We start from the raw sequence: 144,179 nt of genomic DNA, 5'->3' as shown, positions 1-144,179 counted from the left end.
ACTAATGCACAATCTACTAAGTGTGGCATAACTGAATAACACTGGATTCAAGGTAGAATTTATGAATGGGAAGGTCAAACTGTTGTATTGAAAAGGAAATCTAGTTAGATCTGGCAAACAAACAAAAGATAATTTATTCTATCTAGATCTCAATAAAAATTCATGTTTTATTGCTCAAGTAGAAGAATCTTGATTATGGCACAAAAGATTACATCATGTGAACTTTGATAACATGGCTAAAATAAGCAAAAAGGGAAGAGTAAGATTTATTCCTAGCTTGAGGAAACCTAATATGAGTCTATGTAAAAATTATCAAATTGGTAAGATGGGAAAGACTAGTTTCACAAGAAAGAACTATCATTCTGAAGAAGTCTTAGAGCTTATGCATATAGACTTATGTGGACCTATTAGAATTGAGAGATATAATGGAGATACATTTTTCATTCTTTTTGTTGATAACTATTCTAGAATGATGACTGTAATGTATCTACAAGAAAAATTTGAAGCTTTTCAAAAATTCAAGCGGTATCTGGCAAGAGTAGAAAAGGAAACTATAAAGAAGTTCGAATGTTTAAAATTAGACAAAGGTGGTGATTTCATTTCCAATTAATTTTGCATTGAAAAAGGAATTAAGAGACAAGTATCAACCCCTAGTACTCCTTAATAGAATGGTATAGCTGAGAGAAAGAATAGATCCATCATGAATTGTGCAAGAACATTGATGATAGAAAAGAATGTTGCAATCAAATACTGGAGGGAAACAATTAGTATTATAGTGCATACCTTAAAAAGAGTATAGTTGAAGAAAGAATCAAATCAAACTCCTTATGAACTATGGTATGGAAAAAAACCTAATGTAAGTTACTTGAAAGTATTTGGTAGCAAATGTTATATCTTGAAAGAATATAGGAAAGATAAATTTGATATCAAAGGTGATGAAGACATACAAATGTTTAAATTTATCTATTCATTAAATCATAGTAAGTGCACATGTGAGAATTGGTGAGTTTGTAGAAAAGAGTGGAGAAGAAAGCATCAAAGAGCTTGAGGATTATAGAAAATTTGTTTACTATGAACCTAATACTCTACTAAATCTATCTAGAAGAAGGGAGGTCTCACCTGCCAAGTCCCCAAAATCTCCAATAGTTATCGAGTTACAAACAATGCAACCCAAGTCACAATATGAAGGGCCTAAGTCAGAGTTAGAAGCTATTGAGCTACTACAAGAGTGAATCAATTTTGATGGACTCAAGTAACAAATAGTGGGACCTCAGCTTAATATTGAAGCTCATGATAAAATCAGTGAAACTAACTCCAAATTCAAAGTACTTATGCTAGTAAGATATGTCAGAAGGCATCATGAACCTAACCAAATCATTGGAGACAAATTAGATGGAACAATAACAAGAAACAAATTGAAAGGTACATGTTTACTTGCTGAATTTGAACCTAGAAATGTCAAAGATGCTTTGGATAATGAAAGTTGGATTGAAGAAATGAATGAATAAATAGAATAGATAGAGAAGAACAAAACTTGGACTCTTGTTCCTAGATCCAAGGATAAAAATTTAATTGGCACAAAATTGGTATTCAAAAATAAGCTAAATGAAGATGGAAAAGTTTTCAGAAACAAAGCAAAGCTAGTATGTAAAGGTTATTCTCAAGAAGAAGGTATTGATTATGGTGAAACTTTTTCTCCTGTTGCAAGATTAGAAGGTGTTAGAACTTTCCTAGCATATGAAACACACAGAGGATTTAAAGTTTATTAAATGGATGTAAAATCTACATTCTTGAATGGAATTCTTGATGAGGAAGTCTACATAGAACAAACTAAAGGTTTTGTAGATCCTAGCAAAAGAGATATGGTCTAGAAATTAGACAAAGCATTATATGGTCTCAAGCAAGCTACCATAGCTTGGTATGGAAGACTTCATAACTACTTGGTACATATTGGTTTTCAAAGAAAAATGATAATAGTAGTTTGCATATGAAAGAAGGACAAGACAAGAAGATTGTATTGGCAGAAATATTCTTTGATGATACTTTATTCATAGGAAATGATAACTTATGCAAGGCATTTTCAAATGAAATGAGTAAAGAATTTGAGATGTCTATGTTTGGAGAGATTAAATTATTTGTTAGATTATATATCTAGTAGAAGAAAGATGGTATCTACATTACTCAATGTAAATATATCAAGGAGCTACTAAAGAAATTTGGAATGGAAGACTCGAGACTAGTTGGAACCCCTATGTCTATTGGACATAATATTTTATAAAATGATGATTCCAAAGGGGGACATAAGACCACATTTAGATCAATGCTTGGAAAATTGCAATATATAGTGCATATAAAGCCTGATATTGCATTATCACTCGGTATGGTGGCAAGAGTATCAACAAATCCAAAAGAAAATTACATGATGGAAATCAAAAAAATCATGAGATATCTAAAATGTACTAAACAATATGGTTTATGGTACAAAATAGAAGGTAATTTGGATTTAAAAGTATTCACAGATGTTGATTAGGCAGGAAGCATTGATAATAGAAAGAGCACTAGTGTTGGAGCATTCATTCTTGATAAAAGACTAGTATCTTGGACAAGTAAGAAATGAAATTGTATTTCTCAGTCCACAACAGAGGTAGAATATGTGGTAGAAATAGTTAATTGTTCTAATGTTGTTTGGTTCAAACAATTATCAACAACTATGAAGATAGAGATAAAAGATCCAATAGTTATATACTGTAATAACACTAGTGCAATTAATATATCAAAGAATCCAATGATGCATACCAAAACAAAACACATTGTTATAAAATATCATTTTTTGAGAGGATTGGTACAAGATAAAGAAGTCATATTAGAATATGTAAATGCTAAAGAACAAATTACAAACATATTCACCAAGCCATTACCTAAGGATGTATTTTTGTATCAAAGAGGTAAGCCAAGGGTCATTCCCCTATCTGAAGCTCACTAAATGAAGTTTAGTGATGCATCAACTAGAACATGTTAAAGATCAATTAGTTGGTGTAGTATTGATAAGGTCATATTGTAAATGAATTAGTACTTAAGGTACATTAATACTCATTGAATATTGTCTTTGGTATGAGATGTCAAAGAGGGAGAATTTTGCTATCATAGCTCATAATTTTTTTATAAAGCTAAAGAGTAAAAGATGTCAAAAAGGGAGAATGAACTTGGTATGATATCAAAGATAGATTTTTTTATCAGAAGAAATTGTTTCAAATAGATGTTTTTTGACAAAGGGAAAAACTAAAGGTAGAAGGATTTCACACTAATAGAGGGAGTTCTCATGGATGAGAATTATAATGAAACTAAGGATATGTTCCTTACTATCTAAAATTTCATTGCATTATGACATATTGTGTTTCCATCAATGCCAAAGAGGGAGATTATTGAATACAATGGATTAATTATGTATTGTCTTTGATGTTACACAAAATGTCATATCATCACTAGTCAATGTATACCAAGCTCACTCGGGCATTGAAGATAGTTTACTATGTCTGTCGAGCATTCTAGAGTTTGCCTAGTTTAGAAGATAGTATCTATTGAGTTCACTTAGGAATCAAAAGAAACTTTGTGAAAATTGATTATTAACTATGCTCACTTAGTTAATGAAGGAAATGTTGGATGGAACCAGTGTTAAGCAAGCTCACTCTATTACCAAAGGAACTTTTTGAATATGTAGTGTTGACCAAGTTCACTTGGTTAACATAGGAAAATAATTTTTGAGCTAGTGTCTATTGAGCAAGGTTAGTTAACAAAGGATTTTTTTTTTTTGGCATATTTAGTTCAATTGATTTATCTATTAGTTCTACCCGACTGAGAAGATGAATATTAATTATTCTAAGTTATATTCAAGCCAACTTGATAATATGAAAGATATAAATATAAGTTCAAGTTGAGGATTAGAAAGTTGAAGATATAATATAAAAGATATAAATATAAGTTCAAGTTGAAGATATAGACTATGAGGAGACATTTGCACCTATTGTGAGAATTGAAGTAGTAAGAATGTTCTTGGTTTATACAGCTAACAAGAAGTTCAATGTGTATCAGATGGATGTGAAGTCAACATTTATGAATGGATAACTTGAAGAAGAATTCAATATTAAGAAACTTGAAGGATTTCCTTTGATAGAAGAAAGAGACATGGTATGTAAGTTGAAGAAAATATTGTAAAAATTAAAGAAAGCACGTAGAACCTAGTATGAGGTTGGATAAGTATTTGGCAAAGGTGGGATTTCTAAAGGTGCTATAGATAATAATTTGTATTTGAAAGAAATCAAGAATGGTCTATTAATTATTGTGATATTTTTGAATGATATAATCTTTGGAGGAAATGATGAAGCAAGCAAAAAATTTGCTAATGAAATGAAGAATAAATTTTAGATGAACATGGTTGGTGAGATGAAGTACTTTTTGGGTTTGCAAATTACGTAGAATAATGAATTGGGCATTTTCATTTATTAGACCAAGTATTTGAAAGAAATACTGAAATGGTTTGGATTAGAGATTTTTAAGCTGATGCAGGAGCATCCAGTGGTGTAAGGGAAATCTTGTATCACCCAAAAATATGCTTAGAGATAGTTTTTGTTTAATGTGTTTTCAGTTCTAGATATCCATTTGGGTCAGATAAAGGTTCCAACTGTCATAGTTCCACTATTAATTTTTTGAGTTAGAGTTTATTAGTTTTTAAGCACCTTGGGATACATGTAAATGGAGAAAATGAGTTATTTTGTAATTGAGCCAAAATTTTGATGAGTTAGAGGGTGTAAGTTGGAGGGATGATTATATTTTTAATTTAAATCACTCTAGAAAAAGAATTAGGTCAAAAAGCTTTATGGTTAGAAAGTTATTGAAGTTTTAATTTTCTTGGAGAATTCTTAAGACTACTTGAAAGTCATATTTGGGGCACTAAACAGCCTTGTATAGGGCCAAAAAATTGGGGATGAGCAAATCTGGTCCAAAGGGCTGTAGAGCACTTTGAGAGCTTTATGGAAATATAAACAATTTGTCAATCAGAGTTAGAGTTCAAAAGTTATACCTCTCGAAAGTTGAACTACCTTTTTGGATTCTTCTAATTTTACACCAACTTCTAATGCAACTTCTAGAACCTCCTATTTTGGTGGTGGATGCCAACTAGCATATTTTAGAATTTATTCCTAACCATAAACCATTTGGGGCTTATTTAAGAACATTTCTGGCATTGTAAAGGCAATTGTCAAGGGAGTTAGAGAGAAGGTACTGTGTGTAGGATTTCTTTCTCTAGAATCATACTATTGTAAGCCCATAGGGCATTTTCCTTGATAATAAGATTTCCCTTTCCTTGTGTGTTCATTTTGGTCTTTGTTTGTGTCTCCATCAAGTGGTATCAGAGCAAGTTTTCCTGAGTGTGTAGACAAAGTGCTGACTATGAGGTAGTTTGTACCTGGATTGTAAGGTTATGGGTTTGAGACATGAAGATGCATCCATGAAGGGAACATGGTGAAAGGGCTAGAGTTGTTACTCCTGAGGTTAGAGCCCTCCAAAGACAAGTTCAAGCATTGCAGGAGGAGATCTGTAGAGGACTAAATATTGTCTTAGGTAACAAAAGTGATGAAGAAAATGAAGAAAAAAATATTGGATAGGAAGCGGAAGATTAAGGGGAAGTTCTAAATATGGTAGAGGAGAGGCTTTTTAGGGCCATTTCTAAGCTTGTAAAAAGACCTAAAATTGATGCGGATATGTTTTTAGGAAATTTAAACCTAGATGAGTTGATTGACTAGATCAATGAACTAGAGGAGTGTTTTGAGTATGAGGATATTAGGGATCCAGATAGGGTTAAGTCTATGAAGGCCAAAATGAAAGGCCATGCCAAAATTTGGTGGCAAGAGATTCAGCTAGAAAGGAATAGAAGAGGAAAGGAGAAAATCACAAGGTGGGATCGCATGGTGGACAAACTAAAGAAGAAATTCATTCCTGTTGATTACAAGCTTGATTTGTTCAAGAAAATGCAAGGACTAAAGCAAGTAGGAAAATCTATCCAAGAATATATGGAATAATTTTATCAAACTTCTTATTAGGGTAGGGCATGTAGAATAAAATAAGGAGAAGGTTACCTGTTACCTCAGTAGGTTACGACCTAGCATTCAGGAGGAGTTAAGTCTAGTTAGAGTGACTAGCATTGAAGAGGCATACCAATTTTCCCTAAGAGTCAAAGAGAAGCTAAATAAAAGTTTTGAGCAAAGGAAAAGAGGGCATAGTCAAGGAGGAAGGGGCATCAATAGTTCATCTAGAGGCCAAAATGAGACCCAAAAGAAAAATAAAGATGTGGGTACTAGCAGGAACTAGAGGAATGAGGGTTTCAATTGCTCTCGTGATCAAAACTTTGGAGATCAGAGAGGAAGAGGTAGAGGAAATGGACAAGGTCTAGGAAGAGGAGGCTTTCATGGTACCTATTTTCATTGCAATGAAGAAAGTCATCGTGCATTTGAATGCCCTCAACAACAAGGAAGGATAGATAGGAGAGCCGATGGTCAAGCCATGGTTGCTCATATGGATGAGGATGCACAATCATCACTTTTTGAGGATGCAGAAAGAGGAGAGGTTCTCATAAATGAAAAGGTCTTACTAAGTAGTGAGATTGAACCTGGACAAAGGAGGAGTTTGTTTTGTCCCAAGTGCAAGTGTGAGGATAAGTTTTGTGATGTGATTGTTGATGGTGGCAACATTGACAACTTGGTGTCTGAGGAGATGGTCTCTAAGCTAAAGCTCAAGAGAGAGAAATACCCCCAACCCTATTAGATTTATTGGGTAAAGGATGATCATAAGGTCTTGGTTAGTGAACAATGTTTGGTGAAGTTCAAGATTGGGAGTCACCATGATGAAGTTCTCTATAACATTATTCCAATGGATGTCTGCCATTTATTGTTGGGAAGACTATGGCAATTTGATAGACATGCTATTATTCCACCTAAAGTTTTAGGCCTATTGAGTATGGAGATGTCATCTCTGATAATTTTCTAGAGGGTTGTCACCAGTCAGACAAATCAACCATTAGATAGATTTAATCCCTAGAGCTAGTTTTCCTAAAAAGGCTGCTCATAGGATGACTCCTACTGAAGCTAAGGAGCTAAATAGACATGTTCCAAAGCTATTAAGGAAGGCGTTGATTTGAGAGAGCCTGAGTTCATGTGTAGTACCTTTAGTACTAGCACCAAAGAAGGATGGAGAGTGGAGAATGTACACAGACTTTTGAGCTATAAATAAAATATCCATCAAGTATCAATTTCCTTTGCCAAGAATGGATAATCTTATGGACTACTTGAGTGGGGCTCAGTACTTCACAAAGATAGATCTCAAGAGTGGCTATCACCAGTTCTAGATATGAGAGGGAGATGAGTGCAAGACTCCATTCAAGACCAAGGAGGGTCTATATGAGTTGTTAGTCATGCCCTTTGGATTGACCAACGTGCCAAGAACCTTCATGCAGCTTATGAATGAGGTTCTAAAGAAATTCTTGGGAAAATTTGTTATTGTCTATTTGGATAAAATTTTAATTTTTAGCAAGACTTTGGATGAACATTTATTACACATTCATAGAGTCCTTGAAATTTTGAGGGAAAAGAAAATGTTGATTAATTTCAAGAAGTGTAGCTTTGTAAAAAAGGATTTAGTCTACTTGGGGTTTGTTGTATCATTTGAGGGTCTCAAAATGGATCCAAAGAAGGTAAAAGCCATCTTGGAATGGCCTACTCCAAGGTCTACTATTGAGGTGAGATCATTTCGTGGTTTGGTTAGTTTTTACATAAAGTTCATTAAGAATTTTAGTGACATATGTGCACCCCTGAGTGAAACAATAAGGGAGATAGGAAAGAGTTCAAGTGGACTACAAAAGCTACAAGGAGTTTTGAAATTTTTAAGAAGAAGGTGATAGAAAAAATAGTGTTGGCACTTCCTGATTTAAGTAAAGTGTTCCAAGTAGATTGTGATGCTAGTGGCAATGTTATTGAGGCCATATTAGCCAAGAAGGTAAGCCTATTGCATATTTTAGTGAAAAATTGAATGATGCAAAGAAGAAGTATCTGTTTATGATTAGGAGTTCTATGAAATCATTCAGGCCTTAAAGAAACAGAGGCATTATTTATTGCCAAAAGAATTTGTCTTGTATATTGATCACTAAGCATTGCATTACCTAGATAGCCAAGGTAAATTGAACCAGAAACATATGAAGTGGGTAGAGTTCATGCAGAGCTATACATTTTTGTTGAAACATAGAAGTGGAAGGTCTAATAGGGTTGCAGATGCATTGAGTAGAAGACAATTGTTGCTTAAAGTAATGCACATTGAAGTGGTTGGGTTTGATGAACTCAAGAATCTATACTTGGAGGATCTTAATTTTTTTGAAATATGGAAGGCTTGTAAAGAACCTATTACTATAAACAAAACTAGGTGGCTAGATTATTTGATATAGGATATTATGTTGTTCAAGGGCAGTCAATTATGCATTCCAAGGAGTTCCATGAGGGAAAATTTGATCAAGGAGAAGCACAGTGGGGGGATTGCTAGACATTTTGGTATAGATAAGACCATTTCCATTCTTAGAGAACATTATTTTTGGCCTCAAATGTCACAAGATGCGAAGAAGTTTGTATAGAGTTGTCAAGTATGTCAAGCAACCAAAGGATTTAGTCATAATATGGGACTCTATCAACCATTGCCTATTCCATTGAAGCCATGGGAAGACATAAGTATGGATTTTGTTCTTGGATTGGCAAGGACACAAAGCGGTAATGACTTAGTATTTGTGATGGTTGATAGGTTCTCCAATATGGCACATTTCATTCCATGCCACAAGACACATGATGCTATACATATTGCAGATTTGTTTTTCAAGGAGGTGGTGAGACTACACGATCTCCCAAAGAGTATTGTTTTCGATAGAGATACTAAATTTGTGGGGTATTTCTAGAGGACATTATGGAAGAAGTTGAGGATGGAATTGAAGTTCAGTTCTACACACCATCCATAGACTAATGGCCAGACAAAAGTAGTAAATAGAAGTTTTGATAATTTGCTGAGGTGTTTAGTAAGAGATAAGCCCAAGAGATGGGATTTGATTCTACCACAAGCGGAACTTGCTTACAATAATTCTGTAAATAGAAGTATTGGTAGATCACCATTCCAAATTGTGTATGGAAGTAGCCCAAACACTACACCAAAATTAAGGAAGATGGAGCAAGGGGAGAGGACAAGTGTCAAGGTAAAAGAATTTGTTGAACATGTCAAGAGTCTACATGAGGAGGTCCATGCACACATTAACAAGATGAATCAATAATATAAAGCTAGGGAAAATCAAAGGAGCACACATAAGGAATTCTAAGTAGGGGATCTGGTTATGGTTCACTTACGAAAGGAATGGTTTTTAGTGGGTACTATAATGAAACTTGGCAATAAAGAATATAACTGTTTCCACATAACCCATAATAGATCTGAAATAAACACGAAATTAAAATCCACATGCAAGAGAATAGACAACATACCCACAAAATTGTGACACAAGATATACCCTGGGAAACCCTCATTGAGGGAAAAACCCAGCCTCCAAAAGCATCCATCACCATGTATTATTCAGCAAAAAATACCATTGCCATACAACCATGGAAGCCTTCATGGCCATAGCCACAACTGAGCAAACTATGTGAACAAGCATGAATCCACACATCCCATGCCATGCTTTCAACCTTCACAAATGCTCCCTTGGCTAACCTGTCAAGCCTTGTCCCACTTAACTCTCTCCTTTTGTCTTTTCCTTGTCACTCTATCTCATCTACAACAACTACCCTTGTGGCTACTTATATAGTAGCAAGTCCCAGAAAACCACCAAGTGGTATTACATAGACCATGTGCTAAAAACCATGTGCTACCTAACCCACTGACCCCACATTTAATATTGGGCATTTAATTCTTTTCCCCCAATATTAAATAATTACATGAAATATTATCATAATGTTACAATACAACTCATCAAGAATATTTCATGGGAATCTTTACATGTTGCACGTCCATCTAGGCACAACATTACATAGTAAAATAACAATATTATGCAATGTGTACAACACCCATTATCTCAACAATCTTCCACTTGTTGTATACATTGCATAGGATCAATCCGTAGCCACATAAATGAACAAGGGAACAATCCCTCCTAGCACATCCACCATCATGGATCAAATGACACCAAGTACTCCATCCTGGTACCTGCAACAAAATCAAAGTATCCAGCATCTTTAACATGAATGATCTCACCTCCTATTATGCCACTGCCACTGGACATACATAGAAGCCATCCAAAGAGAAAACCACCCAACCTATCACATTAGAAGATCATAAAATCCTATACCAACTAAAATTCCAAGCACAAAAAACCTGATCCAAAGGTAATCACATGTATCCGTAGTTGTCAAAATATCCATAGCTGAAATAGCACCAACAACAAGTGTCAAACCCATCCAACTATCCATACCTCAAAGGTATAAAAAGTGAATCTCATATGACCAACATATCCAATCTATAACCTGCAATCACAAGCCTGAAGAGCAATACCTACCACATATATACCAAGAAGCTCCCACTGCAAAAGATAATGTCGAATCTATAACCAATCCACTCACAACATCTCAAAGAAGTGAATCCATGTAGCATCAAGGACATCCACAATACATAAATTGATATCCTACAAGAACAACTCTCATAACAAGTCTCCAATAGTCTCCCAAATTCTACACAACCAACAGAGGAAAAGAGATAAATGAATAACCATGTCATTTCTCACATGACATACATGAGCACAAACTAGTGATCACAATCTCTAACCAATCTCAAATCCAATGTAGGAAAAACTAAACATCCAAGAAGATAACCAAGACCAGAGAAACCATGCAAATCATAACCTGTATCATGTCCTTCTACACACACCTCTAGATCTAAACTCTGCAAGTATGATCTCCTCCATAAAACCCCAACACGAAGCCTCAACAACACCCAAACCATACCATATAACTAATCATGGATGTAAGCCTCTCACAAGAAGATCAAACTCAATAAACCATTCCTAATCCAAGGAAAATTCCCAATATAAAACCATCTCCCAAACTCAACCAACATAACAACATATGCACATGGAGATGACCAATGCTAAACCATCTCTCAAATGAACCCTCCAGAACTGACTCATGTACCATAGCTCAAGATCCACATCCATGAAAGATAAGCATAAATATAATGCAACTGAGAGAAAAAAACAATGGGCTATACCTCTCAAGTAGCAAACCGCCGAGTAGACCAAGAGTGGGGAATGAGAATGCTCATCAAGATACCCAAGTCTTCAACCAAGACTCATCTAAGAACAATCTCCTCTCAAGTCCATATCAGGTGACTGCCCCTCAGACTTCTTGCTGAAACCATCAACCGTCCTAACAAATACTTCTCTAATCCAAGAGAAATCAGCGTCACCACCATCTCTAAGTATCCATGAGCACCTGTAACCAATCAATCCATGCCAACTCCAAATTCAACATAGCAATATCATGAAGTATCCAGCTTATGATCAATGTACTCAATACCAAGAAACTAAACCAAGATCAATGTCCAAGTTCCAACCATGGCCTCAGGAACATAAACATGACAACATGATCTTACCATCTCAACTAAAGAGATAACATGCTCCATATGAACACGCCATAACTTGTCACAACTCTAAAAGCGTATCAAGAGTATACCATGACATAATAATGAAACCATCCTCACACCAATGATAACATGCCAAATAAAAGCATAAACCACACCTTTACCAAGAACCCTGTGAGTCCTCAAGATGCAACCATCTCTACACACCATGAAGAAAACCATCTCCACATAGCAGGAAGATAACCAAGAACTCCATGAGTCCTAAAGATCTAACCATCTTTACACACCATGAACATAACAAGTGCACCATGCAAATGTCAAAGATGCTTCTACAGCAACAGGATCTAAGACAAACCTCCAACATCTACAAACACTCAATAAATATATCAATGCCAACAACTCCCACTCAACTGTGGTACCAAGTCACCTATGGCATCATAAAATCCATCTCCTATATGAAGATCCAAACTAAACTAGGAACTAATCCTGCACTGCCACCCCATCACTGTCACAAGCTCCCATTAAACCATGTATCCAAGCTATCCATGACATCATGATGAAAAATCGATCCTCTAACCATGAGAATCAACCAAAGCATCAAACTATCAAAGAACTCAAAGTGTACATCATGAGCTCCTCAAAAGAAACCAAATAACCATGATCCTCAAACCAAGAAGATATACCACCGTAACTGAATCAAAAAATCCAAGCTAATGAACATCAAAGATGTACTTGTATATCCAATCATGTCATGCCAAAATCCATGACACCATGATCACATCCATGAACCGAGCATCTATCTCTCAAAGTGTCCAACCTGTCAGCATAGTCAACCACAATCCTCCACCATGACTATACCTAGTAACAACATCTCATCCCTTCAACATGAAGAAAATAGTAAATCATGTGACTTAGGGCATAGACAACCAAAACCCAAGCCATCAATTTGAATATGCATCAATAATGAAAGATCAATGGGCAAAGACAACCCATAACCAAGCCATAAATGCAACCTATAAGTATAGACTGCTTACAAGACTACACAACTTGCAGACCCAACAAGTCATCATGCATATCCAAATCCAAACACTGATAACCATATTATCATGAGACCAATCTAAAATATGAACTGAGTATACAATGACATCAAATCTTAAATCTCCAATGCCATAAACTCACAATGTTACCATAGTCAAAATATATCAATAAACTATTTAGATCAATATATCACCAAATAAATCATGCCAAACTTACACCAAATCTGAACCAATCTGTAGAGCTCTCCAAGAGCTTTCCGTTGACTACTCGAAGTCCAAAATCTAACTCTGTATGCCCAAGTTAAGCCCTAATCCGTGCTCAAAATAAATAACATCTAACTTTAAGGCTTTTAAAATTAGAAAAAGGTTTAAAATCATAGAACCAAACCTACACCATCTTGTAGTGCTCTGAATTAGCTTTCCAACGCCTATAAGAACTCTAAAATTTGATATTCTGAGAGAAAGTTATGGCCATTTTACTAAGACAGTCCTTTTACCATTTTCAGTACGATTTTTCATTTTTAATTTTTTTTTAGTGACAAAAATTCCGACAGGATTAAATTTGACGACCATCATGGGCTGAAACTAAAAAACTCTTTCATTTCCTCTTAACATGGCCAAACTAGGGCATATTATATATCAAAATTTATAGAAATGTCAACCCGAATCCAATGGTGAGGTTTGTTTTTACCCAAGAGGTCATTTCTGCATGCTACCCCCCAAAACCCTCATTTAAATGAAACATCCAAAAAATCTTTTTGTCCAAAAAATTTCACATGCCCAAATATTTTAATATCCCATCATAACAGATAACCCAAAACCCTTAGATCTGCAATAAATCATTCATATATCTTGCCCTTTTTTTTAATCCTCTCATGCATTCCCATGGATTCAATCTAGGGTTACAATAATAAAACCATAGCTCTGATACCACTTGTAATGAAACTTGGCAATACAGAATATAACTGTTTCCACAGAACCCATAATAGATTTGAAATAAACACGAAATTAAAATCTACATGCAAGAGAATAGACAACATACCCACAAAATTGTGACACAAGATATATCCTGGGAAACCCTCATTGAGGGAAAAATCTAGCCTCCAAAAGCATCCATCACTATGTATTATTCAACAAAAAATACCATTGTCATACAACCATGGAAGCCTTCATGGCCATAGCCAAAACTGAGCAAACTATGTGAACAAGAATGAATCCACACATCCCATGCCATGCTTTCAACCTTCACAAATGCTCCCTTGGCTAACCTGTCAAGCCTTGTCCCACTCGACTCTTGCCTTTTATCTTTTCCTTGTCACTCTATCTCGTCTACAACAACTACCCTTATGGCTGCTTATATAGTAGCAAGTTCCACAAAACCACTAAGTGGTATTACATAAACCATGTGCTACCTAACCCACTAACCCCACATTTAATATTGGGCATTTAATTCTTTTCTCCCAATATTAAATAATTACATGAAATATTATCACAATGTTACAATCCAACTCATCAAGAATATTCCATGCGAATCTTTACATGTTGCACGTCCATCTAGGCACAACATTACATAATAAAATAAAATAATAAAATAATAATATTATGCAATGTGTGCAACACCCATTATCTCAACAGCTACTTACAATAAGCCTAAGATGAATAAATTTGGCCCCTACAAAATTTTGAAGAAACACAATTCAAGAAATGCATATGAGGTGGAGTTGCCAAATAGAATTCACATTTTTCCTATCTTCAACATTGTAGGCTTAACATAATATCATGATGATGGTGTAGATGCTAGAGCCATGTCCAATTCCTACTTCTAAGAAAGAGGAGATAGAAGAGATTCTAGATAATTGTGTGGGTAGTAGTACTAGAAATAGGCAGTATGAAGAGTACATGGTGAAGTGGAAAGGATGACCAATAGAGGAATCAACTTGGATATCAGCAATGGAGGTTACCCATTTAGGTTTTCCTATACTGTAAAGTGATAGGGTCACTTTTCAATCTACCCTAGGTGTCTGATGTAACAACATCTAGTGGTGTAAGGGAAATCTTGTATCACCCAAAAATATTCTTAGATATAGTTTTTGTTTAATGTGTTTTCATTTCTAGATACCCATTTGGATCAAATAAAGGTTTCAACTCTCACAGTTCCACTATTAGTTCTCTGGGTTAGAGTTGTATTAGTTTTTAAGCACCTTGGGATACATGTAAATACAAAAAATGAGTTATTTTTTAATTGAGCCAAAATTATGATGAGTTAGAGGGTGTAAGTTGGAGGAATGATTATATTTGTAATTTAAAGTGCTCCAAAAAAAGAATTAGGTCAACAGGTTTTACGGATAGAAAGTTATTGCAGTTTTAATTTTCTTGGAGACCTCCTAAGAGTGCTTGAAAGTCAGATTTTGGGCACTAAATGGCTTTGTACAGGGCCAAAAAATGGGGGACAAGCAAAGCTGGTCCATATGGTTGTAGAGCACTTTGAGCACTTTCTATAAATGTAAACGATTTGTCAATCGAAGATATAGTTCAAAAGTTATGCCTCCCAGAAGTTGAACTACCATTTTTGGATTCTTCTAATTTTACACAAACTTCTAACATAGCTTTTGGAACCTTCTATTTTGGTGGTGGATGCCAACTAGCATATTCTAGAATGTATTCCTAACCCTAAACCATTTGGGGCTTATTTAAGAACATTTCTAGCATTGTAAAGGTAGTTCTCAGTGGAGTTAGAGAGAAAGTACTGTGTGGAGGATTTCTTTCTCTAGAATCATACTATTGTAAGCCCATAGGGAATTTTCATTGATAATAAGATTTCCCTTTTCTCATATGTTCATTCTGGTCTTTGGTTGTGTCTCCATCATAAGCTTATTGGTACACCTATGATAATTGGTCACAAGTTATCTAGCAAAGATAAGACACCTACTGTTGAGCAGAAGAATTATAGATTCATGATTGGAGGTTTGCAATATTTGACTCACACAAGGAAAAACATAGATAATGCAATTGGCATTGTTGTGAGATTTAAAGATGATTCTAAGGAGACACATTATGCAACAACAAAGATGACTTTTAGATAGTTGAAGGGTAGACCTAATTTTGGGTTGTGGTATGACAAATAAAATTACTTTACTCCATTTTCATATACTAATGTCTATCAAGCATGCATTATGGATGATAGAAAGATTACAAGTGGTGGAGCATCTTTCCTTGGAGGAAGATTGGTTTCTTTGCTAAGTTAGAAATAAGATTGTATTTCATATAGCACAACTGAAGTAGAGTATGTAGAAACAAAAAACAATGGAAATTAGATCATGTGGATGAAACAAATGTTGAAGGATATTGGGATAGAGTTTTTAGAACCTATTATCATACATTGTGATAACCCAAGTCTAGTGATTATGTCTAAGAATCTTGTGTTACATTCTAAGAAGAAGCACATATCTATTAAGTATCATGTTTTGAGAGAGAAAATTTCAAAGAAAGAGATCATATTGAAATATGTTAATACAAAGGAGAAGATTATAGATATATTTACAAAGCCTTTACCCAAAGATTGTAAGGAAACTAGAAACAAAAAATCTAACCATTTCCACATAACCCATAATAGATATGAAATAAATATGCAATTAAAATTTCACATGCAAGAGAATATACAATATACCCATAAAAATTGTGACACAACATACACCCTGGAAAACCCTCATTGAGGGAAAAACCTAGCCTCAAAAAGCATCCATCACCATGTATTATTTATCATAAACACCATTGTAATACAACCATGGATGCATTCAAAGCCACAATCACAACCAAGAAATCCATGTGAACAAGCATGAATCCACACATCTCATACCATGCTTCTAACCTTCACAAATGTTCACTTGGCTAACCTATAAGGCCTTGTCCTACTTGACTCTTTTCCATTTTTCTTTTCTCTTCTCACATGCCTCTACAACTACCCTTGTGGCTACTTATATAATATCAAATCCCACAAAACCACAAAGTAGTATTACCTAAACCATGCACTACCTAACCCATTGACCCTACAATTAATATGGGAAATTTCAATTCTTTTTCCCAATATTGAAAATTACATGAAATATTATCACAATGTTAAAATACAACTCATCAAGTATACCCCATGAGAATATCTACATGTTGTATGTCTATCTAGGTGCAACATTACATAATAAAATAAAATAATAAAATATAACAATATTATGCAATGTGTGCAACACCCACAATCTCAACAATCTCCCACTTGTTGTATACATTGCATAGGGTCAATTTGTAGACATGTAAATGAACAAGGGAATAATCCCTCACAACAAATCAACCATCATGGACCAAAGTAAATGAAGTACTCCATCCTCATACCTACAAAAAATAAAAGTATACATTATCTTAAACATGAATAAAGCCACCTTCTATTATACAACTACCATCAAACATACATAGAAGCCATCCAAAGAGAAAGCCACACAACCTATAGCATTAGAAGATCATTAAATACTATACCAACAAAAATTCCAAGCACAAAAAACCTTATCCAAATGTAATCACATGTATCCGTAGTTGTCAAAATATCCATAGCTGAAATAACACCCATAGAAAGTGTCAACCTATCCAACTATTCATACCTCCAAAGGTATACCAAGTGAACCTCACATCATCAACATATCCAATCTGTAACTTGCAATCCAAAGCCTCAAGAGCAATACCTACCACATATATACTAAGAAGCTCCCACTGCAAAAGATAATGTCAAATCTATAACCAATTCACTCACAACATCCAAATGAAGTGAATCTATATAGTATCAAGGATATACACAATACATAAACCAATAGCCTAAAGAACAACTCTCATAAAAATCCTCCAATAGTCTCCCAAGCTCTCCACAACCAACAAAAGAAAGAGATAAAGGAATAACCATATCATCTCTCACATGACATACATGAGCACAAAATAGTGATCACAATCTCTAACCAATCTCAAATCCAATGTAAATGAAAAATTGAACATTCAGGAAGATAGCCAAGACCAAAGAGAAACAATACAAATCATAACATGTATTATGTCCTTCTACACACACCTCTAGATGTAAACTGTGCAAGTGTGATCTCCTCCATAAAACCCCAAAAAGAAGCCACAACAACACCCAAACCATACCATATAACTAATCATAGATGTAAGCCTCTCACAAGAAGATCAAACTCATAAACCACTCCTAATCCAAGGAATATGACCAATATAAAACCATCTCAGAAACTCAACTAGCATAACAACATCTACAAATGGAGATAACTAATGCTAAACCATCTCTCAAATGATCCCTCCAAAACTAGCTCATGTACCATAGCTCAAGGTCCATATCCATGAAAGACAAGCATAGAGATAATGCATTTGAGAGAAACAATGGGCTATACCTCTCAGGTAGCAAACCACCAAGTAGACCAAGAGTGGGGGAATGAGAATACTCATCAAGATATCTAAGTCTCTTACAAAGACTCATCTAAGAACAATCTCCTCTCAAGTCCATATCAAGTGAACGTCCCTTGGACTTCCTACTAAAATCAAATAATTATCCCAACAAAGAATTCTCTAATCCAAGACAAATCAGCATCACCACCATCTCTAAGTATCCATGAGTGCCTATAGCCAATCAATCCATGCCAACTCAAAATGCAACCTAGTAATATCATGAAGTATCTAGCATATGATCAATGTAATCAATGGAAAGAAACTAAACCATGATCAATGTCAAAGTTCTAACCATGAACTTAGAAACATAAACATGAAAACATAATCTAACCATCTTAATATCAATCGTATACCATGACATAAAAATGAAACCATCCTAGCACCGAGGATAACATGTCAAATAAAAGCACAAACCACACCTTTACTAAGAACTATGTGAGTCCTCAAGATGTAACCATCTCCACACACTATGAAGATAACCAAGAATCTCATGATTCCTCAAGATCTAACCATATTCACACACCATGAAGATAACAAGTGCACCATGCAAATATCAAAGATGCTTTGCAGCAATAGAATCAAAGAAAAACCTCCAACATTTGTAAATACTCAATAAATCTATCAATGCAAAAAAATTCCACTCAACCATGGTACCAAGTCACCTATGGCATCATAACATCCATCTCCTACATGAAGATCCTCTAGGTCTACACTCACACAACCAAAGTGTTAGTACCAAGTGAAACCAAGATCTCCAAACCAAGAAGATACAAACCAAACCAAGAACTAATCTTGCACTATCACAAGCTCCAACTAAACCATGTATCCAAGCTATCCATGAAAAAATGGTGAAAAAATCCATCCTCCAACCATGAGAATCAACCAAGACATTAAACCATCAAAGAACTCAAAGTGCACATCATGAGCTCCTGAAAAGAAACCAAATAACCATGATCCTCAACCAAGAAGATATACCACCATAACTAATTTAGGACTCCAAACCAATGAATATCAAGGATTTCCTCGTATATCCAATCATGTCATGCCAAAATCTATGGCATCATGATCACATCCATGAAATAAGCATCTAACTCTCAATATGTCCAACCTATTAGCATAAAATAGTCAATCACAATCCTCTACCATGACTATACTTAGTAACAACATCTCATCCCTTCTACTTGAAAAAAACTCAGAAAATCATGTGACTTAGGAAATAGAAAACCCAAATCCAAGCCACCAATCTAAATATGCATCAATAATGAAAGATTAATGGGCAAAGACAACCCATATCCAAGCTATAAATGCATTATGTAAGTATAGACCACTTACAACCCTACATAACTTATAGACCCAACAAGTCATCATACATATCCAAACCAAACATTGATAACCATATCACCATGAGACCAATCTAAAATATGAACTTAGTATACAATGACACAAATCCAAATCTCCAAACATACAATTTCATAAACTCACAATGTTACCACAATCAATATATATCATAAATTGTTCAAATCAATATATTACCAAATAAACCATGCGAAACCTACACCAAATCTAAACCAATGTGTAGAGCTCTCGAAGAGTTTTTTATTGACTACTCAAAGTCTAAAATCTGACTTTGTATGCCCAAGTTATGCCCTAATTTGTGCTCAAAATAAATAACATCAAAATTTAGGGCTCCTAAAACCTAAAAAAGGTCACAATCATAGAACCAAACCTACACCAAGTTGTAGTGCTTTGAATTATCTTTCCAATGCCTATAAGAAGTCTAAAATTTGATATCCTAAGAGAAAGTTATGGTCATTTTACTAAGACAGTCTTTTTACCATTTTCACTACGATTTTTTTTTTTTTTTGTGATGAAAATTTTGACAAAATTAAATTTGACAGCCATTGTGGGATAAACTAAAACATACTATCATTTTCTCTAAACATGGCCAAACTAGGGCATATTATATATGAAAATTTATGGAAACATTGACCCAGATCCAATAGTGAGGTTTTTTTTTTTGCCTAGGAGGTAATTTCTACAAGCTCCCCCTAAAACTCTCATTTAAATGAAACGTCCAAAAAATCTATTTGTGCAACAATTTAACATGCTCAAAATCTACTAGTATCGCATCATAAGAACAAACCAAAAAACCCTTAGATCTATAATAAACACTCATATATCTTTCCTTTTCTTTTATCCTCTCATGCATTCCCATGGATTCAATCTAAGGTAACAATAATAAAACTACAGCTTTGATACTACTTATAAGGAAACTTGCAACGAAGAATATAAATGTTACCATATAACCCATAATAGATTTGAAATAAATATGAAATTAAAATTCCACATGCAAGAGAATAGGCAATATACCCACAAAAATTGTAACACAAGATATACCATGGGAAGCCCTCATTAAGGGAGAAATCCAGCTTCCAAAAGCATCTATCACCATGTATTATTTAGAAAAAACACCATTGTAATACAACCATGGAAGCACTCAAAGCCATAGCCACAACCACGCAATTCATGTGAACAAACATGAATCCATACATCCCATGCCATGCTTCTAACCTTCACAAATGCTCCCTTGGCTAACTTGTCAAGCTTTCTCCCACTCAACTCTTTCCCTTGTTGCCTTTATCTTCTCACATGTCTCTACAACTACCCTTGTGGCTGCTATATAGTAACAAGTCCCACAAAACCACCAAGTAGTATTATATAAACCATGTGATACCTAACTCATTAACCCTACATTTAATATTGGAAATTTTAATTCTTTTTTCCAATATTGAATAATTACATGAAATATTATCACAATGTTACAATACAACTCATCAAGTACATCCCATGGAATCTTTACATATTACATGTCCATCTAGGTGCAACATTACATAATAAAATAATATAACAATATTATTGAATGTGTGCAACACCCATTATCTCAACAAGGATACATTTGAGCATTTGCAAGGTATGCTTGGGGTTATGCCCATTGCTAATTTAGAGTAGATGATGAAGAGATTGCATCAGTCTAGTGGTACAAAGAACTCTTGTTTATTTGGATTGAATGTTGGTGCTTCCTTTATGAGGGTTTATAAGTGTTTGAGGAGAGTTATAAAGGACTATTGGTAGTTTGCATTTCAATAGTGTCTTTGAAAATTTAAGCTAGTTGAATATATTGAATAGAAAATTGACATAATGATGCCTTTGTCATTGATGTCAATAGGGGAGAAAGAATGTATGAAAGATTATCCTAAGAATGAGGGAGAGTTATGAAGAAAATATTGATGTCAATGGGAGGAGAATTCATGGAAAGATAAGAACATAGAATGGGGGAGAGTATGGACTCCTTATGGGAGAGAGAAGTATATATGGAGGAGAATCAATTGATGAAGAGTTGTTCCTGAGAGATTCAAAATTGATTGATGAAGAGAATTCAAAAAAAATAGATCAGCAACAACAACAAAGAAATACATTTTGTATTGTTGGAACTTAGATGTTTTTCATCTATACTACCATTAATGATAAAGAGGGAGATTATTAGCATGAACGGTGATGGTAATATTATGGGGGAGTATCCTAGCATTGTTAGAGCATTGGAGAGATTGATAGAATGACTATGTGTTGAATTTATAACTATATTTTTAATTAATGTCAACATACTATGAAGATTGGTAGATTGGTAGATAGGGACTAAGATCATATAGATCAAGGATTAAAGATGAAATCAAGCACAATTGGGAAAATACTCTATAGAGTCTTTGGACTGAGTGGTTAAGTGCACATGCCAAAAGTATCCATAGTTGTCAAAATATCCATAACTGAAATAGGACCCATAGAAAGTGCCAACCCATCCAACTATCCATACCTTCAAAGGTATACCAAGTGAATCTGACATCATCAACATATCCAATCTGTAACCTACAATCAAAAGCCTCAAAAGCAATACCTACCACATATATACCAAGAATCCCCCACTACAAAAGATAATGTCAAGTCTATAAAAATCCACTTACAACATCTAAACAAAGTGAATCCATGTAGTATCAAGGACATAGAAAATACATAAACCAATAACATATAGGAACAACTCTCATTAAAAATCTCCAACAGTCTCCCAAGCTCTCCACAACCAACAGAGGAAAGAGATAAAGGAATAACCATGTCATCTCTCAGATGACATACATGATCACAAACTAGTGATCACAATCTCTAACCAATCTCAAATCCAATGTAAGTGAAAAATTGAACATTCAAGAAGATAACCAAGACCAAAGAGAAACAATAAAAATCATAACATGTATCATGTCCTTCTAGACACACCTCTAGATGTAAATTGTGCAAGTATTATCTCCTCCATAAAACCTCAAAAAGAAGCCACAACAACACCCAAACCATACCATATAACTAATCATGGATGTAAGCCTCTCACAAGAAGATCAAACTCATAAACCTATCCTAATGCAAGGAATATGGCCAATATAAAACCATCTCCCAAACTCAACTAGCATAACAACATTTTCAAATGGAGATAACCAATGCTAAACCATCTCTCAAATGATCCCTCCAAAACTAGCTCATGTACCATAGCTCAAGGTCCATATCCATGAAAGACAAATATAAACATAATGCACGTGAGAGAAACAATGAGCTATACATCTCACGTAGCAAACTACTGAGTAGACCAAGAGTAGGAAATGAGAATGCTCATCAAGATATCCAAGTCTCCAACCAAGACTCATATAAGAACAATCTCCTCTCAAGTCCATATTGGGTGAATTCCCCTTGGACTTCCTGCTGAAACCAAATAATTATCCCAAAAAAGAATTCTCTAATCCAAGAGAAATCAGCATCACCACCATCTCTAAGTATCCATGAGCACCTCTAGTCAATCAATCCATTCCAACTCCAAATGCAACATAGCAATATCATGAAGTGTCTAGCTTATGATCAATTTTCTCAATGCAAGGAAACTAAACCATGATCAATGTCAAAGTTATAATCATGAACTCAGGAACATAAACATGACAACATGATCTAACCATCTTAACTAAATAGATAATATGCTCCATATGAACATACTATAACATTTCAAAACATAAAATGTGTATCAAGTGTATACAATGACATAAAAATGAAACCATCCTTACACCAAGGATAACATATCAAATGAAAGCACAAACCACACCTTTACTAAGAACTATGTGAGTCCTCAAGGTGTAGCCATCTTCATAGACCATGAAGATAACCAATAACCTCATGAGTCCTCAAGATCTAACCATCTTCACACACCATGAAGATAAAAGTGCACCATGCAAATGTCAAAGATGTTTCTATAGAAATAGGATCTAAGAAAAGCCTCCAGCATTTGAAAACACTCAATAAATGTATCAATGCCAAGAAATTTCACTCAACCATGGTACCAAGTCACCTATGGCATCATAAAATCCATCTCCTACATGAAGATCCTCCAAGTCTACACTCACACAACCAAAGTGTTAGTACCAAGTGAAACCAAGATCTCCAAACCAAGAAGATACGAACCAAACCAAGAAATAATTTTACACTATCACAAGCTCCCACTAAACCATGTATTCAAGCTATGCATGAAAAAATGGTGAAAAAAGACATCCTTTAACAATGAGAATCAACCAAGACATCAAACCATCAAAGAACTCAAAGGCTCCTTAAAAGAAACCAAATAACCATGATCCTCAACCAAGAAGATATACCACCATAAACAATTCAGGACTCCAAACCAATGAATATCAAGGATGTAGTTGTATATCCAATTATTTCATGCAAAAATCTATGGCGCTATGATCAAATCCATAAACCAAGCATCTGACTCTCAATATGTCCAACCTATTTGCATAAAATAGTCAATCATAATGCTCTACCATGACTATACTTGGTAACAACATCTCATCCCTTCTACATGAAGAAAACTTAGCAAATCATGTGAATTAGGGCATAGAAAACCCAAATCCAAGCCACCAATCTAAATATTCATCAATAATGAAAGATCAATGTCCAAAGACAACCCATATCCAAGTTATAAATGAAACATGTAAGTATAAACTGCTTACAACACTGCATAACTTGTAGACCCAACAAGTCATCATACATATCAGAACCAAACATTGATAACAATATCACCATGAGACCAATCTAAAATATGAACTGAGTATACAGTGACACAAATCCAAATCTCCAAACATACAATTTCATAAGTTCACAATGTTACCACAATCAATATATATCATAAACTATTTAGATCAATATATTACCAAATAAACCATGCCAAACCTGCACCAAATCTAAACCAATGTGTAGAGCTCTCCAAGAGCTTTTTTTTTTACTACTCGAATTCCAAAATCTGACTTTGTATGCCCAATTTATGCCCTAACTTGTACTCAAAATAAATAACATCTAAATTTAAGGCTCTTAAAACCTAAAAAATTATCACAATCATAGAACCAAAGATACACCAAGCTGTAGTGCTCTTAATTACCTTTCCATTACCTATAAGAAGTCTAAAATTTGATATCTTGAAAGAAAGTTATGGTCAATTTACTAAGATGTTATTTTTACCATTTTCAATACGATTTTTATTTTGTGACGAAAATTTTTACTGAATTAAATTTGACAGCCATCACGGGATGAAACTTCAAAAAAAAATTATTTCCTCTAAACATGGCCAGACTAGGGCATATTATATATAAACGTCGACCTAGATCCAATAGTGAGGTTTGTTTTTGCCTAGGAGGTTATTTCTACAAGCTCCCCCTAAAACCCTCATTTAAATGAAACATCCAAAAATCCATTTGTGCAACAATTTCACATGCCCAAAATCTACTAGAATCCCATCATAACAACAAACCAAAAGACCCTCAGATCTGTAATAAAAACTCATATATCTTGCCCTTTATTTTATCCTCTCATGCATTCCCATGGATTTGACCTAAGGTAAAAATAATAAAACCATAACACTGATACCACTTATAAGAAAACTTACAATGAAGAATATAAGATAATCCATAATAGATTTGAAATAAATATTCTATTTAAATTCCACATGCAAGAGAATAGACAATATACCCACAAAAATTGTAACACAAGATATACCCTTGGAAACCCTCATTAAGGGAGAAACCCAGCCTCCAAAAGCGTCCATCACCATGTATTATTCAGCAAAAATGTCATTGCAATACAACCATGGAAGTCTTCAAAGCCATAGCCACAACCAAGCAATCCATGTGAACAAGCATGAATCCACACATCCCATGCCATGCTTCTAACCTTCACAAATGCTCCCTTGGCTAACTTGGCAAGCCTTGTCCCACTTGACTCTTTCCCTTTTTTCCTTTCTCTTCTCACATGTCTCTACAACTACCCTTGTGGCTGCTATATAGTAGCAAGCCCCACAAAACCACTAAACGGTATTACATAAACCATGTGCTACCTAACCCATTAAGCATACATTTAATATTGAAAAATTTAATTCTTTTCCCCAATATTAAATAATTACATGAAATATTATCACAATGTTATAATACAACTCATCAAGTATATCCCATGGAAGTTTTAAATGTTGCACATCAATCTAGGTGCAACATTACATAATAAAATAAAATAATATAATATAACAATATTATTGAATGTGTGCAACTCCCATTATCTCAACAAGGATATATTTGAATATTTACAAGGTATGCTTGGGTTTATGCCAATTCCTACTTCAGAGTAGATGATTAAGAGATTGCATTAGTCTAGTGGTATAGAGAACTATTGTTTATTTGCATTGAATGTTGGTGGTTCCTTTATGGGGGATTATGAGTATTTGAGGAGAGTCGTAAAGGATTCTTGGTAGTTTGTATTTCAATAGTGTCTTTGGAAACTTGACTTGGTTGAATATATTGAATAGAAAATTGACATAATGATGCCTTTTTCATTGATGTCAATGGGGGAGAGAGAATGTATGAAAAATTATCCTAAGAATCAGGGAGGGTTATGAAGAAAAGATTGATGTCAATGGGGGGAGAATGCATGGAAAGATAAGAACATTGAATGGGGGATAGAATGGACTCCTTCTTATGGGGGAGAGAATTTTATATGGAGGAGAATAAATTGATGAAGAGTTGTTCTTGAGAGATTCAGAATTGATTGATGAAGAGAATTCAAAAAAACCATATTAGCAATAGCAACAAAGTAGTACATTTTGTATTGTTGGAACTCAAATGTTTTTCATCTTTACTACCATTAATGCTAAAGGGGGATATTTTTAGCATGAATGGTGATGATAATCCTATGGGGGAGTATCCTAGCATTGTTGGAGCATTGAAGAGATTGATAGAATGACTATGTGTTGCACTTATAACTATATTTGTCATTAATGTCAACATACTATGAAGATTGGTAGATTAGCAGACAAAGACTAATATCATATAGATCAAGGATTAAAGATGAAATCAAGCATAGTTAGGAAAATACTCTAAAAATTCTTTAGACTGAGTGGTTAAGTGCACATACAAAAGTCAAAGGCTAGTAGTTGTTAATCAAGATTTATAAAAAGACTATTTACATATAGAGTTACTGAGAAGTAGTTTATGTTGTTTGTATTATATCTCCTAATAGGGATAGAATTGAGAGGAAAGAAGTTAGACAGAGATAGAAGACATCCTAATGATGATGTTAGTAAGTGCCCAAATTTTAATTTCATACATGTGAGAAGTTGTAAGTGTTGTAAGCTGACAATATCATGTAATTATGAAAAATGTAATGTAGCATGTTATCTTAATGATGTCCTAATTGGGAAAGCCTCAAGGCCAACTCAATGAACTATTTTCAAGACTTGGTATAAATGAAAGTTATTTTTCTTGTGATGAAGGACGTGGAGTGTAAGTACAAGTTGGTCAAGTGTTTTTTGGATGTGAAGTATAATGCAAGTAAGTGATCAAAGGGTTTATTGTGATGCAAGTTTGTAGATTTGGTAATGAGATCTAGGAAGTGTTCAGTGTCGAAGAGGCATGGTAAGAGCACATAGAAATATTTTGAGTTGCTAAAATTAGTTGTGTTTCTATTATTTTGAAATGAATAATATAGAGGCTAGTTGCATAGTGATTTCAGTGGTCTTACTCTTGAAGATATTTGGATAGTGGGTCCTTCTTCCTTCTACAATTCCTAATAGGGTTGCCACAACTCCTAATATGGTTGTCACAACTCCTAATAGTGTTAGAATTTCCTCATAGGCATTAAAAGTCACCTAATAGGGACTAATATGTACTGAATGTATTTTATTGGCTCCTAACAGAGTCCAACCTCTTATAAGGAACTTATATTAGTACATCATTTTGTGTGTACCATCCCCACCATGGTTTTACCTTTGATCAAGGGTTTCCCTAGTTAGCATATCTCCTGTTATTGTGCATGTTTATCTTCTTATGGTTGTTGTTTATATTGATCACATGTTTGAATTTTAATAAGGTTGATAAAAGTAATATTGATCTAGTAATTGATTCACCCCACCCCCTCTCAATTATCTTGGTGGGCTTTACTTTCTAGCAATAACCACACAAAATAATGCAAAATATGATAGAAAAACCAAATCTTTATTCATAAACAAGTAATTATATGCATTGCGCTAGGTTCTAAGGCCTTCCTAGTTATGACCAAATTCATAAGAAATTATAGTATAAGTTCTACAAGATCTCATTAGATCCAAATAAACTCTAGTTATCCTAGATCTATAAAAACACGACAATATGGTAGAAAAAACAAGTAAGATCTAAACTCATGTTAGTGAGACACCAAGAAATCTTCTTATTTCCTAGGTGAACCATACTTAGCTACTAGCTCTACTAAAATTTTATCATCTCATCTACTCCACTTGAGCTGACTATAAACTCCTTCATTAACTCTATTGCCTAAAATTCTACCCAAACCCCTCTTTTATACTTGCATGACCACAAGTCAACTTGTTACAAATAAAATCATCTAGAACCCAAATAAACATAATATACCTTAGTCATCCTACACTAATCATTAAATGGACATAGGAGAAATAACTAAGACCCTAAATAGGTCCACTCATATCCCATGATCAATTCATGTCATGATCACATGCAACACACATTAAATGCATAGGTCAAGCAATCAAACATCACAAGATTGTACTACTTGGTGAACAAAACTACTGAGCAAAAAAAATAAAAATCAATCATCTCCAACAGTCATTGAGCCACTTGGTGAAAGAACACTAGACCACCCACCAAGCACAATGTCAACTAAGTTGATCATTCACTAATTTGCATAAAGTTCATCGAGTGCAACTTCCACCAAGCTAAACTCCATCTAAGAATCTTTGAGTTCCTTCAACCACCAAGTCTCTCAGGAAAAAGTAAAACCTAGAGCTACCCTAGTAGTGACCAAGAATCACCTCCTTTAAATCTTCTTCACCAAATTCAAGTTCAAAGCCACTCCAACATATAGGATTGCCAACTACCCAAGGATTCTCCCACATCATTTATGGTGGAAAACATTACATCAAGATAGAGAAGAATAAGGTGAAATGAGAACTACTAGATGGAGATTGATGGTGAAAAAATTGAAGGCTAAGTTTATTTATGTTGATTATGAACTTGAGTTGTTTAAGAGATTATAGAATCTAGAGAAAAATGATATGTCTATGAAGGATTATACCAAGGAGTTTTTCAATTTGACTATTCAGTCTGGACATAGAGAACTTTCTAAAAAAAAGTGGCTAGATATATTAATATCTTGAGATTTAATATTTAGGATGAAATGTTAATGATTCATTTGGTTGAGGATGCTTATCAGTATGCTCTGAAGGAAGAAGTTAAGTTGAAGATAAGATATCAAGGTAATTGATAAGGGAAGGAGAAGTAGGAAAACTTAGTGAAAGCTAAATTAATTTTTGAGGATGAATTGGAACCTTTTGAATAGAGGAGAAGAACATGTAGAGGTGTATTTAAAGGTACTTGCTATAGGTGTGGTGAAGAAGGAAATAGGTCATTTAAATGTCCCAATGTTGATAGGAAGGTGAGTGATAGAAAAGATACTTTGGTAAATGAGGGCTCAGTGAATGACCCTGAGGTTGAAGGTAACTTGTTGGCTTGACAAAAGATACTCGAACATTGTCTAAGAAGGAATTTATTCAAGACTCAATGTAATTCTAGAGGTAAATGCTAGAATGTAATTATGGATATTGTTAGTATTAATAACTTAGTTGCTGAGGAGATGGTTTGGAAATTTAGGTTGAAGAGAGTAAGACATCATTATCTTTATAGGATTAGTTGGTTTCAAGATGATCATGCTTTAGAGGTGAGGGAGAAATGTCTTGTTGATTTTTCAGATTGGATATCATGTGGATCAAGTGTTGTGTGATATTATGGACATGAGTTGTTATCATATATTACCTGGTAGAACTTGGTAGTATGATTGTAATGCTATGCATAATTGTGTCAACAATGTGTTTACTATTGAGAAGCATTGCAAGAAGTTTTCCCTAATTCCTTTATAGAATGTGAAACTCATTAGGAAGAACCTAAGTTTTGATAGGCCAATTGGGTTGAAGGATTCTCAAAGGATTAGAGATTGACATAAGAAATAGACCTATGGTGCACTAATGAAGGATTTGAAGAAGTAAAGTAAATAGTTGTTTGCTGTAGGATAGGATTTGTAGAAGTGGAACAAATGGAAGATTGTACAAGTTGATGAATTTAAGGACACGTATGTGAAGAACCAGTATGGGGTTTATGTGTTGATTCTTAGAATATGTTCTTTTGTATATTAAGAGAATCTTTTCACACCTAGAGTGTTTGATGTAGGAGCATCTAGAGGTAGTTGGAAATCTTGTATGTTGGAGTGGCTTTTGACCTTGGAGTTGGCAAGCACAATTGAAAGGAGGTGATTCTTGGTCATTATTGGGGTAGTTCTTGGTTTTAGTTTCACTTGAGGAACTTGGTGACTAAATGAACTCAATGATACTCCACTAGAATTATACTTGGTAGAACTCATGATCTATTAGGTTTAAAGAGATAGAAATAACAATTACATAAAAATATAACTAATACCAAAAAATAATAATGCACATAGAAGAGAACACAAGATTAAGATTTAATGTAGTTCACCCAATCCCTCACCTACATCCACCAAACGTTGAGTTCAATACTTTTATTATCTAGTAATTACAACCTTATTATCATCTATAATCCCTTACAACCCAGTACCACCACAATAATTTACTATTGCATCACACCTTATGAAAACCCCTAACCCTAAGACATTTTATACAAGTTATTTTTCCTCTTTTAGGTTTAAATTTAATTACATGTCAACCCAAATGATGTAGGAGCATCTTGGGTGTAAGAATAATCTTGCATCACCCAAAAATATTGCATTTCAATTATTTGAATAAGGGTTGTCTTTGTTAGAAATTTGTTCAGTGCTCCCGTCGAGATTCATGACAAGGGAATAACTACCTCTTGTATAAGTTGAGTGGTTGTATTGGGCATTAAAAGATCAATCCTTTGGTGCAATGAAAACCCCATTCTAACAAGTGCTATTAGTGCTTGGTCATAGGCTCAAATCCTTAGACCCTTGGGTAATGCTGAGGGGAGATTTTTAAAAAAAAATTTAGTGCTCCCCTTGGGATTTTTTATAAGGGTTTAACCACCTCCTATATGCTATAAGTTGAGTGGTTGTTTAGGCATTGACAAATTGTTCTTTTGGTGCAACAACAACCCCATTCTAATAGTCTTAATGTAGAGTTGTCATCTATGGAGGCGTGCTACTTATTAATTCAGTCATACAAGCTTAGAATCTCTTAATTTTAGAGGTGGATGTTCATATTGAATATATCTACTTTCTAGTTGAGGCTCAATGTCATATCATGAGTATTTAAGGATTTACTATGGATTTTGGGTGTGTAATTTTGGTATAAAAACTTCAGGCTCACCATTGAAGACCCAAATGTGCTTGGATGAGGCCTAAAAACTTGAAAAATGAGCACTTACATGAATCCAATCCTATAGATTAGAAGCTAAGGATTCCAAAAAGTGGTTATAATAGCCAATCAAAGCAATGGGTTGAGAGTTATGGCCTTCCAAAGTTAGGCCAACCAAAAATTCCAAAATAAATGTCAAAAATATATTTGGCCAATTGTATATGTATTGTTAGGGTCTGTCAGCTCTAGGTATTAAGTTTGAGTGTCCAGAACCTTCCTAGGAAGCATAAAATTGCCTATTTAAGAAATGCCTAAATATTGTCTAGGACAAATCTAGGTGATAGTTCATAGCTTTCTCTTGTAGATTACTATAATGAAGGCACCCATGTGAGTTAGAATATTCTAATCTTGAATTTTCTAATTTTGCATTTATGATGATAATAAGAAGCACACATTTTGTTCTCATAAATTGCTATTATTTCTTTGTTTCTATTATCTATTCATGGTATTAAAGAGAGAACCATTCATCAAATGGTATTAGAGTGGGAGTTCCTGAGTGTGTTGATAGATTGATGAATGTAAGGTAGTTCATACCAGGACCATGGTTTGGTCTAATTGTATAGATTGATTGTCAATTGTGAGGCAACTTGTACTACAATTTTATTGAAAGCACAAAAATGCCTCCATGAAGAGAGTGGTGGAAGAGTCATAGGTGTTACACCTAAAGGTTATAGAACCCTCTAGAGGAAATTTCAAGCATTGCAATATAAAATGCATAGAGGAATGAATCTTTCTATAGGAGATGATTGATGAAAGTGAGGATGAAATAGAAGAAGAAGGAAAATTTGATCAAGTAGTAGTAGAGGAAGTTTTTAAACCAGAGGAGGAAAATCTTCTTAAGGTCATTTCTAATATTGGGAAAAGACCTAAGTTTGATGTTCCCACATTTTTGGGAAATCTTAACCAGGAGTAATTGATCAATTGGATCAATGAATTGGAAGATTACTCTAAATATGAAGATATTGAAGATTCAGATAGGGTCAAGTTTGTGAAGGCCAAACTAAAGGATCACACAAAGATTTTGTGCCATGAGATCCAGTTGCAGCTAAATAGAAGAGGAAAGGACAAAATGACTCGATGGGATCAAATGATAGCTAAAATAAAGTGACAGTTCATTCCCATGGTTTATGAGCTTGATTTTTTGAAGAAGATGCAAGGGTTGAAGCATGTAAGAAGATTTTTTCAAGAGTATACCAAAGAGCTCTACCGAATTCTAATAAGAAATGACCATGTTGAAGTTAACAAGGAGAAAGTCACCCATTATCTTAATGGCTTAAGGCTAAGCATTCAGGATGAGCTTAGTCTAGTTCAAATAACTAGTATTGAGGAGGTGTACTAGTTTTCCCTAAAAATAGAGGATAAGTTGAGCAAAAACATTGATAACAAAAATAGTGGTAGAGGTCACAGTGGAATATTTAGTGGATGATCTTAAAAAGTTCAAAATGATGATTAGAAGAACAAGGATGATGCTGGAAGTAGTAGTTAGAAACAAAGGGAAAATAATTCCAATCATTTCCAAGATCATAACAATAAAAATTAGAGAGGAAGAGGAAAAGGGCAAGGATCTGGAAGAGAGGGTTTCTGTAGAAAATGTTTTCATTAGGAAGAAGAAGGGCATAGAGAATTTCAATGTTCTCAACACCAAAGAAAGGTAGATCAAAGAACAAAAGGCCAAGCTAGAGTTGTACATATTGACAAAGATGCCAAATCATCCCATTCTAAAGATGTTGAAAGAGGAGAAGTCCTAGTTAATTGAAGAGTCTTTCTTAGTGGTGAGAATGAACCTGATCAAAGAAGAATCTTGTTTGGCACAAGGTGAAAATATGAAGATAGGTATTATGATGTGATCATTGATGGTGGAAGTACTAAAAATATGGTGTCAGAAAAGATGGTCACAAAGCTAAATATCAAGAGGCAGAAACACCCATGTCCATGCCATATTACTTGGGTGCAAGATGACCATAGGGTCATGGTCAATGAGCGGTGCCTAGTGAACTTCAAGATTGGAAGCTACAAGGATGATTTGTTGTGTGATATCATACCTATGGATATATGTTATGTGTTTCTAGGTAGGTCATGGTAGTTTGAAATACATGTTGTACATGATGGGTGAGTAAATACCTACACTTTGACAAAGGATGGAGTGAAACGTAAGTTGAAACCATTGAAGGAGAAAGAAGAAAAGGTTTGCGGTTCTACTAAAATATTTTTTGTTGATGGAAAAGAGTTTCTCCAAGATATGAAGCATGGACATATGTGTTTATCTATAATCCCAAAAGATGGTAAAGAGGAAGTAGAGGAGGTACCTATAGAAGATGCAGATTTATTGGGAGAGTTTCTTGATATTGTGTCAGATAATGTACATAATAGATTACCCAAGTGAGGAAGATTAGTCACCAAATGGATTTGATTATAGGAGAAATTTTTTGAAACAAGGCATCACATGAAAGGACACCAGCAGAAAGTGAAGAGTTGAACATAAAAGTTCATGAGTTATTATAGAAGGGGTTCGAGAGAGTCTATGTCCATGTGTTTTACCAACAGTATTAGCACCAAAGAAGAATGAATAATGGAGGATATTTACAGATTCTTGAGCTATCAATAAGATAAAAATAAAGTATAGGTTTTCATTGTTGTAGATGGATGATATTGTGGAGTTCTTGAGTAGAGTTTTATATTTCACAATGATAGATCTAAAGAGTGGGTACCATTAGATTCATATTAGAGAAGATGAGTGGAAGAATGCCTTCAAGACAAGGGAAGGACTATACAAGTGGTTAGTCATGCCTTTTGGGATAACCAATGCATCAAGCATTTTCATGTGGCTCATGAATGAGGCACTGAAGGAGTTTCTAGATAATTTTGCCATTGTTTACCTAGATGATATTTTGATCTTTAGTAAGGTCTTGGAGTAGTATTTGATGCATATGCAAAAGGTGTTTGATAAATTGAGGGAAGAAAGGTTGTTTATAAACCTAAAGAAGTGTAATTTTTTGAAGGAGTTGGTGTACTTGGTAGTAGAAGGTCTAAAAATGTACTTGGAGAAAGTGAAGGATATCCTTTAATGACCTACTTGAAAGAGTGCCACAAAGGTAAGATCTTTTCATGGACTGGCTAGTTTTTATAGAAAGTTCATAAGAGGTTTTAGCAATATTTTTGGACCCTTGATTGAAACAATGAGAGGGGATAGGAAATAATTTAATTGGACTATAGGAGCATATAAGAGTTTTAATATGTTGAAACAAAAAGTTACAAAGTAGCCTATTTTAGCACTTCCATTTTTTAACAAGGTATTTCAAGTAGACTATGATGCTAGTGGTGTTGTAATAGGAGTTGTTTTGAGCCAATAAGGTAGACTTGTTGCTTACTTTAGTGAGAAATTGAATGATGCCAAAGGAAAATATTATGTTTATGATTAGGAGTTTTATTCTATAGTTTAGACATTGAAGAAGTGGAGACATTATCTTCTTCCTAAGGAGTTTTTTTAATATATTGATTATCAAGCTTTGCAATATTTGAATACTCAAGGTAAATTAAACTAAAGGCATTTGAACTGGGTTGAGTTTTTTTAGAGTTATAACATTTATTTTGAAACACAAGAGAGGGTTGTAGACACTCCTAAAGACAACTTTTGCTGACAGAGATGTAGATTGAGGTGGTCGGTTTCAAGGAACTCAAGAATTTATATCTAAAGGATCTTGATTTTGGTGAAGCTTGGAAGGTTTATAGAGAACCTGTTACACTTGACATGATGAAGTAGTTAGGATTTCATCGTCCAAGATGGTATATTGTTCAAAGGAATTTAGTTGTGCATTCCTAGAAGTTCTATGAAGGAGAATCTCATCAAGGAGAAGCATAGTGGAGGATTGGTTGAACACTTTGGTAGAGATAAAAGCATTACTTTTGTTATTGAGAACTATTATTGGACAGAGTTGTAGCAAGATATGAAGAAGTTCATATAGAGTTGTAGAGTATGTTATATGGGATAAGAGTGAAGTAGAATATAGCCCGTTATATCAACCATTACCTATACCAAATAAGTTGTGGGAGGATGTCATCATGGATTTCATTCTTGGATTACCTAGTACCTAGCAAGGGCATGATTCTATTTTTGTGGTGGTTGATAGGTTTTCAAAGATGGCACATTTCATTACTTGCAAGAAGAATAGTGATGTTGTTCATGTGGTAGAGTTGTTTTTTAGAGAAGTCGTGAGACTGCATGGTTTCCAAAGAGTATAGTTTCAAATTGGGATACCAAATTTGTTGGGAATTTTTGGCATACATTGTGGAAGAAATTGAAGACTAATTTCAAGTTTAGTTAATCACATCATTAACAGATTGAAGTATAGACAAAAGTTGTTAATCACAATTTGGGAAATTTGTTGAGATGTTTGGTTGGAGATAAACCAAAATGATGGGATCTAATTTTACCATTGGTAGAATTTGCATCTAATAATTCTGTCAAGATGAGTACTAGTGAATCACCATTCCAGATTATATATGGGACCAATCCCAAAAATGCTTCTAAATCGAGGCAATTAGATAAAGGAGAAATAAGTAGTGCTGAAGCAGAAGAATTTTCCGAATATTTGAAGAATATCCATGAGGAGGTAAGGAAGCACATTATTAACATGAATACACAGTATAAAGCTAACGCTGGTGTCAGAATGAGGTATAAGGAATTTCATATTGGAGATGAAGTCTTGGTTCATTTTAGAAAGGAGATTTTTCTAGTGGATATATATAATAAGTTGAAAATGAAGAAGTTTGGACCATGCGAGATAGTGAAAATACATGATTATGAAAATGCCTATAAAGTGGAGTCGCCTATTGAATTGAAAATTTCACTAGTATTTAACATTTCAGATCTGATAGAGTATTATGAAGGAGGTGATCAATATGAAGTTGTAGAAGTGTAGTGAAGTATTTCAATAGCTAGTTTGGCTACAAAGGAGATTGAGGAGCTACTAGATAGCTATGTTGGGAAAAGTACAAGGAACAAAACTTATGGAGAATACTTGGTCAAATGCAAAGGGAGGCTAGTAGAAGATTCATAATGGCTAGCAAGGGAGGAGGTTAACCTTCTTGGTTTTTTTTTGAATACTTGAGATGTGATGAGGTCACTTCTCGAATTACCCTGGGTTTCTAATGCATGAGCATCCTAGGTGTATGAGAAATCTTGCATCACCCAAAAATATTTCATTTTTAGTTGTTTGAATAAGAGTTGTCTTAATGCACTTTTTTTTTTGTGGGGCCTTGCTACTTAGTAATTTATTCATATGATCTCATAATGTGCTAATTTTAGAGGTGGATGCTCATCTTGGATATATCAGCTTGCTAGTTGAGGCTTAGTGCGATATCATGTGTAATCATGGATTTATTGCAGATTTTTAGTGTACAATTTTGGTATAAAAAATTTAGGCTCACTGTTGAAGGTCTAAATGTTCTCAGATGAGTTCAAAAAACTTGACAAATAAGTGCATGTGCAGATCCAAGCCCATAGTTCAAAAGCTAAGGATTCTGAAAAGTGGTTATAATAGCCAATTGAAGAAATGATTTGAGAGTTATGGCCTTCCAAAGTTGGGTTAACCAAAACTTCTAAAATTCATGTCAACAATATATTTTGTCAACTATATATGTATTGTTAGGGTCTATCGGCCCTAGGTATATAGTTTGAGTGTCTAGAACCTTCTTGGGTGGCATAAAATTGCCTATTTAAGAAATTCCCAAATATTGTCTAGGATAGCTCTGGGTGATAGTTTGAAGCTTTGTCTTGTAGATTACTATAATGAAGGCACCCATGTGAGTTAGTATCTTAAATTCTATAATTCCACATTTGTGACAATAATAAGAAGCCCATATTTTGTTCTCATAAATTATTGTTATTTTTTTGCTTTTGTTGTGTTTGTGGTACTAAGGGGAGCACCATTCATGACCAAAAATGTTGATAAACTAGCTCCCAAAAAATTTCTTAGGGGCCATGCCCCTAAACTACTATTTAGGTCCTGGTCCAACATTGAACCCTACTGAGGAATTATGGAGTATGTATAGTACTTCCCTGATCAGTCACCACAAACTAACACACTTGATGATCTTTGTGTAGCTTAGTTGATACTATGCTTAGTGGATGTTCATATGGCTTAGTGACTATTGGAGATGCTCCATTATTATTGTTGTCACTCAATGAAGTGCAATTTTTTTCTATTTGGCTAGCCAACCTATGCATTTAATGAGTGTTGCATGATGAGGATTGATCATGGCATTTGTGAGGACCTATTTAGGGTCTCGGTTCTTTCTCCTTTGTGCATTTAACAATTTTAATAATTTTACTTTAATCATATTTGGTTTATTTGGGTTCCAGATGACTTTATATGCAATGGGAAAACATGTGGAAATGAAAGTATAAAAGGAGGGGCTTGCATAGTGATGAAGGAAAATTTAAAAAAGGTGGTGTAGATTCAAGGAAGGAATATGGAGTTGTGAATTGAGAGCATAGCTAGTGGCTAAGTGTGAGCTTAGAAACAAGAAGGTTGCCTTGTGGCTTGTGAGAAGGAGTTTAGATCTTTCTTGAAGTTTCCATAGATTTGGGCTAGCTAGGAGTTATTTGGATCTTGTGAAATCTTTTGGAACTCTTACTATAATTGCTATATAATTGGCCATAATCAAGAAGGCCTTACAACCCGACACATTGCATGTAATCATCTATATGAGGAATAAAGAGTTGGTTTTCTATTAGATCATGTGTTATGTGTTGTATTTCTATTGTGTGGTTATTTTTTGGGAGCTTGGTCACCTCCATTGGGGGTTCACTTCGCCTTGCACCACATTAGAAGTGTTACTTTTAGATCATTTCACTTATTGATTCCTAATAGGGTTTGCAAGATAAATGGACTTAATTGGGCAACTCCTAACATGGTGAACATGATTCTAATAGGTCTCAAGTTATATCTCTTAACTAGGTGGCTCATTAAGTTGAGTTTGAAATCCTTTACCAAGGGTACTCCTAGCAAGGTAAAGCTCCTCATAGGGATATATACAAATCCCTTAATCAAGTGACTCATAACATGGTCTTCTCTTAATTGAGCATTATTTTAAGCTCCTAATAGGGTGATGCCTTCAACTATGCATACTTCAAAAGAGTGCAAATACTTATGGGTGCTAATTCTCACCATAGACTTTCCCTCCAACCAAGGGTTTCCAAGATATAAATCTTGGTGTTATAGTGTCACTTTTGTGGATGGTTTCATTTTTCTTATTATTGGTTGTAACATAAGTTACAAGTATATATTGGTTAATATCTTTCTTATGAACCATACATGTCAATATTACTTTCATTGTATACAAGTTATTTTATTTTTGCATGTTTTTAAGATGAATCCTAAAGAATTTTTAAATATGATGTCTCTCAATGTCTTCTACATAAATTTATTTATAAAATATAGATATACTAGTAATATGATTTTAATATATGAAAAATATTTATATAAATTTTACATCTCCCCAAAACCAAAGGATCATCTAATTTTCAAATGTGAGTTGAAATCACTTTATGCTTCATGAAGGAAAAAAATATCCATACATATATAATTTTGATTGATAATTTGAATGACCCTTGAGAATCCTAAAGGAGATAGAAATAATTTTATATTTGTACATTAGGCATAAGTACAAGGATCCAAGTCATGCCCACTATAGTCATCCATTCCCTAAGGCCCCGTTTGTTTGCTAGAATTAACCTAGAATAGAGAAACGGGAATAGGAAAATTGGAATAAATCTATTCCAATTTTGGCCCAAAATGAGAATAAATCAAATTCTAATTTTTTTTTGGAATTCGATTTATTCTCATTTTGGGCCAAAATTGGAATAGATTTATTCCAATTTTTCTATTCCCATTTCCCTATTCCACGTTAATTCCAACAAACAAACGGGGCCTAAGGGTTTGTTTGGCTGTGGAAATATACTTATTCTCAAATAGAAAATGGTGGTACATATTCTTATTCTTGTTTGGCTCAGCCATAATTTGATGGGGAATTCACAGACCCAAAAATTTATATTTTCTAAAATAAATAAAATTGGAATAGAAATATGTATTCATATTCCACCTATTTAGGTGGAATAGAAAATCCTTATTTTTGGGACAAAATTGGGATATGTTTTCCTATTTTATTCCTATTCTGATTTGGTGCATCGAAACAGAGAATCCAAAATTCTAAAAATTTACATATGCCTATTTCACTTGTATTCCCACTGCCAAACAAACCCTGATACACTTTTGTAAATCTAGTTGTAAATCTAGATTCAATACTATATATATGCCATTGTGCAATAATATTCTCAAACTCACAAAAATAATTATTTGTTCATAAATCTAAGGTACATTAGATCATAATCCTCTCACAATATATAAGACTTGTGTTAACAATCTAACATCATTTTCTTCCATTTAATATTTTTATAAAAAATTCACAATTTATTACAATCAGCCCTAACTTATCTTTCTCAACAAATTACTTATATCATTTAATTACTACACCTTTGTGACATGCACATTACCCCACCTTAAATCAACATCTGATTTTGTAAGTTTAGTTGCAAGGATTTTCTAATTGATAAAGAAAATATCATCACCCAACATTAAATCAACATCTGATTTTGTAAGTTTAGTTGGAATGATTTTCTAATTGATAAAGAAAATATCTCCATACACAAATAACCCTAAACCCTAATTGATAACGTGAGCCCTGAAAAGGATGGTTCCATCTGTTTTTCCAACAGATGACAGACAAGGAAAGTTTACCCACTACAAAGTGAGAAAACAAAAAAACACTTATTCTGACCTCCATTAACTCAACAATTGTGACCTTCCACCAGCACGCTCAAACTTTTCAACGGAGATTTTGGAGATGGATAATTGAAACCAGCGTGCCGTTCTGTCGTTTACCAGAAAAAAAGTGACGCAAAAGTATTGTGTGGGTATTGCTTATTATATTCCAGCTACCCACCACAGATGTGACAGAAAACACTGCAATTGATACCCTTCTTGTTAGATTATCATCATATACCTATAAACTGTTTATTGTATAATCAACCTGGTCGGTCGTAAGGCCAGCATTATTTGGAGTTCGTGATTATCATGTTTACTTATTATTATGGTCTTGGAAAGATATTTGTATTGATTGTCTGATGCAAATCAGGACTATTTCCTTTGTGGTGTGTGTGAAAAGTTTGGCATTTAATTATTATTGATTATTGATTATTGATAGGAGGTATCTTCTAAGTTGTAACAAGAGAGAAAACTCACAGAGTCAGCTCTAGGGTAGACGATCTAGTAGGTGCCCGCGTTCTAATGACCTTTATATCTACCGCTATAGATTCCCCTAATTACCACTTATAAAATGCTCTAAAAGTCACACATGTACTAATAGCTGATCATTTTTTCGCTTTCTTGGTTGCTGATTGGTCCATTTGTGCAAAAGGTACTATTTTTTGGTGAGCCGCTATTAGGGAGTGAACATAAGTGAATGTTTTAAAATGACACTTCTAATGACACGATCTATGAATTGAAAAGCCTAAAGATTAGCTTTAAGCTCTTAACTCAGCTATAAAAACTTGAAAATTTCGATTTTCATTTGAACCTGTATGATAGGTTTGTGTGAAAAATAGATTTAAAACCAAGAAAAACTAATTAATATGTTTCTTTTCCTTTAATATTTCTATAGTTCTAATAATGAATTTCATTAGGGATATAATATTTTAAAATTATAATAATGATTGATAGTGTTATTGAATGCATTTCTCTTTAATTAACCATAAATTTGAATAAGTTTCTAAAAGTTTCATAGCTTAAAGATTGGATATGCCACCTTTTAAAATTATGATAATGATCAAAAGTAATTGGATATATTCATGTTTAATGGCTGACGAGTTAGAATCATATTTTTAAATGGTTTATGGTTTGAAGATTATATGTTATTTTATGGAAGAAGATATGTAATTTTTATTATTATGAAAGATATTGAAAATCCATAGTCTATAATATTAGGGGAAACTTCGCACTTTAAAGTTAATCTTTTGGCTTTCCTGCAGAACTAGTAGAGTGCAAGGTGGTTAAAAGTGTCATTCTAAAATGTTGGTCCAATAACTGCCACTAAGACTCCCCAATAGTCGTTATAGTACTTTTTGCATAAATGGACCAATCAGTAACCAAGAAAACTAAAAAATATCAATGATCAGCTATTAGTACTTTTTTATAATAGTAATTGTGAGAAAGATAGTGATTTATTTTACTCTACTTATTCCTAATATTTGTTGTTAAAGAATGGTTAAGTCTTTGTTTCTAAGGTCATTATTTTTTGAATAACAAAACACTTATTGTTAGACATTAGTAGTTTCTACAAGAAGTGACTTTTGCCTTAGGCTTTTGGACCAAGATGTGATATAAATTTTCCAATTGAGTATAGAACCATAGATACATGAACAATAAAAGAAAAGATGTGTTTTATTTACTTAAGATGTAAGAATTTTTGTTTCCAAAGTAAATGGTTGTTTAGATTATGATGGGTAAGGCATGCGAATATTTTTATGTTATGTTGACTATGAGTTTATCAGGGAAGGGTAGTTCATGGGAAAGATTGTGTGATCTTTTGATTCTACATGTCAATTTCATATTTGTATTGACTAATTATCTGTGTTTGGCCAAGCTATTTGATATTTAATACACATGTTTGAAATGCATGATTAATATTCTTTTCTCTCTTCCACATCCATGTGTATGTTTTCTATTAGGCATATGTTACATATAGAATTAGGTACATGGTTGCATCAGATCTATCTGATCCAACCATCCCAAGTTGTTAGGCAAGGTTGGGGAGTTCTTCGTGTGAAGAACCCTGGGGGAGTTTACCACTCTATGGTTGGGTGGTAAAAGTGCCTAAGCCACACTCCCGTCTCATGATAGAGGATGGACTTTGATCTGAGGGCTTAGGAGATAGAGTTTTCATGTAGATGGACAAAGGTCTAATGACATGATCATTTTATGTACATAGATCATTATTCTATTATTATGTACCCATTCATGTTTCGATAGTTGATCGACACTTCATAAACTTATAAAGACATTATGTACATCTTTTATTTTCTAACTGATGGTCAATATGTATGCTCTTATTGCATCTAATTGTAAAATATTTTATTTTCAACATATGAAAAAATTGACTTGACTTTTTAGTTCAAACTATTCCACATTCTACCAAACTTTGCCTATGTGACATTGTATTAATAGATCTAGTCCTTCCTAAAAAAAAACTATTTTAACATGTCATACTTTTGATAATGGAACTAATATTAACTATCTCACAAAAGATTTTTTAATATTTTTTCTTAGTTTGAATTCTTTTTTCTAATGGTCCACTAGTGACATATGACATATGCCATGCCACAACAAGTTACCAAAAATTGAATATTTGCAGCTCAACTAATTCAGATACTCAATATATTTTATCACTTCATTGAAGAAACGTCCTTAGCATCATAGATATTCTACTTGCTTTGAGACCAATAAAGTTCTATATGATAACAGGAGATTCTAACATCCTACATGCACCCTGAATTATAAGTTAGACATTTCTAATGAAGGAGCCTTCATGGAATAATAAAAGTGAGAAAGTGTAGAAAAAACACATGACAGAATTGAGCTACTTGAGAAGAATACTATAATTTTTTTCTTTTCTATATTGTTTATGTGTGAGGAAGAGCAATCAGGACTTCAAAATGATCACATCTATTAGTCCTGCAACATCACTAAGAATTTTTTTTAATTGGATTAAGATAATGAAATTATTAAAGTACCAACAAAGTTCTTCTTGTTCAACACTTGAATATCTAATAATAATAAATTGTAATCATGTTATCAATTTAGTTTAGCTAATAGTTCCTTGCAAACTAGTAACTATTAAAACTTCAAAGCAACAAGATGTTGCATAATAGGGAAAAAAATGGTAGAAACAATAACCAAAAACAACAACATAGCCTTCTTTTACGTTAGAACAAGAACTTACATAGATCAAATCAACCTAAAAAATAACCTCCATAGATGGATCTAATATTTCTGTAGAATTTTTGTGCATTTCTTTTCTAGAGCTTCAAAATCAAGATTATAGGTTTATAACATTGAGAGATCAACATGACTTTGCAAAACAATAATAGAATTGGATTTAGATGTAATTTTATTTTTTTAATTTTTTTTCAATGGTGGGCACTGTTGGATTGATCACTAAGAGCCCCATGAAAGGGCAATATCACTACAAGGCAATTGTTTCTAAGGATTTGAGCCTTCAAAAAAAGGACATCGTGCATAAAAATGAATCAGATTAATATGTAGTTAGTGAGAGTGGTTTTGAAGACTCAAAAGGTAGTGTATACCACTTGTAAAGTAGCAATATAGGAAGATTGAGTTCATTCAAAAGAATATTTAGATGAAGAGAAGAGATTAGCTTGAATGAATTTGGAGATAAAAAGCTAGTGTGCCATTTGTGAAATAGTAGTATGACAAGATAAGAGTTTATTGAGAAGAAAATGAAGATAGAGAAATTTGTTTCAAGAAATTTGGAGATTCAAAAGGTAGTGTACTACTTGTAAAATCAAGAGAGATTAGATTGAATGGATTTAAGATTCAAAAGGTAGTGTACCACTTTCAAAGTAGTAATATTGGAATTGGAAGATGAGTTAAACTCTTCGTCTGCAATCTTGCCGCCCCTTTTACATATTGAATTTTGAATGATGGTGGACCCTAAGCCTCTGGATCCACCACCATGCTCAGATCTGCAACTCGTTCTTGTGGTGTGTAGAGACTTGGTCAATCCACTGAATGGTTGTGGGTCCATTGGTGTTGATGGGTTGTCTTGTGTTGACAATTCTACTTTGGAGGGTGGGCTATCATGTGATGACATTGCTACTTTGGGGGGTGGAATCTCTGCTTCCTATAAGCTGGGGGAAGCCCAAAAGTTGGATGTTGGTTCTTTGTTAGGGTGGAAGAGTGTGTTTGTGGGTACTCTGATGATCAGTGTCAATATAGAGAATCCCAAGATAACTTGTGGTCAAGATGGCCCTATAATAGCACTTCCTGATAGTATTATGGACAATGTGACTTCTGGCCTCAAACTTTGTGTTGTTGGTAGATTTGTTGCTTTCCATCCTACTATTGAAATGGTATGAAAATAGGTGGATCAGAAGTGGAAGGCCAAAGGTAGTGTAAGTATTTTTGCTATGCCTGGTGGACTATTCTATTTCAAATTTACCGTGGAAGAGGATTTCAATGTTGTTCTCTCTAGGACTTGGTATTTTAGGAAGTACTTTCTGGCTCTGACTAGATGGCATCCAAGCTTTGATGCTAGCTTCAAGCTAAACAAACTTGCCCCTATCTGGGTAAGATTACTGGGTCTCCCCCTAGAATTTTGGGATGAAAAGATATTAAGGTGGGTGGGGAATTCTTTTGGTCATTTTGTCATCGTTGATAAAGTGACAATGCAAAAATCGAGGCTGTTCTATGCTAGATTCTATGTGAATGTAGCACTGAATAGAACACTACCTACTGTTGTTATGTTGAAGACTAAATGGGATAAGAGAGTTCAACCCATAGAGTATGAGAATCCAGGTTTTTACTACCAAAGATGTGGGCAATTTGGCCACCTTATAGTGGATTACAAAGCTAAAATACGGAAAGATAAATAGAAGGAGGGCTCACCAGGGATTGTTATTGAAACCTTGGGGGAATCTTCTAAAGTGTCCTAGAAGGTAGTAAAGACACCCTCTAAGGCTTTCTCCACTATGCTCCCCACTTAGGGAAATTTTTTGATTCTTGGAGGGAGGGTTGCTATGGAGGATAAGAAGGACTCAGATGAATACCCTTTCAAAAGAGATCTGGAGGATCTTATGTGCTCACCTAAGGTGAGGTCTTCGAAGGAGGCATTATTGGAAGAAGGGGAAATTGAGCTATCCCACTCTCTCCCAGGTTCCTCAACAATTCAGAAAGGGGACGGCCAGTAGGACACTCCTTCCAAGAAAATGGGGGTATCCCACTTTCTCTTGGGCTCCTCAAAAACATAGACTGGGGATTGCTAGCTGATAATGCCTTCCAAGGGATGTGAAAATAGGGAGAGAGTTTGCACCCCTTTGAGGATGGTTAAAGCTTCTCAGGCTGAGATAGCTATGAATGTTCTAGCATGTATTGATAAGATGGATAAGGAGATGAGCCCTTCTTCACCTCAGGATGAGGATAATGGAGAATGGGAAGTGTAGAAGACAAAGAGGAGGGGGGGGGGAGAAAACTAGATATAGGTGCCTCAGGGATAGCTTGAAGACCATCAAGTAGAGTAACCAGGACAAAGAAAATTGCTAGGGATGTGGCCACTGGTAAGTAACTTACATTGGAGATAGTAACAAAAGGTAAGAAATGAAATTCCTTTCCTAGGATATGAGGGGATTACATAATCCCCAGAAACAATATGCTCTCAAACAAATTATTTCTTAGGAAAAAATTGACTGTGTGCTAATATAAGAAACAAAAATGTCTAGTGCAAGTTTTGTTAAAATAGTAAGTTATATCTAGCTAGGGGTTGGGTACTTACATATGGATGCGGATGGAGCCTCAGGGGGTATTGCCACCATGTGGAACCTGAACTCCATGAAGGGGTATGAAACTTGGAAGGAAAAAAATTTCATTATCAACTATTTCCAATCTAATAGTCATTGTTGGAAGCTAATCAATATCTATGCCTCTGATAGCAGAATTGGGAGGAAGGAAACGTATGATAAGCTAACTAGGATTACTGAAACTATGAAGGAAGAGAAATGGATGTGTATGGGTGATTTCAATACTCCCCATTACCATTCATAAAAGCTGGGTGGTAACAGAGAATGTCTAGAGAGCTTGCTAGACCTTAATGAATTCATGTGAAAGTTGGATTTGATGAATGTGGAGTTGTGAGGAAACCCATATACTTGGACTAACAATAGGAAAGGAGAGGATCTTATCCAAGTTAAGTTGGATAGACTACTAGTGTCATGGAATTGGAGCAGAATGGGTAATTTCTATCTTGAGAACCTCACCAAAAAAATTTGAGACCACTCCCCCATTTTATTCCATTGGGAGGATGGTTTTAAAGGGGGACAAAAACCTTTCAGATATGAAATAATGTGGGAGTCTCACCCAGAATTCAGAGAAAGAATTCAAGATTGGTGGAACATAAGGATAGATGGTACTGCGATGTACAGGCTTACTTAGAAACTTGATAATATTTGACGGAATGTCAGAGCCTAGGCTAAAATTTCATTTGGCAACTTATTTAAAATTAAAGGTGAAGTGGAGGAAAAGCTCAAAAAACTCCAAGGTGTCATTGCAGAAGAGAATAATTCAAAGGAGAATACTTAGGAAGAATGGAGGTATCGAAAGAAGTGGAAAGAGATCCTTTAAAGGGAGGAAATCTTCTGGAAACAAAGATCTAGAATCCAATGGCTAAAGGAAGGAGATAAAAATACTACTTTTTTTCACAAGTCAGCATCCAACCACAAAAGAAGAAACACTATATCAAAACTGAATATTGTAGGGGGAAGGGTTTTGAAAGAGCAAGAGGAAATGGGTAAACATGTGGTAGAACACTTTAGTAAAGCACTTGAGAAAGACAAATTTACTAGGAACCAGATTATCAGGAGAAGTTTGATTAATTCAATCCCAAGGATTCTTGGAGAAGAGGAAAATAGTTTGATCCTTGGTAATATCACAGAAGAGGAAGTGAAAAGGGTTTTGTTTTCTATGAAAGCCTTTAAGGCCTCGAGATCGGATGGATTCCCTCTGGCATTTTTCTAGCATTTCTGGGAGGTGGTTAAATTAGAAGTGATTTGGGCCACTAAGGATTTTTTCAGAACATGTAAACTACTAAGGAGAATAAATAAGACCTTTATTGCCTTAGTTCCAAAAAATTCAAATCATCTGGACTTGCTTAACTTTAGACCTATACGTTTATGTAATACTATTTATAAGATCTTTGCTAAGGTTTTAGTGAATAGATTATAGCCTTTCTTAGAAAGAATCATTGGAAGTGTTCAGAAGGGATTTGTGCTAGGAAGACATATACTAGATGCGGCTATAATCACCCATGAGGTTATCCATTCAATGGAAAAGAATAGGCAACCTGGGATAGCATTCAAGTTGGACATTTCCAAATCGTATGATAAGTTCAATTGGGACTTCCTTCATGATGTGCTAGAAAGAATAGGATTTAGTAATAGGACCATTAACCTGATCATGATGATGGTGGGCTTAGTACAATATTCTATCTTGCTAAATGGTTCCCCTTGGGGTAACTTGAATGTAGAGAAAGGCTTAAGACAGGGTGACCCACTTTCTGCTTATCTTTTATTATGATAGCTGAAGTTTTAGGAAGGTCTTTCTTTAAATTAGTTATTACAGGCTATATTAAAGGTGTTAAACCAGCTACTAATGTTGTAAATGAGGTTATACAATAGTTTGTGGATGATACCTTCCTATTTGGGGAATCTTCACTTATGGAGGTAGAAGCTTAGAAGATGATTTTACACAATTATGAAGAAAGCTCAGGGCAGTAGGTGAATTACCATAAGAGTAAGATTTATTTCTTTAACACTAAAGCCTCACTTTAAAGAAGGATTAGGAAAATCTTGGATTGCCAATCTGCTTGCCTCCCAAACACTTATCTAGGTCTTCCCCTTACTACTAAGGAAGTAACTAATGAATTTTGGAACACGATTGTGGAGAGAATTCAGAGGAAGCTTGTAGGTTGGAAACGCAAGATATTAAGTAATGCTGGAAAATTACAACTACTCACTGCTACTCTTCAGGGAATCCCTATCTACTTCTTATCCATTTTCAAAATCAACCAAAACATGGCAGAGAAAATTGAGAGAATTCAAAGGAATTTCCCATGGTTAGGGACAGAGGAGAAAAATAAATTGAGTCTAGTCAATTGGGAGGAGGTGTGTAAACCAAAATTTAAGGGGAGGTTACGGGTTAGAAGGCTGAAGGATCTTAATAAAGCTCTCCTCACAAAAATTGGTTGGAGACTGGTAGAAGAAAATAGAGGATGGGGAAATATCATGAAGGCTAAATATTTGTCTAATACATCCTTTAGGTGGAACCTATATAATAATGACCTCCTTGGAGGTTCAAAGATTTGGCAGAATATTGTTAGGAATAGAGGTTTGCTGAGAGAAGAATTGAGGTGGATTGTGGGGAATGGCTTTAATATCAAATTTTGGGAAGATAGGTGGATGGATGGGAAACCATCAGCCTTGAGTAAATATAGTGGTTTAATGGAACTTCTCAAAGAGGATATAGGGGGTAAATTTGGGGACTATATTGATCAAGGGAGGAGATGGAAGAAGCTTCATAAGGAGGGCTACTCACATGAGTATGTTGTTCTCTTAAAGGAACTGGAAGAATTGATAAAAGAATAGAGACTCCCCTTACTACCTTAGGAGGATATTATGGCTTGGGACTTAACCCCAAATGGGAACTTCACTATAAAATTTGCATATACTTTCATGTTCAATAAGGATCCTAGCCCAATTTTGTGGCGTAAGGTATGGATTACTAACCTTATTCCTAAAATCAATTTCTTTTGGTGGATGGCATAGCATGGAAAAATTTTAACACTTGACAATTTGAAAAAAAGGGGGTTCTATATAACAAACCATTGTTGTCTGTGTAAGGAAAAGGAAGAAAGTATTTCCCACCTTTTCATAGAATGTCAGTTTTCTTTAGGGATCTGAACTAAGGTTTGGGAAAGATTTGGTGTGGCTTGGGTTATGAAGGATAACTTGGGCCAGTTTGTGGAGTGCTAGGATTTCCCCTTTTACCACCCAAGATTAGTTTTTTTATAGAATATTATTCCACCATATCTTTTCTGGCACATATGGAAAGAAAAAAATAATAGGATATTTAAGGAGGAAAGCAAGATAGTGGAAATGGTTTTTGGAATAATGAATAAATTGTTAAAGGAAAATTTAAGAGTGGCTAAAATAAAAATTCCAAAGGAGGAGCTAGGTAGACTTGAAGGCCTGGTGGATGAGAATTGGGGTTTTCAAGATGATTTCTTCCTTTTTGATAACTTAGCTAGGAGGAGGAGACAACAGACAAAATGGAGACCTCCCATCATAACATAGTATAAACTGAACTTTGATGGGGCTGCAAAAGGAGGATTTGGAATGGCTAGAGGTGTGCTATGGGATAGGAATGGTGATGTGTTGTTGGTTTATGCAAAGGTGGGGAATGGTAGCAATAATGTGGCAGAGGCTATGACATTATTATGGGGTCTTCAACTCTCTAGGGAAAGACAAATTATGGAGTTAACAATAGAAGGGGACTCCAAATTAGTGATTGATTTGGTTAGAGGGAGGCTAGATTCGGATGGAAGATTAAAAATATCATCTTGGATATTAAGAAAATCTTGAAAGAAATGAAAATGGCCCACCTATAGCACATCTATAGAGAGGGAAATTAGGTGGTAGACGTAGTGGCTGCCATGGGGTTTAATGCAATGGAAATCACGTGTTGGGAGAATTTAGATGATCTCAATGAAGATTTAAGGGTGTTGATATCCAAGGAAAAAGGCAGGAAAAATTCAAGATGAAGTCTATAAACTTTAAAAGTAAGGCCAAATTTGGCAAGACGACAATTTCAGTCGCTAAATTAAACTATTGTGTTTTGGAAGTAAAGGGCAGACATGGCTATACAAATGGCAAGTGGAGTGATTACGAATTAAGAAAAATGTCTTTTCATAATTATGGAAATGTGTTGCAAGTTTCAAATTGCTCTCCAAAGGGAAGTACAAAAGATATTATTAATCAGGGTGTTTGAAATTGTTGGGGTGACAAAATTATGATTTTTCACATCCACAAATCCCATAATAACTCAGTATGGGATTTTGGTGCTCATCAAACACGGGTCTGCACTTTTTATTTTCCTCTTTTCAAAAGAGTTAAGAAGGAGAGTAGTCGTAGAAGGATCGAAGATGAAAAAGTTCAAATGCATATTTCTAAAGAAGGGGAGTCAAAAATTGGAGAAATTGAAATGGGGGGGACCTGAATTGGTTGGAGCCAACGAAAATTGAGAACTTTAAGGATAGAATGGCTACCTAGTTTTTACTGAAGGAAGGGGGTTTTTTTCCTTGCATGATGTCAATGGCTGGATATGATGAGAATTGCATGCACCAATTTGTGAATAGCTGAAATGATAGGAAGGTTACCATCAATGGTATCACCTTCCAAGTCACAGAGGAAGTAATTGCCATGGCGACCAGCCTCTCCATGAAGGGCAAAAAATGGAGGAAAGTTGCCAAAATTATTGACGAGGCCAGCAAGAATAGCTTTTTCATGGAGGATGAGGATTCGATTCATTATAAACATGGGTTTAAAACATATAAGTTAGCCACTTGCTAGGATGATGTGTGCCTAGTCCTTATGAGGTATCTGATGCTAGAGGGCAAGTTTGGTGTATGCTATTAATACCATTTTCCTCTTGTTGGATCTTGATTTAATAGTTTTGAAAATGACCAATAAATCAGATGAATGCATCTAAGGCTAGAAAACTCCTATGATGGATACACCTGACTGCAATCTTGGGCCAACTATAAGGCATAACTCCTTCTTCACTTCAAGCTCTGCAAAACCTAGGTGAGTGAACCTCAGATCCAATTAATATGGTACTAGTGCAAAACATATTCCTAAATGTATTCAAACCAGATAAAAGCCCTTATTTCTCCTCATAACCTATGCAGTAACAAAGAAGTGTAGTAGCAAATTACAACTCTATAACATGCACAAGCTGAGTGTGGGCATCACATTTAGGTTAGTCAACATAAAATGTGAAGATGATTTAAATTTTGTTTTGATTTTATGTGAGTGGGGAAGGTGGATGAAAACCAAGTATAGACAACAAACTAATGATCCTATAGCTAATCAGTGCCTGATCCATTGGGCAACTCATGAATCTCCCTCATGCATTTTGGATATCTGATACTTATTCATATATTTAGATATATGATCTATCCATTCACCTTGTAAATAAACATCAATGTTCAACTTAAATCTCATTCTTACTTGATATCCTCCTCAATAAACCTGCAACCCTGTTGAATCTTTGAAGTATTTACATAATTCCTTGAATTACAAGCAACAATGAAGCAACATACAGCCTTAAGGGACTGCACTTATGATCTAGGATCTTTGTTCAAAGACCATAAAACATCACAACTCAATTGAGAAAGGAGACAAGATTTAAATTGAAACTAAACACTTGTTGTTCCTTGTATTGATTTCCTTGAAACAATACATAAAAATGCATGAAATTAACTCACAAAGAACCTAATAAACCAGACTATTCAATGAACAAATGTTGTCATACAAGAGAGAAAATGGCAAGAATGAGAAAGTGATGGGATGGGAAGGGGGTATCACAGCCAAAGCAAAGCTTCATCGTCTAGAACTAGCACATCTTGGATCTTTCATTCAGAGTTCATTAATTCTAGGGCCAATTCTACTAAGTGTTTTCATTCGAGAGGAAACTTTCCAATTTTTTCCAACCCTTACAATGAAAGAAAGAAAGAATGATATAGGAGAATATGAATTCTTGGATATGATCTATGCCTAACATGTGTCCACTTGGAATTCAATCCCTTGTAACTAAATAACCTCTCTCTTCCTTCTCCCATTTTGATTTGATTTGTTTTCACCATTACATTGTAACTGATTTGAAAATATCTATTTCTGAATGATGAAAACCTCTTGCTTGCCAAAATATCTAATTTTCCTTATGAAAAGCTAGTGAAATCCCCATTTAACTGACTTAAATGTGACCCCAACTGCATTTTCACTGTATGTTATTGATATTCAAGTTATTTTCATGTTATAAAATAGTTCTAAACTTCATTACCTGAATACAGTTGCACAATAGGAATCTAGAATAAAACCTCCTGTAGCATGAACAAGTTGCTTCCTATGCAAAAACTAACTACATAATCAAAAAAATTAGATTCTCCTAATTTTGGTGATATATAATATCACATATGTAACCTTCCAAAAACCCTCTAAATTTCAGTTTGAAAAATACTCCTCTGGTATGAAACATAGGTCTGCACATCTTTTGAATTTTGAAATTTCAAAAATTTAAAAAGTTCTAAAATTAAAACTTTAGAAAAAGATCTTTTTAAATTTAAACTATGAACATATACCATTTGAGAAAATAATAAAATGACAATTTTAAAATCATTTAATTTTTTTACCCACCCTCTTCAATTTCAGGGTCAACTAGGTTTTACTGGCCTTTTCTGCCACTTGGTGGCCTCTAATTGGCCCGCCAAGTCACCACATCATCACTAGGATAGGACCTACTTTGTCATCACCTGAGCAGGGCCCACAAACATGTGTGAGTAGCCCACAATCTTGGATTTGTTAATGGCCTTGTATCTTCATCTTGTGGTATTGCGCAAATCGTCGATCTTGCCACGTGTCATCATCTAGATACATCTCACCTAAACCTGTATATTTCTGTCGCATCACTGCTAGTTGGGACCCATGCCACATGTCACATGCCTACTATTCTACATTATTTAACCGTCGAGTACTTTGATCAAGCGAGAATGTGCCTATCGCTCATCTTGCCACATGTTGTCATCTTGTTGCATCTGGATTTTGGGCACCACATCATCGTGGTTGCATTTTTGCTCAAAATTTAGCATTTACTTCTCCAGCTGGTCGTCATCTAGGTTAGGCCCACCAAGAAACTATTGCCTTCCTTTTGAAAAGCTTTTGTCTTAAAGACACTTAGCATTATAGAAGTGGGGTATTTGAAGATCAAAAGTCGCCCCCACACGAGCAATATGGGATTAATTTTCTCCTCTTGTCTAACTGGTTTAGCCTCTTTTCTCTTGACGCAATGTTCAAAATTATATAACAAAGAACTTTTGTAGAGTAGATCTGATTGTGCATTGGATAATGGTTGATGAAGATGTCTACAATGCAATCCCATTTGTCTTAATTGTAAGTAGGTTTCAAGGAGTCTGTGGCCATGGGTGTACGTTGGTTTTGTCTATTTTTTATTGTAAGCAATCAATGTGAAATAGGCCACAATAAACAATCCTGCCCCCCAAGCACTTGGATCTTACTCTTTCTGGTTTTGCAAGCTCATGTTTCATGGTGTATCCCCTATAAACTACTCCCTCCCATCACACGTTGAGCTCCCTTCATTCCTGCCACCTTGGATTTCCCCTGCTCCTCTTGTGCATGCTCTAAAACTAATTGTTTCTTCCTTATAATCGTAGGCCTCTAGGCCATTGATGCTATGCATCGCTTCAAAAAGAATGTGAGCAATTTCTCTAAAGCGTGGATGCACTTTTGCAAACTACCCCACCTTCTTCCTCTGTCGCGGGCCTTTCCTTTCATGTTGATTACATCTTCAACGTGGAGCTAGCCCACATTTTGTTGCGGTTGTCCAAAGATTTTTCTATCAACATGGAGAACAAGGCTCCCATATCCATGTCACATCCTTGCTATATTCCTTCAAGTCACTATCTGTTGTGTGAGCTATAGCCCAAGTGTATGTGCTTTGTTCATTTATTTGTAACTTGGTTAACATGATTTAAAAAATGGTTTGGTAGACTTTATTACTGAGTTCCACTTTAGCCCAATGCACCACATTGTACTAAAAAGTCTTATCTGTGCATTTAAGTTTTAATATTTACTGAGTCCCCTAAGCCAGACTATATAGGAAGTATTAAGAGCAATGACAGATGAGATATTATGTTGATCTTGTTTGATGTATAGATATAAGTTGTTCAATAGTTATGCAATAGGAGATTGACTGACATGGGTTATCCATAATTATTTGACCTTTCACTTATTCTCTAACCTCTTGTCCATCATCAGCATTATGTCTTATCAACTTTATTCCACAAGTATTACTTCACAATTTGATGTAGATTAGTCAAGCCCCAAAGTGGGTCCAGCTAAAATAAAATAAAAATTCATTTTCAAACACTCGACTTCTCAAATTGATCCACCGACCTTCTTAGACTGACTGGAATCCAATTCAAGCACTAGATGATCCTTAAAAACTCATTTTCCAATGTTGAGCCAACTTTCAAATATGTGCCAGGAGGTTTGCTGACTAGCCTTAAAAACTAACCTGAACAACTGACCAGACTCTGAAAACTGTGGCACTAATTCTCTGTTCTGCACACTTCTACCCTATCAAATTTTGTCTCATTAAGAATTCTTAGTCAAAAGATATTGACCATCAAATTTGACCTCTCAGAGCTACCTACAAGAAAACATGTCAGAAAACAATAAACTGGGTTCACATTTGGCTTTGAAAACTAGGTAAATGGCACATGAGAACATGAAAATTGGGGCATTGGTTCTTTGTCACAAGGAGAATATGGATCTACAATTTGGGCTCATGAAAAATAATAGGACGCAATTGGAAAGCAGTCAAAGTAGGCTACTTGGATTTTGCAGACTGGAAACAATGACAAAAAAGCAATTTTTGCAAATGGAATTGACCTAGAAAAGTGTGTAAATGGATTCATCATGACTTGCAAACTAGCACACTTAGAGTATTTTTAGAGTACAACATAGTGGTACAATCCATTCAATCTCACCTATCATAGATTAGGAATTATAACATCATGAACAGGAGTTTCGACAAATCTACAAATGCCGACACTAGTAAAAAGATAGAAATTGAGTTTGGAATCGCATTTGAAAACTAATTAAACAAATTTTTCATAATCTAAAACTTGAAACATAACATGTCTCTAACCTCTAAAATGCAATGAAATAGGAATTTCATCATTTGGGTCAACTGGTCAAAATTTATAACTCGTCAAATAGGGCTTCCCAAAATTATGTGCGAAGTGCATTAGCATGAAAATAGTAAACTACCAACTTTGAGGGATTCAAAACCTAGTCAAACCGATTCAAAATGACTCAAAATCTAAAACATAGGTTCTCTAGTATGGACACTAAGCACTCCCAAAGTGGTGAGGTATGAAACATTTTTGGGTGCGAGATATTCAATTGTAAACATAGCCTCTTGTCGCTGTTTGACACAGGTGAAAATGTAGATTTGACAATTTCTCAAAACAAGACTTCGCCTCAGAATGGAAATTTAATTTCATGGAACATGTAGATGCACTAAATGGAAGGTGTTAGAAACATTAAACACCTCACAAGGTTCAAAGGTACAGCCAGGTACATGTGCACATTAAAAGAATTTATAAGGCTCAATTTTCTCAATGGTACTCAAAATTGACCATGCAATTTTTAGTCCCAACACCTCTGTTGAATCATTTCAAAAACAAGGATTTCATTCCTATTCTTTTTCTTCTTCTACACTCTATTGAAGACATGGTTGCTGATGTTAGGGAAAAAAAGAGTAAAGGTTTAAATTTTACCATAATTCATCAAGGCTTAATTTTCCACCTTAATCAGTTCCACCTTGCCTTGTGTCCCCCTAGAGAGGTGGTTGTGGAAAATCCACACCATGGTCAGAACTCCCCCTTGAGCTCAAGTACAGGGACAAAAATGCACACCCCCAAGCCATCCCCTAGTAAGGAAACTAAGAAAAAGAAAAAGTTTGACATAGCCTTAGAACAAAAGGGAAACAAGAAGATTAAAATTGAAAAATTAGTGGAGGTTGTTGGAGAGGATTCAGGGGAGGATAATGGGGGTAAACCTAGAAGGAGGTCTAGTAGGCTTGGCAACTTCCAAGCTAGGTGCAAATAGAAGTCCCTTAGATACCTAGTGGAGGAGGTTGAAGAAGATAGCTTTGGCAAAAATAGTGATAGAAGGGAGGAGGAAGATATTTCCAACTCCAAGAAGGATTATGGTAATGAGGAAGGAGAGAAAAGTTTTAACTCTGGGAACAATTTGGTGGATGATACTCAAACCCAGGCATCTGATGGAAAAGTGAGGAAAACTGAGACCACCCATGTGTTTGCTAGCTTCTCCCTCAAACCTATTACCTTTTGTGAAGAGAATAGCAAGAAGGATAATTCCCCCATAACCATTTCATCCCTTTTTAAGGATAATTTGAAGGTTTCCTCTAACCCATGAGTTTTACAAGATAAATCACAGGTGCAAAAAATGAAGGAGGTTGCTACAAAGGGAGACGTAGGGCCTAGAGATAGGACCGAGGTGATGGATGAGTGATACATGCATTTGGAAAGAAGAGCCAAATCTTTGGAGGAAGGGTTCTTCACCTTCTCCAAATTTGTCCTTAAAGTTACCCATGTTACAACAACAACCCTTCAATTGATGGCACAAGAAAAGGAGGACATGGGCCTGGACATGGAGGACCATAAGTTGCTCTTCAAGTTTCTTGCTTATGACTGGGCCTAGATCCTACTACATGCAAAGGGGAAGGGGAAAAAGGAAAAATAAGCTTTTTTATGTTCTTATCAGTAACCGAGATCTTTGGATCCAAAGACTTTTAATACTTTACTGGCAATATTGGTTTTGCTAGTTATCAGCTATAATTAAGACTTGGGTTGGCTTGAGTACCTTTTTGGATAGTGTGGAAATCTAGTAGTTAGTTTGTCTCCTTTTTTGTTTTAGCTTAGTTTCTAGTCTTTGTTCATGGTTGCAAATTTTTTGACTGCTGGTGTTTCTAGCTGGTAATGTGTTCGTTACCAGCTTTTTGATTGTATTTGGGCTGATCCCCTTGGTTTTGGTCACTTTTAATTTCAAAAACAAGCTAGTGTACCACTTACAAAATAGTACTATTGGAAGACACGTTAATTCAAAAGAAGATGTAGATTAAGAGATTAGTCAAAGGGAATTCAAAGATATAAAAAGGTAGTGTTCCACTTGAAAAATAATATTATGGGAAGACAGATAGTTGATTTAAAAGAATATGTAGATCAAGAGACTAGTTTGGTAGTGCAACACATGCCAAATAGTTATGTGGAATGAAAAAGAGTTAATTTAAAAGAAGATGAAGATCAAGATGCTATCTCATAGAATAAATTTCTTCTTAGAGAAGAAAATTCAAACACTAACTAGAACTAGATGAAGGTGAGTTCAATGTAGAAGTGTAGTGTGAGAAAATATGATGTGTACATAATGAATCCATTGACAACTAGAAATTGATATTATTGTGAAATTAGAATCAATGGTAATAATCAATCCCTATTCAATCACAAAAGGATTAAATAATTGGTCTAACTGATTTCATTCCTCATTATTGAGTGTTTAGTTGAGAGATGATTGTGTTTCTTAAAATTTGAGATGCCTCACAAAGGTTAAAGTGTTTGAACAATGGTACATCAAAAAAGAGAAGCTAAATGTAAAGGTGTGAAAATTAAATTTGAAGAGTGATCTAGTAACATCCTTGGGTTGTTGACAATCTTTCATCAACCAAAAATATTATTCAATTTGTTTAGTTGCCAATTTCTTTGTTTTTAGAGGTGTTCCTTTGAGTTCTATCATTAATTTTTGCAAACCTTAGGGTATAATTTGGGCATCCTTTTTTATCTATGGTTAAGTTCATACCTCAATTGGATTCTTTGCAATGGAGATATTTTGGATTCTTTGCACAGTTTGGTGTTTTGTTCTTGTTCTAACAATTAGTTGGAGTTTTTTTATCATAGAAAGGTGCACTTTTATGCTTTATGGAGCTTCATGGAACATCTTTCAATGTTCTTGATTACTTGGTTAACTTACCAATGGGTGCACATTTTATTCCATGTCATGTTGGTTAAGATCTTCTCGATTTGGGTCCTAACATATATTTCATATTTTGTTTTCTTGTTCTTGGAAAATATGATTAATCTTGTTGGCATATTTGTTGTGAAGGCTCTATATATTAGGGCATTTGTTCATTATTAGATATCAATTCTTAGTAGAAAAATCTTGAAGGATTAAAGGACTTAGGAATTGTAGACACCGAAATTTGTCCAAAACCCATTTTCTAACCAATTAGATAAATATATATTATTTATTTAATTACCTTTTCATTTAATTAAATAAATTTACATTTATTTAATTATATTCTCCTTTTCTTGATTTAAATAAACTAAGGTTTATTTAAATCTTAACCTATTCCCACTTGCATCTAACCCCTTTCACTTTAATTAAGTATGTCATTTACTTAATTAATTCCCTCCTAATCCCACTAGGAATTAAATATTACATTTAATCCTATTTGAGAACATGGCTCCTACTTTTAACCCTCACCTAACCTCACTAGCCTACCTAACCCATCATGCTAAACCAACCCACTTCCTTAATAATGCTTGCTTTGCATAATCATCCTAGCTAATCACCTCTTAATCCTAAGTGTGTTCTCACACATGTGTGAGAGATGTTCACACTTTCCTCATCCTTCATGTCTTTCATGTCTATTGCACACTTGTCCTCTTGCATGAGAATCAAGTTGTCTCACACATGTGTGAGAAGCCATGCTTCCCACACCTCATTGATCATGTCACCATCAAAGGTTGCTCACACATGTGTGAGTATATTGCCCCCTTTGAAAGGTCAAAACCCTAATCCATGTGGAGTCTACTTGTCCTCCACCTCATTGACACCTTGTCAATCCTGAGGGATCCTATCCCTCCATCTTGCATTCGATCTTAGTTGTCCGTTGCATCCATTTTCCTATAAAAGGAGAGCCCTCTCCTCATTTTCACAAGCATTATCTACCTCATTGTTATGCTGCTGGATTTGTGAGCAACCACATCCCACAACAATGTGAAATCATCAATCACTTGATGGTTTCATGAGGTTTGCATAGTGATATTTTGAATACTTTTATGCTCTTTTTTGTTTCATGTTGCTTATTGACATGTCTTCTTTCATATTTTGAGGTTTTGCATGATAATGTAAGAATGTGCATTAGTTGCTTGATGTTTATTCCTTAGTTACATTTTTATGCAACACAGGAATATGATATAATGTATGTTATTGTGCAAGTGACTTGTGAATGTAGGTCTGCATGTTGTTGATCAATTTGACATGAACTAATGCATTTGTGTTAATGCAAAAGTGTGATATTGCATCTTCTAGTTCAAGGATAAGTTATTGATGATCTTGTATGGTTGATCTCATTATGTTGACTCAGCTTGCATGGTTCAAAACATCTCCATAAGGGAAACCCCTTTAGTGAATGTCAAATGGTATCAGAGTGTGTTGGGATAAGGTGACTCAACCTTACCATGATCTAGTGCTTTATTTGTGTTTTCTTAGAAAGTTGCTTCAGAAATGAAGCTAGATTCTTCCACAAGAAAAGACTTGGAGTAGAAAAACATAAAGCTTCTATTTTTTGGTGATCTATTGTCTTATGCTTTGTTTTATGCAAGGTTTGTGCATAAGTAAGTTTCTAAAATAATTTATAGATGCATTGAATGTAGACACTTTAGAAACTATTTCCTCTTGTATGAAAACTCTATAAGTACAAAGCATTGTTGTAGAGAATTAAAAGAGAGAGATGAGAAGTTATTAGAAAAGGGTTATGCTTCCATATTTTCTCTAGAATGGAACAAGATGTAAATCTCCATGTGAAGGTTGAAAATGTATTGTAACTTTTTGCTAAATAATACATTAGCTTTATGGTTTGGAGGTTGGGGTTTTTGACCTGGAAAGGTTTTTCTCACGTATATTTGTGTTCTCTATTCTATCTCATTATTGTGGTTTTATGATTGTAAAATAATAATCTATATGTTGTAATGCTACTGAAATTTATTTTGATTAGTAAATTGCAATCACTTTCCTTTAAGGTTTTAATTGTGGAAAATCAACTATGTCTATTTTTGCTTTTATGGCATAGTAGTATGCACTTGTATTTGCCTATTAGAGTTTGTTCAAGGAACTATTGGATATAGGATGTGCATACTGATATGAGATGACTTTCTAGGCTGCTCTCATTTCTCTTCAATTGGTATTAGAGCTCAATTTTATGAATTGCATGTTGCTTGCATGTGAAGATTCACAATGTTTCTTGTTTTGGGTATTTATTTTGTTAAGGTTTCTTATCTTGCAAAGATTGAAGATATTTTTGAAGAAATTGGCTAATAATTAATCCTTGGATGCATGGAAATATTGTAGTTGATTTATTTTTTAGGAGACAATAGACATTTCTTGAAGGATGGTGAAGACAGAGAAAATAGAGTTGGTCATGTTGAAATGATATTGATTTGGAGCTCTTGGTTGATAGTAGAATAATTCCTAATGCATTGATATTTGAAGATGTCTCTTTTGTTACCTATATGCATAGAGGTTATGGAGTTGATTATTGAATGATTTGGAAGCTTTTGGATAACATATCTCTCTTAGATGCATGTACTAGTAGTGGTTGTGGAATTGGTCTACAAGTGGGCTTGGAGTTCCTATACTATGTTTTCCTCTTGGATGCTTATACATGCATGGCTTGCATTCTTGTTCTTTGGATCTAAGAGGTTTATAGATTTTTCTAAAAAAAATCTATGGCAATGTTCATCTATGATAATCCATTATTCTAGGTTTAGTTGTTTGGTATTTTTTTCAAACTTTGAGTCTTTCAGATGAGAAATGAGTGTGGATGTGCATGGGTGTTCTTAAACACAATCTTTTTGTAGGTTTTTCATGTTCAAACAAAAACTTTTGGATTTTTCTCAATCTACTAAAATATATTTTCTTGAATTTTGTTCCTTTAGAGTGCTACCAGATGAGATAGTTGTAGTTCTACATGCATGCATTCTTTGTGCATGGTGAGAGGACATATTTTTCTTTCTCTGCATGGAAATGTTAGTACATGATCAGAAACTCAACATTTATGTTGGGATGCTTTGTTGGATTCTTGAACTATGGTGCTCAATGTGGACATGATTGGTAAATCAGATTTGTGCTTGATCTGATGTTTGAGTCATGTTGTCTACATGATTATTCTCTTTGACCTCATTTGTACATGTCACTAATGTGATAGTTGGTTTTCATGTTGTAATTATTGGAACTACAAGTTATGTAGTTAGGTGGGTAGGCCACCCATTTAAGTGCAGTGGGATAAATTGGATGTGGGCTATCTATATCCACTAGATTTGATTCAATGTTGGTGCATACTTGTTAGCTCACCTTGTTTGTGGTCACTTGTGCATTTGTGTGGTTGTTTTGGGATGAGAGAGTGGATGATATTTGAGTACTTGGATAGTCAGTTATGAAGTCCTATAGCATGGTGAATTTCCTTAGTGATGAGATCTTGGTTTCACTAAGTGTGATGTGTAGGTCTAGATGATTTTTAGATTTGGAGGATGGTGTGTTATCACATTTTAGTGGGATCTTTAGTAGTGGTTGTATTTTTCAATCATATGGTGATGGATGATCTTCTTTAGTATTGTAGATGTTGGAGGATGCCTTAGATCCTATTGTTGTAGAAGGGTCTTTCACATTTGTTGATTCACTAGTTGGAGATGATATCTTTATGTGATTGGAGATGTTGACATCTTTAGGATTCAAGGATTCCTTGGTGGAGATGTTTATGCTTTTATTTGATATGTTATCATGGTGTCCTTTATGTCATGGTTTTCTCTTTACTACCAGTTTAGAGTTGTGACATGATATGATTATTTGATATGATTACATGGTAGTGGAAGATTGGAAAAATTGGAGAGATTGGTTTGATGATGATATATTACATTCATGACTGAGTTTGTCATTGATGTCAACATAGCATGTTTGATGTCTTCTATGGTATCTGACAGAAGAATGGTGGAAATATTAAGTTGGTACAGATGATTAATTGAGCATGATAACCACTAGAGGTTATGAGAGATAATTTTAAGTATTTGGTATATGTAGTTAACATCAAAAGTAGAAAGAACAAGTCTAGAAGAAATTATGTAAGTTTTGGTGATGTCTATTCTAAGATAGACTTTATAAAGGAATGTTCTGGTAAACTTGTTGTATCTCTTATTAAATTTGATATATTAATGATCAAGGTTGAGGGCATGAAGATGACATGTTGAGGATTTCATGGCTAAGCTCACTAATCATAATATTGCATGTATGGAAAGTTATTCAAGTTCCAAGGCAGAAGATTCATGTTATTTCTAAGTGTAATGTGTTCTTAATAAGGTCCTATAATAATTAGTTCAGAAGGAATAATAGTTGACTTAAGAATTATTTTATGGACTTAGTATAAAGGCATGGCATTTTCTTTTATCATGATATATGTAGATATGAAGATATGCGAATTGTAAATGTGAAGAAAGTAGCATACAATGCAAAGTTGAGTAGAGCAGTACAGAAGTGAACGAAACTTCATTGCCAAGGTTTTTTTCAATGATCCGAGGTTTGGTATTTGGATCCAAGGTTTGTGACCTGGTCTACAAGGTCTAAAAGTTATTGGTCTGATTGATAGCATAGAGGAAAGTATAGAGGAAAGAAAAAGATACCAGTAAATTACTTGTTTGAGTAGTGAGTTCTTCTTATAGTTGAAATTGCATGTTTGGGCAATGGGCTCTTCTTGCATACATTATACCACAAATCCTAATAGGGTTAAAATCTCCTAATAGGGATTCGAAGTCTCCTAACAGGGACTCATTGTACTAAATGTTCTAACAGACTCCTAATAGGGTCCATCCTCTAAATAGGAATATTTATATTAGTACATCATCTTGTGGGAATCACTTCAACTGGGGTTTTTCCTCTGATCAAGGGTTTCCTTAGTCAACATATTTGGTATAATTTTCTATGTGCATCTTTGTATGGTTTTTTCTTACTTTGATTGAATGGTTAAGTTTGTTTAATGAAGCTAAGTGGTTTAATTATTGGATAACTAATTCAAACCCCCGCCCCGAGTTATCTTGGTGGACTATTTTTTCTAACACATGGAGCATGTTATCTCTTTGGAGGAGATGGTTTAGATCATTATGTCATGTTTATGTTCTTGATTCCATGGTTCAAGCTTTGACATTGATCTTGGTTTAGTTTCTTGGTATTGAGTACTTTGATCATTTTCTTGATACTTCATGATAGTGCTATATTGTAGTGGAGTTTTGCATGGAGTGATTGATTATAGGTGTTTTTAGATACTTGGAGACTTAGGTGAGGCTAAAGTTCTCTTGAGATGAGAGATATGTCATTGAGATGTATACTCTTGATGAGATTTCAGCAGAAAGTCCAAGGAGCCTATGCCTTTGTTGGACATGAGTTGAATAGAGACCTACAAGGAGATTGTTGTTGGATAAGTCACAAGGTGACTTGTATATCTTGGAGGAGCATTTCAACTCCCTACTCTTGGTCTACTCGGTCGTTTATCACTTGAGAGATATTACCCAATGTTACTTTTAGGTGTTTTATCTTTTCTTTCATATTCATGGATCTTGAGCTATAGTTAGATGGTTCTAGATGATTCTTTGTGAGATATGGGTAACATTATTATCTCCTTGAGGTGTATTTTCATTTATGATAACAATAGGAGATGGTAGTGGGATGATTTTCTAAAAAGGGAATGGAGTTGTCTAATATTCTTTAAGATGCTTACATACATGTAGATTCATGATATCATGTTATGTTTGATCTCTTGAGGTTGAATAGTTTTGGATGTTTTTGTGGATTTTCTCTTAGGGTTGTGAAGGAGATCATGCTTTACACAGTTGACTTTTAGAAGTTTTTTTAGTTTCTTTCTTTGGTCTTGGTTATCATCTTGGATGTTTTGGTTAAGAGATCTATTGGAGCTATGGTGGTCACTCTTTTGTGGTCATTTTTTATCACTTGAACTTCATTTTTTTTTTGTGATGACAAGGTGATTCATTTATCTCTTTTCTTTGTTGGACATGGAGAGCATGGGATAGTTATGGAGACTAGATGAGAGAAATATTTCTTGTAGTATTTTTGCTTTAGGATTTTCATGTCTTTGTGGATGGTCATTGGTACTACATGGTTTCACTTTATTTGCATTGTTATTAGTAGACTCAATATGCTTTCAATTTTTCAAATTTGACAGTATCGATGCAGTGGGAGTTCTTGTATGTGTTTTGTCTTCATCGAATGGTTTGCACATAGAGATTAAGGTTGCAATTTATGGGTTGGTTATGTTGCTAGCATGATTTTTATGGTGTTGGATACTTTTGAGGTATGGGTGATTAGATGGGTTAGCATTTACTGTGGACGCTATTTTCAATCTTATGGTTTTATTAGTTGGATTAGAGCAATCAGTTGTGTTGTTGTTCTGGCTGATGTTTTATCTTATTTTCTAGAGGATGACTTCATAGTTTTGTTGGGCTAAGAAGTTGATGTTTTTCTTATATTTATGTGTATCTCATGAGCATATTGGAGTGGTGATGGTGTTGTGTAGCCTTTGTTATCACATGGATCTTATGCTTGTGTTATTTGGATAGGTGTCTAGTTGGAGCACAAGAGCATATGCTATGATTAATGTTGTATCATTGATGACTATCATGATATAGTTTCATTAGTTTGAATCTTGTAAGGTCTTTTTCAAGTGGTAGATTTTTGGGATAAGGTGACTTAGTCTTAACATGATTTATTTCTTTATTTGTTCTTTCTTGGAAATTTTCTAAATGAAGTTGGATTCTTCCACAAGAAAAGATCTGGAAGAGAAAAATAGAAAGCTTTTATTTTTTGGCAATTTATTCTCTTATGATTTTTTTTATGCAAGGTTTGTGCATAAGGAAGTTTTTAAAATAATTTGTAGATGCATTGAATGTAGACACTTTAGAAACTATTTCCTCTTGCATGAAAATACTATAAGTATAAAGCATAATTGTAGAGAATTAAAAGAGAGAGATGAAAAGTTATTTGCAAAGGGTTATGCTACTGGATTTTTTCTAGAATGGAGCAAAATGGAAATCTCCATGTGAAGGCTAAAAATGTATTGTAACTTGTTGCTGAATAATACATTAGCTTGATGGTTTGGAGGGTGGCTTTTTTTACCTAGAAAGGTTTTCCCCGCATATATTTGTGTTCTTCATTCTATCTCATTCTTCTAGTTTTATGATTGTAGAATAATAATATGTATGTCGTAATGTTGCTGAAATTTATTTAGGTCGGTAAATTGTAATCACTTTCTTTAAGGTTTTAATTTTGGGAAATCAACTATGTCTATTTCCACTTTTATGCAATAGTAGTATGCACTTGTATTTGCCTATTAGAATTTTTTCAAGGAACTATTTGATACACAATGTGCATAGTGATCTTAGATGACTTTGTAGGGTGCTCTCTTTTCCCTTTAGAGTGTGTCATTGTAGATATATGTGTTCCAAGCTTGAAAAGCTCTAAATGTGTTAGTTGGAGGGTGGAAAAGTGTGAATTTGACCTACAATAGTAGAGGACTTACATAAGATGGATAGGAGAGGATTTTCTATTGAATTTTGTGTTGTCAAGTTATCCCATTGGTGAATAGACAATCAAGAGGATATAGGTTGCAAGTGTGTTTAGTAGATTACTGAGTAAGAGGAAATTACCACCTTGTTGTTATATCATTGAGCTAAGGTCGTTTCATAAGAGGATTTAGAGAGATGGTACCAAGAAGGATTAACCCTAGGATTTTTAATCAAGTAACTGGGATCAATACAAACATGCAAAAACACATGAAATCTCATCCAAAAAGAGACAATGTTAGTGCAAATTTTAGTATTCCTAATAGAATAGGATCATATGATGGATAAAAAAAAGAATAATCATTCAAACATGATGAAATTGAATTCCACATGAACATGCAAACCATACAAAATCATTCTTGGTTGTTCTTTTCATACACCATAAACTCTCAAAATTTAACTCAAATTATGCCAATATAAGAATTCAAAGTGCACGTGGTTACTAAAATCATAGATACAACTCTCTAAACTTGTGTAATAATTAAACTAATTTCTATCTCATAATTAAGTAATCACATGCACTTTACTTAAATTTACTTAGGATGGTGCATTTTCATATTAGTTATCATGTAGACAATGAGGAGCTTGTACACGTGTCACACCTCTCTTTGTATAATATACCTTTTTGTTCTTATCCTCTCACTTTTGCACATAGTTTCATGCACAATGGAGGATAATCCACATTTGGTTAACATGTGCTTGGTTGTTATTCTTATCTCTTGCAGGAGTCCTAGTCATATTGTTGCCTTTATATACAAGCACATGTCTGAATCTAAATTTGAACAATTAGACATTGAACATTATACTATTGATCATTATTTATTTAATTAATTGATCATTATTTTTCCTATCTCTCTTGTGTTATCTCTTGAGGTAGGTTATATTACATGGTATCAGAGCCAAATGAGTGTTCATTTCATAGTCATTAGAGAATATTTTTCTTCATCTTTTGGAGGGCCATGATTTAGATCCAAGATCAACATTATTGTGGAAGCATATTGAGAAAAAATGGACCTCACCATTGCACCTGGGTGGTCATTTTGATTACTTCTGACAATAGACTTGCCTAAGTTGTGAAAAAATCAAAATTGAGGAAATTTTATTTTTCTAATTAGATCCCTAAAGCCCAATTCGCAAGTTGATGGTACAGATCCAAAAAGTTTTTATTCAAAAATATTATTTCAATTTTTTTTGTTTAGATATCTAAATTTTAGTTTCCATCATATTTGAAGGAAATTTTTGTTTTGGCCATATTTTATTGCATTTTCTAAAATTCTGGAGGCAAAATTGGTTTTGGTTGAAACATCCTTTATTGTCATATCCTATTTGATGGAATCATTATTTTGGCCATATTTTATTGTGGTTTCTACAATTTGGAAGTAAAATTTTGTTTTGGCCAAATCAACCTTTATTGTCACTTCCTATTTGATAGTGAATCATCATCATATTGGGATAATTAATCATTAATTAGGAGGGTGAGAAGACAAGTTGGTAACCTTCATATTGGACATCTTCATTTCTTTTCAATAGAAGTGTGCATGGTTTCAAAGAATTAATGTATTTGACAGAGGGTTTGTGTGGGACTTAGTACCACACATACCCCTTGGTAGTTGCAATCTCTATGAGCACTAGTAAATTTTGACCTATTTTTTGACACTTCCATTGAAATTGTGACTCAAAAATGTTAAAACCTAGCATCACTAAACTAGAGTCAAAAGTTTAATGACCAATACAAGTGTTGATATATCGATGGCAAAAACTGTTAAAATTATTGCCATCATTGTCTCATGATAGTGCTAGACAACTAGTTTGGAACATTGAACTATTGACATCCATGAGAGATGGTTCGATGAGTAGTCCACATCATCAATGATAGGAGGAGTTGAACTATCAACAAGCTAGACATATGTTTCAATAGATTTGTCATGCTCTTGATAGTAAGATCTGTCAAACTATCATCAAACTATATAGATGTTTCAATGGGTTTCTTATACTGTCAATGATGGTAAACTTCAAAATAGCGATGATAGTCAAAGTTTAAAAAATAAAATGAAACAAGAAGCAATTTTTTTATAAAATAATTGATATTCAAATAATTTTTGCTGAAGATGACTTATTAGACAATCCTTTGTTAAGCATGGCTTGTATCTATAGAATTTTTCTTGGGTAGTTGGGAAGTAGAGGAGGATTCCATTGGGATTCTTCCAATAGTTTATAAAAAAAAATGAATTCCAATCAAGATCAGACTTATACATTCATTCACCTTCATTTGACTTGTATAGATTCATAACTCATACTTGTAGAGAGTCTTATAAGATATTGATAATAACAAAGATAGTATAAGAAACTTGAAGCCAGTAAACTTAGAAGATCAATATACCTTAATATTGACAATCAAATACTTTCTCCTCCTTGGTGGACAAGTGCGATACACAATCTCTTATGAGAGTAGCTCCATGTCTACATGCAACTTATAGAGAAAGCAACATGTTGTCCATTTCTACTAGAAAAGAAATTGGTAATCAGAAATAAATCATAATCTACATACAACTTATAAAGAAGGAAACATGTTGTAATTTATAGTACTTATGTTAAGGCCCTTTTAAGGCATTCAGCTAGAACTTTCTATGTTTAGCCACTAAAAGTAAGTACCATGTTGGATACTTCAAAGTTTGAGCATCTCCATGATCTAGAATAATGTGAATAATGCATGCAAGAGTCAATAATGACATGATAAAAAAATAAGTTGTAACTAAAATGCTTTTAATGGGTTTAGTTTGAGCTTCACTTCATTTTGAGAATCCTTTGATATTCTCTACTTAACAAGGCCAACCATTTGAAGGTGGAAGCTCATTTGGCTTCCCCCACCCTCCACCACAATCACTCTCCATTAACAACTAAGTAAATATTTCATTCATTCATTTTAGAAGTATATCATTGAATCATTATAATCATATAACATATGTTAACATGACATACAATTAATTAATACATATAAACATTCTTTAATAATTTGTGAACACATCAATCATCATATTCACATAACATTTATTAACATGACATATAATTCATTAATATTCATATAAATATTCATCAATAATTTGTGAACATGTCAATCATTATAATCACATAACAATATTCAATAACATGACATAAAATTCATCAACATTCATGAAGATCCATGAAGATTCATCATCAATAAGAAACATTCATAAATATCCATCAACACATTTATCATCAAATAAGGTTTTTAACATTCATTTCTTCTTCTTTTTTTCTTTTTTTTGAAGATAAAGGCTAATAGGCACATCCTGACTATCTTCAATATCTTGTGGCTCTTGTAGTTTTGATCTTACAACATGAGGTTTCATCTTGTTTCATCGAGGACAAGGCTGATGTGCCCTTGCAATAAGAAATAAATGTGTTTAATTCTAAACTTTTTTTTAATGTTATAAGTATTTAATTAATCTAAATAACATAACATGGAATTTTCTTTACTTGATAGTATCTATTATCACATTCTATTCAACCCCAACCTCAACATGCTCAACACTAACATTATAGTATGTATACTCAAAAGATATCACATAAAGGTTACACCAATTGCAATTTAAGATGTTAAATTTTATTAATAATTGCATGATTAATTTGAAATAGAAATTGAATATTTACATGTATTATTGTGATATACATTGAGGTCTTTGTCATGTATATGATCTATGCCTTTGTCATCATGAGTAAGATTTGTGCTGGGAGTAGTAGGCTGTAGTGAAATATCATGCATGCATTGTTATCATTGTTTGAAATTAACATCAAATAGATTGTTTGTCATGAAGTTCTCAATAACTATTATTATTCATTTGACCTATTTACCTGTGTGTCAACTACTACACTAGAATCTTCTACACCTATTTGGCCACTGGAATCTATGCAGTGGTAAGCAACCACTACTTTATAGCCTTGCTTGAAGCCAATTTGTTTGCTGTCTTCTATTGGCACTAGATTAAATTCAATTCACTACATTTTTTCATAATATCATCAATAATTAATGTATTTCTTATTTGTAATTTTATATAAAAAAAAATTGATATGAAATTTCATTTACTGCTACTTACAAGGCATGAGAGAATTTTCATATATCCACCAAAGCCAAGATGGTGTTGACCAACCTTCTCTTTCCTAGCTTGTGTTACCTTCGATGTGTCCTACAACTTGTATATGTAAACTTTGAAAAATGTTAGATTATATAAATCCATAATCAACATGGCTGATCTTCTCCATTAAACTCTTTAACAGGTTAACATTTGAAATAAAAGCACAAACTCTTGAATGAGATGGATGCATTCTATATTTGGAGTATAACTTACATGTTGCTAATATCAACATGTTATAGAATTTCTTTTATGTGTCAGATATAATAACTTATGAGGATTAACTCATTAAGGGGTATGTTGATTTTATTTAGTGAATTAGCTTCTATATACTAAAAAAAAGAATTACATAAATGGCAATGTACAATCATATGCATATATACATACATAATATAATCATTCCTTGCATCTATCTCCATCTAATTGGTAGCACTTGATGCTTTGTAAAATCCATCTAATTTAAATGGTGTAATGCTAGCATAGCTCCACTAAATATATCATAAATAATATTGAATGTTGGGCATAGGTAAAATGAAAGGTGAAATAAAGAAGAAGGGGATATTGGTGAGTTGAGCATCCATTACTATCATTAAATATGGTAAGAATATAAGAGAGGGAGGTATATTAAATACCATTAACAGAGAGAGGGCTACATGTCTAAAAATGATATATCTTTTAACATCACATGTTGTTTCTTAAGTATTAAAAAAAAAATGTTGTTTGAATATATTCAAGAGAGTTGAAGGAAAAGTGATTTTTTTTGGGTGCTCATCGAAAAATGATGGTAGTCATGAAACCACATTTTAAACATGGATGATCTATGCTTCCACTAGCTACATTTGTGTACTAGGGCTTTCATACCTCCAAATCTCCAAAATTCTCTATCTCAAAATAGAAAAAAATGCACCAAAGCATCTGCCTTGGAACTTGGCTTGGAGTTTGTTACTAAAATTAAATTAGGATTTCAACCTGCAATTATTTTGTGCACTCATTGCAACACACAAGACAACATGTCTGAGGGACACATGTTAATTTTCATTTACTTGGAAAGTTTTAAAATCCCAAAGGCAAAAGGCCTCACTGCTCACTACTCACTATTAGGTAGTAAAGGAAAAAGGAAAAGGTAATGGAAAAAGGCCTCAGTACTCACTATTAGATAGTAAATACTATGCAAATTCACAATAAAGAATTGAGTGTATGATTCTCAATATATGAAGAATACAATAAATCAACATTCTTGAAAAAAAAAATGTGACTGAAGTTTATGAGACACATACCTTCTTTTTTTGGGTTGTGGGTTAATTCCTTTATCTCTTAGATCTTTTCTTTTGCATCTTTGATGATTTAATTCCACTCCAACGATGACATCATAGGAGGATGCTTTTACTTTGGGTTAAGTTTTTGAGCCCTTCTATACTAGTCTTTCATAGTCTTTAGATGTTTGCAAGCTTTTTTTAGAAGTTGGGCTCTATTCAAAATATTTTGACCAAAGAACCCCTCAAGAGTTTTTATGAGATGATCTTTTTATTCTAGGGCTTGGTCAATCCAAAGTTTAACAAAAAATAAAATTTCTAGATAAATCATACATACATACATATACATCGATTAAAAGAGCAGGGCAACAAAATCCTAGATCTTGGTGCAGGGGCCTTGGGTCCCAAATCAGGTGGTCAAACACTACGTATGATAGTATAGTAGGTGATCAATAAGTGTCCAAGTTGACACAATATATTTTAGACAATTTCAAACATGCATTTAGGCAAGTCGTTTACATGTTCTAATAAGGTTATAAGAAAGTCAAAGGTTGGTCAATGACTAGTAAAAAATTGTGAGTTGACCAAAAAATCCATTTTTATGTTTTATAGTCTTTTTACATATTTTGGTATAGTTTTGAAGGTATTTGGAGTCTTTTATTTTAATTTTGTGTAAAATTTGTAAAAATTACAAAAATGCAATAAAAGTTGTCATGCAACTTTTTGCAATCTTTCTTGCAATCTGGAAGTGTAATAGTTAGATCATTATTTTAATCGAACATGGAAGGATGAAGTTGTAAGGTCAATAATTGTCACCTTTAAATTGGTTATCTTCAACCTAGTATGGGGTTGGAATAGTACTCTATGGATTTGTAATGAAATAATAATCCTTTTGGTGGGAAAATCCTTACTCTTGTTGATTCAGTCTCCATCCCACCATAATATATACATACATACATATACATACATACACACACACACACACACACACACACATTTGCATATGCAATTTTATCACCTCATTTAACTAACTTTACTTTCAAATGAAAAATTAGGAACTAAAATATAGGAATCATATAAAGGAATCATGGAGGAAAGTTAAATACATAAGCGAATGAATGTTGGAAGGCATAGACATTAATGATAGGAAGCACCAAGCATCATGAATGGATATGGAATTTGATGGTTCTTTCTTTGTAATTTCTACATTCATGATCTAAATTAGCAGTTACCTTCATAATATTTGTAGGTTACTTTCTCCATAATAGGCTATTGAAGAAATTTCATTGACTTTTTCTATTGAATTTTTGTTTTGCAAAGTTTTCTTTCAAGCATTTCTATAGGATTTTCATTTTGGTAATCAAGATTCTAATATTTACACTTGAATTGTAAATTGAAAATTCATGGTTCAAATGTGTAGATAGGTTTCATAGCCTATAATAATCAAAGTTATGTATAGCATATTGTAAGGTTTTTCCTCAAACAAAATGGTTGGTTGTAGGGATTTATGCCTAATATTAGAAATATAATTTTTCATAGGTATCAAAGAAGTACAACAACAATATCTACAAGTTAGTTGCTCCTTAATAGGTGTTTGAAGAAATTTCATTAACTTTTTCTATTGAATTTTTGTTTTTCAAATTTTTCTTTCAAGCATTTCTATTGAATTTTCATTTTGGAAGCCATGATTATGATGTTTAGGTTTGAATTGTAAATTGAAAGTCCATGGTTCCAATGTCCAGGAAGGTTCCATAGCTTATAATAATCAAGGTTATGTGTAGAATATTGTAAGTTTTTTCTTAAAAAAATATGGTTGGTTGTAGGGATTTATTCCTATTTTTAGAAATACAACTTGTATATGAGAAACTTGGGAAGAGACTATTCATCTTCCACAACGAGTGGGAAGATACATTCACTAGTTTACGTATAATTCAATGGAATAATCTAAGGCAAGATCACATTAGGGCTAAAAGTTGTTTAAATAATGGTCACATCAACATCAAAACCCATAACAACATGATTTTCTTCCCAACATCCATTACAAATTCCTAAATAGAAAACATCCTTGAATATTTTGAAATAAATCATTATCCAAAAAAAATATCAATCTCTATGATTCCCAATAAAAATATTTATCATGAAGAGGGCTCACTAATGGAAGATGGAAACAAAATAACCAAATTGAAATAGAGAGAAGAATGGAGATAGACCAAGCCAATGTTGGAAATAAAGAAATGATAGATATGAAAAAGATAAAGAGGATGACAATACTCCTGTAGTTCAATGCATAGCTAAGGAAGCATCCGAATTAGAACTGATCCCTATAGTCTAATAGGTTCAACCAATTAAAACTGTTGGATATAATGAAGATACAAAATAAATTCACAAATTAATATTAAAAGGTGTAAGATGTCCAAGTCCAAGTGCACTTGCAAAACCAATATCAAGTGTATTTTAGACATTTCTGAGGTCTTGTATCCTAGGTTTATCATGAATACTGTGAAGGCATAGACCCATTTTATTATCATTTTATACCATCAAGGGCACTCTTTTGGTTCTGTAAACACTTAAAAATCTTAGACAGCTAGGTCTTTATAGAATCCAATCAAGGGTCAAAATATATTTTCCCATTGCTTTGTTTAAGGGTTTGGACCCTTTTAAAATCCTTTCTTACCTTAATAAAAAATTGCGGTAAATCCTAAATCTAGGAGTTTAAAATGTGTGCTAGAAGAAATGACCTGTTGGGAGCATAAATAAATAAGAAAACATTAGTTCAAATGCATGTAACATGAATTCATCAAAATTAAGAAAAAATTAAACTAATGTTTGCTTGAGTTTTGCAACTCAAAGCAACCAACAAAATCAAGACCTTATGCAACCTCAAACAGCTCAACAAAGGCACCCATGAGAGGCCATGTTGGTGTGTTTTATATTGGAGGGATGTGAGTGTGCTCTCCCCAATCACAACTATGAATCCCAAGATGATGAAAAATGCAATAATGAATATGCAACTAAGCTAAATGATGAAGAATACTTCAAGAGATGGTTATGGAAGTAACCATTCTTGAGAGCACTCAATAGACAATGGAAATGGATGTAGAAAGAAAATCTAAGAATGTAATAATATCATGAATATATAAAGAAATGCAATAAATAAAAAAATACCAAAGGGTTAGTAACTATGCATAAAATCTCTAGAAAGTTCTAACTCTAAACTGGCATGATAACAATGAATATGGAGGAGATGGAAAATGCTTGAGACAAAGGCTCTATTTATAGGCTTGAGAGAGGCCTTAGGGAGGTGGCATCTATGTTTCATCCACATAGGTGCCACAAGGGAGACACATGGGCAAAAGGAAAAGCCATGCAAAAGTCAAAAAGAGCCTTTAATGTTTGAGAGGCTCAAGGTGTGCTCACACATGTGTGAGCAACCTTGGGGGAAGGAGTGGGGGACAAATGTGTAAGAGGTGTAAAAGGTGGAAGCTTTATTGGATCAAGATCTTCTTACACATGTGTGAGAAAACTCTTAGAAGCTAAAAGGTGTTTATAAAGGGATTTAGGATAATAAAGTGGGTTTAAGTAGTGGGTAGGCTTAGAAGGATGAGAGTGATGGTTGTAGACTAGGTTTTAGGATAGGATTAGGATTTAATTAAATAGGATTTAATTTAATCATGGGTTTAGAGGAATTAATAAGATGTGAGGATTAAATAAACAAAGTTTATTTTAAAAAGGGGATGATGGAGAATCATGTGTTAAATTAATTTAACACATTAAGACTAGGAGTATTTAAATTAAATTTAAATACTTAGGAGAATGAACTCATTTAATTAAAATAATTTAATTAAATTAGTAGAAGAATGTGATAAATATAATTAATTAATTAATAATTAATTAAAATGTCATAGGAAATATTAAAATTAATTAATATAGTGTTTAGGACAATTTTAAGTGTCTACACATCTAATCTCTGGAAAGATAAAAATTAGACTATTGAAAAATTGGGTCTAGTTCAAAATGGAAATAATATTGATAAATAATGTGTTTCTATAACTAAAAATCATGTATGGTAAATAGAACATTTATTTTTCTAAAGAAGAATATTTTGGAATAGGATCATGAGCTAAGTCAAGTCAACTAGTGAGACATTGAATCCTTCTAATATCTTGATAGAAAGCATCTCAAGCTTCATGTTTCCAATAGGATCTTTTAGTGGTTGTGCATACATACCCACTACCAGGGTATCAATGCCTCCTTGGAAGATTCCTCACTAACACTCTCACTAGGAGATCAAGGAAGAATAATAGCTTAATGTCCACAAGTCTCCCAATTTTTTTCTAGGCTTATATGTTTAGATTAATTAGGCAATCTATTCAAAATTAGGCAATATGGACAATGTCTAAATTGCCATAATCAAAGGCCAAATTATAAATTACCTTGAATCCTTACCTTGATATTAAGAAAGTTGTAAACAAAAATTACCTTGAACCCTTACAACAAAAATGAAAAATACCTCCAACCCTTATGTTGAAATTAAACAAGAAAATAGAAGAGGATGAGACCTTACCTTGAAAGCAAGTTCCAAATAGAAGAGGATGCATATAATGCAAATGAATCCATCAAGCTTACCTTGATGGCATTGAAAATCTCTTAATTGGTCATGCCTAAAGCCTCCTATCCACACTATACCACATGATATGAAATAAAGTTTCACTTTTTTAAATTTATTTCTCACAAATGTCAAAAGTTCAATGATAATCTTAACTATCGTCAAATTTTTGATTTGATCAGGATCAAACTTTTAAGAAAATGAGTTTGACAAGACAAATTGGCTTGCCATCAAAAATTAATGTCAAAAATTACCCCCAAATGTACTAGTAGATGCATCCTCCCTTGAGCCCAACATAGGGTGAAACTATAGATCCATGAACATTGAGATCTGATACATGGGAAATTATTGATTTGAGCTAGCTAAGCACAATCTCCCTATCCAATGAATGTTCATTGGATTTTTCTCACTCTAAAGCCTTGTGATCTAATTTGTGAAAGTTTCTTCCAAAGCATGATACCTTAGTGATCCAATATCACAAATAAGACACCACAACACTTTGAGCCTACATTGTGTAATGATCTACAAATGAGATCCTCTATCCAATTGGTTAACCATGAGCATAAATTGATCCATGATGTAGATCCTATCATTCTTCTCAAATCACACAACAAAAAGGAACGTAGGCTTTGATATCACATAAGAATCTTTGTCAAGCTCTCATACAATGTAAGCATTTGCCTAAGGAAAAGAATGAAATTTCAAGATGTAGAATCTCAAGAGATAGAACAAGAGAGATAAGAAAAAATAATGATCAATTGATTAAGTCAATAATGATCAAGAGTAAAATTCTCAATGCATAATCATTCAAATTTCAATTAAGAAGCACTTGAATATAAAGGCAAGAAATATGACTAGGAATCATGCAAGAGATAAGCATAACAACTAAGCACATACCCACATAAGGTGACTTATCCTCCATTTTGCATAAAACTACATACAACAATGAGAGGATAAGAAAAAAAGAGGTATATTAAAGAAAGATAGGTGTGAGACAACATGTGCTAAAAAAAAAGGTATATTAAAGAAAATAGGTTTGCAAAGTTTTCTTGGTAGAATAAATTTTGTGAGGAGATTTATTCCTAATTTAGCTACCATGGTGAAACCTCTTACAACTATGCTTGAAAAGGATATGGTATTTTCATGGACCAAGTATTGGAATTATGATATATTTTTCATTAGTCACAACACTTATTCGATTTTGAATGCTTACCGAGCTCATCACCTAGTCTACAGTTCACATTGAGCATTTAGCGGTTACCTTATAAATTTTGCAGGTAAACAGTTGATACCAAGCATTCCTTTAGAAATTGAGCATATGGGCAGTTCAACAGTATTTACCATGTTCACAGTGGTTACCATGCAAAATAGTGGTTATCGAGCAAAATAGTGTTCTCCAAGCAGTCAGTGGTTATCGAGTAGAACAGTGTTCCCCAAGCAGTCAGTGCTCATTGAGTCATCAAAAGAACTTAGTGTTTACCGAGTGATTAAGGTAAATGAAGAACTTAGTGTTTACCGAGTGATCAAGGTAAACAAAGAACTTATTTTATACCAAGTGATCAAGGTAAACAAAGAACTTAGTGTTTATCGAGTGACCAAGGTGAACAAAGGAATTAGTAATTACCGAGTAAATAAGGTAAATGAAGGAATTAGTGTTTACCAAGTGAAGAAGGTTATCAATGGATTCAATTTTTACTGAGTGACACAATATTCACTGAGTCACCAATGGTTATCGAGTTCCAAGCTACTTAGAATGATTAGTACTTAGAATGATTAGTATGGACCATGCCTCTACTCTTACCGAGTGCATGATGATGCAATGTATTGTAGTGGATGCCGAGTATCAAAAGGTCATCGAGTCAGTTTGTGGAACTCAAGTTTTCTACCACCTAGCCGACTCAGTAATGCTTGTTCACTTGTGTTTGGTCGACCTTTCCAGTGTAAATATTGGAATAGTATATATCATTTGAAATGATGAGATGTTGAATATTGATCATTGGTTGTGTTGGTGTTGCAATAATTTGAGAAGAGAAAAAGTGAATCACTAGCAGAATAGAGGAATACAACAAGGTCAACATTGATGCAGAAAAGATATATCCATCACATCAGGTGATCAGAGCACAAAGGATCTTATCAGCAATCAATTGTAATCAAATCCACTGCTTCATCCAAACAGGTGAATCAGTTTGCTAAATCCTTTAACAAGGTAGACTTGACATTATTTTGTAAATCTCCTAATAGAGTGCATACTTCATTGTATGTTTGTAAATCCTTCAACAAGGTGGATCTAGCAATCCTACTTGCTCCTAACAGGGCAGATCATCTAGAGTGATCATTTTAAGCCTTAACCGGCCAACTTTATACTATAGTATTGAAGTTTTGTGGGTATCATCACCACCCCATTTTTACTTTCTATTTGGAAGGTTTCTGGGTCACCAAATCTATGTGTTCATGTGTTACAAATGTTTATATTTTCCTACATACAGTAGATTAAATGGATGAATGGTAAATATGTTATTAAGCAAAAATGGATTAAAGTTTTAGGGTTACTGATTCACCCCTCCCCTCTCAATAACCTTGTTAGTCTTGATTATTTCCAACAATTGGTATCAGAGCATTGTGTTTCTCAGGATAAAATTTTGATAGCTTGAGCAAAGGTCAAGGAAAATGGAGATATTCAGACTTGACAAATCTATTGAGAATGAAAAGCTAGATCTGGAAATGGCCATGACTCAACTCAATGAAGAAAAAGAGCATCTTTCTCAATCTCTAAAAAGAAGGAAGGAACTTGCAAGACAAATAAATGATCATCAGTATATTGAAGAAAGGATTGAAGACCTTTTACCATCAAGCAATTCAAATGAAGCTAATGAAGCAATCAAGGAACTCCTAGCAAAGAATGGTTCTCTGCAGGAAAAAGTAAGAAAGCTTAGAAGAGAAAAAGAAATCCAATCCATCAGGTTATGTGAAGTTTTGGAACAGAGAAACAAGGAAAATGAAGACTTAGAGGTAAGAAATAATCTATCCCTTTAGCATGAAGATCTTATAGGACAACTATCTAATGCAAATGAAGAAATTATGAATCTAAGATCTGAGAATGAAAGTTTGAGAAATGATTTAATCACTGAAAGACAAATCAATGCAAGCTTACAAAATGATCTGAGATCTAAAAGACAAATTAATGAAAGCTTGAAAAATGACTTAAATGTTGAAAAAAAAGTCAATAAAAGGATGATAAAATCTCAAGAAGATATGGATCAATTGAATTTGCAAAATGAGCAAAATTTTCATAGACAAAAAGGTAAAGCAGGCCTTGGATACAATGAAGAAGGTGAATCTTCCAAACATGATACTCAAAAGAATCAAAGACCTACTTCCAATCACTATGGTAAGTTAGGTTATACATCTAATAGATGTTGGAGCAATGGTAAATGAAAATTCAATGGTAAATGCTACAATCTCAATCAACATGGTCACAAAGCAAATGAATGCAAAGAAAAACCAAAGTTTGAAGGCAAATGTCACAAATGCAAGAAACAAGGTCACAAGGCATCTAAATGTAGACCCAAAGCATTCAATCCAGTAGAATAGGTTATCAAAGCAATATTTGGTTGGGACTACAATACTTGGTGTAAATGTCACTATTGTGGAGAATATGGACACATTGGAATAAACTGTGCAAGGCATCACCTAAGGAAGAAAGATACTACTATAAGATGTTGTACATGTACCAAACTTGGTCATATATCCAAGAATTGCATGAATATAGCAAGAATTGAAGATGAAAAGAAAGCCAAAGCTAACAACATTCGAAAATAGATGAGACAATAGTGGATTCCAAAATCTACCGAGCCAAAAAATTCAAATAATGGCTATGTCACTCAAGAAATGGGTGACTCCACCATTTCTAATTAGACTCATCAAAAAGGAAAAGGGATTGCATCTTCAAGCAATATCCTAAAGTAGTTCCAAAATGTAGAAGTACAAATGACAAATCAGTATTTTAGATACAAGACATAGTTCACTGTGGTGCATCTACTGAGCAAGGTTGGTTTTAGACTTAACTGAGCTAGGTCGGTAATGTGAAAAGTTTTGTTTGTTTATCGAGTTGCAAGGTTTACTGAGTAAGTCAGTGACTATCTGAAAAACCATAGGAAATCTTAGCTACCTTTGTACCTGAGCATTAATGGCAAATTTTTCATCAAAAAGGAAAAATTTGATCTCATTTTTTACAACGAATTTAGAATATACAGAGAAAAGAAATTTTCAAGAGTGTGAAAGTGAGTTCAAGCAATTTGAAGTGATTTTCTAGCAAATAATTTGTTTAATGAAATCATTCACTCACCGAGCAGCAATGGAATCCACAAGCACCAGCAGCAGCAAGGCAAAGAGAGGTTCTGAAATGCTTGTGAAGGGAGTAGAATGGAAAGCACCTAGTTTCAAGCTCGTTCTTGTCATAGCTGAATTGCTCGATCCACATGGAGCCCAATAAAAGATTCCACCAAAGGTACTACTTATAAATGACATTCATATTCATTTCAAATGCACTTTTCAAGAGATAGGGACACTAGATATGAATAATGCCCTTGCCAAGTTGTGTGTGGATGGAACCCTCAAACTCGAGTTCAAGCATCTGGAAACCAAAGGTTTGACCCATATCTTGCAGCTGCCAAGGAACTTTCAAATGAAATGGATAAGATACATTTTAAGCTGTGTGCATAATGGTCAGTTGTGGTTAGAGAAACCCATCCTGATAACAAAGAAGATGATTCATAAGATCACGGGTTTGCCAATGTTAAGCAAATCAAAAATAACTAAAACCCTACGTTAGGATGAACTTCAAAAGTTAACACTAGTTGAATGGGATGGTAGAGGATTGAGACCTAATAATGTATCTGATATAGAGCTAAAATTTGGAATTTATTTAATTGCATATAAGATGTATAGTTCCAGTAGATTGAATAGTGTGCCCTGTGAGGCCGTATATTTAGCCTATAAGGTTGTGAAGAAAAACATGGAGTTTGACCTAGCAGATGTGCTACTAAAACAACTTAATAAAAACATGGATAGTATAAGGACCTCAAAAACCAACTCTTGTAAATTTGGTTCTTTGTTAGTTTTTCTATTTTTCTATGTACAAAAGTTTTTCCCTTCAAAAGATACAATTGTATGGAGGAAAGATATTCCAATTTTGTATCAAATAAATGAGTTTGTAGCAGAGATGGGCAAAATTTTTGATAGTATTATGGATAATTATTTTGAAGACTTCAAAGAAAGGATGAATAACAGATTCAAAAATCCTCCTAAGCTTGTTGAGGACTACAAAGATGATGTGTGCTTCATGGTTGACTGTGACAAGGTATACATTCAGGCAGTCAGACCCTGAGTTGCATGGGTAAAACCTCTTCCTTATGAGGTAAATATTGATGAAGCTAGAGATATCATAGAGGCACTGGTAAATGAGCTAGTAGACCCAAGACAACAAATTTTTGGAACCTATAAAGAAGCTAAGGCTAGAATTGAGCTTGAAATCAAGCTACCACAGGCCATAAGCAAGGGCAAGAGGAAAATAGCCAAATTAAAAACTTCTACCGGTCCTCTTATGCTCACCGAGGGAAAAGGTGAAGATGAAGAAGGTGAAGAAGAAGAAGGAGGAGAAGAAGAAGGAGGTGAAGAAGAAGGAGAAGAAGAATCTGCAGAGGAACAACCAAAGAAGAAAGGTAAGGTAATCATTACCAAACCCAAGAAGAAGTCTACTGCAGTATTCACCAGAAGAACCAGGAAAGGTAAGCAGGAACCTATACTAGAGGAAGGAGCTAGAATCACAAATTTCAAAGCATTGAAATTTGAAACTAGAACTGATGCTGAGAAAATGCAGATTGAGGGACTGGTACTCAGCAAGATGGGTAAATGGAAATACTCCCTAGACTAGATTGCCCTCAAATCTCAAAAGAACTACTGGAGATATTGCAATCGAGATGGGAGTCAACCACCCAAATGGTAAAAGATATTTATGAGAAATCTCTAAAGAATCTCTGACCAAATCTCACTAAAGTAGAAGTAAAAGCTAAAATGAAAAAACATGAAGGTAAAATGATGATCAAATTCCACACTTGTTTGATTTTGATTAAAGACATTGACCATGTTGTAAATGATGCTACAAACATGTATAAAAATATCTATCATCTACATAAGCCTAGTGTAGACCCAGTAGAAATCAAGGATGATGACAGTGATGATGAGCTTGATAGCACCCCATCCATCATAGTCTCACCAGGAGAGCTGCATGCACTAATGGAAGATAAAGAGGAAGAAGACAAGGAGGAAGAAGCTAAAGTGGTAGATAAGGAGGAAGACGATCCAGTGAAAATTGCAATAGTAGTTATTGCATCCCTTCCTCACTCTCCACCTAAAATTGTGATATCATCAAGGTTGGAGTCAGCTTCAGTAAGTTTGGTCACAACTACATCAGATATATCATCTGCACCTGCCACATCTTAGCTCTAGGTATCATCAATTGAAGTGTCTACCACTTCATCTACCGAGCTGCATACCTCCACTTCATCTACCGAGCTGCAAGAAACTTCTTCAGTTACCAAGTCATCCACTGCAGTAGTCACCACATCAGAAGTATCTATTCCTCCTACTGTATGTACAGTAAGTTTTCTAGTTTGCTCTCCAATTTTTTCAACTTTAGCGACATTAGCACCAATTTTTGCACCAGTAAGCTCTTCAATTGTAAATATTCTAGCATGCACATCAATTCTGGGAAGTATATCAATTTTGGATACATCTAGCCCCTCTCTCAGTCTTCCTTTAGTTGGTCCTATTCTAGTTTTGACAGCCAGTCCAACCTCATCAACCATTGTCTCTATTTTCAAAGGGAAAGATGTTAGTACAATAGAAAAACCAAAGACTCCATTAAAACTTCTACTTATAGGCAAGACAATTGATGAGGATGTAGACTTGGATACTGAAATTGTCATTCCAAAAATAGATACAGATACTGCTTTAGTTGATGAATTAAGACTGCTCAGTTAGTGCATAGAATTGAAGGCAAAGAAAAAACAACTAAGGAATGAGAGAGATAGAGAGTTTAAAATTATTGTTGAAGTGAAAAATATAATTACAGAGGCTATGGGTGTTGATGTTGATACTTCTCAACACATTTTGCTACAATTAGAAGAGGCAGTCAATAAATTCAATGAGGATACCTTCGATCAAGTAAAGTTGATAGAGAAGGCGGAAAAGAAATTTGATAATAATGTGCTTGAGCACATTGCTCAACACATAGCAATAAAATAGGTTGAATTAACCATAGTTTTGGCCAATATTAAAAATTATTTTGATAATGTAATATCTATTTTTACTAAGCTCTGTGATGTTACCGAGTATACTAAGGAGATAAGAGTGTAATTGAATAAGATAGATTAGGATCTGAAGGCAAGCGCACAAAACCTAAAGCTTGACCCTAGTTCAACCTCATCTCATCATCTTAGGATGAAATTTTTGTCAAAAAAGCAAGAAAAATTACTGAGAGAAGATTCAAGGATCCGATCTACATTGTTAGATATTCAAAATATGATCCTTCCCATCATGGACACAATGTAGAAGCACATTGCCCATTCAAAAACATTGATCCATGACAACAATTTCTCCATTGTAGACCATGTGATTGAACTCTCTGCAGAAGTTCAAATAGCTCTATCCACATGCAAAATCCTACAAGAGAATTGGGACAAAACTCTGCAACTCATTCTTCAGGTACACTCAGGGTTTATCTCACATTTTTGTGTTTCTATGTAAATACATTATTTTTTTATTCTTTGGCATTATTGTCAAAAAAGGGGGAGAAAGAGATACTCAGAAAGAGTTATTGGTGAGATAAATGTACAAAACGGACAAAGAGATACTATAAATAAAAGTCATATAACTCATGTAGATACCTTATGTATATTGTATGGGGGAGTCATATGTAAGGAAGCCATGTATATTCAGCAGAATCAGTTGTTAGTATGTCAAATATTGTATACAAGTTTTGGCTCATAAGTTTTTTTGTCACTAATGCCAAAAGGGGAGATTGTTGGAATTATGATATATTTTTCATTAGTCACAACACTTATTTGATTCTGAATGCTTACCGAGCTCATCACCTAGTCTACAATTCACACCGAGAATTCAGCGGTTACCTTATAAATTTTGCAGGTAAACAGTTGATACCGAGCATTCCTTTGGAAACTGAGCATATGGGCAGTTCGGCAATATTTACCAAGTTCACAGTGGTTACCATGCAGAACAGTGGTTACCGAGCAGAATAGTGTTCTCCAAGCAGTTACTGGTTACCAAGCAAAACAATGTTCTCCAAGCAGTTAGTGCTCACCGAGTCATCAAAAGAACTTAGTGTTTACCGAGTGATCAAGGTAAATGAAGAACTTAGTGTTTACCAAGTGATCAAGGTAAACAAAGAACTTAGTGTTTACTGAGTGATCAAGGTAAAAAAAGAACTTAGTGTTTACCGAGTGATCAAGGTAAACAAAGAACTTAGTGTTTACCGAGTGACCAAGGTAAACAAAGGAATCAATAATTATCGAGTAAATAAGGTAAATGAAGGAATCAGTGTTTACCAAGTGAAGAAGGTTATCAATAGATTCATTTTTTATCGAGTGACACAATATTCACCAAGTCACTAATGGTTACCGAGTTCCAAGCTACTTAGAATGATTATTATGGATTGTGCCTCTACTCTTACCAAGTGCATGATGATGCAGTGTATTGTAGTGGATGCCGAGTATTAGAAGGTCATCGAGTCAGTTTGTGGAACCCGAGTTTTCTACCACCTGGCCGACTCAATAATGCTTGTTCACTTGTGTTTGGCCGACCTTGCCAGTGTAAATATTGGACTAGTAAATATCATTTGAAATGATGAGATGTTGAATATTAATCATTGGTTGTGTTGGTGTTGCAATAATTTGAGAAGAGAAAAAGCAAATCACTAGCAGAACAAAGGAATACATCAAGGTCAACATTGATGCAGAAAAGATATATCCATCACATTATGTGATCAGAGTACAAAGGATCTTATCAGCAATCAGTTGTAATCAAATCCACTACTTCATCCTAATAAGTGAATTAGTTTGCTAAATCCTTTAACAAGGTAGACTTGACATTCTTTTGTAAATCTCCTAACAGAGTGCATACTTCATTGTATGTTTGTAAATCCTTCAACAAGGTGGATCTAGCAATCCTACTTGCTCCTAAGAGGGTAGATCATCATAAGTGATCATTGTAAGCCTTAACCGACCAACTTTATACTGCAGTATTGATGTTTTGTGGGTATCATCCCCACCCCATTTTTACTTTCTATTTGGAAGGTTTTTGGGTCACCAAATCTATGTGTTCATGTGTTACAAATGTTTATCTTTTCCTACATACAGTAGATTAAATGGATGAATTATAAATATGTTATTAAGCAGAAATGGATTAAAGTTTTAGGGTTACTAATTCACCCCTCCCCTCTCAGTAACCTTGTCAGTTTTGATTATTTCCAACACCAAGGAAGTGAGAGCAAGTTTTGAAGAGATCAAAGTAGCCATAGCCTCAGTCCCTACTCTCATCAATCTAAATTTTGATAAGGATTTCAGTCTTTAAACCTTAGGAGTTGAGCCTAATATTTCTATTATTTTGACTTAATTAAATGATAAGAATGAAGAATAGCCTATTTATTCCTTTAGTGAAGGATTGAAGGAGTATGAAGACAAAAATAGCTATGTGGAGAAGCTAGCCATTGCAGTCATAAGGTATTTGAAGAAATTCAAACATCTCCTATCCCACAATAAGATCCACTTATTGGTCCCTCATGCAAGTGTTAAGGATTTCCTATTGAGTAGAGATATTAGTGAGAAAAGAGTAGGTTGGATCACTAAAGTGATGGAGTATGATGTTGACACCCAAGTCACCAGGTTGGCAAGAGGAAAAGGATTGTGTAAGAAAATGATCTCATCTCAAGAAGGAATAGATGAAGAAGTTTCCTTGGTGTTGATAGAACATTAGGAGGTGAGAGATGACCATCCAAGGAGTTGGATAGATTACATGATGACCTTCTTATTAGGAAATGGATATCCTCAAGGATTGGTTTGGGAAAAAAGAAGATAATTTAGATTATAGTCTATTCTTTATGCCATAGTTAATGGTATTCTATTTAGGGGGAACTTCAATGAAGCTTTGTTAAGATGTATTGGTTCAGACCAATTAGAGAGAACAATAAAGGTGCTTCATGATGGTCCTAATGGTGGTTGCTTTTTAGCATGAACCACCACAATGAAGGTCATGATAGGTAGTTATTACTGGCCATCCTTGTTCTATGATTGCCATAAGTATGTTAGAAAATGTGAAAAATGTACTTTCTTTTCAGATAAGAAAAGACTTACAGATTTTCCACTTCATCCTAATCAAGTGGATCAGCCTTTTTCCTAATGGAGATTATATTTTATTGGTCCTCTTAATCCTCCTTCTAACTCTAGTCATAAATGGATTCTAGTTGCTATAAATTATTTTACTAGGTGGAAAGAGGTAGCAGCCTTGAAAGATTCTACAAAGGCTTCAGTAGTGGAATTTCTTAATGGAATTTTTACCTGGTTTGGTGCTCCTTCCACCATAATATTAGATGATGCCAAGTCATTTATAGGAGCTCAAATATGTTCATGGGTAGTAGATCATGATATTTACTTGAGCACATCTTCTAACTACTATTCTCAAGGTAATGGTTTGGCTAAGTTCTCCAACAAAAACTTGATCAGAATCATTAAGAGGACTATTGAGGATAATCAAAGGTGTTGGTGAAAAAAATTAAAGAATTCCCTTTGAGCTAACAAAATAACACCTAAAAAGGCTATTTGGAACTCTTCTTTTATGTTGGTATATGGTAGAGAAGAAATGCTTCCTATCTCATTAGAGTTTCCTACTCTTGAATTGGCTCATCAATTGGAGATAATTGAAAATGATGCCATGATTGTAAGAATAGTAGAGTTGATGGAGCTATCAGAGAAAAGAAATTAGGCTACATAGACTTTGGAAATACATCAATAATAGGTGAAGAAAAGCTTTGATAAGAAGGCTAAGTTCAAAATTTTTAGAGAGGGTGATCCTATGTTGAAATGGGATGCAGATAGAGTGAAGGTAGGAGGACATTAAAAATTTTATGGACTATGGGGTGGTCCTTATGTAGCCATTATTTGTAAATAGGCTAGTGCTTTCTAGTTAAGCAAACCTGACAGTGAAGTTTTACCTATTCCAATAAATGGAATATATCTTAAACCCTATTTCTGAGAAAAGATGATGTTTCCTATACATACTTAGAGTAGTTTATTTTTATTTATTCCTATTTTTCAATAAGTGTCAAGCATATGTTTTATTTTAGAGAGTTTTGGTTCTAGTTTTGCAGAGTTGCAGATGTGGGAGGACATGCTTTATGGCTCATAATGCAATAGAAGTGATGAATTTGATGGGTTTCATGGTTTCAGAGACTCCATAACCCAATGGATCTTTTAATGGTCATTGCTCATATACCAAGTAGGCTTTCATACCCCTTGAGTCAGCAAAAATTTGGCCAATTGTGCCCTCCCACCAAGGATTGAATTCAAAATATTTAAACCCACCCAATAGTCACAAGATTTAATTTCATATTATATTTCAAGTTTTGGAGCCACGATAGAAGGGTATGGTCCCGATCTTATGATAGCCCATGTATCAAAGGATCATTAGGAAAATCTCATAAGATGCTATGAGTCTCATGTTGGTTGAGTGCTCAAGTTGCTATGACATCACAAATAGTTGAGGAATTCTAAGATAAAGGAAGGTCTTGCCTGATGATATGACAATAAACAATTGTGAGATCATAGGTACCACAAGAATATCTTTTAAGGACATGAGGCAGAGGATTGGTGTAGTGTCAGATTGTCATGATATCAAAGACATTGTAAGATTATGAGGCAAAAGGATATGTGCTTCGATGCCACAAAGGTCAATGATCATATGATCATGAGGCTAACTTTCCAAATTCCCAATGCTATGAAGGGGAAGGTTGGCCATAGGATCTTAAAGTCCTAAGGTTTTAAGAACAAGAAAGGATGCCTCTTGAGGTCACAAAAAAATATACTTAAACCACAATCATAGGATTGGAGGGTTTGTTTCCATGGCTACTGATATAATGATGGACTATGATCATAAGATCATAAAGGTCAAATCAACCATGTTCATGACATTGCAAGGGGAGAGTAATGGTACCACAACCTTATGCCAAGGATGTTATAATGTCATCATCCTATCATCAAATTGTAGGTCTTGTTACTATTGAAGGATCATAAAGAGAATGAAGGATGGGCTTGATGCTATGAGGTATAAGTGATCGTAAGATCATAAAATTTAGGGTTATGAACAAAAAGTAACATGAAGGGTTTTGATAATAGTTAATGCTCATAGGATCGTGAGTTTTAGTCTTGACCAAAATATACAAGGAGCTTCACCCACCAAGCTAGACAAAGAGGAAATACCAACCAGTCAAGTAGTAGGAAAGGTCTAGAGAAATGATTGAATATGATTGACATGTGCTTTCCTATCTGATTTAACAAGATGATTATAGAGGAAGTAGCTCTTTGATGATAGATCCAATCTTTTCAATCTCCCACAACCACTTTTATCATTCGCTGGGTCTGATAAATGCAAAAGAACACTCCATCCCTACCTATTGATCCATCTACTCAATCAGAAGAATATTGGCTATTATTCATATCCTATCAGAGATTGTTTGGTGGATAAGTGATCTTCTCACATCTTGATTTGTGCTATGATCAAATATTTTTCAATTTTTATAGTAATTATTCTCTACAATTTTGAATGGAGTTGTTGAGTTTTATCTTAGGATGGAAGCTATATAAGTTATGCTTAAACTAGAAAAGAATATTTTGTAATATTTCTTAGGATTGGATCTTCTCTATTTCTTTCATATTTCTCTACCAAACTACTATAAATTCTCTCTTTTTTTCCTCTGAATTATATGACATCATGTCTTATTTCCTTCAACCACCAATGTGTTGTGCAAGTTTTTCCTACCTCTCTTCATTGTACTATGGATATTTATAACCTACATTTTTGTATCTCTTTTGGCCTATGAATGATAAGAAGTAAAGCTCCTTTTACTTTTGTCATTCATTTGGTTGTCCAATCTATGTGTAGCTAACAGATTAATGAAAGTTTGAATCCATATATCTTTGGATTATCATGATAATTTTACTATGCATGTATGGGAAGAGATTGGTTTGAACACCCTATTTTGATTCATCACCTCCTTAGAATAGATTAGGTAGTTTTTTTCTATGCATTCCTACTCCCTTTTCCTCTCCAAATATAGTCTAGGTGCATCCTGATAGTAGAGGAAGTTGGCCTTCTCTAGAAACTTAGCCTTATTGTTCAAGTCCCACAACTTGGAGGTCATTTCCATATTTCACAAGGTTGTCCTTAGGTAAGAACTTTGGACTAGGGTGCAAATTGTTAGATTGTGGTGATTGATTAGGAAAGTACTATACATACCTCATAAATTCTTTGGGGTTCAGGGCATCGGCCTGAAAAAATAATTTGGGCCCTATTTTATCAGGATTTTGGGCTGACATGTAATTATTAATTATAACCCTAAAGTGGTTAAAATTCTTGTATAAAAGGGCTTAGGGTTAGGGATTGCTTTCATAAGGTGTGATGCAAAATTCGTTCTTGCAGTGGTATTAAGTTGTAAGGGATTACAAATTGTAACTAGGTTGTAATCATTGGATCATAAAAATATTGGACTTTCTATTTAGTGGACGTAACCTAGGGATTGGGTGAACCATGTTAAATTTTGGTGCCTTGTGTCCTTTTTTGTGTGATCTATTATTTTCTATTATTGTTTATATTTGCATGCAATTGTTATTTCTGTCTGTGGTTTAATCCTAACACAGATGTTTATAACAACAATATGTAACATACATTCCTATACATGAGGTTTTGGATTTCCTTGTTTCCTTATGGTTTCTTTGAGTCAAGCCTATTACACTTTCATACTTGATCACATATCAAATGCAATTGCATCAATAGAGGTAATTTTATCTTTCATTTTATATTATTTAGTTTTACTACATGCAAGTGTTTCCTTTATTAATTATATTTTAATTCAAGGTTAATTCCTCGATCTAAAGCTTGACCAAGGCAAGTCTTCACCCACCAAACAAAAAACTTCTTCATTTTTTGTGTGTAGGAGAAAGATAGAGGAATTGCAAATGTGGATCTAGAAATAAATCCCCAAGAGATTTTTAGAGAAGTTGGTTTGGCTTTGTTATAGTTCCCTTGTATACAATAACTTGATAGGAATTTGACCAGCCAAGTTGAATTGGACCTTGCTACTTTTTTGGAAAAGTCATTTATGGGTTTGTCTACTTAATTATTTTATTTGTGAATCCATAGTTATATGTTCAAAAATAGGCTTTGATCCACACATTTTGGACCATAAATAATCTTCTACTATGCATTTGAAGGTGAGACTTTTGTACTTTATTTTCTTTCATATGTTTATCCTATCTATGTTTTTATTGGAATGATTATGTACACTTAACATGTACATTTACATTATTTAATCAATTAGTTCAATTTTGTATAAACATTATCACATAAGGGTCAAAGTGTATTCCATTATATTACATTATCCTTTACAATTCAAGTTGAGTATTGGAATTCCTTTCCTTTAGGGTGATAAAGAGGAATCATATTTGGGGATTATCTCTTTCCCTCCACATATCCTTTGAATGGCTTAGCAATTAAAGTGGAGGCCTACATTGCATTAAAGTGCATCCATTTCACCTCTAAATAGTTATGTTTAAGAAGTGAAAAAATTAATGATGAATTGATGCAACAAAAGCCTAAAGGATTTATGACATGAATTGACTACCTTGAGGACTAATGCTCTTAGGAGTCAAAAGAAAAATCCATGTAAGGTCCTAACTATAAAATAATTTAGAATAAAGAACCTAAAGATAAAAAGGAGAAATTTAAGGGATGATGTTTTGCATGCAACAAATATAGACACATGAAGAAACACTACAAAGGTAAAATTGATGCTAAACCCTTTAGTGGTTATTATTTAAACTATTCTCTTTATGGACATAAATGACATGAATGTAAAGCTAGATCTAATTAGTGAACTAGTAGAAGAGTAATTAAGAGATCAAATATTTTTTATTAAGTGAAAGAAAGTTGTGATGGGGTCTTGAAATCCATTATAATCAGATTTTGTAATGGATCTAAATCCAACATAGATGAAAAATTGATGCAAGAGCATCTTGCGTATAAGAGCAATCTTGCATTACCCAAAAATATTTTTTTTCAATCTTTTCTATTTTAATATGACTAGTAGTCAGGGGGGCTGCTATTTTTGGGAGCTTGCTATTTTTAGTAAGTTTTGTAATACTAGCTTAGAATGTTCTTATCTTCTAGAGGAAGGTTCATTTTAGAGTTATAAGCCTACCATAAAAGTCTCATTGTTCTAGCTTAAGTATTAGAGAAGTTATTACATATTTTCAATGAAAATTTTTGTAGAAAACTCTTTAGGCTCACCATTGCAGGCCATAGATTGATTAGATGAGGTCTGAAAACTCAACGAAAGGGCATAGGACCATGCCAAGTCTATAGATTAGGAGCTAGCATTTTTGAAAAGTAGTTATAATAGCCAATTAGAGCAACAATTCTAGAGTCATGGCCTTCCAAAGTTGGGCTACCCAAAATTTCTATTATAATTGTTAAAGGTGTATTTGGCCAACTCTATATGTTTTGTTAGGGTTTGTTAGCCCTAGGTATTAAGTTTCGATGTATAGAACCTTCCTAGGTAGCATAAAATTTCTTATTTAAGAAAGGCCCAAACATTATCTAGGACAACTTTGGGTGATAATTTTTAACTTGTCTTATAGATTATTGTAATGAAGGCACCCATGTGGGTTAGCATATTGTAATTGTGAATTTTTAATTCTACATTTACAATGATAATAAGAAGTCCATATTTTTCTCTTTCATTTTTTGTTGTTTCTTTGTTTTTGTTTTTGTTTATGGTATTAAGGGGAACACCCATCATCAAATGGTATCATGCTAGATTTATTGAGTGTGTGGATAGATTGCTTAAAGTGAGGTAGTTCACACGAGGACCATGGTTTGTGCTGAGCATGTAGATAGAACATCAATTGTGAGGTAGTTTGCATTGGGGTTTTAGTGGAAGCACAAAAATGCCTCCACAAAGAGAGTGTGATAGAAGAGATTCTAGAGGCCTCCAAAGAAAAATGCAAGCATTAGAAGAACAAATGTGTAGAGGAATAAATCTTTTTGTAAGAGATGAAAGTGAGGATGAGGACAAAGTAGAAGAAAATGCTGAAGTAGAGGTAGTTTTAAACCCAAAAGAAGAGAGGCTTTTCAGGGCCATCTTCAAAATTGGAAAATGACCTAACTTTGAAGTTCCCACATTTTTGGGAAATCTTAACCCAGAGGAGTTGATCAATTGGATCAATGAACTAGAGAAGTACTTTGAGGGTGAATATATTGAAGATCCTGATAGGGTCAATTTTGCAAAGGAAATATGAAGGGACATATGAAGGTTTGGTGGCAGGAGGTTCATTTGGAGAAAAATAGAAAGGGAAAGGACAAAATCACCAAATGGGATCAGATAATGCCAAACTAAAGTGAAAATTCATCCCTATGGATTATGAGCTTGATTTTTTCAAGAAGATGCAAGGATATAAGCAAGTAAGCAAATCTCTTTAAGAGTATACCAAAGAGTTCTATTAAGTTCTCATTAGAATTGGCCATGCAGAAGTTGATAAGGAGAAAATGGCCTATTATCTTACTAGGTTAAGGCCAAGTATTTAGGATGAGTTGATTCTAGTTCAAATGAATAGTATTAAGGAGGCATACCAATTTTCCCTAAGAGGTTAGGAGAAACTAAGCAAGAAGTTTGACAACTAGAATAGAAAAAGAAGTTGCAGTGGAAGATCTGGTGGATGATCTTATGGAAACCATAATGATGATTAGAAAAACAAGGATGATGATGGGAGTAGCAGTCAAAACAAGAGGGGAAAGAATTTCAATCATCTCCATGATCAAAATAATAGTTTCTAGAGAGGAAGATGCAGAGGAAAAGGATCCAGAAGAAGAGACTTTTGTGGGAAATGTTTTCACTATGGAGAAGAAGGGCATAGAGCATTTTAATGTACTTAGTACCAAGGAGGGACAAACCAAAGAACAAAAGGCCTATCCAGAGTTTCACATGTTGATGAAGATGTTAAATCCTCACATTCTAAAGATGCTAAAAAAGGAGAAGTCCTACTGAGTGGTGAGAATGAACTTGGTCAAATAAGGAGCTTATTTTGCACAACATGCATATGTGAAGATAAGCCTTGTGATTTGATCATTGATAGTGGAAGTACTAACAATCTGGTGTCAGAAAAAATGGTCACCAAGTTGAGGTTGAAGAGACATAAACACCTATCCATACCATATTACTTGGGTGAAGATGAGCACAAGACCATGGTCAATGATTAGTGCTCAATGAAGTTCAAGATTAGAAGCTACTAGGATGAGGTACTTTATGATATCATACCTATGGATATATGTCATATGTAGCTAGGTAGGCCATGGTAGTTTTATAGGCATGTTGTATATGATGGGCAAGTAAATACCTCATCTCTAACCAAGGATGGAGTAAAGCATAAGTTGAAGCTATTGAAGGATAAAGAGGAAAAGATATATAGTGTAGCTAGAGTATGTTTTGTTGATGGAAAAGAGTTTTTCAAAGGTATGAAGCATGAGCAAATGTGTTTTTATATAATTCCAAAGATTAGTAACGAAGAAGTAAAGGAGGTACCTACAAATGTTGTAGATATGTTGGAAGAGTTTTCTAATATTGTATCAAATAATGTACCTAATGGATTTCCCTCAATGAGGAAGATCAATCACCAGCTGGATTTGTTTCCTGGAGCTAGTTTTCCAAATAAGGCAATGCATAAAATTGTTGGAATTAACAAGTGGGAAGATTTACTTTTGAGAGGGGGAGTGAATCAGAAGTAACTAACTTTAACCTTTTCAAATTTCTCTAACTAAAACCATTCACATGCATCTAATTTATCTAATAAATATGAAAGTAAAGGCATGCATGAAAATAGACAACACAAAAATTTGGTAACCCAGAAACCCTCCAAAATGAGAAGGTAAAACTTGGGTGGGGATGACACCCACAAAATATCACTACAACAATGTGTAACTATTCAAGGTTACAATGTTTGACCACTTCCAATGGTCTACTCTATGAAAGGTTTGTCCTATTAAAGACTTCACACTCTATAAAAAGTGACCTAGTTAAAGGATTTCACTACCCTGCTAAAAGTAGGCCTAGTTAAAGGACTTTTGTACATTCACTTGGAATGCCACCCTATTAAAGGATTTAAAACTAGCTACTAGGCCAACTTAAGTCCATAGTATTTCCATAATTGATACTATTTCTACAAAGTATTAGAAAGCCTTGACCTGATTACTTCCAATCCTCAATTGTTTATTACAAATCCTTGTTATGCTCTTACTAATCTGATCCTTGCTTGATCTAATATGTCACTCTTCAAAGTTCTGATAATCTATTCTTGATCAACTAAATTTTGCAATGCTACTCTATTCTTCACTAAGTCTTTTAAACTCCACTCTGAATTTTTCTATAGTTCACCCATACACTTCTCTCATCCACACATGCAATGGAGTTTCATCCTCCTTTTAAAGATTTCAAAGACTTAGGGTTAGGTATGAATCATATTCATTCTTCATTTCTTGCTTATTTATTGTGCTTTTCCTATTGGTTGCATACCTTCTCCATTTTTCTTATTGGTTGCATGTTGATTGCATAGGTAATGCAAAAGATTTGATCTTATCTTCAAGATCCTTCAAGATTCATCCTATGTCAACTCCAAAAATGGTTTACATCTAAGTTTGTGAATATACAAACTCATATTCTGATTTTGTGTTACTCAACACATACTAGTTGTTGATGCTTCACACATATAGGAAAATTGGCTCACTTAGCTCCTATAAAAATTTTGTTTCACTTATCATCTATAGCAACTCAACATTTATACATCACTCAACACTTGAACTTCACTTGGAACCTAAATATTTCTCGGCACCTAAAGTCTACTCAACATCTATTGAATTTTTTGGCTTGGCATACACTGTAGCTTAGCTTTTGTATTATACTCAATATCAACTAAAGAATTGGTTAAGTGTGTTGACACTCAATTTTCAAAACCAATCTAAGACCAACAATCTACCCCTTTGACATGAGTGGTAAAAACACTTAACTAAACTTTTTAAATTTGATCTCTATGAGTATACTACATATTCTATTTGGCATATGTACAAGAGTTCAAAAACTTATTGAAAACTTTGTATACCTCAAAATCTTGTAAATCCCCTTGAGCTGATGTGCCGTTACCTTTCCTAGAACCAAAATTCTTGTGTCAAATGTGTCTCATGCCGATATATCTAATAATATTTACCTTATCTACTTTTACTATATCTATGTACCCTATTTCTACTTCCTATACTTTGTATCTATACCCTTTTTCACATCTTGTTGTAGTTTTGCATCCTTTCGACTTTATTACTTCCTCAAAATGTGAATTGGAGTATTTCCCCCTTTGGATATTCTTTATTGCTTCAATTAAAGAATGTATTATGTAATCATTCTTATTCACATCTCCCCAAAACATTATGCCTCCCCCTTTCTATTTACAAAATATATCCAAAACATTATATATCTCCCCCTTCTTGACACTTATGTCAAAGGGTCCTAAGGATAAATAGAATACTTTACCAAAAAAAAATTATTTACCTCCATAATCATCTTGAGAGAAGCATCCCAATTATCTAAAGCTATCTCTAATGACTTGTGCCAAATTGTTGTCTCTACTGCAAGATGAATAAGCCCTTCTAAAGTAGAAAGATTTGGATTTTTCTTTAGAACATTTTCTATATAGGCCTACTCCTTAGGGAGTAATGGAAAATTGAATTTGCATCAATTTTGCCTTAATATTGGCCTCGACTTTTGTCAACACAAATATTTTTTTTTGTGTGTGAAGCATAGCTACAAAATGCTTCTCACTTTGAGCTAGATCTTTTGGTAACTGAGTGCCAAAAATCTTTAGATTTCACTCCAAGCTTAGTATCCTTTGGCTCATTTCCTATGTGAAATATGAGGAATCACACAACTTATTGTACAATGAGAATAAATTCTCAAGTACTTTCTTCACTTTTTCAATCTTCTTTGCCAATTCAACTTGTGAGAGTGCTATTTCACTTGATATCTTCTCATTTACTTTCATCTGAAACTTCTTTTCTGACCATTCTAATAATTTGACATTAGTTTCTAGGTCCTCATTCTGTACCTAGTTCACAATGTTGGATAGCTGCTCCATGATGGGTTTGGTTTCATCAGGTACTTGTGAGATGAATGCATCAAGAAATATGTCCTTGATTTCCACTAGTGCTTGCTTCTTCTTATACTCATTTTTGAGTATCTCTTGCCTCTTCCTCCTCTCTAGTACCTCTTGTACTTCATTTATCTATTGCAAGTTCATGGTTTTTGAGTCATAGCTAGGTATGACTATTTATTCATCAAGTGTAGGGTCTCCCTAGTGAATTACCCTTGCAACATTAGTGGAGCTCACGCCTAGTGTAGAAATCTACAATGGGACTGCATCAGTGCTTAGCTTGTTATTAGGAGTCCCCGAGGTAGGAAAGTTCACTAATGTTTGTATTGCCTCCTATTCCTTAGGGGTTTTCTCCTCTTCTTTCTCCTCTTCTCTACTACCTTTATCAGTAATGATAATTTGAGGAGGTGCACCTTGACTTTGTGTAGTAGGAACATCTTGCCCTATTTGTTCCTTTGCTTGCTCCTAGGCAGTTGTTGTCACTTTTATTTTAGAATCAACCTTAGCAATTTTGACTTGTTCTTCTTTCTCTTTAGGCTAATATGTTGTAGCTATGGGAGACCTTGTGTAGTTTGTTCTTGTGTGATTTCCTTCTCCCTTGTTATCTCTACTATAGCCTTCTATAACTCATCAACACTCACCAACATTGGATTTGTATAAAGTTATGCATGTAATGTAGTTTGGTGAAGGATCTTTTTGAGATCCTCTATAGTTAAAGGATTTATGTTCTAGCCTAAAGTGTTAGGAACATCCTTTACAATGACTATTTCTATAGGTGTTGAATGTGGAGGACTTGGTGGTGGTAGTTGTGTGTCTTGGACACTTTATTTAGTCTATTGGTCTTCAGTTGTTGCCTCTTCACCATGTGTCTTCTCCACTGTCTCTTTCTTTCCTTCATCTTTTTCTTTCTCTCTTTCTTCCTCTTGCTCATTCTCTTCTTCTTCTTCTTCATTCCTACCCTCAAATGGGTCTTTCTACCCTTATTTCACAATTGTCAAACCATATATTAGTTTTGCATCTTCAATTTGGTTTTGCAAAATTTTGAAGGCTCTATATTTGGGTGAAATTTTTCTCCCTTTCTTTTTGCTAGCCTTTGTTATTTGACCTTTAGTAAGGTCTAGAATTACATGAGCCAATGTAGAATCCCTTATTTATTTCTCCATCTTAATACAATAATTCCATTTATCCTCAACCAATGAGCTTAGCTCCTTAGGCATTGAGTTATCTAGTTCACGTGGGGTGGTCCTAAACTTAGCCATCATAGTGTAGATGGATTCTTCCATTATGTTTTATTGTTGTTTTGAAAACTTATTGAAATCTATGGTCTTTAGAATAGATAAATATGCATTATCTCTAATATTATTGAAAATTCCTTCTAATTTAGATTTGGTAGAATGACTTACCAGTCTAAATTGATCCTCATCAGAATATGTTCTTTCCTTGTCTAGTTTTGGAGGTGCAACATACCTTCTTTTCTTTTTCTACTTTGTAGGTTTGCCTTGTTCTATTGTTTTCTTTTTCTCTTGCAGCTTTGCCCCTTGTGTTGTAGCCCTGGTGTCAACCCTTGTAGTTGCCTTGGCTAGGCTTGGCTTTGTAGGTTTCTTCTTCTTCCCTTTGGGCTGTGCAATTGGTTGCTTCTAAGCTTTCCTTCTCTTTGGCTTAGTCTTTGGTGCTTCTTGCTCCTCTTCATCTGCATCCTCTCCCATACTTTGGGTTAGGGCAAGTGGCCCTTTATCTTGTTCTTCTTCATCACACTTGGCATCTTCACCTTCTTTGTTTGCTTCTTCTATAGTTCCTTCCCTAAATTTGGCTTTCAGCTTCTTAACTAACTTGTCCTTCTTCTTCAAAGTGGAGATAGTCTTCAAATTCATATCCACCTTTGATCTCACCATGTTATAGGTTCCAAAATGTGGTGTATCCATGTCAATTTCTTCTACTAATAAAGAAATTATTGATGCTGATGCTTCATCTATGTTTATCTCATACCCAAGAGGTTTCAACCATCTGACTCTTGGTATCGTAGCTTAAATGTATGTGTAATCAATATCTACAAGGAAAAAAACATCATTTACATGTTTTTCCACTAAGGAAACTAGAATCCTGAGCCTTTGCTTCATTGATTTCTTAAAGTCTTCAAAATAACTTGTCATTAAGGTCTCAAAATTAGCTCCCATCTATTCTATGTATTCATTGAATTGAGCTAGAATAGACCTATAAGTTTTCCATGCCACTTTACCAAATGAAGGAAATTCATTCTGAACATAAAAGAAAATACTTATCAAAATGGAACCAAATTTACATTGGGCTCCCTTGGTTCTTCTAATTACTACTAGATTCTCATTGATGTATTGTAGTTGCAGCTCTGCAAGATCATAGGTATGATCTTTCTTCACTAATTTGTATCGTACATCCACTACAATGTAGGGCACACTATTGAGTCTATTGGATTGATAGAATTTTTGTGCTATAACTCTAATAGAAAAATCAACTAGAGGGTCTTGGATAGTGTCAATTTTCATCCCTCTCTTATTCCACTTTGCACCTATGTTTTTCTCAATTGCCTCCTTAGCATCACTCCTAAGAGTCTTTGGCCAATCTAGAGTTGGATACCCTATCACTCTATGTATAGTTCACTTTGTGATTTTTATGGGGCTGTCCTCCAACCATAAACTACCATCATGCATTCATCTCAACACTAATATAATTCATTTTGTCTTTAAAATGATAGGAAATTCTAGGGCATGTGTTAAACCCTTGTTTTCAACAATTTTGTATTCCTCTTTCAACTCTCAATTCTCACATAATTTATCATATTCCTCCCTCATTTCCATATCACCTATGGCTCCAATTTTGTAGTTATAACATTTCCTTATGTCTTGAACCATTACAACCTTTGGGGGTATGATGGATAGGGCTCTAGTGAGATTGTTCTTGTATGAAACCACTAGATTTGGATGAAAATTGGGTTGTCTAACCTCTTTGGATAATAGTTGAACTTCAAATGATTCCTTCTCCTATGTTTTTCTAGATCTAGATGTCATTTTACACAATCTAGGGTTTCAAAACAAAGAAAATATGAAACTGTGTAGCTTGTCACAGTCGTAAATACCTTAAAATTGATGGAAATGTGCTTGGAATTCTATTGAAATCTTCATATACACTAGATTCTCTGCTTTGGGTTCGCTCTATGCTCTTTCTCATCTTTCCTCTTAATTCTTGATGAAGAAAAATGAATGAAAATGTGACAATATATCCTATTTTCATTGCATTTAATGCTCAGTATGTTTATAACTATCTAGTTAGCTATAGAAGGATTCTACATTACTCAGCTTCCATTATCTTTCCATCACTTAGCTTCCACTGGAGTATTACTTGCTTAGCTTCAACTAAGATTTCTTCTTTACTTAGCTTCCTCTACCAACTAGGCTCCTACTAGTAATTCGGCTCCTATAGTCTTGACAATCAACTTGGCTTGTATTATATTTTACTTGGCTTCTAAGGGAAACTCAGCAACACTGATGTAATATTGAACTTTTGACTTTGCATCTTTGTTTATGGTAATCTATTCCTTTTAGTACTTTCTTGTCTAGAAATTGATGTATGATGAAAATTTGTAAATTAGTCCCTTATGCCTTCTCTTTCTTAGTTTGATGAAGTGTGACCATTTGACCTATTAGGTGAAGTGATCCCTTCATTTGATGTGCTACTCCCATCTTTCTTCTTCCATGTCTTGTTCATTTCTCCTTTGATGTGTTAAACATCTACCATCTCTTTACGTTTTTCATTATTTGAGTTGGGTGCCTTTGACTTGGTTGGGCAATTCTTGCTGATATAACTAGTCTTCAAGAAATTGAAACATGTGGTTTGGCTCAACCATCAACTATACTTTGCTCTAAAATGTGTTCTTATGCAATTTTCAAGAATGTGTCCATATTCCTTATAGTAATGACAACTATATCTAGTGTTGTAATCCCAATTGTAGTGATGATCATGGTTACCTTCCCTTATTGCCTAATTTGATGTTCACATAGGCTTTGATCTGCACTCAAAAGTTGTATGTCCATACTTATTGCAATTGTAGTAGTGACCTTCAAATTTTGGTGATCCGATAGTTCTAGTCCTGCAATTGTGTGCTTGATGTCCTTGCTTTTTGCAATTATGACAATAACTTGCTCTCTTAGGCTTGTCATGCTGATGGGTATTCTTTCTCTTGAATACATTAGAGGTATGTCCCTTTTTACCATTGAAATGACAAGTAGGTTTAGTTTTCTTACCTTTTTTACTCCTTTCTTTCGTAGTCTTGGATGATTCTCCTTGTTTAGTGCCGATGTAACCTAGTCCTGAAGTATCATTACTAGCCGTTGGTGATTTCAATAGCTACTAAAAGTACTTGATGGCCTCCTTGGGTTTGTTGAAGCTTTCTACAATTTTCTTCTCTCTTTTCAAGTCATTTTGCAATTGTTCATTTTGTATCTTCAGTGTAGAGATCTCAATGTCCTTGACATTTAATTCATGATGTGCATTCATCATCTAGCTTAGGGTGTATAGCTACATGTTTAAAATTCTTGCTAGCTCAATTGACTTTTCTTCTAGTTTTTTGACAAGATTTCTCTTGTCTTCTTCTAGCATAGCCTTGTATTTAATGACTCTTTTCTTCTATTTAGTTACCTCACAAAGCATCATGGCTTGTGATTCTTGTTCAAGCTTGAGTATCCTAATTTCTTCTGCTTGAGCTCTATTCTTCTCCATCAGGCCTACTATTGCTACATCAAATTATTTGAAATCTCCATTTGAAAATAGATTTGAGGTGTCAATCTCCTTGTATTGTGTTTCATTCTTAGCTATGGAAATTTCTCTTCTTCTCTTTAAGGATTTTCTCAATTCCTCTCTAGCTTCTTCCAAGGCATGTAAAGAAAGTTTTATATCAATTCCCTAATTCTCTATGATCTTCCCAAGTTTGTAAACTTCCATATCTATATCTTTTCTCCAAGATGTAATGCTCATCCTTGTGAGAACTTGGCTTTGATACCAATTGTTGGAATTAACAAGTAGGAAGATTTACTTCTGAGAGGGGGGGGGGGGGGGGTGAATTAGAAGTAACTAACTTTAACCTTTTCAAATTTCTCTAACAGAAACCATTCACATGCATCTAACTTATCTAATAGACATTAAAGTAAATACATGCATGAAAATAGACAACAAACAAATGTGGTCACCCAGAAACCCTCCAAAATGAGAATGTAAGTTGGGGTAGGGATGACACCCATGAAATATCACTACAACAATGTGTAACTATTCAAGATTACAATGTTTGACCACTTCTAATGGTCTACCTTGTGAAAGGCCTATCCTTTTTTAAAGACTTTACACTCTATAAAACATGACCTAGTTAAAGGATTTCACTACCCTACTAAAAGTAGGCCTGGTTAAAAGACTTTTGTACATTCACTTGGAATGCCATCCTTTTAAAGGATTTACAAATGGCTACTAGGCCAACCTAAGTCCATAGGATTTCCATAACTAATACAATTTCTAGAAAGTATTAGAAGCCTTGACCTAATTACTTTCAATCCTCAAATTTTTATTACAAATCCCTATTCTACTCTTACTAATCTAATCCTTGCTTGATCTGATATGTCACTCTTTGAAGTTCTGATACTCTACTCTTGATCAATTGAATTCTGTAATGTTTCTCTATTCTTCACTAAGTCTTTTAAACTCCCCTTTGAATTTTGCGATAGTTCACCCATACACTTCTCTCATTTGCACATATAATGGAGTTTCATCCTCCTTTTAAAGATTTTGAAGACTTAGGGTTAGACATGAATCATATTCATTCTTCATTTCCCACTCATTTCATGCACTTTTCCTATTGGTTGCATGCTAATTGCATAGGTAATGCAAAAGATTCAATCTTATCTTCAAGATCCTTTGAAATTCATCCTATTTCAGCTGCAAAAATGGTTTACATATGAGTTTGTGAGGATAAAAACTCATATGTTGATTCTATGTTACTCGACACATACTAGTTGCTAATACTCAACACATATAAGAAAAGTAGCTCACTCAGCTCCTATAGCAATTTTCTTTCACTCGACATCTATACTAACTCAGCATCTATACATCACTCGACACTTGAACTTCACTTGGCACCTAAAGATTTCTCAACACCTAATTTCCACTCATCACCTATTGGATTTTATGGCTTGGCATACACTATATCTTAGCTTTTGTATTATACTCGACATCAACTAAAGAATTGGTTTAGTGTGTTGACACTAAATTGTCAAAACCAATCTAAGACCAACATAGAATAACATCAGCAAAAATTGAAGAGTTGAATAGACAAGTTCATGAGTTGTTGTAGAAGGTTTGATTCAGGAGAGTCTGAGTCCATGTGTTGTACCAATAGTATTAGCACTGTAGAAGAATGGAGAATGGGGGATGTGCACATATTCTCACACTATCAAAAAGATCACAATAAAGTATAGATTTCTATTGCCAAGGATGGATGCTATTACAAACTATTTGAGTGGAGCTAAATATTTCAAAAAGATAGATTTGAAGAGTAGGTACCATTAGATTCATATTAGAGAAGGCAATGAGTGGAAGACTACTTTCAAGAAAAAAGGACTGTACAAGTGGTTACTCATACCTTTTGGGCTAACTAGTACACCAAGCACTTTCATGAGCCTCATGAATTAGGCACTAAAGGATTTTTTGGGTAAGTTTTTCATTGTTTACCTAGATGATATTTTGATCTTTAGTAAGACATTGGAGGAGAATTTTATCCATATTCACAAGGTGTTTGATAAGTTGAGGGAAGAAAAGTTTTTGATAAACCTAAAGAAGTGCAATTTTGCAAAGGAGTTGGTGTACCTAGGATTTGTAGTCTTAATAGAAGGTCTAAAAATGGACCTAGAGAAAGTGAAGACTATTCTTGAATGGCCTAGTCCAAAGAGTGTGATAGAGGTAAGATTTCTAATGGACTAGATAATTTTTATAGAAAGTTCATAAGAGGCTATAGTAGTATTGTTGGACCCTTGACTAAAAAAATGAGAGGGTATAGGCTAGAATTTAAGTGGACTATAGGAGTAGCTAGGAGTTTCAATCTATTGAAACAAAAAATCATTGAGCAACCTATTTTAGCACTTCCTAATTTTAGCAAGGTGTTTTAAGTAGACTGTGATGCTAGTGGTATTACAATAGGAGTTATTTAGAGCTAAGAAGGTAGACATGTTACTTATTTTAGTGAGAAATTGAATGATGCAAAAATAAAATATCTTGTTTATGATTAGGAATTTTATACTATAGTTCAAGAATTGAAGAAGTGGAGACACTGTCTTCTTCCTATGGAGTTTCTCTTATACACTGCTTATTAGGCTTTGTAATATTTGAATAGTCAAGGAAAATTAAACCAAAGACATTTGAAATGGATTAATTTTTTGTAGAGTTGTACATTTATTTTGAAACATAGGAGTGGGAAGTCTAACAGAGTTGTAGATGCTCTTAGTAGAAGATAACTTTTGTTGACAAAAATGTAGATAGTGGTAGTTGGGTTCTAGGAACTCAATACTTTGTATCCAAATTATCCTAATTTTGGTGAAGCATGGAAGGCTTGTACATAACCTACTACACTTGATAGGATAAAGTAGTTGGATTTCATGATCCAAGAAGTATGTTATTGAAAGGATGCTAGTTGTGTATTTCTACAAGCTCAATGAGAGAGAATCTCATCAAGGTGAAGGATAGAGGATGATTGACTAGACATTTTGGTAGAGATAAAATGATAGGTTTGGTTGCTAAGAATTATTACTAGCCACAATTTTAGCAAGATGTGAAGAAGTTTGTATAGAGTTGAAAACTATGTCAAATGGTGAAAGGAGTGAAGCAAAATACAAGGTTGTACCAACCATTAACTATACCCTAGAATCTATGGGAGGATGTCAATGTTGATTTTTTTCTTGGATTACTAAGGACATAGGGAGGGCATAATTCTATTTTTGTGGTGGTTGATAGGTTTCCAAAGATTCCATATTTTATTCTCTGCAAGAAGACTAGTGATGCTATTCATGTAGAAGAATTATTTTTCAGAAAGTGGTGAGACTACATGGTCTACCAAAGAGTATAGTTTTAGATCAAGATACCAATTTTTTTGAGTATTTCTAGCATACATTGTGGAAGAAGTTGAAGGTAGATTTGAAGTTTAGTTCATCACATCATTCATAGACTAATGGATAGATAGAAGTTATGAATTGTAGTTTAGGAAACTTGCTAAGATGTTTGGTTGGAGACAAGACAAAAGGATATCATAGGTGGAATTAGTATATAATAATTTTTTCAATAAGAATACTGGTAAATCACCATTCCAAACTATTAGAAACAATAGTACACCAAGATAATAGAGAGGGGGGTGGGGTATCAGTTACCCAGAAATTAAAACATTTATCAACCTTAAACAATCTTATTTATTCAACCAAAGTATACAAAAAAAAAAAAAAACAAGATGCACATAGACAATTACACCAAATATGTTAACTAGACAAACCTTTGATTAGAGGGAAACCCTGGTGGGAATGATGCCCACAAGATGACATACTAATATAAATATTTCTTATTAGAGGATGGACCCTATTAGGAGTCTATTACAACATTTAGTACATATCAGTCTTTGTTAGGAGACTTTGAATCCCTGTTAGGAGTTGTAGTATAATGTATGCAAGAAGAGTCCACTACCCAAACATACAATTTCAATTACAAGAAGAGCTCACTACCCAAATAAGTGATTTACTATTAAGTTCCTCTTTCCTCTATTCTATCAATCAAACCAATCACTATTAGAACTTTTAGACCAAGTCATGAACCTTGAATCCAAGTATCCAACTTAAGATTACTCAATAAAACCTTGGCAATGGAGTTTCCTTCACTTCCACTTTTCTTTTCTCAACTTTGAATTTTTCTCTCTTTTTTTCTTACAATCACTTCTCCATCTTCTCCATGATAAAGAAAAATGTCCTTCCTTTATATCAAATCCATAAAAAAAATTCCTTGAGTCAATTGTTACACCTTCTCAATTAATTATTATAAGACAACACTAAGAACATGTTAGTGATAACCATAATTTCCTACCTTGCAACTTGAATAACTTTTTGTACATGTAATATTATGACAACGGAGCTTAGCTACATCATCATAAACATTTATTCTTTACATCCTCAACCTAAATACTTAGAATAATAATTATACTAAGAGATATAAAAAGTTTACTAGAACATACCTCTATAAATTCTATCTCAGAACATTCATCACCAAAACTTACATAACTTCTTCTAAACTTAACATTTTACACTTGACATTAACTACATATACTAGATACTTAGAATTATCTTCCATAAGCTCCAATAGTGAGAATACTCAACTAGCCATTTGTACCTACTTGATCTTTTTATTGTTATTCTACCAAATACCATAGAAGACTTCCATGTTGACATCAATGAAAAACTCATTCATGAATATCATCATAGTAATATATCTAAAATACTCCCCCATAGAAATATCATCAATATTCATGCTTTCAACACATATTATATATGGGATTAGTCCCATAAATGCTTCTAAATTGAGGTGGTTGCATAAAAGAGAGATAAGTAGTGTTGAAGCAAAAGAATTTGCTGACCATTTGAAGAACATTGATGAGGAGGTGAGAAAGCACATTATAAATATGAATTTACATAATACAAGGCTAAGGTAGATGTGAAAAGGAGGTATAATTTTTTTTATATTAGAGATGAATTCATGGTTTATTTTAGAAAGGAGCATTTTCCAGTGGGTACATATAAGAAGCTAAAGATGAAAAAGTTTGGACCATACAAGATAGTGAAATGACATGATTTTGGAAATTCTTATAAAGTAGAGTTACCTAATAAATTGAATATATCACTAGTATTTAATATTATAGATCTGAAAAAGTATTATGAAAGAGGTGATGGAGATTAAGTGGCCAAAGCACAATGGAGTACCATCAGCTAGTTTAACTACAAAGGAGATTGAGGAGATGCTAGGCAGTCATGTTGGAAAAAGTACAAGGAATAAAACTTATGAGGAACACCTAGTCAAATGGAAAGGGATTCATCATGCCTAGCAAGGGAGGAGGTTAACCATCTTCATTTTCTTATAAACACCTAAGATGTGATAGAGTCACTTCTCAAATTACCCCTAGTGTTTGATGCAGGAGCATCTTGGGTGTAAGAGAAATCTTACATAACTCAAAAGTATTTTTTTAGTAATTTCTATTTTAATAAGGACTAGTAGATAGGGGTTTGCTATTTTAGGGAGCTTGCTATTTTTAGTAAGTTTTTCATACAAGCATAAAATGTTTCCATTTTCTACATGAAGGTTCATTTTAGAGTTACAAGCCTACTATAAAAATCTCATTGTTCCAACTTAAGTATCAGAGAAGTTATTGTGGATTTTTGATGGAAAATTTTGTAGAGAAATCATTAGGGTCCTAAATGAGGTCTAAATTTTTGATAGAAGGGTGTTACTGCAATTTTGGGCCTGTAGATCAGAAGCTAGCATTTTTGAAAAGTGGTTATAATAGCCAATCAAAGCAATGATTTGAGAGTTATGGCCTTCCAAAGTTGGACTACCCAAAATTTCTAAAATAATTGTCAAAGATGTATTTGACTAACTCTATATGTTTTGTTAGGGTTTTTTGGCCTTAGGTATTAAGTTTCAATGTCTAGAACTTTCCCAGGCTGCATAAAATTGCCTATTTAAGAAATGACCAAACATTGTCTAAGACAACTCCATATTATAGTTTGCACCTTGTCTTGCAAATTATTGTAATGAAGGCTCCCATGTGGATTAGCATATTTCAATTGTGAATTCTATAATTTTGCATTTGCAGTGATAATAAGAGGTCCATATCTTGTTCTCCTATTTACTATTATTTTTTTTTCTCTTATGATTTATGGTATTAAGGGGAGCACCCATCATCAAACATTTACAAGAGATAATCAATAATAGAACATCAATAGAGAGCTAGCCAAGAGCCAATAGAAGAAAAATAGTAGGAAGATGGAAAAAATATAAAATCACTTGCAAATACAGGTCCAAAAGGAAAAATTAGGACCCTAGAAGATCGACCAAATCAAGAGGAAAAGGATAAATTATCCCTCAACCACAAAACATAGCAAGAAGCTTTAGGTGCAAAAAGATCAGCTAAAATCACATATTCTTAATCCTGTTGAATCCATAAGGGAGAGAAAGCTTATGTACTAACCCTATTCAGTTATGCTTCTAGCAATACCACTTGTTTAGACATTTGACATTTCAACAAAAACTTGGTAGACAACTCAAAAATCACTAAATATATGCTATTTAAAATTCCAAAACATGGCACCAGAAAATGCAACAGTTGTTCACAAATTCATTTGACCTTAGACTTATGCATTGCTTACATAAATATCAAGCAATTCTATATAAATCACCATGTGAATTTGCACATTTAAATTTGAAACAACAAATGACTCACACCAAATTTTGAATTTATTCATTAACTCAGTATGCGTTACACAATTCCTACTTGCGATCACATAAATATTTTATCACCAAAAAAACTACAAACATCCAACCTTGAGAAATCCAAATAAAAAAATTACCAAAAATGAGTAATATAAATTACCAAACTCTCAAAGATAGAATTTCCCTCTCAACCATAATCAATACAATAAAAGAAGATGCTGAATTATTCCAGCCAACAATTGCTCCTTAGCCACAAAGAATTTAGTAGAGAAGATTTGACCAATATCTCAAAATATAATTAAATCACTATACTTTAAAAGTGATTCCAAAAAATTTTAAGAAACTAATTCAAAATACCTTAGATGTGAATTAAAACCCACTTCTCAACATCAAAACCCTTATACTTCAGCAAGAGCATCAAAATTTAGAACCTCAAAAAAAGCCACAAAGATAACAAAGAAAATAAATATTCAAGCATGCTTTTTCCAATGAAATGAGCTTGTATTTATAACCTCTAGATTCCCTTTTGTTGCCAAAATGTAACTTCACTCAAGAAGCTTCACCACACAAAATTAATTAGAAGCTTCCATTAGATTCTCTCACTTGACTTAACTAATTAATAAATAACACTTTCTAATGATAACACAACTCTCAACTTAAGTGAAATTATAAAGTTAAATTATAACTTTATAATAAGCCATTCAATAATTAATAATAATTTGGCCACTAAAAATTTGATTACTCCCAAAATACTCATCATTTAAATATGTTGCTTAAAAAAGGAGTCATACCTATTATTTCTCCATGTGAAAAAATGGACTTTGCAAAAATAAAAAGGTTCCATCTTGATCAACACCAACTTACCACAAATAGTAAGTACACAAAGCTAAGCCTAAATGAAGTTTGATTTGAGCCAAATGAAGACTAACCTATAGCTTACTGAGATGTGGAGAAGATAAGACCCTCCCAAGAAAATTTACTACTATATAATACCATTTATCCACAAGAATTATGCTATGAGGTTCACAATAAGGCTAATCCCTAAAACTTTGATTCTGACAAAATTGGGGACATTATAGTCCTCCCTCCCTAAGATTGCTTATCCTTAAGCAATCTAGTAACACAATGAACTCCAACCTCAACCTGGATCCCAAATGAAGAAGTACATGGCATCCCCATCAACATTGAACCAATCACATGCCAATATCATTAGGACCATCAACATGTCCTGCAACACAACACCCAAAACTTGTGTTGATGATGTAGAAGTTAGAATGTCACTAGAAGGCAACTCCATAGAAGATCTATGCAACCTTTTCTTCCCTATATCCACCCACATAATATATATTGGATTCACTAGTATAATTTTGGCAAATAAATGACTACTTGACCAAAAAAATTAGTTGCAAGTCTAAAATATTTAGTCACGTGACTAAAAGTAATTGAATTCTAGTAATTCTTTATAGTTTACATGTATAAGTGACTAAATAAATGACTAATTTGGTCATTAGAGAAAATCACAAGGTTAGACAAAGATATTTCACTAAATAGATGATGAAATGAATGACTAAACAACTAGTCACTAATAATTTGTTATCCAAACAGATAACTAAATGAATGATTGGTGGATTTTTTATCATATCAATACATTATTTAAATTTTAAATAAATTTTATTACTCACCCATAGAGTTTTATCCTATCAATACATTATTATTAGTTATCTTCCTTGAATGTTTTTTCAATTGATATTGAATTAGAAATGAACTCCAAATCACCATAATCTACACTCAAACTCATCAAATTCTATTTATGAACTCATGAAGAAAATAAAAATCCTTTACAAACTCCAAAGAAATTTCCAAGTCTATCTTCACGTATCAAAATAATTAATTATTAATTAAATATTTTATAATCTCAACACAAAATTGGTAGTCATCAAATTAATGACATATAATAACTATCTTAAAATATAAAATTATTTTAATTTGATTATTTTTAATATATCTTAGTATTTAGTAAATAGTGAGAACAACTATTTAATACATATTAAACTTTGAAATATAATAGTTTAATAATAAAAATAATAAATACTTATGATTTGAATTATAATTTTTAATAATGTAAATAAAACATTTTAACAAATATAATTTTGTTGGTAAATAGATTTGTCACTTAGAAAATATATAATTTGGCCCAATGGAGTGTGTGACAAATCGATGTCTCCAACAGTTGGATACACCCTTGATATCTAGCCTTCCTCTACATTTAGAGGGATAGCTCCCTCATAATATTTTTTTTATAGTTTTCAATAAAGATGAATAGAACTTAGAAAATAAAAAAGAAACCATTGATAGTGAATGCACCACACGACTTCAATGTTTCCATAAAAATAATGTAAACTGTTAATGAAAGCAATCAAGAACTATGCTTGAGAGCCATCACTAACACAATGCTAATTTAGTGATTCATGAATACTCACACCATACGATGAAAATAATCATATGATGAATCAACACTTCAACAATTTAGATTCATTATAAAGAGAAAACCAAATGTACTTTCTTTTGCTTCTTAGCACCAAGAATGTAAGAAATGACAGATTAAATGAACAACAATTATACACAATTTCCAAAAACTACTTTGTTATCAGAACATAAGTGTTCTTTGTCTCCAAGTCCAAAAATTCCCTTAATACATTGAAATTTAATAATTTAGAGCCATTCTAGCTTAACTAACTTTTTGGGTTTGTAACCACTCAAAAAGTTAGAGCTTGGAATTTGGCACACATTTGAAAACTGACCCTAACTCTAGTTGCAATAAGTGACATAAGTCACTTTTCACTATAAGGTAATTAAAAATCTACTTCAGAGAAGAAACCACAATGCTGATTTCACTGTAAGACAATTAAAAATCTACTTCAAGGAAGAGACCACAATGCTGATTTCACTGAGGTAGCCTTCTATCTACTTCTTCTTTCCTCATACTTTTATAGTCATCCCATTATAAAATCTCTATTCATACCATAGAGTATAACCATACACCAAAATATTTGTGCCTTCAAATTCAGCCTATGAGCAATTCCTTCAATGATTGATGAACATTTGAAGCATAAGTTGTCCATTGTGTATCATTGGTTAGGGAAAAGTGTCAATGTCCAATTGCACTCAGTCATTATTTTTGGAAGCTTATATACTTGTATCATTTTCTCAAATGGTTGGCATGCCACATATGAATCACCTATTCATTATGCATTGTGTGAATCTATCAGTTGATATACTAAACTTTCATCAAGTATTTTTTCACACAGTTGGATGTCATCTTTTCCACAATGTCATTTCATTGTGAATTTTGAATCACAAGGATCGAACTTGGTGTTCACAAAAACTATTGAAAAATGATCATTCTAGCACCTCATAGGTAATTCTGCATTACATCTACAAGTAAGGCACTTCAAACCTTGTACTAGGCATATTATCAAATAGTTTGTGTGCCTACCAATGTTATCCTCTCAAAACTTCATACTTGCAATTTTATTGACTTGAAAATAACTGATTAAATAGTTCACATGCCTTGTCTATGGTTCACTAAAATACTATGGTTGGAAAAGTGAAGGAAGATCCTTCCACATGGGTTAAATATTCTTCCTTGGCTAGGAGTTAATGTACTCTATCATGAGTTGTAGATTTAGTTTTAGATCTACCACCTGTAATTTCTTGAGAACATAATATCAAAGAGTTCATGTGCTTTGTAATTTAGCTTTAGATTAGATGTCACCAATGGAGAAAGAAGGGGCAATTTGTCAAATAGGTCATGCACCCTATCTATGGTTCTATTCTAGGTTTACATTTCTTCAATCTTCACTTGTAGGCTCTCATCTTTGAATACACATAGAAGATTCAATCATTTCCTGACCATTCATAATTTTGATTGGTATCAACACTTGACAAGTAGTTGGTTTTTCCTTACATGCCCATGGGTAGCTTTGAAAGTAACTACCATCATTTTCCTTTTTGAAATTTCTCTCATTGACCAATGTTTTAATTCTTCATGTCAAGTTCCATTTGATCAATGCCATGACCAAATAGGTGAGCCATGATTTCCTGCTAGCTAGCAAATAAGGGAATACAACTAGTTGGACATACTTCCAATAGTCTTATGTTGTGGCTCATCTCTCTAACATTCCCAACAACTCATGCATGAAAAAAAATCTTCCCAAGACATTTATTCAAATAGTTTATGCCCTATCTATGTTCTGTACTTTGTTTTCATATCTAGGAATTTTGTCAAATGGTTCACTTCTGTTCAAACTATATGTGTATAATAGAATAGATACTCGAATCCATTGCATGAGCATGTGGGATATTGGCACTTGGATTGAAGGAGGTTAGCTTTAAAATTTCCTATTCACTTTTGTCCAAAGAATAATTTGGCATTTCCCTATAGATAAGATCAAGCTTCAAGATTATATCTATAAATTTTATTTCTAGTCGGCCTTTGTTTTAAAGTTGGAGTTTGGGTTGGAAAGTTCAGGTTAGGAGTAGGTTAAAAAGTTGGAGTACATAGTGAGAGAGTATTTTAGTACATGGAGAGAGAAGGATGAGTATGTGGAGAGAGAAGTGTTGTGTGAGAGAAGGAAACCCAAACTTGTACTTCTCTCTAGAAGTTAAAGTACATAGAGAGAGGTAGTACAAGGAGAGAGAAAATGTTTGAGGGAGAGAAAGCAATCCAAACTCAAACCTGAACTTCTCTCTAGAAGTTAAAGTATGAGGAGAGAGAGAATATTTAAATAGTAGAAATTAATCTCTCTTTCTCTTTTTCTTCTCAAAATTAACTTATTTAACTCCCATAAATAAATAAAAATTATCTGAGCAATAGCTTGTTCTATCTAGGGACAAGGACTGTGTAGGATGCTGAATGAACCCAAAGTTAAGAAAGAGAAATGCTTTATCACAAGGGCATAGAGTCACCCAAAAAGGAGATAATAGATGAAAATGGACCAAGAATTCCAAAATTGGAACAAAAGCCAAAGAGAAGGGAGGGAAAAGCACAACAAAAACTCCTAACTAGACTATGTACAAGGCAGGTCTCCCTCCCTCTAGTGACTCAAGGAATAATCATGCAAATCCATTCACTGGATGGGAAAAATAAATACCATGGCATGCCAACATGTGATGACTCTCAAGCCTCCATGAGCTTAAATATAAGTTCTCTCTTTAAATTCTAACTCTAAAATTCCTAGCATGCCCCACATCTCTGGATAAAGGAATGTATCCAAATAACCAGGCTTCATCAAAAATATCAAACTTCAAAATCAACTTTGGTTCTAGTTGCAAGTAATTGATGACTTCATTTTGAAAGAGTTGAAATATAATATTCTCAAGTTTATGAATGTATCTCTGATCTTCTCCTCTACTTGGCAAGCCCTCTACTTGAATTTCTAGTGATTGATCATCATGAAGTCTTGAACTCGTTTCTAACACTAGACACTCTTTCTTTTCCATGGGCATGATCATGGTTGAATCCTCTATAAAATTATTCCAAGTAGGATGCACACCCATGTTATATTGAATCTTCTCATGATCCATTTCTTCTTCCTTATCTTCCAAAAGATCATCTTGAAATTTAGGCACTTCTGAGTTACATGGGTACCATCTTCAACAATGTGGGTCATAACTTCATTTTTCATCCCATTGATATCAAAATTTTCCATTTGAAGGGTCTTTTGAGGGTTAAGACGAGAAGATAGAAAACTTTGTATTGGATTTCCTTCATACAATCTATGGAGTGAAGTAACCTATAAAGTTATAACCAATCAATCTTGTCTTTGAATACCAACTTGAGAATCATCAGTAAAAATACCTTCCTTTAAAAATAAAGGATTAAAGTAAACATTTTCTTCATAAGGGAGATTACCATCTAATGATTCCAAGCATAAATTTGGAGTAAATACATCATAAGAATTCCTTTCATCAAATTCCTCCACGTGATCCACTGCTAACTTATTACTTTTTTTATCATGGTTATTCTTCTCATAGAAGTCCTTTGGCATAGGATTTCCTATTTGATGAAAAGGCTCAAAAAGAGGATTTCTTCAACCTTTCAATGATCCATAGGATTTTAAATCCACTTCCATTGGATTAGAGGAACTCTTTTTCATATCTAGATAGTGATCACTTTTGATATGTTCAATGATATTTATGTCTTTTTGAATCATTGATTCTTCCCCAAGATATCTTTCATGAAATGCAAAAGGTTGATATTTTTGTTGCATAAATGATAAAGAATGAAGGCTAAAAGGTCCATATTCTTCTCCTTGAAGCTGATTTTAGCTTTTTCATCAACCAATATTTTAATCACAAGTTCATCAATGTCATCAAATGTAAATGTCTCCATTTCCAAAGGGGGGGTAGATATTTGTAGAGGTTGATTGGTGCTTTTGTATCTATCAATGGTAGGGGTTTTAGATTGTGTTGGAACATCTTAAGTATTGATGTCATCAATAGATTCATCACCTTGAATGATCATAAAAGGATGAACATGAAGATCTTCTCCACATAGGAAGTCATCATCTAAAGAATTGAGGCACCAAGTAGGAATGAAAGTAGTGTGAAATTTACCTTGACAATTCCTTGAGATTTTGATTTTTCTTTTTCTTTCTTGTAAGGATTGAGATGATTGAATACTTCCTCCTGGTTTTTAATTTTTTCATAGTGGCAACTTCATACATTACTAGACCTTTCTTCTTCTATAGGCACCATTTCTTGACCATCTTCTTGATTAGACATAGAATCCTTATCTTCCTTCATGGATGAAGATTCAGATGAGTCCTTTCTAACATTTTGATCAGGTGATGTTTTCTTATCAAGAAAATAATTCTTGCATGGGTCTTCTTTCTCAAGATTTTGCAATGTTTGAAGTAAAGAAGGATGTACTTTGTCAGGATCTAGGCATGTGTTTCCATAGAAGCTTTTTAAAAAATTCACCTTGATTAGGGTCAATGGAAGCATGATTTTGATGAGAAAAAGATGCAAGTGTTGGGACACTTTTTGAACCACCATTATCCATCCTAGAGTTACATGAATCATTTTTCTGATCAAAGTCTTCTTTATAATCACATGTTGAACTTCTTTTTGAAAATGATTTAGGCTTTTGAGAGAAAAACTGACTATCTTTACCATCTTCTTCATCTATCTTTTGTAAAGTCCAAAGTAAAGATGGATGAATATTTTTTGGATCTAGTTTTTGCCCACCATAGAAACTCTTGAAGAAGCTAGCCTACTTAGGATCAATGAAAATTTGATTTTGTTGAGACATAGGTGCATGAGAGACATTTTTAGTATTCTTCATCACTAATTTAGATGAAGCAAATTTTTTAGTAAGATCATCTTTATCTTTATATGTTGAACCTTTTTCCAAGAAGGATTATTGATCATGAAAAATAAAATCATAATCCTTTCAATCTTCTTCTTCAATATTTTTTAAAGCCTAAAGTAAGCGGGGATGAACCATTTTGAGATCTAGCCTCCTGCTGCCATAGAAATTCTTCAAGAATTCAAGTTGTAGAGGCTCATCAAGAATTTATTTCTTGTGATATGAAAAGTATTCATCATCACTATTACTATCACTGTCACTTTCAACTTTTCCCTTGTACAAAACCATGATTTTGAATTGCCACCTTGAAATAGAGCCATTGATAATCAATTTTTAAAATAGAGTCACCAACCTTCATTCTAGGGAAGGTACCTTGTATCAATCATGTTATTGATTATTGTTCACTTCATCTTGGATGTGACCAAGATTTTGTCTGTTTCTTCTTGGAATAGAAACTATTCTTTCAACAACTATCACATTTTGACCAATAGGAGCTCTTCACAAGATTTTGCCAAATTCTTCTTCTTCTTCTAGAACCTAGTTCATTGGGTGATATTTCTGAGTAATTCATCTAGACCTCTAGGCTAGAGTATTAAAATCTAAAATAATATCTTCTTGTGTGTCCTAGAAGCGAAGATTTGGCTAGAGAACTAGAAAAATATTCTCATGTGGTAGCACCATCATGCTTCATTATAGGTGATTGTCAATCTTTGCTTGTTTAGTCTCCCCAGTAGAGTGGCCAAATTTTTTTTGGTAAATAGATTTGTCACTTAGAAAATATACAATTTGGTCCAATGGAGTGTGTGGAAAATTGATGTCTCCAACAGTTGGATAGGCCATTGATATCTGATGTTCCTCTGCATTTAGAGAGGCAGCTCCCTCATAAGATAAAATTTTTGATATTTCAATAAAGATGAATAGAACTAAGAAAATAAAAATGAAACCATTGATAGAAAATGCACCACATGACTTCAATGTTTCCATAAAAATAATGTAAACTGTTAATGAAAGCAATCAAGAACTATGCTTTAGAGACATCACTGACAAATGCTAATTCAATGATTCATGAATACTCACACCATACCATAAAAATATTCATATGATGAATCAACACATCAAAAATTCAAAATCATTAGAAAGAGAACACCAAATGTACTTTCTTTTGTATCTTAGCACCAAGAATGTAAGAAATGACTGATTGGAAGAACAACAATTGTACACACTTTCAAAAAATTGCTTTATTATCAAGAAATAAGTGTTCCTTGTCTCCAAATAAAAAAATTCCCTTAATACATTGAAATTTAATAATTTATAGCCACTCTAGCTTCACTAACTTTTTGGGTTCGTAACCATTCAAAAAGTTAGAGTTTAGAATTTGGCACGCATTTGAAAACTGACTAACTCTAACTCATATCATTAAAAATTCTAGACCCTAAATCCAGTTACAATAAGTGACATAAGTCACTTTTCACTATAAGGTAATTAAAAATCTACTTTAGAGAAGAGACCAAAATGCTAATTTCACTGTAGGGCAATTAAAAATCTACTTTAGAGAAGAGACCACAATGTTGATTTCATTAAGGTAACTTCTATCTACTTCTTCTTTCCTCATACTTTTATAGTCATCCCACTATAAAATCTCTATCCATACCATAGAGTATAACCATACACCAAAATATGTGTGCCTTCAAATTCAGCCTATGAGCAATTCCTTCAATGAAATGATGAACATTTGAAGCATAAGTGGTCCATTGTGTATCATTAGTTAGGGAAAAGTGTCAATGTCTAATTACACTTAGTCATTATTTCTAGAAGCTTATGCACCTGTGGCATTTTCTCAAATGGTTGGCATGCCACATATGAATCACCTATTCATTATGCATTATGTGAATCTATCAGTTGGTATAATGAACTTTCATCAGGTATTCTGTCACACAGTTGGATGTCATCTTTTCCATAATGTCATTTTGTTGGGAATTATGAATCTTAGGGATCAAACTTGGTGTTCACAAAAACCATTGAAAAATGATCATTTTGGCACCTCATAGGTAATTATGCATTACATCTACAAGTAAGGCACTTCAAACCTTACATTGGGCATATTATCAAATAGTTTGTGTGCCTGCCAATGTTATCATTTCAAAACTTTTATACTTGGGGTTTTATTGACATGAAAACAACTAATTAAAAAGTTCACATCCCTTGTTTATAGTTTGATGAAATGCCACAACTAGAAGAACAAAGGAAGATCCTTCCATTTGGGTTAAATATTCTTCTTTGACTGGGAGTTAATGTTCTCTGTCATGAGTTGTAGATTCAACTTTACATATGTCGCCTACAATTTCTTGAGAACATAATATCAAAGAGTTCATGTGCTATGTAATTCAGCTTTAGATTAGATGTCACCAATGGAGAAAGAATGGGCAATTTTTGAAATAGGTCATGCACCCTATCTGTGGTTCTATGTTAGGTTTACATTTCTTCTATCTTCACTTGCAGGCTCTCATCTTTGAATACACATAGAAGATTCAATCATTTCATCACCATTCATACTTCTAATTGATATCAACACTTGTAAAGTAGTTGGTTGTTCCATGCATGCCCATGGTAAACTTAGAAAGTAACCAACATCATTTCCCTTTTTGAAATGTCTACTTCCAACCAATATTTTAATTCTTCATGTCAGGTTCCATTTGATCAATGTCATGACCAAATAGGGTGGCCATGATTTCCTACTAGCTGGAAAATGAGGGAATACATCAAGTTGGACATACTACCAATAGTCTTCTACCATGGCTCACCTCTCTAACATTCCCAACAACTCACACATGAAACAACCTCTTCCCAAGACATTTAGTTAAATAGTTTATGCCCTACCTATGCTTTGCACCTTGTTTTCATATTTGGGAATTTTTTTAAATGGTCCACTTCTCTTCAAACTGTATGTGTATAATAGAATAGATACTCGAATCCACTGCATGAGCATGTGGGATATTTTCACTTGGATTGAAGGAGGTTGGCTTGAAAAATTCCTATTCACTATTTCCCGAAGAATCATTTGGCACTTCCCTACAGATAAAAATAGGCTTCAACACTACTACATTTAACATCATTTTTCAACCAAAATTTTTGACCATCAACTAAATAAATTTAGGGTGGTCGAAATGTAAAGGCAAAAATTTCATTTTTTTACATATAAGACTCGTGTTGGTCAAAATTTTGACCAACATAGGGCTTATACATCTGCAAAGGTAAAAAAGCATTTGCCCAATTACATCTTTCTCGCCCAGTTTCATTTGACATTTTTGGAGCATTTTTGCATGGTTATCTCTACATTTTTGCATGGTTATCTCTACATTTTCACATGGTTTTCTCTGAGCCCAGTTTCATTTCAGGTTTTCTCCACCCACTTGATTAATGACACCTACTAGCCCTAGGAATAATATGAAAGGGGCCCTGCATTTGCATCAATATAGGGGGGGTGGAATAGTAGTTTGAAACTCTTGATATTGTCTTTCTTTCATTCTTCCTAATGTGCTCGACTTCAAAAGCTCTTCCATTCATGACCTCCAATCACACCTGCATCTCCAGTGGTTGAGGAGAGGGATTTCTCTTCGAGCATATTTCCATAGGTACATGTGTATTTTTTTTGTAGGTTTTTATGATAATATTTAAGATGGAAGTGAATACTATTACTATTATTATTATTTTTTATGCCAAAGCTCAGCCATTGTTATGTAATATAAATGGGAGAGTCTCTGCTCAAGTGTTTTTTCTCAATGATGTTTTGATGATAAGTGTTAAAAAGAGTCTAGTTGCAAAAAGAATGTAATGTACTTGTTGTTTCATTTTATTGAAAGTGTGTAGATGTAGATTTATCATTTGGAATGTTGGTCTATTGTAACAACTATTATACTTTTTGTTATAGTAATGAAAGAAAAGAAAGGAAATGTATATGTAGAAGCTTTAGTTGTAAAAGCTTAGAAGAAATAATAATAACAATTTTTTTTTTTTATAAATATAGTTGTGTTGGTATCATATTTTTCTTGTATTTTTTTTTTAATAATACATAATTATATTGTATCATTTAGACAACAGTTTCATATTCAAAAAAAGAACAAAAAGAAAAAAAATTGAGTGTGTTTCTCTCTTCAACTCTAGAACATTCAACTTAAACATCAACACATAAAGATAATAATTTGAAATTTGGTGTGTTTAGTGCTTGGAGTTGTACCCTCAATAACTAGGCCATGTGAGCTATAAAACATGATATTCATGTGATTCTATGTTAGATGATGATGATGATAATGAATAATCACCATCTACTACTAGCTCATGTAGTGATAAAAGGTCTTCAATGCACCTCTAACTACAACTATGCCATGGAAAACTTGTGATGGAGATGACTCCTCAAACTAATAGACTATCATGGAAATTTTTTGATGAAGATGAAACCTAAAAATACTGGACTATCTTCAAAAACTTATGATGAAGATGGCACCTAAATTTACTAGACTATAATTGAATTGATGTACTTTGGATCCTTCACCAAAAGTATCTGTCATTTTGTTAGAAGATGATTTATCTTCTAGTTCAACCAAAAGAATCTCTCTCCTATATTTCAACATTACATTTAATTGTTGCATTGAAATTAGGTCTTCCTACAAAGGTTTCCATTTGGATGAATAAAAAACTTGTTGGTGTTTTAAAACTACTAAGCAACAAAATGCTTAATACCAAGATGACAATACTCACATAGTCTAAAGACTAGCCAATTCTTATTATCAATTGTAAGTGCACACCATTTGGGCCCTACTTCTACAAAACCAAGGGTGGTTTTCTACTCTTTTCTCTCTGCAAAACTAGGGTGGGTATACCTAGGGATAATACAAGACTGGGAAAACTGTATGAGAATTATCTTAGTTTCATTCTGATTCTCATCTCAAATTCTCCAATACATGTACAATTCTTGATACTTTAATAAACACATCCCATATAATAGATATGGCCAAAAATCCTCTATAGGTTTGCAGATGTTCTTAGCAATAATGGCTAACTAAAGCTAAAACATTCCATGCAAACAAGTAGAGGCCAACTTTGAAGATCTACAGGAAATAAAAGTAAAGTTGATTATAATTCTGCATTTTGACAATCATGTGTGACATATTCCTCTTTCAACTAGATTAAATTTGATCAGTGCCCAATCCATTGGGGTTTAGAGTCTACTACGAATCTCTAGATCTAATTTGTTGCCTTACAAAATTTTTTATCAGCAATTCTTATCAGAAATCGTCATTCAAAATCCTTTCCATTACTATAGCAACCTCATCAAATTCATCAAAGCTTTTACTTAATCCATTGAATTAACAACCATGATAAACAAATATACAAAATAATTGAACTGCATTCAATTGCACAAGCCTTTACTTATACAACATCAAGATAACCAAGTAATCAAAAGGAGACAAAGTTTAGAAAGAACTGATATGGGGACAGTTAATAATTTGTATTCATTTTCCTTGAAAATTGTATAGAATTTACAATAGACTCAAAATGACCTTCAGAAAGAAACACAGATCATTCTATATTCATGTATTCTCAAGATTTGATAGAGAAAATACATCACAAATTTTTGCTCAAAAATGGTGGACCAAAAATAGACTAAGTGTATCACTTAGCAAATAGAATTCAAACCTTTTCTCTCGCCCTAGAATTTCACTTATATAGTGTGAAATGCAACAAACTTTAGGCTAAGAGAAACTGACAGGTGTCTTTTACAAGGAATATCTACATACACCTATCACAAAATGACAAAACTATGGGTAATAGAAGATATCGAAATCAAATCATTCCTTGGTGGGTTAGCTTATATTACATGTTATGATGTTGCTGAGTTGGCTATTGATCTAATTTATCTTCATATGTAACTACTAAATTAGCCAATGATAAAGCTTGTTCTGACAAGGGAACATTAACCTCCACCTATAGGCTTTCACCACCTTCACTCTACATGGTAAGGACAACTTCTACCTTTTCCTTTTCTTTAATTGTATTGGCATCTTGTGGTCCTAGTTTTGCAACTGAAAGTGATATGTTTTTCTTTTCTTCTTCTTCTGATTGGGTTTGAGTAGTGATGGTATCAATGATTTCGACTTCCTCACCCTGCACCTCATCACTATCAATTTCATCTACATCAAACTATTCACTAGAAGCCATTTCTACCATCCACCTGTCAAATAATGTGTCATCTGGCCAATTGAATTGCAAAATATTCTTCTATTTCTTTATTATATAATCAGCCTCATTATCAATATCAACAAATTCATATTTTAAAGAATCAAAGAATATTTTGGCTCTCACCATTTCTTCTTTTGTGGTGGCCCACTGTGCATGCCCTATTTCATTTATGACTTGATTCATTCTTAAATAGAATAAATCATCAAGTTCCTTCACCCATTCCTCTTTTCTTTTCAAACTATTTTTCTTATCTAAGGCATGAGGAAATAAATTGAAATTTTTCTCTTATATTTGTCTAAGTAGCCTATTATTATCTTCTATAAATGTATCCTTTTGCTATCAAAATTAGCAAGATCATAAACAATGTCAAAGGTTTTATCAATCTGATCATGAGAATTATTTATAACAAATAGACACAAGAAGGTTATTGCTTTCTCCCTTCTCAACCATTTGTTCACAATAGGCTTTAGAGCCTCATCATCTACTTTTAACTCCTCCCAGATGTTAATCACCCTAGCCAATTGATCATGGATTAGTGGCCATTCAACCTTGTCTCCTAGATATGTAAGAGTTGTTCTTTGTTTATCTACATATTTAGATTCCAGCTCTACATGTAAGGCCCACAATTTACTCTTTTCTTCTTCAAAATCCTCAGCAGTGTAATACTATGGCCCTTGGGGTGTGTTTGGTATTTCAATGAGGGGGGTAGATTTGAAAGGTTCAACAAGGGGGTGAGGGTATGTTATTTTAGGCCTGGTGGATTTTCCCAGTAGCTTGTTTTCAAGCTCAACTCTCCCTTTTACCTCTTTGTTGTAGGCATCCACAACTGCCTCATATTTACTTTGTAATTCAAACATTTCCTTTTCCTCCCTTTTAGCAATAGCCAAGGAAAACTGAGAATAATCCACATTCATGTGGGCTGCCTGTACGTGTGAGGTATCAACAACTCTCCTCACAATAATATTCCCTATCATTCCTAAACCATCAGGCTGTGTTGATACAATCTTGGATCCTCTTCTTAATGACCACATAACAAGAGTAGCTTAATCATCACTAAAAGTAGTCCCTACAAATTCATTTTTATTTGGGTCTTGTAACTCCAGTCTATTAGAAATAGAGTTGAAAATCAATGCATCTGCAATATCCCAATTAGGCAACAATAGTATGTTAGAATTTTTTACCATTTGCCTTCCCTCCTTAGGGGTAGTGTTCTAGAATTCTTGCATCATTTTCTCCTTTATTTGGTTTTGGATGGAGGCTTCATCGATTTTTGGATGATTTTTTTTCATGTTCTTACTTCTTTCCTCAAAATTGTGGATGTTTTCCCTCCAAGAAAATTGATGGAAAGCCCTAGACCTTACAAAACTGTCATCTGACAAAAATTGCTGGCTGGCTTGTTCCAAAATAGGGTCCGATTCCCTTCCCTTAAAATTAGCTACAGTCAGCTCAAGGCTTGGTATAGGAGGTTCCCAGGGGTTCCCTTCATCAATCTCTGCTTGAGTGACAAAAACTTCCCCTTGTGATCCTTTTTATTCAATTTTCTCAATAGTGAGCTTCTCCACCCCAGTTCTCAAAGGGGTCTATGAAGGTGAATACTCCTCAACATGAGAATCCTCCTCTCTTATTATTTTCCTCCTCTTAGGGGAGGGCTCAGTAGGCCTCTCTTCCAAAACCCTACTAGTGGACTCAATTATTTGTTTTCCTTTGTCCACTATATTCTTTTTATTTTGAACAATAGTATATCTCAGCTTTTTTTGGACAGTTAATTGACCTACCCTTATATTGGGAGTAAAACCCAATCTTCCCATTACTTCCTTGGCCTTATTCGAGTAGAACCTAATAAAGAATTTCTTCTTTTCATTCATTGCCTCTATTATTTTAGGAAAATTATTCATAAATTTTCTCATCTTATCTACATTTGTAACTGCATCGTCCAAAGGACTATAATTTGGATCAAAACAATGAATGAAATCTAAAATTTTAGAAAAGACTTTCCACTTTTCTTTCCTAGTCTCTTACTCCTACAAGGAGTACTCATTCCTTATTAAGTCTTCAGGAAAATAAAATCCATGCTCAATTTTACCAAGCTTAATTCTCTGCCTTAGAGCCAAATGATAAAATCCTTTAGAATCACAAAAATGAGGATGGGAAGTGGCCATCTTATAAGGATTCAAAATCTTGTGCAGAGAAAGCCAACCTCCTTTTGTGATTACAAAATGATGAACCACTGTGCAAGTAGGAAAAAATGACCCCTTTTGTCTTTTCAATAGAAGGGTTTCCTCGACTCCTCCCAGCTACCACAATATCTTAGGAACTCCTACCTTCAAGGGCACTTGGTAGGGTAATATGTGAGGGCTTCCTTTAAAACCATATATTCTAAATATAGTAGAAATAGAATATGGAATGACATCTCCCCAATTATGTGAAACTTTCAAACCACTTGGGTTGTCCATAGGCCTAATGAGATTCATTAATGCTTTGGGGATTCTGGGATTGTCCCTTAATAGGAGGCATCTCAGCTTTGAAGAAAAATAGCTATCAAACCTGACAAAACTGGCATTCTCTACATCCCAAGTCATATTTGCACTCCACAATTGAACTTGTAATGGTTCCTCGCTCTCTTCTCTATCTAATTCCATTTCTTTACTAAAATATGTTACTCCCTTGAATAAGAACATGTGCATTAACAGATAATAATGGCCAAAAGTTTGTTCCACCTTACCCTTAGCAATTCCAATTAGTCTAATGTGAATCTCCTCAGCTAAGTAAGAAGAAAAATAAAAAATTATATCGAAATCAAAAGAGGAAATCTAAGTAATCATATAAATAAAGTCCATAGGCATGAACTCTTCTTCATCTCTCCCAAAAACTTTACACAAGGACCTATATATTTCTATAGCCTTAGAATCGAAGTATGCCCTTTTGAAAGGCTCCCTGGAGGATGTTGTTATTGCTGGCAGTGTTCCAATTCTACCTATCTATGCACTTAGTGCTCCTTTCCTAACTGCATCTCTCTTAGATATATACTCATTTTCTAACCCTTTCAAATCAATGGGCACATGATAATCAGTGACAGGCGCTAAACTGAAAACTTCCCTAATCTCCTCTGCACTGATTGTAATCAAGATTTCACCATCAATTCTCCTCACTACCCTAAGGGCTTGGTCGTAATTCTTAGCTACAGCTTCCAAAAGATCATTATCCATGAAAACACTGGGAACCATCAATTTCCCTAGACAAAAATTCTAGATGTTGGCATGTGGGGCAAAAAGGTTCCTCTCTTAAAACCATTTTTTGAATAAAACAAGACCAGTCTATGAAGTTGTTGCATCCCTAACCCAGTTTCCTTTGTCATATAGCCCATTTTCTATTTTCAGCCTAGGGTTTAATGAAGTCAGCCTCTTAACTTCTACAGTTTCAATAGTGGAAGAAGGGAGCAGTTCAAGCAAATCATCATGGATAGTCCTATCTAAATAGTTCTCTTGACCAAAAAATGCATTCTATTTTGGAGCCATTTTAATTAACTCTTGAAGGAATTGAAATAGCAGAAGGTTTATAATGCAAGTAGTTACTTTGAATTTTGCTCTAGTTCTTCTCAGTGTTACTGCAATCTTTTTGCGAACAAACTGCTTCACAATCTTATTGAATCTAGCATGGTCTTCTCAATAACTATTTCTGCTTAGAAATGCTCTGAATCTTTGTTCGAGTATGGTGGAATTAAGAAAATCTTCTATGTTATACTCTATTTTTCTTCACATGTGAAGCTTTCATCTCTCATAAATGTGCAGGGTGGCATCACCTTCTATATTCAAATTTACATTGTAGATTTACGAAAAATCTTACGATCCAGGGATGCAAGCAAAGATGACTCATGTTCCTCTTGACAAGCTAGTAGTCAACCCAATTAAAACTTTTCATGTGTAACTTTCCTTCATTTTTGGCACCTAATAATTAGACCCATAGAACTCTAAGGAAATGTGTCACTTAGGCACTATCTCTCTATACATAAAGAGTGAGCACCTTGCCATAGCAAGATAGTGCCCATCATTGATCTTGATTTGATCATGCAAATGACATTTGATGCATTGCTTAAAAGAAATATGGTGGGCCCCTTGTTACCATGTCACTATTTGTAACCTTCATGCAACTTGCCATAGCGAGATAGTGACGATCATGGATCTAAGATAGATCTGACGATCAGAGTCTTTCATATATTTTGTGAATAGGGCGTGGGTCCGATCATTGATGACATGATGAAATCCTGCCCCATTGGCATTTGGATTCAAATTTTTGAAGACCTAGATATATTACCATGCTACTTGGGGCCCATATTTGTTTATTTCTCGATCAGGCACTATGTTGCTAACAGTGAGAAGAACAAGTTCTCGATAGCGACATAGTGAATCTCGATGTCTTTTCTTTTCTTGGTGTATATGTGTACTCCATTAGATGCCAGCATTTTCCAAAGCTTTATAATTGATATCTAATGGAGTACTTTCTGGGACCCACTTACTCTAATAAATTTCCATAGTACTACTTTCTATTTGGGTGCTATGTCACTAACGGCAAGAGACACCAATTCTTTGATAGTGACATAGCAATTTTTGGTGACTCATCAAAATTCAAGTCAAAAAGATAAAGGTGAGTGAAGTTATAACTACCCTCATTAATGCATCTGACACATAATAAAATAGCACATGCACCACACAGCTTGGAAAAACTTATGATCATTGAAAAATTTAAAAGTGATTGCCGACCATTCTTTTTGGTGAAGGCATCATGTCACTAACAGTGAAGTGCCCAATTTCTATGATAGTGACAAAGTGACTAATCGGAAAAGATAAGATTTCTATTGACGCCTTTTGTATCTCAATGTTGTAATTCCTTTTTAGGTTCTAACATGTCTATTATAAATGTGATGAAATATCTTTGAAACAATATAATCTCCGATCACCGTATTTCTACTTGAAGGTACTGCTTTTCAACTTAGTGGTGATCACTATGTCACTAAGGGTAAAATACTTGTATCTTTTCATAGCGAGATAGCGATTGCCATAGATCTTTTAGGGATCGGGCAGTTAGAAACACAAAAGAAAAGATGTGACTCAGGGCACAAAATTTTTGAAAAGGATTGGAATCTTTGCATATTTTTAGTTTCACACACAAAAAATTTAAAAGAAAACAATACCTAGGGTTTCGACAAAAAATTGCTTCAAAGACCTACAAAATATGACTTGGCTAGAAACCCTATTCACCATAGGTGGATCCCAATCTAAATTCTTCTATACCTTGGACAAAGGAATTCGATTATGCAAAAATTCAGACCAACAAAACTATCATGGAAAAATTGTGATGAAGATGCCACCTGCAACTATTAGACTATCATAGAAAAATTGTGATGAAGATGACATTAAAAACTATTGGACTATCATGTGTACAAGTCACAAAATGATTCCAACATATGAAATTAAGTGTACTACATAGGATAGTGATGACCAAATTTCCATGCCCTCCAAATTTGGTGGTTGTAACATTTATACCAATTTCATTTGTGGGATACACACTCTTGATAAGCTAGTTAGCCTTGCGACTAAGGTCGATGGGGAATGTTGACACATGCAACCTGAGCATGAGTTTGAATTTGGTATTTCCTTGGAGATATTTACTTATTTTCCAAATAGAAGGTATCATCTCCATTTTTTCTATCATGATAAGTTGTCACAAGGTTTTTCAATGAATTTATTTTCTTATGTGTATTTCTTCTCATAGAATGAACTTAGCCGAATGAAGCTGAACATGTGAATGCTTGATGACCCAGTTCAAGAATATTGTATATATAGAGGCCTTGTACATTATAGTATAATTTCTCCCTCATATAAGGTCACTTATGGATTCAGGAAAATGCAAGATGCATTTTCAAAGGGTGTCTTTTGTTAGTTTTGAGACACCAATAATTTTTGAAATAAATAATTTATCCTCAGCAAGATATTACTTCAAATTGTCATAATCTGTGTCTTTTGTTGATAGGTTTAGACATCTCTCTCACAAGTAGATCATTGAAGCTCATTATAGATGATACCAATCTAGATAATACATTCTCAAAGGAATTTTCTACTATTAACATTAGGAGTGGATAAGAGTAGGTAGTTATTAAAACCATTTCAAATGATGTGGTGATGTATGAACTCCCATTAAATTTCTCACATAAGCATGATTAAGATGTTGAATTGAGATCTCCAATCAAACATTTTCATGGTAGTGAAGCTTGTAGCTCCAACAAGACTTGTCATACTGATAAATGAGGAGTACATCTAGAAAATCATCCTAGATGGAAAGGGAGACATAATGAGAGTAAATCACAAGGGAATTTAATGGTGGATTCCACCAAACACATAGAGATCATAATCAACTTCTTTCTGGAATCAATAGTAAGACTCTTGATCATGTACATGGAAACAAATGAGGAGCAATCCTAAACACTTATGTACTATAGAAGGGAAAGATCCTCTTTTTTTGCTAGATGGGGCCCTCTAGCCATCAGCCTTAACCTACAAGGGCCAATAATAGGTCAATCCAAACATAAACCATGGCAAGCTAAAATGAGAAGATTACACTTTATAACCAATCCTACTTGTCAAAAAACACATAGGATACTTCAACAAACACTTTGATGAGCCCTCTTAACTTCAACGAGCTCTATTCATCTTTAGAGATCCCATTTTTCATCACCAAATCTCCATTAAATGATCTCTAGCTTCTCATGGAGTTCCTATATTAGAAGCTCCATACATAGTATCACTTCCATCATTTGCAATAGCTAGTGATAATCCAGATGTAACCAATGCATGATTGCCAACTAAAGAAATACTAGAGCCAATGTTGAGATCTAACTCCACAATAATAGCTAATGAGTTTCCATGTTTTTTTAATCAATCGGTTAATGTATTGAATTATTAGAAAATTTATGAGTCAATAAAAAAAACTCATCAAATCAAGCTCGGTGTTATTCTCAATTATAACAACAACCATTTAGGCCAATTGTTCATAAACTACATATTGATATTTGGTTGAAACTCAATAGTTTGGATGGTGAATCTGATAATGTTTTTATGGTTGTAGAAGAAGAACTCATTTTTAGCATATCCTTGCTCAAAATAGTTTGCACAAAAATTAAGATCCACCAAATATTCTACACCTCAAAATAGAAAACAATCAAATGACGCTAGTTGTGCACACCATGTTTACTTTGGTTCTAATTATCTTCCTACCAAATAATAGTATAGGGCTTTTCTATAAAACAATGCTACTAGCTGCCACATTTCTAAAATGATCAACTACATGCCACTATCGACTATACTCTTGCACCTATGCTTGGTGCAAACACTAGTATATAGTACTTAAGACACCACTGAATATCTAAATCATTATTTTTCAAAGAAGCTATAAGGCATAATTCGAGTGAATTTAAATACTCCAGGGAATTCTTGAGTGCGGATGTTTCAATTCCTTAGTGTCAAAACTTGAATATATTTCATGCTTATCATTTCCTCTAGCAATTCTTACGTAAAACATCATTAAAATAATTGTTCCCTTTGACAGCATCAAAGAGTGTATATATACAATTTTTTGAAGTTATTTTGTGCTAAATGAACCTTTTGTGATCAAGTCTTGTAAATATCTTGGTTGGTACAATTGCAGATTTCTTACTAGCTTTGTACTAGTACCCAAGATTAACATTGATGACTATTGGTGTAAATAAGTACTTTACTATTTACACTTACTTAAGTTTACTTAGGTTAATGCATTATTTTATTATTTTTATTTATGAGACACTTAGGAGTTTGTGTAACCTTGTGAGTTGTCATGTTGACAACACTAGTGTACGCACCTTTATTTGAGCACATGGTGTCTACAACACTATTTTGCGTGTCCCACCCTTGTAGACTTATCCTCACATCACTGTACTTACTTCCATGCTTAATGGAGGATAATCCATATCTAGTGGACATGTGCTTGGTTGTATGACACTTCATGATGCTAAATTCTATGCATTCTAGAAGCTCTCCTGAGGCCTTTATATTCAAGCACTCCTAGTGTACTCTTAGTATCAAGTTATTGAATACATTGTTATTCTGATCATACTCTCTCCATTTTTGGTCTACAGTTGTGCTTGTGTTTGAGTTCTTAGTTCTTGGGTGAATTTTTCCCTTAGGAAAATTCTTACATGGTATCAGAGATGAGGAGGATTCTCATCATGTAGCTATTTGAGACCATTTGTCATTTAGCACCACGATTCTGGAGTATCCGCAAAAATTGGGAGCGTCTAGAGCTAGATTTGACCTCTGTGTTGCATCTAGAGTGCTGAATTGATGAAGATTGACTATAAATTTTCCTATATTGGGTGAAAGTTGATCGAGAGGCAATTTTTTTTTGTAAATCGGCACCCAAAGACCCGATTTGCAAGTATGGGTATGATTTTTTATTTGATCTGATTATTTGTATTTCAGATCTACAATTATTCTTTTTTCTCTACAATTCTAAATATTTTAGAATTTTTTGAGATATTTTTTGGAAATTTTTCCTATTTAGACAGAGAATTTTTTTTTTTGTAGTATGGGTTGTCAGATCCTGTACTGAACATTTGGGTGGATATATTTTGTTAAGTGCAGGGTTTATTATTTTGCAAGCCATTCTATTTCCCCCAACAATAGCTCGACATCCCTGTGTTATCAACAGGTATCAAAATCGGCAAGCATCTCATAATTTTCAGTGAATATTACTACCGGTAGCATACACTCATAACACTAGCCTCCCCTCCCAACAACATTTATCTACACTAGTGGGAAGCCACTTTTCAGTAGCCAAATCACTTTCCTCTAAGTCTGCAATGATTTTGTTTTAAACAAGCTTATCCGTCGCACATAGTCCATGTGGGACTAAACAAAGTAGCATTGGCAGTTTTCAAATTCTACTTACACTCCTACAAACCATAGTCCAAAAACCTCTGGCCAACCCTAAGTAGGAACCAGCGATCAAAAATGAAACCCACTGATCACGATTTGAACATGTCAGCAGCTCGACTCAGCTGCCCAGTCGTCACTCTGTCAGTGCCACCGTGGTGGCCACATTGCTGCCTTTTTGACAGCCATATAACCATGCAAGTAGACATGTCATCCTTTTCCATATGATTCCATACAGGTGATTCCAGCATCTCTGTAAGGTGATGTCATTGGAGGCTAAATATTGTTGATGTCATCATTTTACGAGCCTAAATTTGACGCTTGTCTGAACATCAAACCTAGGCATTTTTTAACTACTTTGATGGTTGTTTGACCATCAAATTTAACTTCACAAGTTCTCCTCTAGACCCCTCTCCAAATTGCTTTTCAGTTTGGCAGCTTGAATTTGAGAGCCGATATCTCAGACATCCGGACTCTGATTCAGGTGCAATTTTTTTTTAAATCAGGTAGAATTTCCTGAATTTTCTAGTGGTGCTATGATTTCTAGTTTTGGTGCATAGATTTTGTAGAAATTTCATTTTTTGGTGACTATATTTGCATAATCCTACATTTTGCAACTTCAAAAGCTCCGTACAAGCACATCTGATCACTTTTTCAGGTTCCATTTTTTTTGAAAGTGTGTATTTTTTGTCTACTTTCTAGATCTGAAGTTAGATTCTAGGGTTGTGTGGACCAATTTATCACTTTCATAATTAGGCCTTCTTTGACATTGTAAAGCTTTCATTCTTTTTCAGAATTGTTGTAAAAGTAAGCTACAATGCTTAACTGATAGATTTAAGCCTCATAAGGTAGTTGTAAAGCAAAATCAGAAAGACCACTTTGATCATTTTGACAAGTGGCTCATTGTAAATGCACTACTTATAAAGTGCCAAGCATCTTTTTTGGGGGGTCTTTTGATTGAGTTAAAAGGGGGGGTGTGTACAATGTTTTTTGTGTCTCTATTTTTTTCTCTTTCATTTCTACATCATGGGTTTTAAATGTCCTCCTTTAACTTCATGCAACTATTCTATATGGAAAGACATTGCATGGAGTAGATTAATGGAAAAAGGATTTAGTCTTTATGTAGATGGTACTATTACCAAACCTATTGATGCTAAAGAAATCATTGATTAGACAAATCAAGACTGAAAAGCTTTAGGTGTAATTAGGAGTTGTGTACATAGCGATCTTCTCTTCCACATTAAAAATTGTTCAGACTCTAAGGAAGCTTGGGACAAACTTGAATAGTTGTATAGTAAAGTGGATGAAGAAAAGGGATTTTAGATTGAGGATGATCTACTTCTCTTAGATCCTTAAAATTATGACACAATTTAGGATTATATCATCAAAGTCAATGAGTATAGGGCACTTCTTAAAGATTGTGGAAATCCCATGAAGGATGATAGGTTGATACATCACATCCTGAAGTAGCTACCTTCTGAGTATGCCAACTTTGTTTTGAGTTTTAATACTCACAAGTTGACCATGGGATATGCTTACCAAAAGCCTTCCTTTGATGGATTTTCAGACATGTTGATTGTTGAACAATCTCACCTGGTGGATTTTGGACTTCTCAAGTCATCTAAGACCAAAGCCTTAGTGGCTAGTGATGATTCCAAATCTAGTCAAGGGGGAAAAAGAAACAGCAAGAAGAAGCAGTGGAAGTAGAAAACACAATCTGAGACACAAAATGACTCCTCTCAACAAGGTGGTTCTTCTCCAAACAAGAAAGGAAGTAATGAAAAGAAGGACAAACTCTTTTGTGCATATTGCAAAAAGCCAAATCATGACGAGCATCATTGCAAGACAAAAAAAATTGATGAGTTAGAAAATCTACTCAAGAAGAACAAGATTCAAGTGCCAAGTACTTCTAAGGATTCTACTCCTACATCTTCAAAGGGTAAAGGTCAAGCACTTATGGAAAATTCAAATTCTTCTTTGGAATGGATACTTGACTCAGGTGCCTCTTACCATATGGGTTCTTCAAAGCAAGACTTTTCTTCATTGAAGCAGTCGCAGGTACCACACATCTTCGTCAAAGATGATGTAAAGATGGAAGTTGAAGGGAAAGGACATGTTGAAATGGAAGATGGGGAATTCAAAGATGTACTCTATGTTCCAAATCTAAGCTCCAATCTCCTTTCAATTTACCAAATCACTCACCTTGGAGATGGTCATAAGGTTGAGTTCCTTCCTGATTTAGTGATGGTTCGAAGTCTCAAAGATGATTCATTGGTAGCAATTGGGAAATTCAATGATGGCAAGAGGTTATACTCCTTCTCCCATTTTATGCCTAAGAGTTCTTCTCAAACCTTGTTAACTCACTCTCATTCAAACATCAACTTATGGCATGAGCAGTTTGGTCACCTTGACTATTGCTATCTTCAGAAACTTTGCTCAAAACACATGGTCAAAGGTCTACCCAATATTGACTTTTCTAAGGGGGAGTGTTCATCTTGTTTAGTGGATATAGATCTCAAGGAGAAGTATGATAAAGGGAAGTCTTCTTGAGCTCTAGTTGTTCTTCAACTTGTTCACATGGTATTAGCAGGATCATTTGCAGTGACTTCAATCAGCCAAGGCCGCTACATACTCGCATTTGTTGATGAATTTTTGAGATTCACTTGGGTCTTCTTCCTTCATCATAAGAATGAATTGGTTCATTAACTTCAAGAATTCAAGGCTCATGTTGAACACAAGTCAAGGAAAGCCATCAAAGTATTAAGAGTGGACAATGAGAACAGATATGTTGACAGGAGACTTAAGAACTTTTACAGAATTGAGGGGATTGATCTTCAAAACTCACCAACATTCAGTCTGCACAAGACATATGTTGTAGTAATGCAGATTAGGACTCTCAAGACCATGGCAAGTTGCATGATAAAGGCCAAGTCTCTTGATGCTACATTAGAAGTTGAAGCAATCTCCAGTGCTGCTCACATTCTTAATTGTTCTCCTCATCTAGCTTTAGATTGAAAAACTCTTTTTGAGGCATGGTGTGATAGAAAACCTATTGTGACACACTTTAGAGTCTTTAGTTGTCCTGCTTGGTCAAACAGATCTTCCAGGGGTCGCAAGGCACAGACATCTCAGCCTTGTACTTTCATTGGTTATGAAGACAATGTGAAGGCATATAGATTTCTAGATCTTGAGACACATCAAATTTTTGTGGAGAAGGACATTCACTTTGAGGAAAGTTCTCCGAGCTTATCCTCTAATCCTCTCCACACATCATACATAGTGGAAACTAATAGTGGCACCAGCGATAGCGCTTCAATAGTTTCAGACACGTGGCATTTTGTTGACAGTCGCAGTGAGAGGTCACATCAGTCTAGTTGAAGTGCTTACATTGCCACAATGAAAGGTCCAACACATCATGGTACATCTTGTTTTCTAGCTCCAGCTTGATTTGACTTGGGAGATAGACTTGAGGACATACATCTTCTCATTGATGATGATACTTCTACAGTTATTGCAAGGGCTCACTCTGACCCTCATGTCCATTCTCTACATGATCAATCTATATAGGTTGGCATGATTATGGATCCTTATGAACAAAAATTAGTGGAGGCCTCTTTGTCAGTAGAGGAGATAGATGGTTTAGTGGAATAGGTTCAGCAGACATCCTTGACAGATCTGCATTCATTCTTTTCAGCACAGTTGGAAGGGGTGAACTTCAGCATCAGTATAGGGATACTTGAGAGTAGGTTTTAGGGCTAGCACAAATCTTTAGGACTGTACCTTGTGCATTGTTTCTTCCTAAGGGGAGGAACACCATTTTGCATTCTTGGACCAACTTCTTCATCGGAGGAGATTTCACCTGTTGGCATTCTTCTTTTGGGGGGGGGAGCCAATTCTGTCTCTCTTCCTTCTCTTATTCTCTTTTGTATATACTGGATGTATGTCATAATGGGGGGCTCCTGGTTACTCCATCCATCCATGCATCCTCACTTATCTCTCTTTTTGGGGGAGGGTTTTTCCCATGAGGTTTTCCCTCTTTCCTTACTTTATGGGAGATTTGCATCTTCATTATGTACTTGGGTACCTAACATGGCCTAGTAGCTAGGACCCATTTTGCATCTTCATCCTAGTTTGTAAGCTTAAACGCATTCCCCTAACTTGCACTTAAGGGGGGGTGTTGGTGTAAATAAGTGCTTTACTATTTACACTTACTTAAGTTTACTTAGGTTAATGCATTATTTTATTATTTTTATTTATGAGACACTTAGGAGTTTGTGCAACCGTGTGAGTTATCATGTTGACAACAAAGGAGTACGCATCTTTATTTGAGCACATGGTGTCTACAACACTATTTTGTGTGTCCCACCCTTGCAGACTTATCCTCACATCACCGCACTTACTTTTGTTCTTAATGGAGGATAATCCATATCTGGTGGACATGTGCTTGGTTGTATGACACTTCATGATCCTAACTTCTATGCATTCTAGAAGCTCTCCTAAGGCCTTTATATTTAGGCACTCCTAGTGTACTCTTAGTGTCAAGTTATTGAATACATTATTATTCTGATCACACTCTCTCCATTTTTGGTCTCCAGTTGTGCTTGTGTTTGAGTTCTTAGTTCTTGGGTGAATTGCACCCTTAGGCAAATTCTTACAATGACATTAGTAGAATTCCAAGTTTTGCTTTTGTATTCCTATTAATTGTACTTGATTGTCAAATATGTTAAAGAAGAAACAAATGCCAATTAATTTATAGACTGCAACTGACCTAAATTGCTTGATGTATTTTTTAAATGTTGAGATTTATATACTAATAATTTTTTGTTGCCACAGGCCAAGCCATAGCTAACAGACAAGTCAAAGCTTCCAACTACTGTGGATCCTATGATTAAAGAGTTGATAAACTTGAAATATCTTCAGCAAGTAAGTTGCATGCAAAATATTTCTTTTGAAGGGAAATGACATTATTTTTAAAAATACATTCAGTTTATACAATTTTACTCATGTTTTGGTGGATAAAAACTTAACATTCTTCCACATTTCTTGCCCATTTTATTGCATATATGAAATAAGACATAATCTTGCCATTTTCCAATAGCTAAATGTCTTTAACTATAATCTGAATTTGGCATAAAATGTATTTTTTAGGTTAGATTGTTAGCTAGTTCTGGTTGGTCACCATTTGAAAATTAGAGGTGCTAATCCTTTCATTGAAGATAAAATTTACAATGCACTACATGTCATCATACTTACCCAAAAAAGTTGAGCCAAACATTTGATTATCTAGATTGAAAGTCATTGTCCACTTCATAATCTTAACAAGAAGAACACCATAAGCACTTGTGAACCAAGTATTTATGATGAAGCAAGAAGGAAAGAAAAATGAAAAAATGTGTTGAGTTGAGAGATAGACATTGGAAAGAAAGCCATTGATTATAAAAAGTATTAAGATCAAGTTTTAAAATAATGTTTTAATTGACAAGCACAAAGAAAGATTAGTACCTAAAGAGAAAAAAAATTTCCTTGTACATCCATGCACTATCTCCATGATTCTATGTTTGGTCCTTAGCCTCTTTGCAATAACCACATGATCGATGATTGCCAAATAGTGCCAACATACTATGTGGAAAGGCCCTTTCTAGTATTTCAATGCAACAATTTATCAAACAATGGCACTTTGAGGGGACAATGATCATCTTCAACTGTGTGACTTTGGCTCATTGATTCAAATGTGTTAGAGGATATAGAAACTTATTCAGTGTAAACAACAGGTATGTTCTTAGAAAAAAAAACCATACTCATTGTAAATAGTAGGTATAGACTTAATGCATATTTCATCAGTTGTGGTTCATAAAAACCCATACTCATCAGCTTGAATTATTTTTTTAATACCCAATGCATTGAGGTGACGCTTACCTTTTGAATTCATAACAACCATTTCTCATCAACTTAAATTGTTTGTTTAGTACCCATTGCATTGACATGACACTTACAAGGCTAAAGTATTGCAACTTCCTAGAAGGTCTTCCCACTCAATTCCATGATGATCCAACTTTCCTTGATCCTTGGGAGAATGATGCAGGAGCATCAAGGTCAAGGTTGAAGGCATGAGAAGACATTAAGGTCTCAATATAACCAACATGACCATGTTAGAACAATTGATGTAATAAGGTCCTGTGAAGGTCCTTTTTGATATGTTTGTAATCATTTTAGTTACATTTGAAAACATTAATTAACAAAAACCATATGTGAAGATATAAACATTAATCACAACATGTGCAATTTATTTTTAGGTATATTTTCCTATGAAGAAAGACCACACCTGACAATATGAATCTAGAAGAAAATAATGAGACAATGGCTACATTGTGGGCTTAGTTTCAAAGAAAACCTGATAAATGTTATTGTCCTTGCAAAAAGTGTAAGGGTTTAAAGAATCGAACAATTCTAATCACAACAACCCAAAGTCATTGTAGTCAATATGGTCATGTTGAAGGGGGCCACAATTTTTTTCCATTGCTAAATGTGGATTTCCTACTGGAGGAACATGAAGGTGTGAATATCCAAGCTGAGGATAACACTCCCATAGAAGAAGATGATAATGTGCCAGAGGACATGATTGAAGAAGATGGTATTGGGGCAAGTGATGAAGAGGCTCACAATGATGGTACTAGCAAACTGATAATAATGATGAAGATGGTCTTGATATACCTTTACTTGAGAAGGCACACGATCCCTTATACCCAGGCTTCCAAACAACTCTACTATCAGCTATAGTGTTGTTGGTGAACTTAAAGGTTATGAATAGCATATCCAATGTAGCAATGTCATGTATGCTAAGGTATGTCATTTTTGTCATCTTTAATGTTAGCATACAATTACTATTCATTATATTAACAATGCATATTTGTTGTTGTATGTTGATTAGTGAGTTTTTGTTACCACCATCAAACATTTTTCCTCGTTCGTACCAATAATTATCTAAAATTATGGATCAAATTGAAATGAAGTATTAGACAATACATGCATGTCCCAATGATCAAATTATATATCATAAACAACATGAATTTGCAACAAAATGTCCTAATTGTCATGTTAGTAGATATCGGTCAGATCAAATAACAAAAAAAGTACCTCACAAGGTTGTTCGGTACATTCCCATTATTCCATGTCTGGAATGGTTATTCAAGTGTGCTAGCTTGGCACAATTTATGGATTACCATGCACACAATAGAAGTCAGGATGACATTATGCGAATGCCTGCTGATGGTTCTGCATTTAAAGAGATAGAAAAAAATGGTCACACTTTAAAGAAGAACCTTGTAATCTGAAACTTTCATTGGCAGCGGATGGTATCAATCCATATGGAGATATGAGATCTATTTACTCAGTATGGCCTATTTTTGTTATCAACAATAACATTCCTCCTTGGATGTCCATAAAGAGGGAGCACATAATATTGTCAATGATTGTGCCAGGTATTTTTTTTTTTAGAGTTATCTAAATTAATTTATAAATAGTGCATGAACAGGGTTATAATAATTACGTAATGTTTATGTTCATTAAATTGCTAGGTAAATACCAAGTTAAAGATATGAACATGTATATTGAGCCCCTAATTGATGAGTTGTTGAAGTTATGGAATGACATCACTATGTATGACATCTCTAGACTGATAGGACATCGACAATTTCAATTCCATGCAATGCTTGTATGGACAATGCATGATGCCCCTAGGCTAACTCATTTTTTTGGTATGTTATATTGTTAAGATCACATAGTTTTGGTCTATTATAGTGCTTACACATTACTATCGAATGCTTAAGTTGTGTATGATAATTGTACATGATCCAATTATACATGATCTTTTAGGTCTTCAGAGAAAGGGAAAATTTGCATGTCCAGTTTGTGGTCCGAAGATGAAATGTCATCATTCAAGAAGTTTAGGAAAGTAGGTGTTTGATGAGTTTAGACACTTTCTCTACATTAATCATAGGTATCAAATTGCCAAAAAACATCTTTTCAATGGGAAAGAAGAGACATCATCAAGGCCACAAAGAATGACACCTCATTTATGGAAGTTGGAATACAATCAATTAAATTGTCAAGGTAACATCCAATTTATCATCCGAAGTTTACAATTTGTATTTTGATATTGTCTTATATTTACTAATGCTATAACTGATGCTCATGAAGGTCATCAAGGCATCAATGACTAACTTTCTAGAGGAATGAAAAGTTATCCTACTCAATTTAGTAGGTTACCATACTACAAGGATCTCCCAATCGTGCATTTATTTGATGCTATTTATATTGGAAAGAATGTAATAGAGACACTATGGAAAATGTTGGATAGAAGGTGTGATAGAGAACAAATTGCTAAAACTTGTACTGAGATTCATGAATCTAATTATGCACTAAAATTTTTCATTGAATCAAATAGGAATGGAGATCACATAAATACAAGCGCCCTTCCTTGGTTGTTAATGGAGCAACAAAGTGATGTATTAAAAGAAGTCATTAAAAAAAAAAATTCCAACAGGATTTGTTGCAAATATAAGCACTCTTCTATCAAAGAAAGGTGATTTTGGGTGACGGTTGAAGATACATGATTGGCATACCTTCCTCAAGGTAAGTCATGTTTTCTATTTACAGTATATTTGTAAGATTGAATGTAGTACCAGTTGCATTATTTAATAATATATTGAAATGATCATTTTTTAATGATTGCAGTTTGTCTTACCTCTATCCCTTCCACAACAGTTTGACAATAGTATTAAACAAGTTATATATGATCTTGGAAAATACATGAGGTTAGAAGAGTGTTTTTTCTTAGATTTGTAGCTTTTTATCTAAAATCTATTGTATAATTTTATTTGAAATCTTCTCTATGTGTTTTTGCATGTTGAATCTCATTTAGGTGGTTATCATCTAAAGAAATTGATAAAAAAGATATAAAATATTGGAAGAGAAAAATTCCATAGCTTATGTGTGAAATTCAAAAGTGTTTACCTCCAACATTTTTCAATGCTCAAGAAAACTACCTCATACATCAAGTTGAGGAGATTGAATTGTGTGGACCTGTACAAGCTAGATCAATGTGGATGGTTGAGAGGCATTTGAAATTTATGAAGGGATTGGTTTGACAAAGAGTACGTCCTAAGGGTTCTATGATAGAGGGATATATGATATACCAGACCATGGTGTATATCAGTGAATATCTTCCAAAGTTTGTAGCAGATATCAATCTAGATCGCATTTGGGATCCTAACTATAATGACAAATTCAAAGGGGAGTACCTGACAGGGAAAGGTAGATTGAGGAGGGTGAGAGGTAATTATAAGTTTTTTTTTGTAATTTAACAATTCTTATCCATCATCAATATATATAACTTGTTTCTAACTGGTGTAATTGTCTTCATTATAGTTGATCATGAGTGGGATGCACTACACTTGTATATTGCAAACAATCTTGATTGGATGATAGTGTGGATTGAATAGTCTAAACAAAATGGTCACTCATTAACATGGGATGGTGTTGCATCATTGGTTAAAGAAGCTCATTATAATGGAGATCCCAATATTATGCCAATGATACTTGATCTAATATATGGTTTAACAGATACAAAGGTATGCATAAGATTACTAATCATGAGACATAAGTTTAATATCAACTCACAGATCAACGAGAAGATTCTTGACATGTTTGAATAATTGCAGGTCAAACACCACAAAACTATGTACTACCATGGCTATAAATTTTGCACAAAAAAGTTAGATGAAATGAATAAAACGTGTGATTCCAGGATAAGTGTTGTCTTCGCAGTCCCCAATATTTCATCTAGAACTGACATATATCCTCAACAATTTGAAAATTGATACTATGGCATTTTGGATGATATACTTGAGTGTGACTTTAATTCATTCAAAATAGTTCTATTTGTCATCAAATGGTTTAGGTTACGACTGAATCAAAATGATCTCAATAGGACTGTTATTGAACATGACAATGGATTTACTATGATTAATACAAGGTCATTTGAGCTAGTCGGAGATGAGCCCTATGTTCTTCCAAGTTAATGCGAGCAAGTGTTTTACTTTGGTGTTCCAAAAAAACTAGGTTGGTCATGTTTTGTTAGACATGACCCAAGAGGAAGGCTGATAAAGTATAATGTGATCGAAGAAGAAGATATTGAAGAAGCACAAGAGGAAGTAAATGATTATCAAGAATGACAGTTACCCAGTGATGAAGAAGAAGAAGATGGTGATGATTTTTCTCATGCTAACAATAATGGTGATAATGATGATGATGATGCTGATGACAATCATGATCATGGTGACGAAGATGGTGATGATCATGGCGATGATGGTCATGATGATGATAGTGATCAAGAGGATGATGATGGTGATGAAGATGGTGGTGGTGATGATGACAATCAAAGTGATGAGTACAATGATGGTGATGATGATGATGACATGAATGACGATCATGATGATCAATGAAATATTCAAGTATGATCAATGTCAACTATGATGGGGTCTTGTATGACCAAATATTTCTTTCCAAACCATATGTGCACATATAAACATTAAGTAGAACATTTCAAATTTTTTTTTAGATATAAAAATTAGGTAAGCCAAATTTTTAACTTAAGACAAATGATTTACATATACAATCTACTTTATTATTAATATTTTTTTTGTTAAGTCTATTACTTTAATTTCACTGCTGATTTCTAAGACTTACTAATTTTTTTCACAGGGCGATATGGATGCACCATGTCAGACACCTTTAGTAGAGGTAAACATTAATTATTATAAATTTTAATATTAATATAGAAACAAATGTCCTATTATTATGTTCTTTTCTTTATGGCTTTGGAGTTATTTTGATGAAAGTATATGAATATTTGATGTCACAAATGATAGGAAAAAGCTACAATGATCGCTGATCAAATGCAATTTGAAATATGGGCATCATATCTACATGACATTGGCCTTAGTATTGACCTTGTATTCATCACCCAAAAAATTACACAAAGATACACTAATGAGCTTGTTCAAATTATCATCAAGGGTGACAAAAGTGAGCAGAAAGAGGCACTGAGAATAGAATTGGACCGTAGAATCCAATCTTTGAAAGTAAGTAGTAATTTGACTAAAGCAGTAATAGAACTTCAATAGATATTAATATTTTATAGTATCTTATGGATCATGATCTCTAATTTTATGTGTTCTTGTATAGACATATGTGCCAGTTGCAACATCACATGCTAAACATGGTCAGGGTTGTTTCACAGTACCTTCGTGTAAGTAACACTTTGTTTTTTTTTATCAACATTATAACACTTACCTTTTTTTTTTTTTCGATGTTTCTTGCTAGTATCCCATTTGATCTTTATCCATTGCAAATGTATTTGCTAACAATATTCTATTCTTCAACTCATGATGAAGTGTGGACTCCTCCTTCAGTTGGTGGTCCACTATTGTCTGCTGCATTTTCAACAACAAGGACCATGCAAACATCATCATCTATGCCCAGTAGAACTGGTAAAACCTTGTTTTGCTATATTTTGTAATGTGCTATATTTTTTAATGTCTTTCTACAAGTTGATGAACAATGAAGTAGCACATTAGTGCTTAAATGATGTCTACAAAAGCTTGCATACACACAAACACATGCATACACACACCATGCATACATACATACATACATATATATATAGCCCCACATAGAGAGACATGGACATAGGCAGGGAGGTAGACCAATAGAGAGTAGTATTAAAATTTTCATTTAATTGTTATGATGTTTTAGTTGATTGAGCAACAGAGAGCAATACTACTGAAGCTGATCCATTTCCTGGAGTAGTTCGTGTGATTAGTATTGGTTCATATGAAGGAACATTATTTTTGAATAAGAAAAGTATGTTTCTATTAAGAGAATGAAAGCTTCCTGGTTCTTTAAAATTGATATTATTTAAAGTGTAAATTTAGTTTACTTTTACATTACTCATTTTGGACTGATAAATCCTTTATGTTTTTGTAGGTAATAATGCTTTCTTTGAACATCTTTTTCATATGACATTGAGACTATTTGGACCCACCATACGTAAAAGGTACATAGTTTCATATCATTGCTATATAATCTTTCTTTTCTTCTATTTATTGTAATATATTAAATTTATTTATCTAACAATCTATTTGTTTTTAAAAAAGTGGAATTTACAAGCTAGGGAATTAAAAAATCAGCTAATTGCATCCATTGAGGAGAAATTTGGAAAAAACATTTTTGACACTGGCCTACTTTTGAAAAGAGCAGCAAAGCATATAAAGACTATGAGGGATCGATATAGAAGGGTTCTTAAGGATAACCCAAAGTATGATTGTCCTCCTATGATTCCATCGATGGAGTGGAATGAAATAATACAAGATGCAAAGGAGAAAAGGCTATGTGAAGATAGAGATAATGAAGCAACACAAGGCAAAAAGAGGTATGTCATTATAGTATTAAGTACATTGTAATCATGAACTAATTATTTATATTTTTAAATATATAATCTAAGATGTTTGAAATTTTTCATAGATTGCAGGACACATCTGTGGCTACAAAAGAGAGAATAGAAAAGGTTGGCCAACACAAACTTGGCTCTGGGGGCTCTGTGAACCTGCACTCTCAACTTGTAAGTAGAGCAATGAATTTTGTTTTTTTTTTAAATATAATGTTGCAAATAGTTTTGTTTAATGAAACCATACATGGAAAATTGACGTTATCAAGAAAAAACCATAGGGCACAAATTTCAATGTGGAGGTCACAAATGAAGATAGAAAAATTGCCTTGAAGGAAGGCTATAAAGTTGTGGTTGCATGCCTACGTGAAGAATCTATAAGCCTTTCCCAAGAATCCAGTGCACCAAATGATATTTCATAGATAAATTGGTCAGATGAAAAGTAAATAAAATTAAATAGTTGAGAAGATTCTTTTTTGGTATTAGTTTTAAATGTAAAATGACTACATAACAATGTGCATAACATTTTACTATAGCCTTCATATCCTACCACAGAACCTGCTCCTAATGAAGGCCATGATGTGCATTATAGTGGTGGAGGTATTAATTTGCTATTGGAAATTAATTATCCAATTATGAATACAATTTAACATCTTCAATTGGAATTTGACGTGTATCTTTTTTTTGCATATTTCAGAGCATGTTGAACATCATGCTGAAGGACTGGACCATGCTCCAAGTGTTCAACATGTTGATGTGGTGGTAGATCAAAATGTTAATGTAGATGGTGTGGCATTGTTAGGTAAGAAAAATGCATTTTATGTTGTACTCATACTTAATTACAAACTTGTAACAGTTAGAAAAACAAAAAGAGTATGCCAATTTATTGCATTCACTTGTTCTTGCAACAGAGCCCCCTTTAGTGCATCAACCTCGTGCTCCTCCAAAGAGAAGGAGCCATCATAATTTGACAATACACATGCTAGAAGAGGAGGAGAGTGAAGTAGATATGGATGTCCCTATGAGCGCTTTTCTTAAGAGAGCTTAGAAAAAGAAAAAAAAGAAATGATGTTTTAAAAATATTCTTTGATAGACCTTGTTGGATAATGAAAGAACTTTTTTTTAAGTAATTATGTATGAATGATGCTTATTAATATAGATTTTTATTTTATGTTAATGAATATTGTTATGTGTTAATGAATTTTATATCATATTAATGAATGTTATGTGATTGTATTGATTGAATGTTATAGTTCATAAATGGATGAATGAATGAATTAAGTATGTAATTAGATGATAATGGGTACTTTAGATTGATGTTAGGGGGAGGGGGGTGAGGCCAGATGAGCTTCCACCTTCATGTAGTTGGCCTTGTTAAGTAGA

The sequence above is a fragment of the Cupressus sempervirens genome, chromosome 2, assembly GCF_028749045.1.
Source record: "Cupressus sempervirens isolate cs-2001-9-10 chromosome 2, ASM2874904v1, whole genome shotgun sequence".
Classification (NCBI taxonomy): domain Eukaryota; kingdom Viridiplantae; phylum Streptophyta; class Pinopsida; order Cupressales; family Cupressaceae; genus Cupressus; species Cupressus sempervirens.
This window is presented reverse-complemented; position numbering follows the sequence as displayed.